The sequence below is a fragment of the Furipterus horrens genome, unplaced genomic scaffold (genome assembly GCF_987537825.1).
Source record: "Furipterus horrens unplaced genomic scaffold, mFurHor1.1.pri manual_scaffold_3, whole genome shotgun sequence".
Taxonomy (NCBI): Eukaryota; Metazoa; Chordata; class Mammalia; order Chiroptera; family Furipteridae; genus Furipterus; species Furipterus horrens.
Genome location: NW_028327173.1, coordinates 134,464,021 through 134,608,199, shown reverse-complemented (window position 1 = coordinate 134,608,199; position 144,179 = coordinate 134,464,021).

Sequence of the window (144,179 nt, the reverse complement as noted above, 5' to 3'; positions counted from 1 at the left end):
GTCATTCACATAAGTGAGAACCCCTATTTATAATTATCTGAGCCTAGAATGTAACTTGAGTTTATATATCAACACAGAGCTTGATTTTTTTCTTTTTAGAGCTTTTCTTTTCCTTTTTATTGAATTTATTGAGGTGACACTGGTTAACAAAATTACACAGTTATCAGGTACACAATTCCACAATATACCATCTATATACTATGTTGTGTGTTTGCCACCCCAAGTCAAGTCTACATCCATCACCATTTGTCCCTCCTATACTCTCCTCCACTTGCCCCATCCTCCCTCCCCCTGTCAATCAGTACACTGTTGTCTGTGTCTGTGAGTTCCTTCTATCTTTTTGCTCAATCCTTCCAGCCCCCTTTCCCCTTCCCCCAATAGCTGTCATCCTGTTCTCCAACTATGAGTCTGTCTCTACGTTGCTTGTTAGTTTATTTTGTTAATTAGATTCTACATATGAGTGAAATCATACGGTACTTATCTTTCTCTGACTGGCTTATTTCAATTAGGATAATGTTTTCCAGATTCATCCATGCTGTCACAAAAGATAAACTGAATTTTCCAGAAATGCTGTTGTAATATACAATAATGTATAGTTGACCCTAACAACATGTTGGTTAGGGATGCTGACCCCCAAACAGTTGAAAATATGGGTATAACTCCCCCAAATATAACTACAGTCAGCCCTCTGTATCCATGGGTGTGAAACCTGTTGATACAAAGGTTCAATAAATACTGTATTTTAAAAGGTCCACATATAAATGGACACATGCAGTTCAAACCTGTGTTACTTAAGGGCCAATTGTATATTGAATAAAAATTTGTATACTGTCTTAATTTTAATTTTACAATAATGTGATTTCCACTGACAAATCATACCATCAATGAAAACACCTATTGCATAGAGTAGATGAATTTGAGCAATATACTCCAAAATCATCGGTATGCATTTACTGCTGCTGTCCCATTTATTGCAATTCTATGTACAGGTGAGAGAATTTGACTTCATTATGTCTTCCCAGGTAGTGGCAATATCACAGTGTAGCTGTGCCTGAGAACTTATATCTCAAAATATCAATTAATTTATTATACATTGTTGTTTAACATATATATATATTTATATATTTGGTAATTATTGGTATAGTTATATTACTATAAAAGTGTTCATTACAAAATGTATGCTACAAAGGAGAGTGTTAGGTCCAACAGAGTTAATTAGGTTTGAACATCACTAAAGCATATATGTGAATTATATAAATTATAAAAGGCAAGAAAGAGACATTTGAATCCATTGTAATCAAGGGCTAGCATACGGACAGTAGAAAGAAATACCTGAGATTTGAATATGGATGTTTGGTTTGAAGCATATTCAAGTGCAGAAAAACTACTAATTGTTTTTTTTTTTGTATATTTTATTTATTATGCTGTTACAGTTGTCCCAATTTTTTTCCCTTTGCTTCCCTCCACCCAGCAGCCCCCCTCCCTCCAGCAGTCCCCTTCCCCTTGGTCCATGTCCATGGGTCATGCATATAAGCTCTTCTCAACATCCCCCTGTCCATTCTGCACCCTCCTACTATGCTTCTTAATTCCTGTACCATTTCCCTCCCTCTCCCCTTTTGCCCCTCCCACTTGACCCCCCACATGCTCCCCATACCTATGATTCTGTTCCCACTCTGGTTGTCTGCTTAGTTTGCCTTTGTTTCAATTCCCTAGCTTCTGTTGTTGATAATTGTGATACTGTTTTCATTTTACTGTTCATAGTTTTGATCTTCTTTTGCTTAAATAAGTCCCTTTAACTTTTCATATAATAATGGCTTGGTGATGATGAGCACCTTCAGCTTTACCTTGTCTGGGAAGCACTTTTTCTGCCCTTCCATTCTGAATGATAGCTTTGCTGGATAGAGTAATCTATGTTGTAGGTTCTTGCTTTTCATAGCTTTGAATATTTCCTTCCAGTCCCTTCTTGCCTGCAAAATTTCCTTTGAGAAATCAGCTGACAGTCCTACTTTTGGTACCCCTTTGTAAGTAAGTCCCCTCTTCTCTTTTGCTGCTTTGAAGATACTCTCTTTATCCTTAACCTTTGGCATTTTGATTATGAAGTGTCTTGGTGTGGTCCTCCCTGGGTGTAGTTTGTTTGGGACTCTGTGCTTCCTGGACCTGTATGTCCATTTCCTTCCCCAAATTAGGGATGTTTTTCTTCATTACTTTTTCACATAATTTCTCAATTTTTTGCTCTCCCTCTTCACCTTCTGGCAGGCAACCTTATGATTCGGATGTTGGCATGTTTAAAGCTATCCCAGAGGTTTCTAAGCCTCTCCTCATTTTTTTCAATTCTCATTTCCTCCTTCTGTCCTGGTTGACTTTTTATTTCTCCCTTATGTTCCAATTTGTTTATTTGAACCCTGATTTCCTTTTCTTCACCATTTGTTCATGTGGATTTTTCTTCATTTCACCCAGGATAGTCTTCATTCTTTCCCCATCCTGTTTAACATTTTCTTTCAAGTTTGTGAGCATCTTGATCACCAATGCCTTAAACTGTGCATCTGTTAAGTTTGCTATCTCCTCATTTGTTAAGTTCCCTATCTGCTCGTTGCTTAATTGTGTCACTGGGACCTTGATCTGCACCTCCTTCTGGGCTGTACTTCTCTGTCTCCTTACCTTGACAGCTTTCTGTGTTTGCCTCTGAGATTTGGGTAGGGCCATCGCACCTTTTATATTATAGAGGGTGAGTCTTAGGTACTTGTTAATGTTGGCCACTGTTTCACCACGTTTTGGCACAGTGTGTGGGGGAGGGGTCTGAGAGAGAACAGTGCTAGTTGCTGCTGCTTTTCCAGGCACTTCTCCCCCTTCCTGTACTAAGCAAGCTGCCTCCTTTTCAAGACCGGTAACTTCTTCCTTTACCCCAACCCCTATTGGCTTTAACAGTCAGAAGCAATGTGGCTCTATTTTCCCTGCTGTTGGAACTGCAAGCTACCTGGTCTCATCTGGGGCTGGGATCCATCTGGTTTGGGTCTGGGATTGGTTTTTGGATTTAAGTTGTATGACTGTGTTTTTTTGCGACAGCTACAGTCGCAGTACTGCTAGCTGTGCCTGTCAGCCACACACCCACCAAGCATTGCCCACACAGCTGCTGCTCTGCTCCTCTTTCTCTGCATTCTGGCTCTGTCCCGTCTACCTTTCTGGCTGATTATTTCTTCTTTATTTCTTTGCTGAACTTCCCTGTAGTTTCAATTTTCTGCATTTTCTTTTGTTGTTGTTGTTGTTTGTTTGTTTTTTAGTTTTGAAGTGGTTGTAAGTTCCTTCTTAATTGTGAGGAGACACACAATGTGTATTTATCCTACATCTTGGCTGGAAGTTCCAATTGTTTATATTATATCATACATATATACAGCAGAGTATCTTATTATTTTTTATTTTTATTGTTTAAATTAAATTTCATTGATTATGCTCTGAGAGTTGTCCCAATTTTTCTCCCTTTGCCCCACTCCCTAGGGAAATCCCCACACCATTGTTCATGTCCATGGGTCATGTGTATAAGTTCTTTGACTATTCCATTTCCTATACTGTACTTTACATCCCCATGGCTATTCTGTAACTGCCTATTTGTACTTCATATTCTCCTCACCTCTTCATCCATTCCCCCACACCACCCTCTCACCTGGCAACCTTCAAAATACTCTCTGTGTCCATGATTCTGTCTCTGTTCTTCTATGCTTAGTATGTATTTTAGATTCAGTTGTTGATAGATATGTATTTATTGTCATTTTATTGTTCATAGTTTTGATATTCTTCTTTTTCTTAAGTAAGTCTATTTAACATTTCATATAATAATGGTTTTGTGATTATGAACTCCTTTAGGTTTTTCTTGTCTGGGAAGTTCTTTATATGCCCTTAAATTCTAAATGATAGCTATGCTGGGTAGAGCAATATTGGCTATAGCTCCATGCTTTTCATGACTTTGAATATTTCTTGCCCATCCCTTCTTGCCTGCAAAGTTCCTTTTGAGAAATCAGCTGACGGTCTTATGGGACTTCCTGTGTAGGTAACTAAATTCAAATAGGCTTCCAATTTCTTGCTTTTTCTCTTCTCCTTCTGGCACCCCTATGATATGAATGTTAGAGTGCTTATAGTTGTCCAAGAGGCTGCTTACACTGTCCTTGGGTTTTTTGTTTTATTTTTTTCTTGTTCTGATTGGTTGTTTCTTGCTTCCTTGTATTCCAAACCATTGATTTGATTTTCGGCTTTATCCACTCTACTGTTGTTTCCATATAAGTTGTTTTTTTCAATTAGTTTATCTTTCGCTTCTGACTGGATCTTTTTTATGCTGTTGAGGTCCTCACTAAGTTCCTCGAGCATCCTTATAACAGGTGATTTGAACTCTGCATCTGGTAGATTGCTTATGTTCATTTTGTTTAGTTCTTTTTCTGGAGTTTTGATCTATTCTTTCATTTGGGCCATGATTGTTTGTCTCCTCATTTTGGCAGCCTCCCTGTGTTTGTTTCTATGTATTAGGTAGAGCTGCTATGACTCCCTTTGTTGGTAGCATGGCCTAATGTAGTAGGTGTCTTGTAGGTGTCTTGTAGTATCACCTAAGTTGGGTGCTCAGGGTGCACCCTTTGTGGAATGAGTACACCCTCATTTTGTATTTGAGCCTTGATTGCTGTCAGTAAGTCAATGGGAGGAATTTACCCAGATCCATCAGTTGCAAGGATTGGCTGTGACCACTCACCACCAACCTTCACCCTTTGTGGAGGATCAGCTGTGCAGGGGTAGGATGGTGATACTCTGACATGGTCTGTAGCTGTCCACTGGGTACAGAAGGCTTTGGGGTTTCCCAAATGGTGCAGGCCAAGGTCAGCCCTGAACTGTGTGCTGCCTGGGGGCACCCTGCATGAACTACAATGCAATATGCAAATGGCTGATACTTGTGCTGGGCTTGGACATTCCCAGGCAAAGCCAAGCTGTGAATCTAGGCTGGCTGGTGCTAGTGTTGGGCGTAGGGACACTTAGCAAGAGGTATGAGGGCTTGATGGTTACTGAGGCTGGCTATTGCTTGTTTGGTAGGACTTAGGAAGTTGTGAAGCATGAACCAAGTCCTGCCATTCATATGGAAAAGTCAAGGTTAACAGTTTGGGTGGGCCCATAAATTGTGTGGGATAGAGTCTCAGGGGATCTCCAGTGTGGGGAAAACAGTGTTAACCAGGTTGATGGAGTCTCACATATGGTACCTGCCTGCTGCTTCTGTGGCTCTATGTGAGGAGGGCTCAGAAAAGGGACACTAGCCTCTACCCACCTTTCTGTCTGGGAGAAAGCTGTCCCCTAGCTCTCTACATGATGCCATACACTGCACTTCCTTCCCATATGCTGCTGGTGCCTTTCAAGCTGCTACTCCAGTGCTGGAGCTCAGAGGGAGTGAGTCTGAGTAAGTCTGTGCATGAGTTCTTTAAGGTGAACTGCTTGGGGCTTCAGCAGTTTCTTCTACTGACTCAATCCCCACTGGGTTTTGTAGCCAGAAATTATGGGGTCTTATCTTCCTGACACTTGAATCATGGGATGGAGGGCCTGCTGTGGGGTTGGAACTCCTAATTCCTGAGATATCCCTTTCAATAATTTTATCCACCACTCATGGATGTGGGACTAGCCCATTCCATGTCTCTGTTTCTTCTATCAGTCTGGCTGGATATGATTTCTTTAATTCCATAGTTATCTGATCTACATTCAACTTGATTTCTGATGGCTCGATGATGATTGTTCTATATATTAGTTGTAATTTTGATGTGGTTGGGTGAGGAGGTGAGCCATGTTTACCTACACCATCATCTTGACCAGAAGTCCATACATTAGAGTATTTAAAATATGAGAAAATATTTAGTAAATCATGCATAAACCTATAAGCATTCTTAACTATAGACATTAAAGTTTCTACCAGTAAGTAGTTTAGACAGTTTTTCTGGTCTATTTTTTAAAAAATGTAACTGTAGTTAAAATAAATTTTTTAAAAAAAATTTGATGTTTAACATGATAAAAATATTTAAAATGTAAATATTTATTATATATATTATTGAACACTTAGAGTACATGTTTTAATTTATAGAAATATCACACACACACACTGAAGATAATGTAGACTCAGTCATTTTAGTCAAATTGTCCAACACATGACTTCATGACCTAGATATCCTCTATACGTTAAATATTCCTAATCTACAGCCTAACCTAAAATATATTATGACATATTTAAGACAAAAATCTCCATTTCTTGCACCAGATTTGTTTTTTTATTTTTTAAAAATTTATTTATTTATTTATTTTAAATTTTGTTTTTTGGTTTTTCAATTACAGTTGTCCCATTTTTTCCCCCCATTGCTCCCCTCCACCCAGCCCACCACTTCTCCCACAAACATATCCTCCCCCCATTGTCCATGTCCATGAGTCATTTATACACGTTCTTTGATTAAACCCTTCCCTTAGTTATCCCCTTTCTCTTCCTCCCCCCTCCCCCCTAATAACTGTTATTCTGCTCCTTGTTCTATTTAGTTCATTTGTTTGTGTTGTTCCTTAGTTTCCTGTATTCGGTGATATCATATGATATTTTTCTTTCTTTGCCTGGCTTATTTCACTAAGCATAATTCTCTTTAGTTCCATCCATGTTGTCGCAAATGGCAGGAGTTCCTTCTTTCTTTCTGCTGCATAGTGTAAAGGTACCACAGTTTTTTGATCCACTCATCTACAGATGGGCATTTAGGCTGTTTCCAGCACTTAGCTATTGTAAACAGTGCTGCTATGAACATAGGGGTGCATAAGTTCTTTTGAATTAGGGTTTTAGGATTTTTCAAGTATAGTCCTAGCAGTGGAATTGCTGGTTCAAAAGGCAGTTCCATCTTTAGTTTTCTGCCCCACACTGTTTTCCACAGTGGCTGCACCAGTCTGCATTCCCACCAATAGTGCAGTAGGGTTCCCGTTTCTCCATATCCTCGCCAGCACTTGTTGTTTGTTGATTTGTTGATGATGGCCATTCTGACAGGTGTAAAGTGGTATCTCATTGTTGTTTTTATTTGCATCTCTCTGATGGCTAGTGATGTTGAGCATTTTTTTCATGTGTCTATGGACCTTCTGTATGTCTTCTTTGGAGAAGTGTTTGTTCAGGTCCTTTGCCCACTTTTTAATTGGGTTGTCTGTTTTCTTGATGTTGAATAGTATAAGCTCTTTATATGTTTTGGAGATCAGTCCCTTGTCTGAGATATCGTTGGCAAATATGTTTTCCCATATGGTTGGTTTCCTTTTCATCTTGCTGATGTTTTCTTTTGCTTAGCAGAAACTCTTTAGTTTGATGTAGTCTCATTTGTTTATTTTTTTCTTTATTTCTCTTGCCTTAGGAGATGTATCTGTGAAAATATTGTTACGCGGGTTATCTGATATCTTCTTGCCTATGTTTTCCTCTAGGACTTTTATGATGTCACAGTTTACATTTAAGTCTTTGATCCATTTAAGTCTTGAGCTTATTCTTGTGTGTGGTATAAGTTGGTGGTCTAGTTTTATTTTTTTGCATGTCCCTGTCCAGTTCTCCCAGCACCATTTGTTGAAGAGGCTCTTCTCACTCCATTTTATTTTTCTTCCTCCTTTATCAAATATTAGTTGACCGTATAGTCCTGGGTTTATTTCTGGGCTCTCTATTCTGTTTCATTGATCTATATGTCTGTTCTTATGCCAGTACCAGACTGTTTTGATCACAGTGGCTTTGTAGTATTGTTTGATATCTGGTATTGTGATTCCTCCTGCTGTGTTCTTCTGTCTCAAGATTGCTTTTGCTATTTGGGGTCTTTTTTCATTCTATATGAATTTCTGAAGTATTTGTTCTAGGTCTGTGAAATATGTCATTGGTATTTTAGTTGGGATTGCATTGAATATGTAAATTGCTTTGGGTAGCATGGCCATTTTGATGATGTTGATTCTTCCTATCCAAGAACATGGTATTTGCTTCCATTTATTTGTATCTTCCTTAATTTCTTTCTTCAATGTTACATAATTTTCAGAGTACAGGTCTTTTATCTCTTTGCTTAAGTTTATTCCTAGGTACTTTATTTTTCATGTTGCTATGGTAAATGGTATTTTCTTTTTTGTCTCTGTCTCTGATATTTTATTGTTGGTGTACAGAAATGCCTCAGATTTCTGTATATTTATTTTGTACCCTGCTATTTTGCCAAATTCAGTTATTATATTGAGTAGTTTTTTAATGGAGTTTATAGGATTTTCTATGTATACTATCATGTCATCTGCATATAATGATAGTTTTACTTCTTCTTTGCCAATTTGGATGCCTTTTATTTCTTTTCTTGTTTGATTGCTGTAGCTAGGACTTCCAACACTATATTGAATAGGAGTGGAGAGAGTGGGCATCCTTGTCTTGTTCTTGACCTCAGGGGGAATTCTTTCAGTTTTTGCCCATTAAGTATGATGTTGGCTTCAGGTTTCTCATATATAGCCTTAATTATGTTAAGGTATGCTCCCTCTATTCCTAATTTGCTGAGTGTTTTCATCATAAATGGGTGTTATACTTTATCAAATGCTTTTTCTGCATTTATTGATATGATCATGTGATTTTTGCAGATTTTTCTTTAAATTTACCTTACTAGTACTCTCAACTTACACTTTGCTTGCCTGTAAAATTCAGGTGACTGGACAACCAACTTGGTAAGCCAAATAGATATGGAAATTTAAGAGCTGAATTATCATGTGAAATTCTACCAAAGCTAATAGTCAGACTTATAATAAATACTTCTTGGTAAAAAATAGGTTATAATCACAAGAAAATATGCAATTCTCATGCAGTAAACATTTGCATTATATCGATACAACCAACATAAAGACCACTAAACTTCCTTTTTTTACACTAAATTCACACCTTCAATATGTCAGCTGAGCAATAAATTTTTCAGATATTACAAGGAGGTGACCAGCAAGATGCCTTCTTTCAAGGTGGTTCCTCTGCTTACTTGTTGTGAAATCATATGCAATTTACTTCACTCTGCTAAGTTTGTTTCAAATGCAATATTATAGCATCTCATAGTATTTCAGTATTAAATGGATTAATGCATGCAAAGATGTTTTGTAAGTCCTAACATAAAACAGTGCTTATAAAAATATTCTGAATATTAATAGCAATAGTAAAGGTCACAATTATTTGGGATTTTAATTTTATTTGGCCCTTATTAAAAAAAACAATATGAAGAATAACAAAAATTGAGATGATCCTATATTGCTAAAATGCTTAGCCTAACAAAACTAAAATAATGCAGACAAATCTAAAAATTATCAACTGAATTCTTTTTTTAAGTATATATTATTGATTATGTTATTACAGTAGTTCCAACATTTTTCCCCCTTGCTCCCCTCTGCCCAGTACCCACCTTCCCTCCAGCAATCCCATCCCCCTTAGTTCATGTCCATGGGTGGTGCATGTAAGTTCTTTGGCTTCACCCTTTCCTATATTATTCTTAACATCCCCCTGTCTATTTTGTACCAACTGATTATGCTTATTAGTCCCTGCACCATTTCACCATTTCTCCCCCACCCCCTCCCAGCTGATAACCCTCAAAATTATCTCTATACCTATGATTCTGTTTCTATTCTGGTTTGCTTAGTTAGATTTTGTTTTCATTTTTTTAGATTCAGTTGTTGATAGTTGGGAGTTTGTTGTCATTTTAGTGTTCATAGTTTTGATCTTCTTTTTCTTAGGTAAGTCCCTTTGATATTTCATATAATAATGGCTTGGTGATGATGAACTCATTTAGCTTCACCTAGTCTGGGAAGCAGTTCATCTGCCCTTTCATTCTAAATGATAGCCTTGCTGGATAGAGTCATCTTGGTTGTCACTTGCTTTTCATCACATTGAATACTGCTTGTACTGCTTGCCAGTCCCTTCCTGCCTGCAACGTGTCCTTTGAGAAATTAGCTGATAGTCCTATAGGGACCCCCTTGTAGGCAACTCTCTGCCTCTCTCTTGCTGCCCCCAGGACTCTGTCTTTATCTTTCACCTTTGGCATCTCAGTCATGATGCGTCCTGATGTGGTCCCCTCTGGGTCCAGCTTGCCCAGGACCCTCTGTGCTTCCCAGACCTGTAAGTCCATCTCCTTTGCAAAATTTGGGAAGTTTGCCTCATTTTTTAAAATTCTTGCTTCCTCATTCTGCTCAGGTTGACTGTTTTTCTTTTGTTATTTTCCAAATCATTGACGTGAACCCTGGTTTCCTTCCCTTCACCATTGGTTTTGTGTGGATTGTCCTTCATTCCACTTAGCATAGCCTTCACTTCTCTTATGCATTTGCCGTACTCAAGCATATCTATCAAGCCTGTGAGCATCTTTATCACCAGTTCTTTGAATTCTGCATCTGTTAGGTTGTCTATCTCCTCATCTGTTAGGTTGGCTATCCCCTTGTTGCTTAGTTCTCCCACTGGAACCCTGATCCATTCCCCCTTTTGGGCCATACTTCTCTATCTTCTCATTCTGACAGACTCCTATGTGTGTTTTCCTCCGCATCCCAGGTAGAACTGTCACTTTTGTTATGTTGTAAGGGGCAGAGCCTTAGGGATTCGTCAGTATAGGGCAACCTGTTTCACCATATTGTGGTGCTGTATGTGGGGGAGGGGTCCGAGAGGGAACAATGCCACCTGCCTAGCACTCGCCCCTTTTCCAGGCACGTCTCCCATTTCCACACTGGACTGATGCGCCTCTAGCTGCTGCCCTGGCCATCGTTCCCAGAGTGGGTGGGTCTGCGGACATTCCAGGACCATGGGGGCCCTTTGAACAAGAAGACTCCGCTGAGAGACTGGCAGTTTCTGCCTCTACCCCAACCCCCACTGGTCTGCACTGTCAGAAGCAATGAGGCTTGATTTCCCCAGTGCTGGGACTGTGGGGTTTTGAGGTCCAGTGAGGAGCTGGGAACGCTCCCCAGGTATCCCTCCTAACTTTTTAAAATGTGTGACTGCACTTTCTGCCAGCCTGCCACTGCCGACGCCGCTGCTGCCATCACATCGCATCTTCTCCACCCCGGCTCCGCCCCTCCTACCTATTTGGATGAATATTTCTTCTTTATATCTTTGTTTCCTGGACTTCCATGCAGTTTGATTTTCTGGAACTTTTGGTTGTTTCTAGTTTTGAGGTAGTTGTATTCCTTCTTAGTTGTGGAGGGAGACACAGCATGTCTGTCTACGCATCTATCTTGGCCAGAAGTCTCTCTATCAGTTGAATTCTTGAAGTGCTGTGTTTTTAGCTACAATCTCATGTTCTGTGAACTCAATCTCAATTTCACATACACTGAGTTCCTATGTGAAGGTAAATAAAATAAAAATTATGTACAAAATATTAAGGACATATTTTTAAAGATGGTTTTGAAAAAATAACATAATTTGTGATTTCATCATATTTTTTAGCTCTCAGAATGAAGCTTTTCTCCTTATAAAAAGGCTTTCACAGTGATTTAAAAAATATTTGTAAGATATATATGATATATGAAAATAGGAAACATCTTATAAACTGTAATTACTTATTTTTATTTTAGTATTTAACTCACGATGGTGCTTCAGCAATCACATTCTTTTGCTATTATTAATGTAACTGTCTTCTTATTAACTAACTTCCTAATTCTGTAGCATATATAAATAATTAAATTCTATATTTTATGTAATTTAAGGTTTTCAGACTATTCTAAACTTTGTTTAGCTATTTCTCAATTTGCTTTTATCTTTCTGAGGGATAAAAATGAAATTTTATATATCTGTATCTATATCTATGTATGTATTTTTAATCTTCGCCCAAGGATGTTTATTGCTGAGAGGGAGAGGGATAGGAAGGGGGAAAGAGAAAAGAAACATTGGTCACCTGCCTCTTGTAAATGCTCTAACTAGGGATTGAATCCACAATCTAGGTATGTGCCCTGACTGAGAATCCAACTTGCAATCTTCTGGTGTAGAGGACAATCCCCCAACCAACTGAGCCACCCATCCAGAGCTAAGAGAATTTTTAAAAGAGCATCACCATTATAGTTCAAAGTAGTACATTATCCCCTAGGAATTTGGTTCTACATGGTTTTCAGTGCACCAGATTTTGCTGTATGTTTACATGCACAAAGGGGTTCTATTGAAAATCTATTGAATCCTACTTATATATTGACACTAGAAGTATTCTGATTCTTCAAGTCAAAATTCTTACATAGCAGTTACAAATTATTGAGAGGGATAGTAAACAATATTTTTTAAGTGAAGAAACAAAATCAATTTGACTTATGGTCCTTTTGGAATAATAAACAGGGTGGGGCAAAAGTAGGTTTATAGTTGAGAGTACATGAAACAGTTATCCTTATATTATTATACATTAATTATTATATTATTTTCCATACAAACAACAGTAAACCTATGTTTGCCCTACCTTGTATTTGGACATAGAAAGTAAATGGTCAAAGTTTAAAAGGTGAGCTGATTTCTAAGGGATACAAACAAATAGACTGACTTAAAATATAGAATGTCTAACAAAAACATTACAAAAATCAGAGACATTATCTATCCTTGTGAGATAAATAGTAAAAATTATATTAAAGCTCTCATTGACAATTGACAGATTTTTCAGTGTACAGGAATGAAAAAAATTTATTCCATTGGCTCTGGTGTCAGGAAGTAATTTCTAGGTTTCATTTTTAAAGCATGACTGACTTAGGGAATGCTATAAAATGTACTGTTTGTTAACTATCTATATTTTGGTGATAAAATTTTCTTGAATAGGATCCTTTCCAACTTTTACCTACTTTCTCTCCATCCATAAGTGTGTGGATGCTGGGAGCCAGCGTGAGGATTCTGCCAAGCGCTAAGAAAGTCAATTTCAATTACATTTTTAGGAACTGGGGATGCAACTACAAGATCATGCATAGACCCATTGGGCCCACTGCAAGAAAAACTTGAGGCAAAACTCCAGGCATCACTTACTGCTACTTGTCCCCACTGTGACCACTGTGGTGCTTTGAATATCTAGGAAACAGTGTTAGTTCAACCCATCTGTCTAGAAACCCTTGAAAGGTATTTCCCTTTCTCTAGTATGTGGTCACTTAAGAAAATAGCCTGTAGTTATTTTAGGGAGTGACTTGGAGAAATATTTTCAGAAGTACATATTTGTGCAATGTAACATGGTCCTTCCTCAATGAGGCCCAATATTTTCCTCAGTCAAGAAGCTAGAGGTCTATGAACTAACGTCACTGTGGAAATTAAATGAGAGGTTTTGACTCTCCACTGGACTTCCATGTCTGGTTTCTGGGTTTGATATTTTCTATTATACAGATTAGGTAATATTTTTGAAGCAAGCTGCTTATCCTTTTTATTCCTAGGAAAACCATAATCAATGAGCCACTGTCAGATCCACAAGGGTCAAAACAGTCAAATGCATTGTCTGTTTTCTCTTGTCCATTATGAAAATTATGCCTACCTCCATTCTGGGGCGTACTCACTGTCATTGACCAGGATCCCATTATCTTATTTAAATCGGGGAGCATGTCTCAATAGTGGCATCTCCCACCTTCATCTTGCCTGTGCAGACTAGTTCCACCAAGCTTTTCAAAATACTGGCACTCCCATTAATAATGTAGTGCTCAATGACTTAATGAAGGAAGTAGCTTTTGGTATTTCCAGGAAGATATAGTGGTTTGGGGAGGTGTTCAAGTCTCATGAGATAAATTTATTTCAAAATTCCTATACTCTCAACTTTTGGATTTCTTCCTTTACATTATGCTGAAGAAGTTCTAGTTTCTCAATCACACAAAGCAAACAGCCACAGGCACTTACAGCTATTCGAACTAACACATGAAATCCGGGATCTCTGACAATGCACTTATACTAGTAAATTTAACCTGATCCACTGTTAAATTCCATCTGCCATGGTTTAACACTCTTAGAATCCATTCACATGTATATTTCCCAGGTTTCTGCCAGTATAAATTGGCATAAACTTGCAATTTCTTTGGAGTATAAATTATTTCCTCCCTAACCATACTCGGTACTTGTCCTCTTAGCACATGATGAAATTTGGCTCTACTTATTGGTCTAGTGGCCATGAGGGATGGTTTGAGCTCATTTGGGTATTTTTGCGTCTCAGAAAGGGAGGCCTTGAGGTTCCACATGATCACCTAGATTAATAGTGACAATGAAGTTTTTGAACCAAAATCTAAAAAAGCTGACTCCACTGACATTGCCAAGGAAGATTTGTTCTTACTTGCAACTAATTGGCTTTTAAATAGCCGTATATGTTAAATTCACTCATAGCTCTATTAAGGATTCAGGAAATGCTGACTCAAGGACTTCTTTGAATAAGAAAAATGTAAAGGATGTCATTCTAGAAGGATAATATAATTATTATCAACTAATGTTCACATAGTGCCTAGTGAATTTAAAGCACTGAGGCAGGTTTGAAAGGATACATGAATAATGCCCGGCTCGGGCACTAACTGGCTATGTGTGGCTTTGGGCAAGTCATTTAATCGGGATCTTAAAGCGTTGTCTTTTTTACTGTCAGATGGGTAAAGAGTACCACCTGACAACCCACAAGGCTGTTATAATGATAAAATAAGCGGAAAGTTGGCTTCAGTGATACACAGCACAGGGCATGAGTTTAAGGCTGGAAAACTGTAAACATCTGCTGTTCTTGTTATTTTCTGGTGCAAAAAGAGAATAAAATTTATATGTGATTGCAGTAGTCAAGTACTGACTTCATTTTTAAAAATACAGCTCTCTGTTGAAGCATATGGAAGTTTATTAGGATATTCTGTATACTGTTTAGGTATGAATTTGACATGATAAAATGTTAAAAATTAAAAAGAGACAGGTTCTTGATTTAGAATAATTCTATATTTGGAGTAGTGTTAGGAAATATGGCTTTTATTACAGAGGGAAAATTTCTGGAAATAAGAAAAACAGTAAAAGAAGGAGAAGTGATCAACATAAGAGTGGATCTAAAAGGAAGAGTTGCACTTGATGCTGGAAAGGAATTGAAAGGGCAGGAGGAAAGCCAGCAAATGAAATGCATTTTTGGTAAAGAATACAAGGTAGAGAATAGTGATGAGAGGAAAAAGAAGAGAGGAAATAGACAATAGATATAATTATTTAGTGGAAGAACAGCAAAGAAACTCCCCAATCATGCCTAAGGCTTCTGGTACTATTTGCATATGAGTGTATTCCAAATCTATGTGACTATAATCTTGATTATGGTTTGATGTTCCAGACCCACATGCCAATGGCCTAGTTGAACATGTCCTCTTAGGGTCCTGCAGCCCTTTAAGCTCAGCATGTCCAAAGGAGTAATTCTTTCCAATTCTCCCTACCTAAAACTAACTTTCTCTCTCTCTCTCAAACTAACTCTCTCATGTACACACACACACACACACACACACACTCAAACAGCCACCTAACCCACACACTTCTTTCTTCTCCATCCTTTCCCACATTCAAGTGGTCACTAAGTCTTACTGTTTCTGTTTTCTAAACATTTCAAATTTGTCATATTATTTTAAAAATTATTACAACATTCTCTAGTATTAGAGAATACTTCCAGCATTGACCCAACCTAAACTGTCCATACCTGATGCCAGTGATTGTTTTGAAGCCCATAACTTACGATGCTTAAAACTCAGTTTTGTTTTACATATTAGGCCTGCCATCATCCAGCCCTTTCTACCTATATAACATTAGTATGTGGTGATCTTCACTTGTCACCTACCTACTCATATCATACTAATCACAGTTTCTCAAATACAGCATGCATATTTGTGCTTCTGTGCCTTTGCACTGCACCTGTTTGTCCTTCTACTTGGAAGGTTTTCCACCCATTTGATGAACTTTTTACTTATACTTTAAGAGCAAGTTTGAGAGTTTTCTCCTCTGTGAAGTCTTTGCTGACCCACACCCATGAGAATTTAAGCACAGCATATTTCATATCCCCTCGAAACCCACTACTGTCCTCTGTACTTATCAATGTTATGATACCTGATACCATTTATTTGTATTGAAACTGTCCAAGTCAGAGATCACGTTTTCTGCATTTCTGTGTCCTCAGCAGCCAGCTCAGTACTAGAAGGGCAGCGATACTGTTGGTAAGGGCTTTGCTGCTTTCTTTTTCCCTACTGTTTTAGAAATATACGTGGCCCCGCTTCTAGAAAGAAGAGGCATAAGAAGAAGGTTTCTTTTTTTTCTTGTATGAATGTTTCTTTTTTTGTGTGTATATATTTGTATTGCTACATATGGCTTAATATAGAGATATAGGACTTTGTGTACTTATAAGAGAGACCTTTTGTGTGTGTCTGTGCGTTTATAAACCAGACGCTATCTCATATGCTGTGTGTATGTTCTATTATTTTCTCCCTACCAGCCATATAATGTAGATGTTATTATATCCATTTTAAAGATAAAAAAATGAGGGATAGAATGATTAAATAGCTTGCTCAGGATTATATATTTTAGATCAGATAGGGCTGCAATGTCTGTGCTCTGAATTTTAGATGCTTTTCTGGCCTCTAATATTTGTTTTTCTAAACATGCATTAGGCCGCTTGCATGTAGATTAATAGCTGTACCTAAACTCCATGTTTGCCTTCATGCCAGTCACTTACCTGTTCACATGGTATTGGTTTAAACTTGGCTATAATTATGTCATTTTAAGCAAAGATTGGATTGAAATTATTCCTTTTCCATAAGGGGATCCAAAAAAAATTGGTGCATTTCAGATATGACCATTTATTTTATCTGTCCTAGGGCAATATATATGAAGTTGGAGTTCCCTTCTTTTGCAGAGGAATTTGCTTTTATAAGATCTGCTCATCACTGAGCTATGGTGACAAACCCAGCTACAGTGACAAACTCCAAACCCCACATGCATTTGGCAAATGTCAGTGGGTTTCGCTGTTGCTTTCAGGCTAGGGAAACATAAAGTCATATTTAAGTGGACAATTTTTATTCCAACGGGGTATTGTCAGAGAAAGCTTTTCTATTTTATTACTTTTTAAAAAATTTGTCTAAAATTTATCAGCATACTGCTACATCAGGTTCAGGCTAGAATCAGAGCTTATGATTAAAATCAATATGCCTAACATTTCTGAAACCAAAATTCCATTTAATAAGTCAACCTGATTTATCAATAGTCTATTTAGTAAGAAACCCCGCCATCAATGTCATGTAGGAATTTATAGGATCAGTTACCCTTCAGCAATTGTCACTTATTTATTTATTTTACTGTGAGACTTGCAGCAATATTTGGGTGGGAATAATTTGTAAGTCAACATAAATTTAGCAGTATGAGTAAGTAAATAGAGAGAGAAAGTTTTGGAATTGAGAGAACATGATCCAAGATAAAGGGCTACAACATGAAATTGAAAGGAGGATCAACCAAAAGATTAGAAGATAGAATACAATATAGAATTATCCAGAAAATTATGAGTATATGAAGGCAAGGATGAAACAGAAAATCTTCAGAAAAGTATTGAAAAACATGAAGCTATAGAAATAAAATGACGATCAAAGAATAAGAAAATAAATTAGTGCATTTCAGACCTGGCTGCACATTAGCATCACTTGAGGAGCTATAAAAAATACAAATTAATCTGAGGTGAAATCTTAGCACAGTCTTTGAAAGTTACCAGGTGATGCAAATGTTCATCCAGGTTCAAAATCTCTAAATTAAATGATGCTTTGAAGGTTATTTATAGGTCTCTTACTTTTAAAAGATCAAAAATGTGGGTTTTAATAGAGGCTTACATTGAATTTTATCTTAGTGACATTTCAAAATGTTTGTTTTCTGTGGAAGTCCTTCAGAATCAATTTGATTTATTAGAACAATAAAATCACCAATGGTTTATATTTGGCTAATTATTTCACATATTCTTTAAAATTCATGATGACCTTTGTTTACTCACAATAGCTATGAAGGAGATTAAAGAAAAACATCACCCTATTTCAGAAAGAAATCTTGAAAGGCAGTAGCTTTATTTCTTCATGTTGATTTAAACAGCAGCTGCCTTATTCTTTATTTTCCTTTTTAAATAAATCATCAAATATCTTTCAGTATTTATATAGTATAAAAACATCTGTTTTATGTAAACAAAAAGCAATAATTTCCTTCAATCTTCTTTTCTCAGGAATTTTTCAGTTTGGCACATATACCAAGGGGAAAAAATGACTTTAGGACAGTTTATTTTAAGATGTGTTGCAACCCTGGATGGTATGGCTGAGTGGAGCACCAGCCTGCGAAACAAAGGGTCACCAGTTCGAATCCCAGTCAGGGCACACGCTTGGGTTGCAGGCCAGGTCCCCAGTTGTGGGTGCTCAAGAAGCAACCACACACTGATGTTTCTCTCACTCTCATTTTCCCTCTCTTCCCCTCTCTCTAAAACTTAATAAATTATAAAAAATATTGTTGCAGGTCTGAATCAGTCTGATATCTAGCATCCATTCATCATCCCTGGAGCACTGATAGGCACATCAATAACTGGTCTCTCCTTATCCACTGCCTGAGCTTGTCTTACTCTTCACATGGAACTCTTGGTGTGTCTTCTCCTTACCCACAATGACAGTGACAGCTTCTGAGGGAACCATTATATGTCACAAATGCTTATTTTCTACTGCATTTTCTAGGCCCACTGTAGTTATGGAATAGGTATTTGTTACATTAATTAAATAACCTCCCCCACCCTCATCATGCATATTAAAAGGAAAAGGTAGATCTCAATGAGGCGTTTCTATATGTGTGATAACCAATGCAACGGGGAAGGGCCCAGGTTTGTAGGCAACAAAAGGAATAGTTCCTTTTAGAGGAGCAGCAGATATATTTTAATGCAAATTCTAAGAATGCAGCCAGTACAGCACTTGCTTCTTGGCCAGCCCATTGCTTCTAAAATGTAACCAGTATAATTAATCAAAGTGAGGATGACTCTCAACAGAAGTCATGCTAGAACTAAACAGAAGTGGAGGCCAATGAGCTCCAAGTTGCTAAAGCATGATCTGGAAATGGACAAACTCAAGGAAATTGGACAACTTTATAAAGTCCTAGGATTTATTTTTTCAGCATCAGTAAAAGTCTCTGACCCTTGGTTTTAGAAGATACTATTTCTAGTACATCAGAGACATGTGGGTGGACTGAGTCACTCTCATTGCCTTCAAATGCACTCCCCTTCTCCAGCCTCCCTCAACACCCATGAGCAATCTGTTATTTTCTGTCCTGCAGAATGCAATAATGTGCTGAAAATGCCCCTAAAGGAAAACTCAGGAACTCAACAAGGCAAATGAATCCATTGCAATTAGAATTTATTAACTTGCCTTACATTTACAACTGTAAACTCTGCTTCCTTCTACCACTCTTAGCTAGAATATCAAGAAAGTTTGGATACAGCAATACCAATAATGCCTGGTCATTTTTAGAGTTAAATTTTTCTGTGGGGTAAGGAGATGAAAAATGAAACAGATCAAATGGTATTGGGTCCTTTTTTTTTTTTTAGTTTTCATTTCATAATCATGAACTTAACTCTGCAATCCAGCTAGACTTAGAAGGGGTAAGGAAAATATGGAATCCAATGAACTGTGGCAAGAGCACAAAGATTATAGAACATTCTAAGAAGATAGGGGTGCAAGAGTGCTCTCCTGAGCTACAGAAGGAATGATCTGGTGGTTAAGAAAAAAACACCAGTTTTATTAGAGTTGTCCACAGTCAATAATGGTGATATTCTTGCTGGTCTTGCCATTCCTGGACCCATAGCGCTCCATGGCTGTCACAGCACCCATGCCATCTTTCACCTGGCCGAAGACCACATGCTTGTCATTCAGCCACTCGGTCTTGGCAGTGCAGATGAAACACTGGGAACCATTTGTTTTGGGTCCAGCATTTGCCATGGACAAGATGCCAGGATAAAATTCTCATCATCAAATTTCTCCTAATCGATGGACTTGCTGCCTGTGCCGTTGTGGCGTGTGAAGTCACCACCTTGGCACATAAATACCAGAATAATTCTGTGAAAGCAGGAACCTTTATAACCAAATCCTTTCTCCCTGGTGCTCAGATCATGAAAGTTTTCTGCCGTCTTTGGGACTTTGTCTGCAAACAGCTCGAAGGAGATGTGGCCCAAGCGTTCACCCTTGGCGGTGATGTCAAAGAGCACGGTGGGGTTGATTGTGGCTGGGTGAGGAGAGATCCTGGGCAGCGGCATCTGCAAGATTTGGCCCTTTTTTTATATTGACATCAATGGTTTTCTTCTTTTGCAGTTTTCAGGAATGGGATGTAATTGTAAGAGGGAATCTGAGAGTCTTTGCATCTGCTAATCAAAAGCTCTCAACAAACCAGCTCTGGACTCCTTTCAAAAATATTTGTAGTATACCCCAAGAGATTCCCTCGACTGATAAGGCCAGGGTCAGAGACCACATTTGCTGTCACGATTGTGCTGCCTTCTTTACATCTAGGAGTTATGCTCCTTGAGTAGTCTTGTGTCAATTAATGATATATTAATAGCAGAACATATGTACCACTCGCCCCTTCTGCCTCTTGGTTTTAAGCAGGCTGCTGAGGGTCGAGGGAGAGACAAGCTGCTGATATATGTGTGAAGACTGTAGGGGGATGTGAGAGGAGAAGCACATCATACCTCCAACCTGGAGTTTGACTGCTTGTCCCCAGCTCCTGCTGCTTTGTTGTGCCAGACACAACCCTCCTCCTGAGCCTGCCTTGCATCATTTTTGTCCTTGAAACTCTCCCAGAAATAACTCATTGAATCAGACGGAGTGTGGCTTTCCAGCGGCCTGCCTCTTCTGACCTCCCTGAGAATAAATTTTTAGGGATAACCAGAAAGAAGGCCATTTAACACCTTATTTTCAGGAGTTGGTTTAAGGAAGATAAATTGTGCTTCAATACCTGATAGGGAATGGAGGTCATACTTCATTCCTGTGTCTGTCTTATATTTGCATGTGAAGTATAGTCCCTTAAATTCAGCTTCCTCGTCAGAGTGGTAATGTGGAGGCCCTACAGTGCCACTTTTTATTTACAATCCCAATGTTGCTTATCTAGGAGTTTAGTTAGTAGTCAGACCACTCAATGTTTGCTAACTATGCTTTACCTTGCCTCTTCCAATAATCAAATCCTTGGGAGGACAGCCTATTGGAAAAAGAGTTGCTTTGTCAAAATATTCATTTATTAAGTCAGCTGCTTCTCCTTTTTATCACAAACATATATGATAAACTTGCAGTATCTCTGCTCCAAATGAAACCTGTGCCAGTATGGTCTGGGTGGTACAGGGATGATAGCACTGGGCCCAGATCAGGAAAAGTGTGGTCTGGATCCATTTTAGCACCAACTTCATGAGTTACTTGGGCAAATCAGCTTTGAGCTCAGTTTTCTGCTCTATTGTATGGTTAGGTTGAATCAGATGATGTCTCAAGTCCTTTCTAGCTTGACTACCTATGAACCTAAAGAGCTTTTTGAGTTACCTAGTATATTCTCAAAAACTGTTAATTAATTTTATGGCAGGTTCTGAGAAAGATTTATTTCCATTTTTCTCTCTTTATTAAAATTTTATTTGTAACCTATTTGGGTTTTTTAATATTCTTTTAAAATTATTTTATTGTTTATGCTATTACATTTGTCCCAATTTTTCCCCCATGTTCCCCTCCACCCAGACCCCTCACTCCTTCAGGCAATCCCCATACCATTGTCCATGTCCCTGGGTGATGCATATATGTTCTTTGGCTACTTGCTTCACCTTCTTTCAACCAGTCCCCTCCTTCTCCCCTCCCTCTTAAAGTTGTCAGCTTGTTCCATTTTTTTATACCTCTGATTCTATTTTGCTCATTAGTTCATTTTCATTAGATTCCAGATATAAATGAGATCATATTTGTCTTTTACTGACTGGCTTATTTCACTTAGCATAATAGTCTCCAGGTCCATCTATGCTGTCATAAAAGGTAAGAGTTCCTTTTTTTCCTTTTTAAACAACTACACAGTATTCCATTGCATAAATGTACCATGACTTTTTTTTTTTTTTATCCACTCACCTACTGTTGGGCACTTAGGTTGTTTCTAAAGCTTGGCTATTATAAATAGTGCTGCTATGAACATCGGGGTGCATATATCCTCTTTTTTTTATTTTTTGGTTTTTCAATTACAGTTGTCCCATTTTCCCCCCACTTTTCTCCCCCACCCAGCCCACCCCTTCTCCCACAATCATATCCCTCCCTGTTGTCCATATCCATGAGTCATTTATACACGTTCTTTGACTAAACCCTTCCCTTACTTATCTCCCTTCTCTCCCTTCCCCCATATTGACTGCTATTCTGCTCTTTGTTCTATTTAGTTCTTTTGTTTGTGTTGTTCTTTAGTTTCCTGTATTAGGTGATATCATATGGTATTTTGTTTTCTTTGCCTGGCTTATTTCACTAAGCATAATTCTCTCTAGTTCCATCCATATTCTTTTGAATTACTGTTTCTGAATTTTTAAGATATATTCCCAAAAGTGCCATCACTGGGTCAAAAGGCAGTTCCATTTTTAATTTTTTTAAGTAACTCCATACTGTTTTCCACAGTGGCTGCACCAATCTGCATTCCCACCAGCAGTGCACTAGGGTTCCCTTTTCTTGATATCCTAGGCAGCACTTGTTGCTTGTCTTTTTTTTTTTTTTTTTTTACCTGAATATACTGTTTATTTAGAGTTACTTTACTCATATAAAGGCTATATATTGTTACTGTAAGTCAAATTGTGTATAAGTAGTAAAGTTCTGCTACCAAACATATATATTAAGGTATTTTATCTTTTCAAACAGGCTAGGAAATTCCAAAATGAGATACTTGAAACAGTCCCCTTCAGTTGGCAAAGCTTTAACAAATTGCTTCATGAGATCCAGTTTTATGTGCAGAGGTGGGAATATAATGTTCTTTCTGTCAACAAGTGGCTCATGTAGAATGTTTGGACCACCAAGTTTGAGGTCAGATCTTGTTGATTTACTAATGATAGCCATTTTGGCAGTATGAGGTGATAGCTCATAATGGTTTTAATTTTCATCTCTCTGATGGCTAGTGATGTTGAGCATTTTCCCATATGTCTTTAGGCCATTTGTATGTCCTCCTTGGAGAACTGTCTATTCAGATCTTTTGACCATTTTTAAAAATTGGGTTGTTTGACTTCCTGGTGTTGAATTGTATAAATTATTTATATATTTTGTAAATTAAACCCTTATCCAATGTATCATTGGCAAATATGTTCTCCCATAGAATGGGTTCCCTTTTCATTTTGATGATGGTTTCTTTAGCTGTGCAGCAGCTTTTTAATTTGATGTAGTCCCATTTGCTTATTTTTTCCCCTTTGTTTTTTAGGAGATATATCAACAAATATTACTATGTGAAATATCTGAAATTTTACTGCCAATATTTTCCTCTAGGATTTTTATGGCATCACAACTTATACATAAGACTTTTTATCCATTTTGAGTTTATTCTTGTGTATAGAGGAAGTTAGTGGTCTTAGTTTCATTTTTTTACATGTACCAGTCCAGTTTTCCAAACATCATTTATTGAAGAGACTGTCTTTACTCCATTGTATGCTCTTGCCTCCTTTCTCAATTGACCATAAAAGCATTGGTTTATTTCTGGGCTCTCTGTTCTGTTCCATTGATCTGTGTGTCTGTTCTAATGCCAGTACCTGGCTGTTTTAGTTACAGTGGCCTGATGACATAACTTGATATCAGGTATCGTGGTCCCTCCAACTTTGTTCTTCTTTCTCAAGATTGCTGAGGCTACTCAGGGTCTTTTTTGGTTCCATATAAACTTTTAGAATATTTGTCCTAGATCTGTGAAATATGCCATTGGTATTTTAATAAAAATTGCATTGAGATTTCGGTGGGTAGTATGGTCATTTTAATGATGTTAATCCTTCCAATGCATAAACACAGTATATGCTTCCATTTATTTGTATCTTCCTCTGTCAGTTTCTTTCTTCAGTGTCCTATAGTTTTCCAAGTATAGGTCTTTTACTTTCTTGGTTAAATTTATTCCTAAGTGCCTTATTATTATTATTATTATTATTATTATTTTAGTTATAATAGTAAACGGGATTGTTTCTTTAGTTTCTCTTTCTTATAGTTTATTCATGATGCATAAAAGTGCTATTAATTTCTGAGTATTGATTTTGTATTCTGCTACTTTGCCAAATTAATTTATTAGGGCCAGTAGTTTTTCGGTGGAATTTATAGGGTTTTCTATGTACACTATCATATCTTCTGTGATAATGACTGCTTTACTTTTTCTTTTCTGATCTGGATGTTTTTTTATTTCTTCTTCTTGTCTGATTGCTGTAGGAAGACTTCCAGTACTATGGTGAATAAGAAAGGTGGAAGTGGACATCCCTGTCTTATTCCCAAGGAAAGATCTAGTCCCATTTTTGTTCTTAAAGACTTAAACTGTTTATAAATGGTCATTCACACTTAACCATTTCTACCTTTATACAGAGATAGTTTTGTAAAGTGTCTTCACGTTTATTACATCAAATAACCTTCTTAGGACACTTTATAGAAAAAAAATTGGGACTCAAAACATTATGATGCTTGTTCAAGGCCTTGAGATTAACACATTGTTGAATAGGGACTAGACTATACATTTTTCCTCACTTGGTGTCTAGTATTGTTTTCACCTCACTATAATGAAATAATAGTAAAACAGTACAGGCCAGAATACAGTAATATCACCCAAACAGTGTAGACTGAGCTCTGTGTATGTCTTTCATAAAGGAAGTAGTGAGTGGGTGGGGAAAGGTCACACTTTACTCTTAAAAGATATGAGAAAAGCCAACACTATTGCCATGTGATGACTTCTGTAAATTACATCTATTCTTAAAGTCCCATAGTCACCAATACATTTGTTTTTATGAGCTGGAAGTTATAGTATTGCTGATTGTTTCCCCATTTTTGAGGGTTTTTTATTTTCCACCACTGATCTCACTCTGTTCACCATTTTCTTTTTTTGGTGCTTGAAATAAGTGGTTAGTACTTCGATAGAGATTGTTAATATCTGAAAAGCCACAAATTGCCTCCTCTCCCAGTATTTTGGGGCTGTCCCTATAAGAATTCCTAACTATGGTACTCTGAACCCTAGGTAAGATAGAAAATCCTATTGGCTAGATTACTCTTAAAGTTTCATCAAAGACTCGTTGAAGGGGTCTCTCCTAAATTGACAAGACTAAGATTACAAGCTACCAGAGGGCAGGGATCAATGAGCAACTGAGAGTTTTATTGTTTTTGTTATTAAGATTGCCTCCTAGTATGATCTATTCTTCAGCTGTTCTGTAAATTTTAATTGAATTAAATTTCACCATATGAAGGAGAGTTGCCTTTGATGTCTATAGAAGTGTTTAATCCTTTGGGGATGGAAAAGAAGAGAAAAGGACAATAAAGAACATTTTTTTCCCCCTGTGAACTCCATGTGAACCTTCTACAGTTAGGAGAGTAAACTGTACTCAAAACTTCATTGTCCAGAAAAGAAGTCTTTGTTTAGAGAACTAATGTAAATTCCAAGGTTCCAGCTTATTGAATTTAGTTCAATGGCTTGTGGCCAAAATTTTAATGAGGACTGAAACTGCTGATATCTCTCACCATTCAACTCTACCACTGGGATTACAGTTGATGAGAGAGAGAGAGAGTTGTCTTAAAATTCAAAACAGTTAATATATTCTATTTGCAACTTCCATCAAAATGAAGTCACCTTCATAACAGCGACTTATAGCAGAATTGTGTCCTCATTTGCCATTTTTAGCTGGAATTTTGAGGGAAAATAAGGGAAAATAAATCACTCTGTCTTCTTTCTCCTTTTACCTTACAGAGTCATGAACATTTTCAAACTTTAAAGAATAAGGGTAAGAGCAAAGGAGGCAAGATCATTTGCAAAGTTAATTTTAGTAGTTTGCTTTGTGGATACTGGAAGGGTAAACTTAGAATCCTGTCTTGCTGAATATTTGATGAATAATTCTGAGTGAGCCAAATCAAGGGAAAGGGTGAAAAATGAGAAGGCAAGAGCCATATAGTTCTTTCTTAGATCTCTCTCTCTTTTTATGTCTCCTTGCAAACAATAGACTGATTTTCAGTTTTTCAGTGTCTAACATTTATTGAATATCAGAAGATTAATATATTACCATGGTATGCCTCAGGTCTCTGAAAGACAAATACGTAGCTCCAAGGCCTGTCCAGGTGGAATAGAGCTTTTTCTATATAAAAATAATTAGGTTATCATAGCCATTGTGTAAATGTGTGCATGCATGTGTGCCTCTACGTGCATGTTTGTGTATGTGTATGTATATGTGTACATATTTACCTTCTGGGATCTTGATAACTATCTTGAGGAATACAAATAACACTTGTCAGGATTAAAAATGAGTAGGACTATCAGCAAACAACATCAAACTCATAGATTAAAAAAAAAAAGAACAATGAGGAAGCTTTCTTCCTTGCTCAGAGTCTTAGAGAGACTGGATAGAAGAAAACACTGAACATGGAAATAGGAAATAAGCCTGGACTAGAATATTGTTTGGATTCTTCTAGTTTCTTTCCCCAAGATTTTCTTTATTTATTTTTAGAGAGAGATGAGGGGAAGGAGAAAGAAAGGGAGAGAAACATCAATGTGTGGTTGCCTCCCATGCACCTCCAAGTGGGGACCTGGCTGGCAACCTAGGCATGTGCCCCGACCAGGAATCAAACTAGTACTCAATCCACTGAGCCACACCAGCCAGGGCAGATTCTTCTAGATTTTTGCCTACGGATGTATTTTTTATGCCATACAACACTAACTCTAGGCAGATTAATAGCTTTTAACCTGAGTCTAAACTCTGGAGATGATGGCTCTATTATTCACATGTGAATACCTGAACTGGAGGCTCTGCTGCTTTAACAAACAGCATAGTGCTGCTCAAATAGACTTTTACTGTATATTGTCAAGCAGGTGAAGTTAATGTGAAACTCATTTCTATAATTAGGGCTATTGAGAGTGTCACTATAATTATGGTTACTTTTTAAAAAGTTTCTTTCTAATTATTGTCTGAGGGGTGTGCTCTCAGCAGATTAATGATAGCATTACCACTGCTGAGCCAGACTCAGGATTAAATAGACCAAGCATCTGCTGCTGTGACACCTGCCCAATACACTTTATGGTGATATATTAGGTCAGGCCTTTACTGATTTGTCTTTAAAAGCTATGCTTGCCTCAATTAGTTAGAAAGTTTTAGTAAAAATGGACTTAAAGCCTGGATAGTGGAAAAGTCTTTCAATTTCCCACTTTATTTTGCAAGTAGAAATAGAATTTCTATGCATGGCACAAGGTAAATGTTAAAGGTTAACTTCATATGAATTTTATTTTAACTTTAAGCATTTTTTTTTCTTTAATGTTTTGAAGTGAAATTGGCTAGAATGGAGAATTGATTTTTAAGCTTGGAATTTTCATTGTGAAATTTGTAAATTGACCCAAGGGATATAGGAATTCCTTGGGGCTGGAGGTAGCCTTCTTGTCTTTAAATTGTAGACTGAGGGAGTTAGAGGAACTGTCTCCACGTACATAAATGTTGTGGGTCATATTAATTAGAAAAGTACATTTTTTTTCAGAGGGTAGTCCTGAATGGGACAGGTTCCTTAGAATAATTCTGTTAATATGCAAATCAATTTTAGTTAGGTAATAAAAAGCCATAAAATATTCACTTATTATCTTTAAATTATTTATTTTATAAGTGATTATGCTCTTTCCAAGAGGAAAGCTTAGGCAAGAAAGAGCTGAACTTAATAAAGAAGCTAGCCAATTTTCATGAGAATTTCTACATAAAAAATATGTTTTTCCAATATGAGTTTAATTTAATATGACTGGCTCTAGGTTTTACATGGGATGTTCCAGCTAGTGGCAAGGTAATTAGCCAGTGGAACCCTTCTGAGATTTTATGCATCGAAAAAGTTTTTTAGGGGTTTCCAGTCCAACATGTAAGGAGCTTAGAAGATGCCACTCCATTCTAACAACAAATACAAAACTGAACAAACTGTAAAATCAATGAACTCCTATATTCATCAGAGATGTGAGGTCACAGAGCAAACTGCTGATCCCAAAATTGGAGAGAAAGGCACATGGATACAAAGAATTACAACTTACTGGGTCAAAAACCCATGAGCAGCAACCTCCATAGAAACTAGCAGCAGGGTAGAGAAACCTGACCTGTAATTGATGAATTTCTGGAGACATAGTGTGGACAAACCTGAGAGATAAAAATTCTAGGGAAATCCGGTCATGAGAGGACTCCACACTTCTGTGAGTGTGGGGTCCTCATAGTGCATATTGGAAAAATTCCCCTGTGCTTCTTCCAAAGCAGTCTGTTCTTAACGAGCCAGCCCTCAAGAGAAACTCTTTCCAGAGCCTAACCTGCTGGGTTTTTATCAGAGCCTAACCTACTTGGGGGAAGGAAAATACCCAGCTCCAGTTCCTTCGAGCCATCCTGTCTCCTTTAAGGGAGAAGAAAGAACGACTGAGGACTGCTGAAGTTTACAGTCCAGAGCACAGGCTCACCAAAAGACTGAGGCCTACTCATGGGACACTAGAACATGTCTCCTTCCCCTACACGTCACCGCACTACATACCTGTTTACGTGAGTTACTTTCATCCAGTACACAGGTCTAGATTTCAACAAAAGATTACTAGCATACTAAAAGGTAAAAATTATAGTTTGAGTAGACTGAACAAGCCTCAGAGCCTGAGTCAGGTATGGCAGATATGTTGGAATTATCAGACGAGGAATTTAAGACAACTATGATTAACATGCTAAGGGCTCAATGGAAAAAGTAAACCATTAGAAAAAAATGAATAAATACTGTAAGCAGAGAGGTGAAAATTCTAAGAAAAAATTAAAATAAATACTTAAGATCAGAAAACACTGGAACAGAAATGAAGAATGCCTATAATGGGCTCATTAGTAGACTGGACACAGCTGAAGGAAGAAATTCTGAGCTTGAGGATATGACAATAGGAAGTTCCAAAGCTGAAAAACAAAAAGAAAAAAATAACTAAACAGTTACAAAGGTATGAACATATGCCCAATTGGAATGCCAGAAGAAGTAAGTGAGAAAGAAACAGAAGTAATATTTGCAGCAATAATGACTGAGAATTTTCTCAAATTAATATCAGACACCAAGCCGCAGACCCAGAAAGCTCAGAAAATACCAACAAGATGAATATAGAAATAAATAAATAAATAAATAAATAAATAAATAAACCCACTCTACACATAGGCATATCATATTTAAACTTCAGAAAATCAAAGATAAAATGACCTTTAAAGAAACCAGAGGGAATAAAACACCTTACGTATAGAGGAACAAAGATGCAAATTATTACATGTGACTGCTTCTCATAAACCATTCAAACCAGAAGAGACTGGACTAAAATATTTAAAGCACCGAGAGGAGAAAACCACCAGCTTAGGAAGATGTGCTCCAACAAGCACAGGGAGAGAATGCAACTCCTCATCTCAGGACTATCTCTTCCCCCGCTGCTTAGACAGATTGCACAAACAAGAGGATAAGTGACACAGATCCAGTTTTAATGCCTGCTCTGCTAAGGACATTAAAACTTCAAAGCTGTGTGGTTGGTAATATATTAAGTTTAAGAGTCAAAAATTCATGGGGTGTTTGTGGGGGGCGGGCACAAGTAATGGATTTCCTATGGCAACAGGGATAGACTATATTGTTCACCAATATAGAGCCTGGAAAGCAGGACTCCTTAAGAGGCCAACACAGAAGAAAACTGAGTTTGTAGCGAAGAAGCACATGATAGATATATGGGTGCCTTCAAAGAAATATGAAAGTTAAGAATTAAGGGTATATGTAAACTCCATTTTGAGGTCTGCCTTTCTGGGTAGTAATATCTTCATAGACATGAAAAAGCTCTAGACATATCCAATAGATATTCTCCAGCCCTAGAGAATATGAATAAATATTTTGAGGCCTAGTTGAATGACTTGCTCAGGATGACACAGCTAGTTATTAGCAGACCTGGATCAGAGTCTGGGATAGCCAAGCACTTACCACATAAGCACCCTTTCCATGAAAACACGAACCATGTTGTTTCTTCTACCTTGCTCTCCAGTTCTTCTTCTGCTGATGAAATCGAAACAATGCTGCAGTATGCAAATTCCCAAGAAAGAAATAATATATGTATATAAATTTTTCTGTTAGAATATATATGTCAAAATACATGCTGTTTTCTATTAGAAAATAATTTATAATAGAATTTACATTTAAACCCTTTCAACCAAGTGAAGAAAAATGTTGGCTTCTCTGTTCTCTGTTTCTCAGAAGCAAACTATAATATAGGGATTTCTATGAATGTAATTTATTAAGGAATGCTCCCAGGAAAAGACTGGTTAAAGGCATGGAAATGGGCCAGGGAAAGAAAGGAAGGCAATCAGACAAGGCCCACAGGAATGGACTGGTTCTGTTCCCCAGGGGTTTTTGAAGAAGTGTGGGTCACGCCTCAGAGTTATCCCCATGAGTTGTGAGTAGGCCATATGAAATAGCAGAGCCAACATTGAACAATATTGCTGACTGTCTTCTGCTAAAAGTCTGTGAAATAATCCCCTCACCTCATTCATTCTTCTTCAAGGCATCTGTCAAAAGTGGGAGACTATGTTTGGTAATTTTTTGAAGTTGATTCTGCAAACTTTCTTTCATGCTCACTTCCTTCCCTGGGCCTGTGCACTGTGATCCTGGTACTACTCCCTGCTTGGAATCTTGTCTCCTTCCAAACCACTGGGTTAAATTCTTATCTCAGGCCCGGCATCATTTCTCATGGAAGACTTGCTTTGCTCACTGGGCCAATTCTTATTTTGTTTTCTCCTAGAACCACACCATACTCTTCATAGCTCTTAACACAATGACAGGTTTACTTAATCTTATTAATACTGGTCTCTCCTACTAGGTTGTACCTTCCATGATTGCATAGATCATACTCTTCATTATGGCTTCACATGGACAGTGTGGTGGAACACACTAGTTGTATTCCAAGTAATTTTGGATCAGTGACCAATTATGAGAATGAGTAAAGTTTTGGGGTGTCTTCTCTCCCTAGTCCAGTGGGGGATGAGTAAGACTATTCTGATTAAGGCAAATGTGCAGCCCTAGAAATGCATGGGAACCTACCTTTTCTGTTAGTCTACTTATCTCTAGAGCCTTGATGCATTAAATCTTTTTCACAGAAGCCACTTGGCACAAAGTTAGGCAATGCTGAGTGCCATCATTTTCTTTTTTCCCATGTTTCTCATTCACATTTTTTTCTACTCATCGCCTTTTCTCTTTACTTCCTTACTCATCTATGTCTACTTTCTTCTCTTTCTTTATCCTCCCTTTCCTCCAATTTTTGAAAATGTATTTATTCAACAAACTTTACTATATGCTAATCACTGTGCTAGATGTGGGATTTAGACATTACATTGATACAGTTTTTATCTGTCTTTAGGGGGAGACAGAAGTGTAAACAAAGAATTGAGATACGATGTTATTTTCCCTACATCAGGAGCATATAGAGGGGAGATTGATGGCACGCAGACCGGTCAGTTCTACCTCTTTGGGGAAAAACATTTTTAAATGTTTTTATAGAGGAGGTGATGAAATTGAGTTTTCTTTCTTTCTGAGTCTTATCCAAGCATAAGCATTTAAAGGGATTCCCCTACCCTTTTTGTCCCAGACTTTAGTTTCCCACTTAATAAAACATATAGGCACCATACTATTCTGGGCACCAGGCAGGACACTAGATAAAAAAATCAGTTTATGGACCTGTGCTCATGATGTGTTACAAAACATGTGGAGAGCAAGAGATATGTGGCTGAATAGAAAAGAAAGACTCAAAAATAAGATTTCCCCAAAAGTTATGTCCAAGTGTAAGGGAAGGACCATGCTTGTGCTTGCTTATAAATTACTCATGTACTGTCATGCATGCTCATTTTAAGTGATTTTTAAGCTACCATAATAACAATAGTAGTAACTAAGATTTATGAGTTTATAAAAGGCCTTGTCTAGTTTATAGCTTTCACAAATATTACTTCAGAAATCACAGGATATTTGGGGGAAAATATCCAAAAAATAAAGATCTTCATTTTTGTCATTTATATCTCTACAACTAAAACATAGGAGCTAAGTGTCTGCAGTTTTATTTGTTTTTAATTTTTTTTGAGCCTGCTGTTTAATTAGGGAGTGCCTGATTACTGAGCTGGGTAAAACTCACACCCGTGCTGAAGTACTACACAGGACAGGAGAGAGGCGCATAAAACTTTAAACAGAAAACAGAGTCATTCCTATAAGTTATAAATGTGAATGAGTAGGAGGCTATGAAAACTGATGTTCAGAAGAATATCATAAATCAAAATTTCTTTGGCTTTGAAAACTTGTCTGGAGAAAATACATCATACAATTCATCTTTATTCATTTTTCAAGGACTGTTGGAGCAGCAGTTTATAGAAGCCTTAGAATATCATTTTGCTCTTGTCTGCTGTATCGGGATCTATTCAGATTCTGATGGTGTCATAGTTCGGTAGTTCTTGGAGAACAGCCAGGAGTACCTGGGAGAATGACAACACTACATTTGTTTTGAAGATAAAAATGGAAATTATACTGTCAACATTGAGCTGGAGGAATATAATTTATCAAGAGAGAGTTATGCACAGGTGCTGGGCCTATTAATAGGGTGCTCTTTAGGGATAAAGATGATTTTAGTAAGCATTTAATGATTTAATTCAAAAAACATATTTCAAAATAAAGTGTCAGACAACAATGGTAGTGCGTATGTAGTGCATCCATGCCGTTTACAGATAGCTTTATACACTTAAGTTTCTCTTTTCTAATGAATTATTATCTGCTTACCCTGTTTTTACTTCCACATTGTCATATCCAAAGTCAGTGTATTTATATTGTTACTATCTATACAGATATTTGTGACCTTTTCATGATGAAGGACTAAGGGAAGAATGATAAGAACATTTCCCTGGAGCTTAGGAATCCTAAACTGTAGGTCCAGCTCCATCCCTAATGTGCTCTGTGACCTTGGATAAATCACATAATTTTATTAATCTCCAGTTTTCTCATCTGTAAAATGAAGTTGGACCATATGATTCTGAAAGTCCCTTCCATTTCTAAGATTATATTTTCCTGTTAGCTCTCACTTTTACTAATTTGGAGGAGTAATGAGCTGCTGCTATGACACAGTGGATTAATTCTCACTGTTTCTACCTAATTGGCATGGGAAATGACAGAAACTGGGTAAGAGATACAGCTGAAGGAGCTTCACATGGGCACAAGCTGGTAGTTCTCAGTATTCCGGTGCCTTCCTGTTGTCCATTACCCCCACTGCCCAGATGCTCTTAACCATTCTTAGAAATGGGATTTGAGATTGGACTCGAGTGACCTTCAGTGTATCAAATCATAGGCTGATGCCTTTGGGTTAGTGTTTATTACCTGAAGACCCTTCTTAAATGAATGCAAATGCCAGAACTTTATTGTGGCAATGTAACTGCTATGATGGACAAGAAGTGAGTTGTTTAAGGGTGCTTTATCTATTTCACACTGCGGTTATAGACTAAAAGTTTGTGCTATGGGCATCTGTGGCAGTTCAGGAAAGCCTCTGAGACCCCGTATCTCAGGGTATTGTTTTTAAATGCATAAAGTAAAATAACATAGGATTACATACAAAGAAACTAACTAAAATAGAAACAGTACCATCCATAAGCCCTAGGTTCAGCACTGTATGTATCATTTTCCATTGAGGTCAGGGATTATGTCTCTTGTTCATTGATGTGTCCTAGGTGTCTGGTGCAGTGAGTGGTTCAGACAGGGTGCTCTGTAATTGATGCCTCCTCATTCCATTACACTGTTTTGATATGCTCCCTTTAAAAAAAAGTTTATCTTCCCATCAGAGTCTATGTTCATTGGGAATAAGGACTGAGGCATATCCACGGTTGCCTCTCCAGGTCTTGCGGTGCATCACACATAGTTGTTGATCAACTAATACTATTTGAATGGAAACGAGCCTTGCAAACTTTTCATTCTTTCCAGCAACTTCGAGCTCTGGGTTATTGGCTTATTGCTGGTGACTCTGTTCTCTTGGGGGAGCTGAATGAAGTCTGGAAGATCTGAAAGGAAGGATCAGTGTCATAGTTAATTTTATATGTCAACTTAACATTTGAATTAGTAGACTCAGTACATTGTGCTCTCTACTGGGTGAGCATCATCCACTCCACTGAGGGCATGAAGAGAACAAAAGAACAAAAGGCTGAGGAAGGGGGACTTCTCCCCTTTGTCCTTGCCTCACTGATTGAGCTGGAACATCTAAGCTCATCTTCTTCAGGCCTCAGACTGGACTTTACAACATTGGCTGTCCTGGGTCTCAGGCCTTTAAACTCAGACTGAATTATACCAGCGGTTTTCCTGAGTCTCCAGCTTGCAGAGGGAAGATAATGGCACTTCTCAGCTTCCATAATCACATGATCCAATCCCTCCTTCACAGTAAATCATTCTCTCTCTCTCTCTCTCTCTCTGCATGTATGTGTACACATATATAAATATATATAGTATTAGCACCCTGCAGTGGAGAGTTGGCTCACCCAATCCCTTCCATCAGGATATGTTTTTCTTTCTTGAACACCATGAGAGATGCCCACAGGCCCAGGCCTGGTCCAGTGGGTGGAGTGTGGGGCTTCTCAGAAGGCAAACTGGGCACAATTGGAGCCTGCAGATTGTGCCTTGTGACTTTCCTATGTATGTGGAGGGGAGTAAGTGTGGGTCCAGACAGAAAGGCAGGGAGAGGATGTGTTGGGATGTGCTGAGTGTCAGGTGCAGCTCAGAGCTCAGCAGTACCTGGCCTGAGGCTCTGCTGCTGCAACCTTCTCTCCCTAATGAAGCCTGATCTCGCAGGATCCAGGAGTTCTGCGGGATCGGCAGGGGAAAGCTGAGAGGAGAAACACCTGGGTGCCCTGGATGATGGAGACACCTTTTACCAGATTTGGAATAAATAGTGCACCTCATGACACCTATCAAGCAAACCTCAGTCCTCCTGAAACCCTGATGCCCTAGTCAGTGTTAGTGCACTGATGCCTCCCCCCAGTGGCTGCCCATGTATGGGGCACCAGGCTCTGGACCAAAGGCTATACAGGGATGGATCCACCGAAACCACAGTGGGTGAGTGAGCCGTGCTTGCATAGGCCGGCCACCAAGTCTGTCACCTTCCAAGGCCACAGGCAGTGATGCAGGCTTAGGATGAGCCCCCCCTGGTGCCTCAGTCCAACCTCTGCCAAGGTCCAAGGCCTCAGCAATCTGAATACACCATTGCACATCCTTGGGGCCAATTCCTTTTGGCAGTAGACAGCTGTCTAGAAGACTTTCCAAGAGGGCATTGCTGCCTGTTCCTTGAGCCTTTCTCCTAAAGAATGGCAGGTATATTATATATGTTTATATATAGTTTTTTTCCTATGGGTTCTGTTTCTATAATACAGATCATTTACAATCAATATAATGCAGGGAAATGTGCCAGGGAGTCAAAGAACTGGAAACCCAAGTTCTCATCTTGCCTCTTCCATTAATTAGCCAGGGACCTAAAGGATGTCCACTGTTTTCTCATGTGCACCGGACCAGATAATCGAAAGATCCTTTCCCTCTATGCTTTAGTATCTTCAGTTTTAAGATGGGGCTGATGAAAATGACTAGTTCACAAGATTTGTTTTAATGGTTAAATGAGACAGTGTGTGTGAAACACTGAAAAGAATACCTGCCACATATAAACGGTTCAATAAATGTCAGCCTCTCTTATAAATGCCCCATTAGATTGTTATGAAAATTAAATAGGTGATGAATATAAAGATTTCAGCTAAGCTCCTGACATATAGGATCCTTCAGTAAAGGTGAGCTATTATTATTAAACATATATGTATACGGACAAAAAGATGGGTAAAGTCACTGAGTTTTTTGTTTTTGTTTTTGTTTTTTTTTAAGACTCCCTCTCTGTTTTCCATTGCACTGTATTTCTCACTGGGAAGAAATGTAGGCTAGGAGAACACAACTTAGATTCTCTCCAAGTACAGAGAGTGTCTAGAAAATACCAAACAGAAAAAGGACCAGAATTGTTCAGCAGAGCCCACTGCATTTCTGTCAAACCCATTGTTCAATAATGTGTCTCACAGAAAATGAAGGAATGAGAAATCATTTTAATTTAGAAGCTTTTGACTAAGGAAAATAAAATGATAGAAGAGGCAGAGGTAAAGAAATAGTCTTTAAAGTTGGACTTAAAAATTAATTTCTTTTTAAAAGATGAATACCTAATTGTGGGGGGGGGGTGACTGAAATCTTACATTAATGAGCAGCGTGACTAAGGAGATATCAGAAAAATTAACTGCCACTTAAAAGACCTAAAAACTAGGAAAGAGAAGTACTTGGTGAAATCTTATGGAGGTATATTTGAGAAAATTAAGAGGATGATTTTCATACATAAAAATTAATACATACTACAAAATTTATTATTTTAAACAGTAGTGCTGTTATAAAAGATTTTGGAGAAATGAGAAGGTCACAAACAGTTTTTAAGAATAGCTGAGATAAAGGGTGATATCATGGAGAAAATCCATGTTCTTACAGGATTTCCCATGAGCCTTTGGCAACAAAGCCTACATTGAATGGACTGAAAGTCTAATCCAGAATGGCCTTGCTCACGCAACTGTGAGTTTTTTCCTCCTCCTGTTTAAGTGGATCATTGACTACTATTATTCTGCTAAATCTTTGAGCTTTTATTACAATTTAGAAAATGTACATAAAAGAAAATTCTACAGCATTGTCTTCTTTAACAGTTCAATGTGTAACTTTCTCCCAGGGCACTCATGTTTAGGGTAAATCTAGTCTTCATAATGCAGCTGAAGCCATATTTTGCTTTTCTCTTGGAGGATGTTGAATTCAACTTCTCTCTCTAGCTAAATAATAGCCCTTAATAAACAAAGAAATCATAAACAATCAGGTTTCTTTAGCCATTTTGAAAAGATGTTATTCTCCATCTCTTTAATTATCTAGGTGACTGTCAAAGTTTTCAATAGTTCTAAAATTGTGGAACATTCCATAAAGGTCTGATCTGCAGGCTTATGTGAAGCATATATCACTCTACTTATCTCCTGAATCACTAAACTTTTATCTACAAGAATCTGTATCTTTCCAGATATGTACATTTTCTCAGAACTTTTTATATCTTCAACGAATGAATTATTTAAAACTTGTCTTTATTTACTGCTAGTGTCCCCACTAATTACCCATCTCACTACAGGTTTTAAACTGTGCACCTCATTTTACATTTTCCTAGATGTATGTTGGCACTCACTTCCAATTTGGACATTTCATTATACTCTCACTATCATGTTCTCTTTTATTGGATTACTTTCTGAGAGAGAAGAGATGCATTTTTTGTTCCTCCTCCCTCCAACCTTGTTTATAAGGTCACTATTTGGCAGGATCTCCAGGGACTATTCTAGATTTTTTTTTTTTCTGAGTGAATTTTCTGCTTTGGTTGTTTTTCATTCTTTGCTTGAACCGTTTACCATCTACAGAAACTGCTACTATTCATTCTAAAGTCACTAGCAGACTTTATTATAGTAACTTTCATTGGGGGTGGGGGGAGTTACCAGGTATTTTAAGTTTCCTTATAATCTAGCATTGTTGAAGTAAAAAAAACAAAACAAAACAAAACACCACAAGAACAAATATGCTGACCATGTAAACTTTACTTTGTGTGTTCAGTGTCAAAAGAAAAATATAGAGCAATATTTATTTTCCACAACATTTCAAACCAGTTTTATGTTCTGATTTGTCAGCCTTTCCTTGGCTCCTATATGGAACAGCTCAAGCAGGGCAAACACCTTCTCAGTGCTGTTTGTTGAGATTCTTCTCAGAGGCAGATGTCTGATGTTCATGTTTCCTGGTAATATTTTTATATAATGCATAAAATAAGCAAACATGAATTTGAGTAATATGCAGGACCAAAATACTGCTCACAGTTGTTTCCTGCGTGAGCCCACCATTACTTGAAATTATCAAAAGTACAGTTATTGGCAAAATATTTTATCATGGCATCGATTAAAGATTTAGGTAACAGCTGACATAAAATGATTAGAAGATTAAAGTTAGCTTAATTAAAAATATTGTTTGGCTATTAGCCATTTCCCAGCTTCCTTTGCAAATGCTTCTCTTCATTTTTAAAATTTCTTTATTTATTCAATAAATACTTACCAAGTGTCTGCTATGTGCCATGACTCTGTAATTTCTGCTCATATTGAAAAAAGATAAAAATTATGCCACTGCTCTAAACAGACACTAGAGTCAATCTATTGACAGAAAATGGAAGAATGTCTATTATTTGGACAGATAATAAAACTATGCAGAAAATCACTGAGTGGTGTGCACCTGCTACAACCTCTAAATTAAAGCAGCCCTGTCAACCTGCAAAAAAAAGGAAATTGTTTAGTCTTTGCTCTATGTCTGCCTTTGGGTAAAACCTAATTTATCCTAAAGTTGGGCAGCTGTCCATCATCAGTTATGTACTTTTCTGTGTCCATTTAGAGACAGAATGCAGCTCGGGGATGCCAGACTGTTGAATCCTGGGAGGTAAAGGTCCTCCTATTGGGGGGCCATAGCCTGTGTTGGGAACAAAAGAATCTCTGATGTTACTCATTGGAAATTATGACTTTGAATGTACTCCAGCTGGATCAGTGACTTTGAATGTACTCCAGCCCACCTGGTGGGCTGCAGAGATTCTCTCCAGTCGTGGTTCTGAATACTGGAGGGTGGCCAGGGAGCACTGATGCATCCTCTTTCAGGCTTTGTACTTTTAAGCATTTCATCTTGCCTTTTAATTATTTTAAAATAATAAATAATTAGTAAACACAGTGAACACAGTTGTTTTATACTCTATTTATGGTCATTCCAGTTACCTGACTCCTGTGTCTGTTTCTGTTTGTCTTTTCTGTGCTGGTTCTTACATGGCATCTTGCTTCCTTTGGTGTCTCATTTTCATTCACTGTATTTTGCTCAGTGTTCATGAAAAGTAACTTTTGGTGATACTCCATGACCTGAGATGATGGTGTCTTGCTCTGGACAGGATGGGGGTTGGCTCCTGCCAGGTTCTGGGGGCACTTCCAGTCAGCAACCACTGTTAACCAAGTTCATAGCTTGGAGTTCTCTGGACCATGAAGAATATATTAAATGAGCTGAAAACCTGCATAAAGTTTGGACCATGACCTTGTTTCTCAGGGTTTCTGTTTTTGTTTTTGTTTTCTTCTTCCACCAGTGACACAGCTGTCTTAGCTGAGTTTCTGTGGTGGCAACGGGGTTTTTGGTTCTAGTTTATTCTTGTCCCAATGGCTTCCTCTGCCCTCTTTTCAATTCATGTGCTCTGCTTTGAAATTTTTATTGAGTTGTGTGACAGTCGAATCTAAATCTGTCTCCCTCTCTCTCTCTCTGAGTACCAGACTATATTTCTAATTGCTTTCTGCACATTTTCATGTTGAGTTTAACGCTGTTCTCACTTATTTTCTCCCCATCCTACTTTTCTCACTTATAATGTGCTCTCTTCCTGTATTTCCAACTTTCTTATGACCTTCAGTATCCAGTTTTACTATAGTTTTCCACTGGAATATTGTTTATTTTTCCCTTGGACTCATTTTAGCTGCCAACGTCTTAATTTAGCCTCACATATATTGCTCATCATAGAACAACTTCACTGTACCTTCTCCATTTGTCCTCCCAGAACCACCCTTTTTCCTTTTCTGTCTTTATGGCCTGTGCTTGTAACCATGGGCACCCTTGTCCTCTCATTTCTACTAGGCTCAGCTGAAGGGAGGCCGTGGCAGAAGCGGGGGTATTGGGGGATAGTGAGCAGAGGTCATTATCCTAGTCCTTCCACTCAGGGTCACCACAGGTTCCCTGCAGCCCTCTGCTGAAGCCCACAACTCCTGTTGCAGAATGACTTTCTTCCACTTAGCCCTGTCTTACAGGCAGCTGCCCTCACAGGTGGCCGCTCTTCTGGCCTATTTGAATGACTATCTTCCCTTCCCTTTTAACCCTAGAGAGGTAAGAACTCCCAGTGATTCCTTTCCTCATATTACTCCACTATCCTTTTGGGTTTCCCTAAAAGCTTCTCACACATTTGTAAACAATTCCTTTAACTCTCCACCATAATGCCATTTAATTAGGACATCTCAGTGACCCTGGCGATGCAGGAACACACAAAACCCTCTATATCTGATCTCATATCTCATCTGTATACCTCACAACCTTTCGTTAACTTCTCTGTTCACATATCCAGCCACTAGGATATGCTGTTCTTAAGACTTGAAGTGTTCTTTCACAATTCATTCCTGTTTTATGTGATTTTCCCATTTCCTGGAGTCTTCTTCTTCCTCCTTCCTCCTCCACTCTTTTTTTTTTTTACCTTGTATGAAAAAGTCCCTTCGACCCCTTTAGACCAAAATCAGCCATTACCTCCCTATGTTACATTTTATCATTGTCTAAATAATTGCTGCCCCTCCATCTAAGACCATTTCTGTAGGCCTTATCCCTGATAGAGGATTGTACCTCCACTCCCATTAAAATCAGGCCTGTCTCTGTGACTTGCTTTAGTGAATAAAACTTGAGGGGAAGTGATGCCTTCAGTTTTCCTATCTGGAGCTTTAAGAATCATTGCATGGTTCTGCCATCTTTCCTTTTCTTCTGCTGTAAAATGGTAATGACTTTGTTAGAGGTCCTCCTTCCACCTTGATTCTGGAGATAGGACAGATCGACATTTGATTCACCATAAACTAATGTAATTTGAATAAGGAAACTAACAAAAAAACCCCCCCACAACCGCTTAATTTTGAGATTGTTACTACAGCATAACTTGGCTTGAGCTGATTGTTATACTTCTTTCATAATGAGACAGTTACATAAAGATTTTCCTTTAAGAATTTTTATACCTTGCATTATTTTATAATAGTGTGAATAAAGGATTTTAAAATAAATCATTCATCAACAGATGTATGATTGAAGAACATTTCATTATGGAGGCAATGTTCATGACATGTTATTAAAAGAAAAACACTTCACCAAATAATATATATCATATGACTCCATCTGTGTAAGAAGAAAATGAATTAAATGTACATTTTCTCTTTATAGTTTTCTATATATTAAAGTGTTGTATAATAGTTGTGCATCACTTCTACATTCAGAAATAAAATGTTATTTGTATATTACTTTTTCTAACACCATCCCCAATTTTCTTAGGCAAAACAATATTCTTTCCTCTCTAAATACATGCTGTCATGAGATATTATGTTTTTGCCTGTAAATCTCTTTAAACAATAAAATTCATACCTGTCTCATAATATTATTGGGGAAATGAAAAGAGATAATTCATGTAAAGCAATTCATATAATGCCTTACATATAATAACCACTCAGTAAATACTATTTGTTTTATAATCCTATTTTGTGTTTTGAAAATTGTTTAAGAATGAATATACTTTTTTTTTGGGGGGGGGACAAAAATGGAAGAATGACTTTTGAGGTAATTAGTTATTTATATTGCCCTTAGAAAGTTGTCATCTTCTTGCATTTGAGTCCCCATCTTTTCATATGGAAGGCTAAGGCTGTGCCTATGAGATTTTAAGAACATAAGGGGTTGAAAACTCTTTTTTTTTAAAGGATATATGTCTTCCTTGAGTGCCTTCAGTATGTTAGAGCCCAGATTCTTGAATACACACCTGTAGTCTGTGTTCCCAACATGCTCCATTGGAAGGTGCTACCAGTGCCGAAGATACGACAAATACACAATCCAAGGGAGATGAAGCAAAACTAACTTAATTTTGTCTTTAATTGTCTCTTAATAATTTATTCAGAGAGGGTATCTTTTCTTCCTGCCACTGGATTACTTTTTGTCTCACTCAAAAATAATGGATATTTTAAGTGTTAAAACACATTTTCAATTTATAAAATTTCAGTGTTCAGCCCAAGACATTAATGAACCCTTAATTCTTCATAGAAAGGAAAGGGTTCTCCATGCTCTCTCCCAGCGAGGCTAGAGGCCTGATTTGGCAGCTGGCCCAATTTGGGGGAAAGGGCTAGGTTTGTCTTCTCTTCTCAGCTCTGCCTGTGCTAACTGGCTACTTTTTAGATATCACCAGGTTTGGGCAGTAGGAGGAAAGAAGATGTCAAGGGATAGCACAGAGAAGTTTCTACTGTGTTGGTGCTTGGTATCCTCTCTGGTTTTGGACTCTGCCTGGTAGAGGTTTAAAATGAATGTTTTACTCGTGGCTGCTTTTTGGTGTTTCTCTGGGGCTTCATGCTGGGCTTCTTTAGACCTGTTCCCATAACTTGGATGAGACCTGTGATTAGGTCACTTCTCCCCAATCTCTGCTTCTCTGTGGTCGACCACATACACAGGATTTTGATGGGAAAGGCCCCTCACCTTCCCAGGTGTCCTCTTGGGCCAGGCCAACTCTCTATGTGGCCTCATATTTGGTTTATGGAAAAGACCCATACACAGCTGATTTCAACATGGGTGTTAGTGTAATCGTTTAGCAAGGAGAATCCTGTCTTCAGTGTCCCCCAGTGACCAGAAACCTACATTACGTTCTCAAAGAGGCTTAGTTAAAGCTTTGTCCTCACTAGTCTTCAAATGACAGGTCAGGCAGTCCTCAGCCTTCCTTGTTTCAGGGGTTCTGTTTCCTAGCTTAGACTTCTCCAGTGATCTCCTCTTAAAATTATTCTTCACATTCTAATCACTTATGAAAATTCTTGATCTGCTGAGGGGTCCCAAAGTGGTAGAAATATTTGTTAAATATTTTCTTGTAAATTCTGCCTTTTGGCCTAGCACCTCACTTTGGTATTCCAGGATTAGTATGTCTTGGGCGCTAGGTGGACATTAAAGTGTTGATATTTTTCTATTAATTTCAGGAAATGGTGGAGCATAGTAGTAAGGCAGATGAGTTGAGAGGAGCAGCACTCTGGTGAACTGGAGAACCCAACTTAGTGATAGTTTAGAACCCAGATAGGTATGGATTTGTATCTTAGCTCTTCCAGTGACCAGCTGTAACTTTGGGCAAGTAAGTCAGCTTCAGGTTTCTCATCTGTAAAACTAAGATAGTAATAGTACCTGTCTTAGAGGCTGTTGTGAGGATTAAATGAGATAATGCATGTAAAGAAGTCAGCACGGTGTCTGGCATGCGGCATGGTACTAGGCTGCAATTTGTAATAAACAAATAGGCTGTGAATATTATCAACATGTCATGACTCTACCTGTGTGGCTTTGTGACTTTAAAGCTAGTTATGGCAATATGCTAAAGGCTGTCTGCCTCTGATAGCCACCCTCCCCTCACACTCTTTTCTGCTCCTGGCTCCTGTATTTCCCACTATACTGAGTGAAGTGCTGCATTCAATTTTCAGCCTGAGATACCAGATGAGTATTGGTTCTGGTAGAGTCTGAGGACTGGTTCATTATCTCCATACCATAATCTTCACACGGACCCAGCTTCCTGAATGAGTCTGTACACCTGGCCCTTGTCCATCTGGGCTGCAATTCATGTAATTTCCAGCCTTGATGCTAAAATGACCTTGCATGACTTTTCCACTCTGCTTTTTTTTTTTTTTTTTGCATTCTGTGCCATTAATAGGATGCCACATTGATTTGATTAAGATGACAGCTTTGTCATTTGGAGAAATTTTTTTCATGCTTCCACAAGGCTCTTTCTAAAGTACCAAGCAATTCTGTCATTAAATCCTGAATACTCTCTTTTAGTTCCATTTCACGACGGCTTTCGCAGAACCAGATGAAAGTCTCCAAAATGACTTCTGACAACTATCAAATGACAGTGGCATTCCTGCCACCATGTTGTTTGTAAACTACAGGAGAGGATGAAAGGCATTAAAAAGAGAATCTAACCACTTTCACTTGAGAATTGCTAATTTTCTAAGGTTATCAAACCAACAAAATGAGCATTTGAATTCTTTCTTTAAAGATTTTCACTATCTGACTTCTTTAAACACACACTCTGGGGGCAGGGATCACAGTAGTTTCTCATCTCCAGATAATCAAGCCTAAACAGTTCTTGGCACTAAATTGGACCACACTGCGTGCAGCTCAGTGGTATGGCAACGCAGTTCAGTTTTATATTTAAACAAGTGTCTGATGGTTAATGCATGTGATGGTTTGTCTTTTTCTTAAACACCTGAGAAAATGCCGTTAACCTATAGTTTCCCTTCAACTTTAGCTGATAGAAATGTCCACTTAAAATTTTACTTGAGTATTTTAAAAATACATGTCCAATTAGTATGTGCATAACAGACCGGGTTATTTGGAGTTTTACTTTTCACTGTTTTCACTATTTCACTCATGCTGTAGAGAAAGAACCTGGGCCTCTGAGTGCCCTGCACTTGTGTCTGTTATCTGGCTCAGTGCAATCTCATTGTGAAAAATGAGTCAATGATGGCACATGACTACCTTTGCAGAATTTCAGAGGAAGATTAATAGGACTGATGGAATATTACCATCTTCTATAGACAAGTGACTCTTTTATAAATGAATGATATTTATTCATCTAATAAAATACTTACCTTCATTTTGTGTTAATAGTGTGAAAAATGATGCTCAAAAGTTCCTAATATTTGGGAAATCTGATTGTATCCCTGAAGAACTCCATGGTTCTAACCTTACACTTGTGTGTTTTAGGCATGTGGGCTTTTGCAAATGAGGAGATGCAAAACAGAGGGCTGGAAAACTGAGTGCGAGGTAATGTAATACCTAGCAACTTTTCTTTCGGTACACTGATGTGATACTTGGAGTGATTAAAAAATTCTTTTTCTATAATTTTGTTTCGCAGTACTTTTACCATGGTGTTTTTTGTTGAATTTACCATGCTTGAGTTTTATGATACATTTTGAATCTGGGGCTTATGGATTTTTATTCTTGTTTTTGAAAAATTCTTAGATAATGTCTCCTCCAACATTGCTTAGGTCCCTTTTCTGGTGTCTGTGCCTCCCGGGACTCCAGTTATGTTCACATCACATTTTCATTGTGCCCCTTAGGTCTCTTACTCTTTTTTCTATAATTTGCAACCCTTTTTCTCTGTGTGCACCAATCCATATATCTAGTACACCAATATTTTCTTCAGATGTGTCCAATTTGATGGAAAGGAGGCTTTTTCTGAACATTTGTTCATTGAGCACTACATGCCAGGCACAATTCAATGCATTGGGGGTGCACTAGTGAACCAAATAGACAAAAATCCTATCCTTTTGGAACTTATACTCTGGTACAGGCAGAGTAAAAACAAAAAATATAATAAATAAGTGTATATGTAGTATTATAGAAGGTGTTAAGTACAGTGGAAAGAATAGGACAGTGTAACTGCAACAAGTCAGGCCTCAACAAGAAGGTAACATTTGAGCAAGGAGGTGACAGGGAGTGACACAGAATTATTCTGGCTGCTATTGAGAATGGACTGTAGGAAACAAGACTGAGAAAAATAAAGTAATTGGGGGCTATTGAAATGATCTTGGGTCTGCCCAGGGTGGTAGACAAAGAGATGGTGAGAAGGGACTGGATTCTGGAAATATTTGGATTGTGGGATCGACAGAATGTACAAGTGGACTAGATGTGTAATGTAAGAGGAAAAGTTATGTCAAGGTTAACATCAGGCTTTTTTGCCAGTAGCTGAGATGGGAAAGGAGTATTAAACTAAGTCAGAAGTTCAAATTGGGGCATAGTTATAAAACATTCAAATGTCAATGTAATTAGGCAAACCACTATACTTTCAACCACTTTACCCAGTTTTATTTACTCATTGATCTTACATTATGTGTCATTTATTATCTGTTTGTCCTATTAGAATATGACTTCCAAGAAATTAGGCATCTTTTTCAACTTGTATACCAATGGGTCCTAGAATATTACTTGGCAGAAACCATATTGTTTGTAAATATCTGTATAATGAATCTGTGAATACATGTAGTTTTCCAAATTTGGAAAGTGAGTAGATTGATATTTGAAGTGTCTACTTCTTCAGGATAGTTGTGAATGTTAGCTATTATGTAAAAAACACATAGATTTTTCAAGTATAATACAGACAAAAATGCCTCTATATGCCTGTGACTTTAAAGATTAATATTGACATCTATATGACTTGAGAAGTAGGCTAACACAGCAATTAAAAGCCCAGGCTTTGGAACCAAGGAGACCTTGACTTGAATCTCAGTGGAGCTATTTTCTTGCTGAATGACTTTGGGAAATTACTTAATTTCTCTGTGCCTCCATTTCTCCTGCAATTTGGGAATAGTAACATTATCCTTACAGGTTTTTTTGTGACTATTCAATGTAATTATACTCATAAAGGGTATGAAAGGTATAGTAAGTGCTCAAAATCAGAGTTATTATTATTATCCTGTCTCCTGGTTGAAATATCTGACTGTGAATATTCATAGTTTTTTTAAAAGGCTCTGTCATCTCTTATTTTTTAAATATTTTCTGTGCAGACCTCATGTCTTCCCCATTGCATTTTGTTTGGTCCATTGAACAGGCCTTCTCTTCATCAGCCTTTATTCCCCCCAAATTAAACTCCATACTGCACATTTTTGGATGATGATATTTTTCAAGGACTAAGGATTAGTGGGAAGGGATAGTTAGGGGAAAAACTAGCCAGATGAGTTAGGCAATAAAATTGAGCAAAATTTAATGACCTGATGTTAAACTCAGGATTAGGGGCTTTTCATCCCCAAACCAATAAACATGCTGAAAATTTTGTTTTAAGGGAAAAGAAACCCGGCAGATGACGTTCTGTCCTTTTGCTTTACACAATTACATACAGAAAATAAATAAGTTGCTACAACAACACAGAAGGAAGTAACGCAACATGAATATTCTCACTGTAACTTTTGACCCTCCTCATGCTTATCCTCAGAAGGCTGTCTTGTTAACTTAAGTGTCTTACAAAGCAGTAATGAGTGAGTACACACAGATAAGAGAAGGAGGAGAAGACGGCAGGAAGTGAAGGCTGACGTACTGTCAAATAGTAACTTGACTCTAAGCAGGGCTCTTCCCCACTGGGGAGCCTGCCTGAAAAAGCACATTAGATCTCTTTCTGGAGGGGAAGCTATAAACCTCCAGTTATAGCTGTGTTAAATGACCAGCAATCACCTGTAATGCCACTTTTGTCCTTTCCAAGGGCAATTATTTTTGCTTTAAAATTTGTGGCCATAAAATCATATACATTGTAGTGTGTAAATAAAGTAGTGTAAGTAACTTCAGCATACAACAATTTTGTGGAAAGTGATATATATCACACATACTATTTTCCACATTTTAAGATGGTGTCTGTCAAAGAGCTTTAGAATTTAAGCAAAAAATGTTCTGTCCTTCTAAATGGTATTCCCGTCAACTCCCTAGTGGGGTTCTAAACATTTCTCAGATGCCAAGGCAGACAGAATATGGGGTTTGGATAGTACACACAGCTGGGAGCATGGTGTTCCTAGTGGAGGCTGGCTCTGGGGCTTGTGGTCTGCCTGTCAGTCATGTCCTGCATGGTAATGAAGTTGTCTAGACACAGTGAGGTCAGCTAAGGTGTGGTGGTTTTTTTTATACAGCACTGCAGAGTGATGCAACAGACGGCATTATGCCAAAGGACAGAGTTCCTACCCTGAGGCTGACGCCCTGGGCATGGAGCACAGGAGACAAGAATAAACAGCTTGCCCTATACTCATTAAAGTTAAAAAACTTGACAGGCACTATAGAGACACAGGGTGATACCAGGAGACAATTTACCCCTCAGCTCTGAAATTCTGGACTTCTCTTGTCTTTGGATAGGTTCTTAGAGTTATCTGCATAAAACAGATGAAAGAATAGCTGCTTTGTTGGCTAAAGAATTGCACACTGTAATTCGTGAGGCCACTAGTCCTGTTCTTTCCTTCCTCTGACCCCAATCGACCCCATTTTGCTAAGGTAAAGGCAAATCATGTAGGGGACCATTAACTTGGGCACAGAGGTAGTCGGAAGTCTGACATCTCTGCCATTTACATAAGACAGTGATGACTGACTTTTGGGGGTTTCCTGAGCTCATGTTTGGCTGGAAGAGATGGAGATGATCATTATGCTCACTCCTCCTGGGGAGCTGAATGTGGTCCAACTGGGATCAAGGATTCATGGGTGTGCTTAGGCTTCTGTAAATTACAAACAATTTTAATATATGGGCATGTTTGAATTTTTCTGGAGAGTTTATAGCTTTTAGCATATTTTCAAATGTGTCCATAAACCCATAAAGGTTAATGACTCTGGCTTGCTTATGTCTCTATACGTTTTTCTGCCTATCCAAATCCTATGCATTTCTAAAATCCAATCTTGTTGCTCATGAACATTCTCTAACCTGGCTCCCACCTCAGAACATCAATTTAAAAATATCACAAATGTGTTAAGTGCCCCAAAAGAGGATTACTTGATGTGTTAGGGGCACGAGAGGGGCTGCTATGTGGCCCTGGGGTCAGGAGAAGTTTACTGAGGATGTGGTGCTGGAGCTGAGGTCTGAATTCTCTAAAATCTTTATGATAAACATGCATTACTTTCATACAGAAAAGTTACAATTTTAACAAGAACATTAGCAAAGGAATGTAGGTGTTGTTAGGACAGATATGTTATCTCATGAGGCATACCTAAGGACAGTATGAAAGAGAAATCCCACTGGGCTGAGTACCAGACAATGCAGGCGCTTGAGAACCAAACAGAATCTTGTATCCCTTGTTTATCAAATTCTCTAGGCAGCTCTGCTATAGAAAATAACTACAGAGTTTTGGGAATTGCCAGGAGAGTTGAGTCTCACTGCACGTCAGTGGTCTTAGTTATTGTTCCTTTCCTTTCCGAAGTCTCTCATGTTTTCTGATCTAGTTTCAGAGAATCTGTTCGTGTAAGTTTATTTTAAGGAATCAAGGAAAAGTAAGTCTCACATTCTTGTCCCCCATGGATTGGGGTTGTGGTTTGGAGCTTAATCACGACTATCCCCCCAGACCTCATGGATAACGAAATGCCATCCAGGACTAGAGCAGTGGCATCTCCCCTAGAAACAGGTGTTTGAGCTCTCTGATGATCATGTTATCATCTTGTCTTTTCAATCAAGTGGCTTCTTCTTACTTATTTATTCTCTTGCACATAACTTCCTGTGCCCCATTTGCTTCTTCTGTCTTCTTTCTTTCCTCATATCATTCTCTTTTGCTCCTTCTACTGAATTTCACCCTAGTACTGAGTGGTAGGGTCATCCAGCTAGAACTTCTTATAAACCTCACACCTGCCTAGAAGCATCAGCCTTTGGGTGAGGTAATCATTTACCCTCTGTGTTCAGGGCAGTGGGGCATATATTACAGAGTGTGGGCTCTGTTGAAGAGACCACAAATTCACTCATTTATTCACAGAAGTGTTGTTGAACCACTACTGTGTGCCAGTCACTGTGTTGTTTGCTCAGAAGCAGTTGTGACTGTAACAGATCCTCAGAGCATTTTAGATCTTTCTCTGATGGTTCCTTGTATCCAGTTTCAGCAGTTAGACAGGAGCAAGCATGGCTTATTGACTCAAAAAGGGGGTGGTCACTAAGGAGGAGAGCCAGTGTTCTCAGAAATCTTTCTTCCCTCTTTACTGAGCCTTTGTTCTGATCATCTACAGATTCCTCCCAGGGAGAGGCTGCTAAGCAACTGCCTGCTGATTTCCATAGCTGCCTAACTTGATCCTGGAAACAAATACTCCAGAGTGTGGTTCCTTTCTTCCAGCACATCAGTGGTTTGATTATGGAAATATGTAAGGGATTTCCCTCCTCTTGCCTTGCCTATTTAATATATTTTAATATTATGATGCAAAAAAGTTTAAATTGCACTTTTCTGTTCAGCAGTCTAGCATGGCCCTAATCGGATAGAGGGTTGAACACTCAGGGAGGTTGAAACCAGATTTAGGTGGTCTAGTGACAGAGAACCTGATGAAGTGAGGTCAGCTACCTGGAAGAGGGAACTACCTATGGGAAAGAGATACCAGTACCATCTCCCTGCACTTACTTTCTTCTTTCATTTCATTTATGTAGACCTTATAAACCCAGTTCCTTTTGGGAGGCAGTGATTCTCTCTTCACAGCATGGAAATTGGAGGCTCAGAGAATCAGTGCTTGATTATCAAATCTCAGCCCAGAACTTGTGCTTTTTTTGACCTTGAAGCTTGGAATTTTATTAGAGCCAGACTTCTTGCTGCTCAAAGTGAAGAGCCTATGGAATTCGTTTTTCTTTTCTGGATCTGCACCACCTGTGGCTGCAGCCCATGCAGCCTCTTCTGGAAGACCTTCTTTTATAGAAGCCAGGGATAAATTCCTTTTGCGGGAAACTAGAACATGCATGATTTCTTCTCAGTTCCTTTCTGAGGTCTGAGCTGGAAAATTTCTTGTCCATGATCAGATGGTTCCTAAGGGATGTGCATCCATGCACAAAGCCAAAAGTAGTTACTGGGTTGTTCTTCAGAGAAGAGGCTACAAGAAACAGGCAGAGGAAAAATTGTTCTATCCATGCCTCGGAAAGGGCAAATGTTCAGCAGTCACAACGTTAGATTTGTGTCTGGCGGTTCCAGACACTGTTCATAGCTTGTCCATTCACTTGCTACCTAGTGACCTGAACATGTTGCTTAACCCACTTAAGCCTCAGTTTCTTTTCTTCAATGAATTTATTGGGATGGTACTAGTTAACAAAGTTACATAGGTTTCAGGTGTGCAATTCTATAATACATCATTTGTATATTGTTTTGTGTGGTTAACACCCCAAGTCAAGTCTCCTTTTATCACCATTTATTCCCCCTATATCCTCTTACACTTACCCATCCCTCCCTTTCCCTTTGGTAATCACCCTGTTGTTGTCTGTCTCTGTCAGTTTTTTTCTCTTAATTCCTTCACCTCAGCCTCAGTTTCTTCATCTGTTAAATGGGAACAATAATAATTCCTCTTGCAGTTGAAAAGACTATTTGCAGCACTGCCTACCAGATAGTGTATGTGTATATAATGAATGTTAGCTATTTTATTGCACATAAGAATACTAATCATTATGATTCTTAATATCAATTATATTTATTATTCCTACTTGCAGTAGGGTAATTAAAGAACTTTATTACTGCCTCATTTATTTTATCCAATGCCTCAAAATCCTCTCTTTGTTTATATGTTTCTATCTTAGAATGATTTATCACTTATTTAATACAGTAAATGCTAGCCACTGAATCTGAACTATCTCCAGCTACTATTAGTTTTTATTTTCCCCATAGAATTTATAAGCACTGGGCACATTGTATGTTTATTAGTTTATTTATTGAATCAATTATTCTCCCACATCAAAATATAAGATCTAAGAAAAATGGCTGTATAGCTCTTAGAATGTTATTGGTACACAGTAAATTGTTCAATAAATTTATGTCAAATGAATGAATGGCTAAAAAATAAAAAAGAAGAACCAATACACGAATGAATGAATAATATGAGGCTTAAATATAAGTAGCATGGGTAAATTAAGGTAAATTTGACGGTGCCTTCCCCTAAGGATCTTGTGGTCTAGAAGCAGACATATGAAAATACATAAATACTAATAGAAGGGAATAAGCAACATGCTGTAAAAAAGGGAGAGATAAAGTTTTGCAGAAGGTTGGGAGAAAAAAGGATAACTTTCACCTAGAGGATCAGAGACTGCTTCTTGGAGGAAGTGTCTTTGTGCTTAGATTTGAAGGGGGTGGGAGCTGTGGATTTGAATGCATGAAGGGCATTCCAGGTGCAGAGACAGTAGGAGTGAAGCCAGACAGGGAGGCTGGAAGGCCACTCATGGGTAGCAAGTGAAACATGACTTTTTACTAATGTCACCTCACCCCTATTTGAAGCATACATTATTCTTACTGTAGGCTTATCTGAATTTCCACTTTCCCCTTGAAGCTTTTTGAGACCTTAGACTATTTGAGGTTTACCTGATATGAATTTTTATTGTTTTACTATTCGTTTAGGGCTCACGTAATATTTGTATTATTTCCACTTATTCTCCTGTTGCATGTCCTATCAAAATAGACAGTTGAGAAGCTCTTTGAAGGGCATGGGACAGGGACCTCTTCCTGTGATTTCCAGCTGTGTGCATTTATATATAAACATTATTCAATAGATATTAGTTGGCTGACTGACTTAGGAAAGTAACTTCAAAAAATTTTTTTGCAAGAAGTCTTATTCAACTTCTGTGCAGGATTATATCCTTAACTTCTATTCCATAAAAGTTTGGGTGAACCTTGAAGAGCAAGTCCCTTTAGAAATAGAATATTTTAGAGCTATGAAGCTTCACTTGTGCAGGGGTTTATTTTATGGATCATGAAACTGAAGGCCAAAGAACTTGCTACTTTCCCATCATCCTAGAGCTAGTTAGAGACTCATGATGATATTTTGGGCTAGAAAGCTTGAAAAGGATTGTAAGACTTTATGTTTTACATTAGCCCAAGGAAATCTATTAGGAAGCCAAAATACAAAGCCTTTTAGGAGCTCCTTAGAATGTACTCACAGACCCTCTAAACAATGAATATTACTAAAATGAGCCTTCTGACTAACAGGGGGCTATTTTTAGAACTTGGAGCTGGAAGAAAAATTTGGATCAGGGATCTGAGTCATTCCTTGTTATTCCACTTAATTACCTACCATAAGTCTGCTTGAGGGAAACTATTGCTAAGTAATAAAAATAGATAAAGTCCAGGAAGGAAAGTAGGTAATTGTTATGGAACCTGAAGTCATTTTATTTTATTTATTTTTAAAGATTTTATTTTATTTTTAGAGAGAGGAGAAGAGAGAGAGAGTGAGGGAGAGAAACATTAATGTCTGGTTGTCTCAGGCATATGCCCTGACTGGGAATCAAACTGGTGACCCTTTGGTTTGCAGGCTGGTGCTCAGTCCACTGAACCACACCAGCCAGGGCTGAAGTCATTTTAGGAACATAAAATTATATGAAAAGGTAAATCTCACAGAAAAGAAAACCTAGCAAAAACTTAAAATACTATGATATTTTTAAAGCCTAAGCTTAGAAATATATCAAAACAAAACTTAATATCCTTGTTTGTGATTCAAACATTTATTGCAATAATAATAGATTATTGGCAAATTTCTATTTGAAAGTTTTAAAAAATTGCTAGATCATGACACTTTTAAGTGGAGTAAGCCAATATTAGTAGAATCAAGGGAACACTCAGACCTGTGAATTCTCTCCCACAAAGTAGTATTACTTATAATGGCAGCAGTTATGAATGAACCAATTGGATCTACGAAGTGAAAAATGAGCAGGTCATATGATTTTGAAAAGTAATAGAGTTGTGAATGATGGCTAATTTAGTTACAGTTAGTGTTAAGTGATAAGAGTAACTTAACTATAGACTCTTACACTAACTCTGTTGAATTTTCTTCCTTCTTTTGTAGTTTTATTTTCTTACTTTTTTCACCCTAGCTATTCTTTTGCTTTATTTCTGTCTTTCTACCTCTAACTTTACCTGCACTTCTGTATAAATTTATTCTTTATTTTCCCTCTCTACATTTTTTCTTACTGTTTTTGTTGTTTCTATATCTCTTCTCTTGATTTTTCTTCTCATTCCTTCTTTCTTCCTCTTGCTGTCTCTTCTTGAAAAATAAATGGCCATAATAAATTAGATATCAATTATTATTTATTTAATGTGGAATGATTTTCCATACTTTAAAATTTAAAATAAATCTCTTTATATGTGCTTCTTAATTTTGGCCTCTTGAATTAGTTGATTCATTACTTCATGCCTATCACAGAACTTTGTGAACATTTACCACATCCCAGGGACTAGAGGTGGTAGAGCTAAGAAGAAGCACACTTAATTTTCCCTGGCCTTGAACTGCTCTTTGGATATTGAATCAGGCTTGTAAGCAGATTGTTACAATGCAAGACTATCAAGCAGTGTAATACAAATAGGAACTCCGGGTTATGGAAGAGAAGAGAATGCAGAATTAACTCTGACTGAGGGTGGTGAGCAAAGTTCCCTATAAAAGAGTGTACTTGAGGGGAGTCTTAATACAAGGACAGGGATACAACTGGAAAGAAAGAGTAGAGGGTATTGAATTTTACTTCTATTTAACCCTTAACCAATTTTTCTCAGGACTTGTTAGTGGCTTTAACGAAAAGGTGTTCCAATTGATAGGTATCTAAACCCTTCAGGGACTTCTAAGATTATGCTTTCTGGGAGAAGACATTCAAATAATTTGTGTCAGGATTAAGGGTTTTTGGAGAGTTCTGTTTTGGGTTCCATGGCAACCCTGGGGCATGATGAGGAGACAGAAGTTATCACAACTTCCATTAAAGCAAAATTTCTCAGATTGTCTCATAGAGATGTTAATAGATGAAATACAGCATTCTATGGTCAAATAATTTGGGAAATAGTGAGGTTAAAAAAGTGTTATAGATACTTCCAGTCAAGATGGAAACATAGGTAAACACGCTTTGCCTCCTCACGCAACCACAGAAAGAGTTACAACTAGATCTCAAACAAATAACATGCAGAACTGTCAAAAAAAATCCAGCTGTATGGAAGTCTGATGACCAAGGATTTAAAGAAGCCATATTTATCCAGACATGTAGGAGGGGCAGAGAAACTGTGTGGCACAGAGAGGTGGCAGCAGTGGAAAGGGCAGCGGTGGGTAGAAGGCAGTCCCACATTCAAGTGTGGTGGATAAAAATCAAAAGGAATACCTTGGGAGTGAGTAACCCAAGCCTTAGGCCAGACCACAGAGCCCAGGGTTCCAGTGCCAAGAACCCCATAACTTCTGGCTATAAAAACCAGTAGGGTTTGGGGCAGTGGAAGGAACTGCTAGATTTTCAAGAGATACCACTTAGAGGGCCCGCATTGACTTAAAACATATGTAAACCCACCCCCTCTGGGATTCAGCATCAGGATAACAGCTGGAAGGGTGCCAGTCGCATAGAGCAAGTGCCAGACAAACCTCCAGAAACCAGGCAGCAGCAAGGTACTCCCTCTGAGCCCTGACCCCACACAGAGCTTCAAAGTAGTAAATCATGTATCCCACACTGGCGGTTGCCTAAGGCTCTACCCCATACAATTTACAGGTGCATTTTCTACAATAGGCCATTCTACTAAGATAGGGAGTCAAAGCAGCTCTACCTAATACACAGAAACAAACACAGGGAGGCTGCCAAATTCAGGAAGCAAAGAAATATGGCCCAAATGAAAGAATAGAGCAAAACCCCAGAAAAAGAACTAAATGAAATGGAGATAACCAACCTATCATATGAAGAGTTCAAAACACTGGTGATCAGGATGCTCAAAGAACTCATTGCATCCAGCAACAAAATAAAGAAGACCCAGGAAGAAATGAAGATAACACTGAAATGAAGAAAAATCTACAGGGAACCAACAGTGGAGGAAATGAAGCCAGATTCAAATAAATAATTTGGAATATAAAGAAGGAATAAGTGTTCAACTGGAACAGCAAGAAGAAAAAAGAATTCATAAAAATGGGGATAGTATAAAGTGCCTCTGAGATATCTCCAAATGTACCAACATCCGAATCATAGGGATTCCAGAGGAGAAGAGGAAGAGCAAGAAATTGAAAACTTATTTGAAAAAATGAGAGAAAAATCCCCCAATTTGGATAATGAAATAGACATACAAGTCCAGGAAGCACAGAGAGTCCCAAACAAGTTGGACTCAAAGAGGACCACACCAAGACACATCATAATTAAAATGCTGAAGGTTAAAGATCAAAACTATGAACATTAAAATGGCAACAAATCCACAATCATCAACAACTGAATCTAAAAAGCAAACTAAGCAAACAACCAGAACAGGAACAGAATCATAGGTATGGGGATCATTTGAAGGGTTATCAGTGGGGAGGGGGAAGAGGGAGGATGGGGGAAAAGATGCAGGGATTAAGAAGCATAATTAGTAGGTAAAAAGTAGACAGGGGGATGTTAAGAATAGTATAGGAAATGGAGAAGCCAAGGAACGTATATGCATGACCCATGGACATGAATTAAGGGGGAAGATTGCTAGAGGGAAGGTGGGTACTGGGGGAAGGGGGACAATGGGGGAAAATTGGGACAACTATAATTGCATAATCAATAAAATATATTTTAAAATGTTATAAGTGGTATCTGGTACTATTCTATTATGCTAATATTCACCAATAATTTTCTAAAAGGGCTACCCTCTCTCCGACACACACACACACACACACACACACACACATTGAATTGAGCATCCTTGACACAAAAGCACACGTGTTTTTCTCTAAACCAAGTCACTAGCACTTTTTTAATAGTAGAAGTTTTATGCTTTTCCTCTCTACTTCCTTCCCAGAGCCACTGCTCTAAGATAATACTAGCAGTTCTTTGAGCTGTGTGCCTGCTTGGCTGCCCGCAGCCCAGAGAAGGGAGAATGGAGACAGAGCTGTCATGGCTTCTTCTAAAGGTTGACCTCTAATTACTCCATGGATTGAGCCACTTACAGGTTGTATAACCCTAAGCCAGCCTCATAACTTTTCTGAACTGCTGCTTCCTTCCTTAACACTTCATCCAAGGCAGTTAAAGGGCTGCAGGTGTTGCTAATAAACCTCAGAGATTGTACCTTTGCCAATAATATTTGGATTTGGTTAGGGAGCAAAAAAATAGGTATTTCAGAGCCAAAAGAAGAAATCTTCTACGGGTAGATTTTTTAAGTGTTTTGTCAGAGAGGAAGAACCTGGTTTAGAAATAAATGGGTTAACAGTTAGGGGGACCCAAGTTCCTGTAAATCAATACCACAGAGTCTGTTTTATCTATTGAGCCTTTGTGTGAAATTTGGTTTCCCAGGCTCTGCCCTAGAAAGGGGTGCCCAGAGGGGACTCGAGAGTCAAAAAAGGGCATATATACCCAATTAGTACTCACCCTTCAGAAAAAGGCCATTGAAGGGTTTAATCTTGTGTCTGAAAAAGCTGGCAGCTTTCCTCCTAGAAAACTACATTTGGTGATGCTTGCAGAATTCACCCAATGAAACTTGAATTTTATGGAGCTCTCAACAACATTTAAGCAATGTTCAGAAAGATGACAGGATTAAAACGTATCTGTGTAAACCTACAACTATAAGCTGTTTTCTCCCACTCCTGACTCCTAAAGATATTCTTTTGAATAAAAATGGAAGGAGAGAGGAACTAAACCAAAGGAAGACCTTTGGCTTTGTGGAAAAACTACAGACCATTTAAATTATTTAATAGAACTTATATAACTAATTAAATTTTTATGTACAGCACCTATGACCTTTGTTGCATTATGTCACAGCAAGATAAGCTATTAGAAAAATAACTCAGTGAGGAGTGGATCTTCATAAGAATTCTTAATTGCAAAGAAACACAAGGGGTCTTTGCTTTGAGGAAAAGGGTTAATGAGAGATTGTTCTGTGTTTTCATAAGAGTCTTATAAATCAACTTGATATATTTGTCAGAGCCTCCCAGTTTGTAGGGTTCAATCTAAAAACCTTTAGTTAGGTCCAACTTTGAAAAATATAAAGTCCAGAGTCATGACCAGGGAGTTGGAGTTGAAATAAGATAAAATGAAAGAAAGTAAATGTGAATGGAATGCTGGTTTCTACTGTTGGTCACTCTCTGCAATATCTACAGTTACACGGAGCAAGGAATTCTTGAGAATCCCCAGACAGTAAAGAGTTTGTTCACTAGATATCATTTAAAGCACGAAAGAAAGGGATTCCATCAACTGTCTTCAGTTTTCTACTCTATAACCTACCCTCAAAACTTCTTCATTTTTTGGTCACCGTAATCGCATCCTCTTGTGCCCAGGCCAATAGAACTGAAATGTGTCCCATGAAAAGCATGAATAAGGTACTTTATCGGAGAACTCTGTGTGTATAATGGGGGTAGGTGAGGAAGGAGTAGTAGTATTTGGGAGACATTGCCTATTCAGCCAGGGAATATCGGAGAGGGATCTGTAATGACTTTAAGGCTAGTTGTGAGCTTCATGGAAACATCCCTAATGCCCTTAGTGACACAGAAAACAAAGGATATTTTCAAGGACACCAACCCAGAAGTTACAGAGACATTACTGGGTAGGTGGGATGCCCAGCTCCCTTTTGCCTGTCTCCAGCTTCTTCTGTTTCTAACCACAGACCCCCGACATCCACACAGCTCCCATTTAGTGGTAAGGAGTGTAAGGAGTCTTCTTAGGGAGTGGAGATGCTGAATTTCCTCTTCTTTTTTTTAAGTCAAGAGCAGAAATTACTGTTGGTAAACTTTGATGTGTTATGTAAGCATCCAGCTTTCTACTAAGATGGTATAGGGCAATTATATCAAAATGTAAGACAAGAGGGCCAATTTTAGTCATTTGATTATTGCAAAGATAAGAAAGAAAACTTTCCATTGATTACTGATAAGAAAGAGTGCCATCTAGGGGCCCTGCTTAGAATTCCACATCAGTCTCAAGAAGCATCCTTCAATGCAACCTTGAGCTGCATTACTCTGTAATTGTGGTGTTCATAAATGATAGTAAGAGAAAGGGAGCAGTAGGCACAGCCATGTGGTCACAGAGCCAGGTATTATGAGGACTAAGTTGTGTTGACACAGAGTGAGGGTCCAGAACTTATTAATTCCTAAATAATGCCCTTAATCTGCTTTTGCAGGGATGTGTTATCTGTTGAGAGCTTTTATACCCTGGTGGTTTGCTTCTAGGCTTTTGATTTTTGAGTTTACTGTTTCCTTAACAGAATTAAAATGCTTAGAAATTATATTTACTTTTTTATTTTGTGTTAGGAAAAGTAAATTGTTGAGGTGATAGATTATTTAAAAAAAAAAACTTAAAGGGAGAAATTGTAGAAAAAAAACAACATGGGAACTCCAAAACCATCTCTAATTTTGCATGACATACCTAATTGTATTAACTTATAGACCATGTTCCTGAGGATTTGTTTTTTTTCCCCATCTTGAGTCATACCATGCAATAGTATCAAACAAAGTACTCGTATTTCCCAACTTAGTGCTGATGTTCACTCTCCAATCTTCAGAACCACAATGAATCATAAGTCTTGATAAGTGACCAAAAAGAGGTTTGAAGTCAGCTCAATATATCACAATTATCATGCTACAGATGTGTGATAAAGTTTTTTTAGAAAGCAAAATAAGATGTCGGTTATGATTTCACCATCATCGTGGTGATGTGATGAGTAAGAGCACCGGAGAGAGTGGCCACGGCTGAAATCACCCCCTAAGAAACAAGTGAGGTTGCCAGCAGACCTTGGAGTCGAGAGTCACTGACTAAGAAACTACTTCTAAAATAAATTGCTCCTCCTACAACAGAAAAAAAATGAGAATACATGTTTGCCTTTAATGTCCGTAGTGTTAAGATTTTTTGCTGTGACTTTCACATATGAAGTTTGGACAGATTCCTTTGTTCTTTTAGAAAGAGTCTGGTCTTACAGTTTCTGGATTCTGCTAAGATAGGTGAGCTACAGAGAAGCAGTGCAAACTTCAAAATCTTTAGTGAAAATATTTTTAGAATTTGTTTAGGATAATCCACAGCCCTTGAGACGGAGATCAGTGGTATTCGCTTTACCAATGACACATAAAAAAATAATGGTATCATTTGTCTCCAAACTTCAGCAGCCAGTTTTCAAACCACAGTTTGTTTGCCTCATTCTTTCAGTTAATTAAAAAGAAGGTTTTTTATAGCCTCAAGTGTAGTGTAATTTATAATAGGCCTTTCTCCCTCCTGTTTTTAATTACCATCTTTGCATGGTGATGTTGGACCTTTTCCCTCCTAAGGACTACTTATGCGTAGCTTCCTAGACCAGCTCTGTGGCTGTTAATAAGAAAAAACAATGAGACGTTTTATGTATTTTAGTCATCTTCAGCTAAGTAGAGTGGGATCGTTTGATTGGAGCTTATTTCCCTTCTTTTGTTCCAAATTAAAAGGAAAATCTTCACTACCAAATAACGGTTTTCTTTTCAAAATATGTTATTATGAAAGGTTTAGGCACACTGAAATCAGAGCCCAGATATAAGTTAAAATTCTTCTGTCAGTCTGGCTATTATATGGAGAAGGCAGAAACTTTCGGGTGTTACAGCGCTCTGCACAGAGCCCTTGGCATTTCCAACCCATTAAATAAACAAATGAATGAATTTCTTTGTTTACTGATCAATATAGTGAGAAGAACTATCACAACATAATTCATGGGGGGAAAAGAAAGAAAAAGCAAGAAGCAGCACATTAGACATTTTAGAAATATATAATTTCAAGTAACTGACACTGGGGCAAATTCCTTGGTGTTAGTTTTCCTCAAAGAGCATTAAACAGGTGAGTGCTGTGAGTAGAGGGAGGTTCTGCCACAGCCTGTGCCATGGGCTTCCCTATTAATATCAAGTTTAGAGATGGAGCTGCGGCAGTTTTCAGAGCAGAGAATAACAGCAGTCAGCTCAGGATACAGCAATGCAGCTCTCTAATATTTACATGATTTCCTCTTTATTCCTTCCGTCCCTTAAAATGAAGGAGAAACCCAAAATGGCAGAGGAATTTGCTCTGACTCCTCATAGCGATATATCAAAACAGTCTTATAAATAAGAAGGTATATAGATCTTCAAGTGATAAATGCATCTGATTAATTTTTCATTAAAAAAAATATAAGGTGATGTTGCTCACCTTGCAAATTACTCTGAGGACTTATCAGAAAGATAACATTTTAATGTAACAGCACAATCTACAGATAGTATTTCCATTTTAGAGATAAAAGAAATTACTCAGTAAATAATTAAAAGCGAAACCAACTTTGTCTACCTGCAAAGACTTTTCTTTCTTTTGATTCATGGCTGAGATGACACGTGTGAGCAAATGTGGAACAGTTTAACTTTCTTCTTTAGGGAGGTAAGATCAAGGTAAGACTTCACCTTGTCTGAGCTTTGCCAATAAACTCACCTATGGATGGAAAGAGTCACTAGTCTCTCTTCCCTTTCCAGCAAAATTTCAGACCACACACATGTGCTCTAAGACATCCTTTGCTTCCAAAGGCACTTTCTTGCCCTCCAATGGGAAGAGAATTACGTTCATTCTCAACAGTTTTATGAATAAATTTTTACCTTCATGTCTCTAACGTGCTGTGTTCTGTCATCATGGTACCAACACTCCATGGTTATTCTAACTCTATGGTACTAAAGTTAAAAATATATCTCTGAAATCTGTCCTAGATTCTAGGAAGATGCACTATGGATTTCAATCTGTACACACTATTGTAATAAATTCAAGGGCTTGAAGAGAAGAAATTCTGGTAATAGTTTTTGTCTTGCCCTACACTGCAACATTTTTGAACATAAATTTTGGATCAGTTTGTCAATATCTGAAAAAAAAAGGCAGCTGAGATTTTGACAGGAATTGCAGTAAATCTATAGATCAACTTGAGGACTATTGTCATCTTAACAATATTAAGTTTTTCAATACATGAACATTGAATGTCTTTCCATTTATTTAGGTCTTCATTAATTTATTTTAGCAATGCTTTGCTGTTTCCAGTGTACAAGTCTTTTACTTCTTTTATTTTTTACCTATTTATTTTTTAGATGCTATTGAAAATGAAATTGCTTTCTTAATTTCATTTTTGGATCGTTTGTTGATACTGTATAAAAATACAATTGTTTTTTGTTTATTGATTTTTAACCCTGTAACTTTGTTGAACTCATGTATTTGTCTTAATATTTTTTTTTTTTTAGATTCCTTAGGATTTTCTCTCTACAAGACCGTATCATTTGTTAATAATGATAGTTTTACTCCTTTCTTTCCAATGTGGATGCCTTTTATTTATTTATTTATTTGTCTCATTTCCCTGTCTAAACCCTCCAGTATAATGTTGAATAGAAGTGGTAAGGCAGGACAAATAATCTTTGTCTTCTTTCTGATCTTAGACAAAAGCATCCAGTCTTTTACCATTAAACATGATATTAGCCAAGGGATTTTCATAGAGGCCCTCCATCAAGTGGAGGACATTCCTTTATATTACACTTTTGGGGGGTGTTTTTATAATGAAATGATAAAATTAAAAAATAGATTTTGTCAAGCTTTTTCTCTGAGTCTATTAAGATGTTCATGAAAAAGTTTTTGCCCTTTTCTCTATTAACTCTGGTGTATTATATTCATTGATTTTCATGTGTTAAACCAACCTCGAATAAATCCCATTTGATCATGTTGTATAGTCTTTTTTATATATTACTCGATTTGATTTTGCAAGTATTTTGTTGAGGATTTTTGTGTCTGTATTCATAAGAGATATTGTATTTTACTTTTCTCATGACGCGTTTATCTGGTTTTGGTATCAGAGTAATATTAGCCTCATAGGATCAGTTGAGGAATCTTCTCTCTTAATTTTTTGGATTGTAACTATCAAATAACTATTGTTATTTCTTTAAACTTTTGGTAGAGTTCACACACACACACACACAACCTTTTGGACCCAGTTTTTCCTTTGGGGAACATTTTTGATTTTTAATTAAATCCCATTACTTGAAATAGTCTATTCATATTTGTTATTTCTTCTGGAGTCAGGTTCAGTAGTTTGTCTTTCTAGGAATTTATATATTTCATTTAGGTTGTATAATTTGCCGGCGTGTAATTATTTGTAGTGTTCTTTGTGATCATTATTTCTCAAAGGTAAGTACTTATGTCTACTTTTTCGTTACTCATTTCCATAATTTGAGTCTTCCTTTCATATTTATTTTTTTAGGTCAGCCTATCCCAAACAAATTTCATAATCCATTAGTAGGTTTCAATATTCAGTTTTAAAAGTATGACCTTGGGCACATTGAGTAACTAGTCTGGCCCTCTATTTCCCCTCCATAACATGAGGGCCCCTTAAGGACCTTTCAAGTTCTAACATTTTAAGATTCTATTAAATTTCATTCCAGAGAATTGTGAGTTTCTTGTTACATTTTTACCAAGATGGAGTCCTATTTAGGTACCTGGTGCATTTGAAACAGCGAGTCCCATAAAGTAATTCCTGCCAGGAACATCAGCATCACCTGGGAAGTTGTTAGAAATGCTAATTTTCTGAACCACCATATCAGCTATGGGGCTTTTTACAAGCCCTCTAGGTGAGTCCTGAGAAACATTGGCCTGGGACAACTATTTTCTCTGAAACAAAAATGCTCCCCATATTTTGAGTCTTCTCATTTGAGTGTTTTTTTGTTTCCACAACTCATCCTCTCACCCTACCCTCATTTTTTCTTGGGGTAAAAGTTTCTACAATATCCTTACCAGGATAACGTAGCAGAGCACTTCAGATAAACTACAGTTAAGTCAAGTCATTCCTAGCCTAATGTGTACAGAGTCTCTGCAGACATATCCCAGGGGTCCTGGGGAGCAAGTTCAGTTTAGAGAAGAATTTTTGTTCCATCTAGTGGAAAAGACCATTGTTCCTCTTCTCTCCCAGCACTTGCTCATATCTTGTGACTTAATGGAAGCACTGGTATGCTGGGCTGCTTGGTTGCTGTTTTTTCATAGAGAAATGATGTAAAATTGTTCCTCTTTTGTTTTCATAACATTTTAAATTTTTGCCATCTTAAATCTTGCAAGCATAGATATCACCCCTTTTCCTTGTCCGATAAAGCCCCTTATGGTGCCTACGAGGTAAGTAGGAGTCCTCTGGACTAGTGCGCACTTGTGATGGACTTCTGTACAGTGAGATTTCCCTGAGATATGTTTATATTTCTCTGTATTTATCCCCATTTCACTTCTTTCCTTATAGAATATAAGTGAACTTTTTATACTAAACAGTACTACAGCGCTAAAGGAAGTGGATGATATTTAGCTCACAATTCTTTCTTATTTTCAAAGAAAGGAAGCCTCCTGTATTTTGTGAATTTAGTCATTTTGATTTGTTTAAAGCTATATTTCTGTTTCCACAGCCCTATGATATTATTGTGTAGTTGAAAAGTCAAGAGACCTAGATACTAATATAAAAACTAGAAAATGGTAAATTACCCACTAGCTTGCACTCTTAAATAAATCACAAATTATCTTTGAATTTTAATTTCTTTATCTATGAGAGCTAGATAATGCCTTCTGAAACCTACTCACAGCATTGCTATTGGAGCTTAATTAACTAGTTCAGCATATACAGTGCCTCCTCTTTACTAGGCAATAGGGATATAACAGAATTGGAAGATTCCTATCCTATTGGGGCATATGTTTCTATTGGCAATATAAGAAAAACAAAAATAAAAATGAAAAAAGATACAATTCCAGGTGGAAGGAAAATAAATGCAAATCTCTGAGTTAGGGATGTGCCTGGAATGTTCATGGACCAGAAAGGGAGCCACAGGGCCTGGCCTAGAGGTTCAGATTGGGGAGAGGACATGTTTGGCTTTGAGGCCATTGTCAGGACTTTGGGAGCCATTATGGAGTTTGGAACAGAGGAGTGACATGATCTGATTAATTTTTCAAACAATCACTCTGATTTCTATGTTAAAGAACAAACTAGTGAGATATACAGATGGGAGGGATGAAGGAACCAGTTAGAAGGATGATAGTAGTTTTCTTCAGAAAATTAGCCAAGGAGGTGGTGAAAAGTAGTCAGAATACTACAAGGATGCCAGCCTGTTAAATCAAGCACGCTGTTGTCCGGGGACAACCAACTGACCTGGAGTCTGCAAGATCCTTCCCCATGTGGGAAGGCCACTCTCCCCTCCACACCCCCACTCTTATTAGGGGTTTCTGGACCCAAGGGTAGGTAGGACGATGACCATGTCCAGCTTGAAGCAGCTAGAGGAGCTGGAGACCTTCGCCCATTGTCCTTTATAAGATTATAAAGGGTCTTAAGTCTGAGAGGGAGGGATTGTTATTAAATCCTATAGCACATACTGCCCATGTTATTCATATGCTTCATAACATATATTGTCATGTGTTAACATTAACACTTCAACTTGTGTGCTTTTTGTCTCAAAATGTATGCCCTTAAAAGCAAGGATTATCTCTTGGTCTTCTTTATATCTCCCATGGCACCTAATCTAGTAACTTGTTTACTCTGTTTATAGACATGTTTATAAATATATTCTGAATACAAGTGAGCTCAAATACTTTGTAAGAGTATAGTAACAGGATTTACTATTACCCAGTTTTATCACACTTTGTAAATACCCTCTTCCTGACCCATATGTGTCCATTCTGTGTACCAATGGGTTTGTGTGTATTACGGCAGGGGCATCTCCTTGCACAGCATGCTGGTAGCACCATGACTAGAGCAGGCTCAGGTGTGAGGAACATGGTGCCTCTGTACTTGAGGTGGCAGGACCAGGAAAGCTGGGACCAGAAAAAAACAGATTGCTGGGGAAACTGAAGCAATTGTAGGCCTGGTCTTCATGGGAAGGTCAGCTGGTAAGTGTGTGTACAGTGTCTATGAACCTTGGCAAATGGGTGCTTGCTTCTACCAGCAAATGTGCATGTGAAGGACATCGGTCTCTGGAGGGGCAGCAGCAGTGAGGGACTCTTCAGTTCAGTCAAGCTGCCCCGTCGTGGCCGGCGGGATCCATCTATCAGAGCAGTGCATATGTCAGACTAAGGGAGGTAGCAAATGGATTCAGCTTCCTAGGGGGGCTTGCAGGTGTTAGGCAAGGCATTCCAGATAAGCAGCCCAGTCAGCTGTGTTAATGAGGACCTGGATGCTGGACAGAACCCCTGGGTGCACAAATCGGGCCATCGCAGCAGTGAGAGTCAGAGACGGGCTAGATGTGCTCAGAGCTTATCACAGGGAGCAGCTCATTTCCTAGCCTTTGGAGGCACCCAGGGAAGTGTGCCACTTACTCTTTAGGACTGTTTACCTGCTCTATAAATTAGGGAACTTAATGCTTACCTTGGAGTGTTGTTAGGGCAATTAAATAAATAGGTGATGTACATGATATGCCTTGTTTAGCACTAGGCACACAGTAGGTCCTCGAGAAATGTTATATGTATCTGTAGTAGGGCACAGAAGCTCCTCGTTGTGGTCAGTATTAGCTCAGAAAATGGGTAGACTGAGCCTGCAGATAAATCTGTCAGTTATAACAAGGTCTGTATAGGCCTGGGGTGGGTTGGGAAGACAGGTAAGATAACTAGCTTGGTGATAAGCCCAAGGCTCATCATGCTCACCCTGTCCTCTGGGACTAAGCAAATAAAAATAAGTAAGCTAAAAGAGCAGCCAGAAGAAAGTAATAATAAATGATACAAGTAACAAGCATTTTAGAGCTTACCAAGTGGCAGCTACTGCTATAAGCACTTTCCTTTCCCCAACAAATCTGCGGGTAAATACTGTCATAACCCCATGTGTTCATGAGCAACTGAGGTGTTCCCAGGCTGGGTTATACAACTAATAAGCAGCAGAGCTTGCACTCAGCCCAGAAAGGAGAATTCCCTGATGGTTTTGGATTTTGACATTAGAATGAATGACTGGAGTACATGTTTAAGGCTTTTAGAGTAAGAAAAGTCTTATAGAACTGGGAGAGTTGAAACACAACCTGACCTAAAGCTAGAAGAATGGATTAACTCAGTGGGTTCCCACAGGCCCAGTCTTAGGACTAGGTGAGACTCTCTGTATCAGTGTCACCCAGAAATCTTTTTAGAAATACCATTTTTCCTATCCCTGGGGTGTTGTAACTCAGAAGGGTCCTAGGGGTCCCAGGAATCGGTGTTTTAAAAAGCTGCAAGGTGGTTCTGACAAGCAGCTGCACTTGAGAGTCCCTCAGACAGGTGAGTTTTCATGCTAGCTTCCGGGTCCCTGCCTCAACGGCACTACGTTTATTTTCATTTTCCAATTTAGAAAAGCAGGCCGTGCGGCCAAACTATGCTCAGATTGGAGTGACGATTTCTTTCGTCCCTGCAAAGGGCATTCTAGCTAACGCTTTCTGGAGGAGACAGTGCTGACGATCACACAGGGAGGCGGCAGGGCCACTGGCTGACCACTGGATGGCATCCCTGTCCTTCTTTTTCTTGCAGGATTCCTGCTCAGCATTCACAGCTCTCGTCAGAGTGCTCAGCAGCCTCTTGCTGGTGTCTATCCTTAAGACAATAACATATAGCCACTGGGTCCCCCAAGACCTTTGACCAGCAGGGAAGAGATTTCAGGCTCAAGAAGGCCCTGGTGAATGAATAGATCAGGCCATTTTTAAGGCAAAGGAAGGTTTTTCATTTTTATAAAAGCATCTTCCTCTAATTTATTCTGGGATATGTTTACAGATCATGCTGTTAGTGACAGAGAATGAGAATATTAAAGAGAAGTCCAGGAAGAGTGATCAAGTAAACTCGTTCCACACTGAAAATCTCTGAGTCTATAATGTAGTTAATGGGGAAATAAAATCTGTTAATATCCAATTTTAGAAGCAGTTATGTTCAGCAAACAGGTTATTTGTTTGCTTGTTTGTTTTTTGCCCTGGGGGAAACAGGGTTAATTTTCTTAAGCTATCCAAGATACAGGGGACCAAAGCATCCAGTAGTATTTCTAAGACACACCGAGTCCTGGAAAATTAAGCAGTTGTCTTATTTGGAAAGGTACATTGAAAGGGGATCGACTGCATATGATCAGAGGTCACACAAAAACTTGACCTTAGAAAAATTGGATGTTGAAACATGTTAGAACCATGTATTCCTGCTTTCCAGTGTTTTTTTTTTTTTTTTCTTTTCATTTTACTTAAATATGTGCTTAGTGAAAATATAGGGTTTTAAGTTTTATTTTGTATTCTGACCTTTGTTTATTTCCCACAGTCTCTTCATACTTTATTAAATATTTAGCTTTCTTACAAAGTCCAAAATATCCTTTCCTGGACAGCTTTGCTCTGCTGGAAGGCACTATGATCATGCTGGCCTTTCTTTGAGTCTGTCTTGCTGACAGGCTGTAGTTCTTACTAGAGTCTTGTAATGCACTAGGAAGAAGGCCAAAGCTGATTCCTGGAATTGAACTTCAGGCTTGCCATGGAGAAATATGACTAAATCCTGAACTTAGAGGGAATCTCAGCTCTGGGGACTGTGTGGTGTTTGGTGGGAACAGAGAGAGCTGGACAGCTCCCAAAACTGCTATCCATGTAGCATTTTATAGTCTGCAGTTTCTTTGGTTGGTGTTTTCAGTTCCAGAATAGCAACAGAGAGAGCACCTAGCAACCAAGGGGAAACATTTAATCTTTCATCTTTTCCCTCCCTTAAGAAAACAAGTATTAAATTACCTTGTCTTGACTATCCTTTCTCTTTCAATACCTGGTATGTTTACTTATCACACTAGACCACATGTACATGCATGCTATAAAAAGTGATTTATTTACTGTCCCTTTAAAAAGCTTAATCCACAACCTCTTTGCAATACCTAGCACAATCAAATCACAATCTGACTCATCCTATAGAAATCAGAAGGCAAAGAGTCATTGGTTGTCGGTGTGTCTGCTTCCCTGCTGAATACCGTGAGCTTCTTGAGACTGGGAACAGTCTCATTTCATCTTTGAGAGAACTAGCTCACCTTGTATAAAATTTAGAGATGGTTGCTTGGATTGTGTCTCGGTGGAGTCTTATAGATTTGTGGCTGTCAGATAACTTTAGGAAATCCAGAACATTTTTTTTTCTTGTCATAATGTGTCATCCAAATGCCATTTATTTGAAGTCTCAGAAACTAGGATATCAATTGCATAGAATACTTTTTGAGGTTCTCATGCCATGTAAGGTGTAACAGAGGAAACCTTGTGTAAGATAATATCTAAGAATTACTGAGTACTTGCTATGAGCCTGACACTGTTTCTATTTAATTCTCACAACAATTCTGGGAGGTTACTATGTTGACAGAGTTTTTACCTTTGCAGTCGTTCACAGAAGGCGTATAATATAAAAAAAACAAACCTGTCTTGCATCTAGAAGAACAATTAGCCTGCCGTTCGGCCCATGGAGTGCCATTTATGTTAGAGAATTGGCTGGGGTTCAGGCTCTGCTCTTCCAATCGGCAGGCGTCAACATTTTGAAGAAGAAATCCACTGAAAGCAGATATGAGGCTGATCACGTGACCTAGATTTGGGCACGCCCACATGCACACGCACAGGCACACCCACATGCACACACAGTGTCATGTGCAACGATCACTTGTTTCAACCTGGCTCACCTGTCATTGTCCTTAAAACAAGCAACGTGGGAAACTGTGGTGCAGTGAGTCTGGAATTGGATCCAGAGTGAGTTTGCTGTTGAAATTTTAAGGAGGTTCTGGGTGCTCTCATCTAGCATGAGATGGGTCCGGCCAAACTCTTTCTCTCAGTGGCTGGATGAGCACTCCCAGTGTTTGTTCCTGTTACTCTCCTTTTAATTTCTGTTCTACTTACAAACCTCCTGCTATTTACATGATCTTTCTTCAAACACGGTTTAATGGAATTGCTTAGATTTGTGCTTAACTAAATTACAATCTCATTTCAGCCTCACTTTGCCTCTTTGAGATTCTCCCCAGTTGCCTTCGTAGGAGTTTTGGACATTCTGGACTCACTACTGCACATTGAGGAAATTTCTGAGTCTGTTCCCATAGATGGCTGATCATTATCATGGTATGGGGATCTTGCTACCTTTAACTTTCTGTAGGCAACTCTATTTTAAAGTTTTTGGAGAGAACTCGTGGTGTTTCCCATGAACAAACAATGGTATTGACATGCTATATATTCTCTTACTTCGTCTTATATTCCTATTAAAAGGTAATGGCCCCTTTAAAAAAGAACAGTCTGTATTCAGAGCAGGTTAATCCTGCTATGTTCTGGAAACCTGGCAGAATCATTAATAAGGGAACCAGTTGTGTGTAGATTTAAATTAATCAGCAAGCATCCAGCGGCGAGAAACCTAAGGGGAGGGGAGAATCTTTCTCCTTGAAAAGAGAAAATATACTCCCCTCTCATTGGGAAAACATACACACACTTATGGAAAAACAGACATATGGTGTGGCCACAATCTTTTCCCTCTTGCGGTTTCTGTCAAGCTGTGTGAAAGAGAAAGTTTAAATCTCTGAAAGATGAGCTGCACCCTCAGGAGAATTATTTCAGATTCTGAAGGATGGAGAGACTGAGGTGGATTATAGTCACCCTTGTGAAGAGGTGCCTTTGATTTCAACTCCAAGAGCACAGGAAGCCACGTTCAAGGTCATGTGTTAAATTAGACGAGAGCCGAGCTGCAGAAGTAGAGAAGAGGGAGAATGGAGCAGGCTGCAGGGAAACGGGAGGTTTCCGTTCACCAATACTGTTGGCCAGGCCCTTTCTAGGACTGTGGACTGGTGACAGCTAAGATTAATTCTAACTCAGTAGTTTCATTTTCTGTCTTCAGTTAAGGCAATTGGAAACCGGAGCAATGAAAAAATGGGAGTTTGACACTTGAGAAAGTTATTTAGGGCCTTAGATGTTTGAATAAATTCCTTACAAGCCAAAAAACTCTTCAACATAAATTCAGAAGTTATTCTGAAATAAGCCATAATTGATTGAGATTTGCTGAGACACCTCAGTTACTTCTTTTAATTGTTATATATTGCTTAACTCTAGTACTCTTTAATCTTAATGCTTAATTGTTAGTATTTACTCCTGTTTTTATTTTAAAGGCATAAATTAGTTTGGCTTTAGTTACTTGACATTTATGGAAATTTTTTCTATATGTATCAAGAGGTATTGCACAGTGGATGAAGCATTGAGCAATATACCAGAAGATATAAATTCTGACCCCACCTCTGCCCCTTACAAGAAAGGTCACTTGGGACAAATCCTTTGCCTCTCCAAGTCTCAGTTTGTCATATATAAAACTGGGATAAAAAAAAAACAAAAAAAAACTGCCTTGCCTGAGCCACAAGGTTATTGTGATATTCAAGTGAAATAAAGTCAGATCAAATTAGAAGTGCTTGGAAAATTAGAAAGTTCTATAAAAACTCAGTTTTTGTACTTTGAAGATATGCACTTTTTAAATAGATTCACACCTCTGCTCCCATCTCTGAGGTTTTGGAAAAGTTCCTTCACTTCCAAGGACCTTAGTCCCTTCATCTATTAAATAAAAAGGAGCTGTCAGCCATTCAGTGAACTTGGGCTACAAGGCAGGAGCAATACTAGCTGTGAGGTTTATACTGGTTTAGGGTTAGCCTGGGGGAACACACTCCACCTTTATCTGACTAAATTCATCCTCTGAATAATCCTTTCTGCAGCTAAACAGAAAAATTATGTGAGGAAACCATTAGAAAAGATCAAAAATTTCCTTTTGAAAGTCTATACTTGCATTTCTGTTATTATTTTTTAAAAGATTTTATTTATTTTTAGAAAGGGGAAGGGAGGGAGAAAGAGAGGGAGAGACACATCAATATGTGGTTGCCTCTTGCACACCCCCAACTGGGGACCTGGCCCACAACTCAAGCATGGGCCCTGACTGGGAACTGAACTGGTGACTCTTTGGTTCGCAGGCTGGCGCTCAATCCACTGAGCCACACAAGCCAGGGTTCTGTTATCATTTTTGCTGCTGTTGTTATTGTTAATATTGCAGGAGAGGCACCATGCCCACTGATAGCAACACACTTAAAGGGCAGGCCTAGAACGGGAGAGGAAATGTCAGCTCTTGAAAAACGGGCTACTTTGCAAATCTAGATGAGTGCCATGGTGAAAAACATGCCAAGCCTTTATTTAGGTCAGCCTAATGGACTAGTAAAGGTGGGTCACTACTCTAGTGAGAAACTGTCTCTTAATGTCTATTAATCAGCATGTCCTGATCACCGAGAGTTTGTGGTGACATCATCACATTAAAAAGAGCAGTATTTACATCCAGATGCTTCCTTCCTGAGGTGCTATCGACTCTTTTTCTCGAAGGCTCACTCTTCTTGACCCTGTAGGATGCCAGTCTCTGGATGCTCCACACTTTAAACTACCAAGACATCTAATCTTTTTAAAAGATACTGACTTTACTATGTTTATACATTTGATAAAATTGGGAAAAGCTAAGTTTGAATAAAAGTCTCCACAATTCATTAAGTCGGTGGCTGGAGCTTAGTGGTAGCAGTAAGTGAAAATGTGACAACTATTTATATCAGGTCCTATGAAATGTATGTGATTAATCTCACACAAACATGATCTATCTATGGATCAATAGGTCAATCAATCCATACATAAAATAGATATATTTTGGGTTGCTATAGTGGCAAACAGAAGTTAAAATCCATCTATATATATAAGGAGAAGGTAAAACAATACAAGTAAAAGGAGTAAGAGGTTATTATTTTTAGCCAAACTAACAACACCATTTCAGGGAGCATTAACCCTTCTGGGTCCATTAGGGATTAGTGAATATACTAACATGAAATGTACTATTAAGGCACTTCATTGAATTAAATGACTTAGTACTGATTTAAAATATTCTTCTGAGTCTTCCAAAATCTTCCAAGAAATGTCCAACTTTTTCTCCTTTGAAATGAATTCACCCACCTGTGACACCTTGTTATTTTTCAGCAGATTATGCTTCTCCAGTATATTTACCTCTTCTGGTCCTCTAATTTCAGTTTCTTCAGGCTATCGTAGAGAAAAACAACAAGCTTGATGCTAATATTATTGGGAAATGGTTTAGATATTTTCTTAATTTGAACCACAATGAGCATAAAATCTATAAATATTTAAAATATATTTGATATTTTCTTTAATATTATTTAATATCATGTAACCTCATTGTACTATACTGAAGATCATTAATACAGTTTTTTAAAAAAATGGATATTAAACATTTGGATTAAAATAATGGCAAACAGTTAAGAGCTGAAATTTTCTTGTTTATTAATGTTATGTTCTTATCTGTTTCCTCCAGTTCAACACAACCTATAAGGCTGATATGGTTGTTATTTTAAATTGCTTCTTAGTGACTCTTGCTCTAAGACTTGCAATATCTATTAAAAATCTTAATGAGGAGGATTATAGACCTTCTTGGCAAAGATAAACAACATAAATGTTTTGATTAAAATGGATAAACTGAAATGGGATCTGAAGCCAGCAGGACGGAGAGACTTATTTCCTCTCAGAGACAAACTTCTACCATATCAAAATAGAGTCTGGAATTCTGCTCCTCTTAGAGTTAGTGGATCAATTTCATTACATGGAGGAGGTTTTTGGCATATATATCCCTTTAAGAAAAACACATCCTGTGTACTTTGAATTTGGGGACATTTCACATTAAAAATTTGCTTTTTAATATATTGCTGGGGTTTTAAGGTTTTAATGCACTATTTTATTTCTAATAGTTGAAGAGCATATAAAGGAAGCTAATTAATACTCAATCATGTTTTTATTTTCCTGTTGATTTTAAGAAATGATGTTGGGCTACATAATCTGAAAAAAAGTGTAGAGCCAAGGAAAGCTCTCTTAAATGAAACCAAAGTTTGGTTTAACATGTGTGCGTGTGTGTGTGAACACATACACCTATGTAATATACACACACAAATAATTAAATGAAAAATTTGAATCTTATTTTCTATACTGTTTATTATCTAATCTTTATCATTATTTTATGTAATCTTCATAGTAGTATCATAATACTACATTATCTTTGCCTGTTACATAGTAGGTATTATACTCAATATTCTTTAAACAAATTTTTAATGGCTATGAAAAGCAGGAGATTATATGTTTACAGGGTGGAACAAAAGTAGGTTTACAGTTGTAAGTACATGAAATACAGAGTTTATTCTTGTATTACTGATTAACAGTTGTGTTATTTCCCGTACAAACAACTGTAAACCTACTTTTGCCCAATCTTGGATATTCAGTGAACTGCATGGTTTACACATTATTATACCTTAAAATAAAAGCAAGGAGAGGGGATGAAATATGTGACCTCCAATATTCTAGAAAGCATGTTTCTAAAAACTGATAAATATGTCTTATAAGATCCTGCCAAATCTTTGAAGCATTCATCAGCATTTTTTCATATTGATGACTATTTGGAATATATTTTCTTCTACAGATCTTGGCTTAGGCAGTTGGAGGGACATCTGAAGATCCAAGATAGGTTTCTGATGGTACTTGTGGTAGTTAGTCAATCAAATCAAGTTGCACACAAATATGCATCTTATTTTTAGCACTTATTAAATATTGAAGGGAATACAGAAATGATGAGAGATATGATAGGGGCTCTCTTGGTTGATATACTTATGGTAATAAAACTTACCCATTTTTCAGGGCTTAGTTGAAATCATACGTATTAATAATCCCATTGATCACATTTCTTCTTCCAGGACTTCAGTTCAACAATTTTTGCTCGCATACTTCCTCCCTATAACTTCGTGATTTGGTTCTTGCCTCATCAACTTCACACAACTTGTGCTTCAATAGTACAAATATATATATGGTTTTCTAAAACACAATGTGTTCTGTAAGTACTTTATTTCTTTCTCTTTAATGACTTTCCTAATTCCCTTCTCTTTTTGGTGAACTCTCAGTTATGTTTCAAAGGTCAGCTCAAATATCATCTCCTCTGGAAAGCCTTCTTGGGACTTCCCTAAGTAAAATTAATCATTCCCTCCTCGGTGCTTCCATAACACTGGTATCTGATTCTATTTTTTTTAACATTTATCACAATACTGTGATTATTATTTGCTTGTCTCTCTAAGCATAATTCATCTTTCTCTAGCACTGAGGATACAGTTCATGGCAATAGGAAATATTTAATATAACAATATACGATGGTGCCTTTATGGAGAATCTCTGCTCTTGAACAAGCATCAGCATTGAAGACAAACTCTGCATTCACAAAATCTTCAGAAAACAAATCTAACTTCAGAGAGCATTAGCAGTAATATAATTTTTATTAAATATTGTGGGAGAGAAGGGGACTAGGGCTTTACATCAAACACAAAATCTCTAACAACTTTATTAAAAACCTTTACCTTCTTTTTTCTGATTTCTTTCTGTCAAACTTCTCTTCTCCGTCCTCCAAGCAAAGAGAACACATCAGAGTCTTCACCTAAGTGTATAACAGTGTTGGTGTTGGTGGCTGGTGGATATAAGTTGTATCTCAAATGGGCACATTTTTAAAAAGCTTGAACTGTTTTAAAATGGCCACTTGATAATTATTTATAAATACAAAAAAACCCTTCACGACCTGACCCCCCAGCTCTCTAGCCCCAACTTTTGTCGTCCCCCCGCTTGCCTGTTATGCTTGTAGTTACAGTGCATCACAGGATGTCTCACTATTGGTGTCTCAAATAGTGAGACTCTCTCCTCACGTGCTTTCCTTTTTCAGTAGTGCAGGGTCTCCCATCTTTGCCTGAATAATCTCAACTCATTCTTCAGGTTCTCTAAGAATCTTATCTAAAACCTGCAAGTGTCCCTTCTCTGTGCACTTAGTGGGAGAAACTGCTTTACAGAAGAAGTGTAAAGCAGGAGCAAAAAATCAGCATGACAATGAGCATGTTTTTGCTGTGAACTAGAAAGAAATAATGTAGGGAATAGAGGTGCAAATATTGACATGCTCTGCTTCACAGTCCCGCTGGTCTGTGAGCTTCTCAAAGGTGGACAGTAACTTCTGGGTTATTTCCTCGGATATAATAACTGCATAATAAATGCATGTTGAAAGGAGCTACAATCTATCCCAAGTAGAACGTAGACTTTTTCAGAGATTACAGCTTCCATGACGCTTAACTCCTAGCACTTGATAAACTGGCTACAGATTTATTATTCAACAAATGCTTTTTGATTGATTTTACAATTTATCTCTATTTTTTCTACCAAAAATTGCAAATCATATCAACAGAGATAAATCTATAAAGTAAGAAAAGGTATCTGAGTAGTTTACAAAGAATTAAATTATAGTAGGTCAATTCAAAATTTGTAGCTTGTTAATGGCAATCTTTGGCCTTGGACGAAATCAAACCTTCTATTAAGACTAAATCTACTTTGTCTTGATTTATTTTTAGATTGTTATGTGGGGATTTTTTGATCATCAGGATATTCAATTGGTGTATTTAGAAAAGTTTGCAGTTGTTTAAACAAATAGGAAAGCTGTTTATTCTGTATGGCTGTGGGAAAATCCCTTACTCACTTTGAAACTGTTGTATTATGTACAAAACTAGAGATTATACCTGAACCATATGAGTCACTTAGGTTCCATTTAGTTTAAAATATTTGCTTCAGCCACCTTGATTATCTACATTAGGGTTCAGCAAAGTGTAGCCAGTGGACTAAATTTGGACACTGATTTGTTTTTGCAGATTCAGTTATATTGAAATAGAGCTACTCTCTTTTACACATTGCCTGTGGCTATTTTCAGTAGCAGAGTTGAATACTTGCTACAGAGACCCCGAGACTGTGGTTCACGGAGACTAAAATATTTACTCTCTGACCCTTTGTAGAAAAAGTTGTCTATTCTCTAATTACATCTCATTTTTATTGATTTATGCTGATGAAATACATAGATTAAATAGTTGCTGCTATACAGACCGACTGTGTCGCCCCAACCCTCAAAATCTTGTTAAAACCTAACCCCCAATGTAATGATATTTAGAGGTGGAGATGTTAGAAAATGATTAGGTTATGAGGGCTCTGCCCTTATACAAGGATGTGTCCTTATAAAAGACCTCAGAACCTCCCTTTCCCCTTCTGCCCTATGCAGACACAACAAAAAGAAAGCTGTCAATGAACCAGGAAGCAGACCCTCAGTAGACAGTACCTCATTAGAATCTGCTAGAGTGCCTTGATCTTGGACTTCCCAGCCTCTAAAACCATTAGAAATACTTGTTTATAAGTCACCCAATCTATGGTATTTTATTATAACAGACCTAACAGACTAAGACAGTGGTCAAACATCCATTTGTGGGTTTATACATTTTCCCTATAGCCTACAACTGAAACTAACTGTAATAAAAAAAAGTAAATAAATAAAAATAAAAACCAAATGTTTGATCTATATAATACTGACTATCCCTACATTTTTGAGAATTGGACTTTTTATTTCTAGCTGAATACTGGTGTGCAAACGATTCCAGGATGCTATGACTTGATGCTCCCTTTCTATAAAATTTGCAGATCCAATAGTAATGCTTATTTTATCATTAAAAGGGAACTTTAAAAAATTATCTCTTTTCTCATGCATGAGCGTTATTACCTTATAGCATTCTTACATTTTTAAAAATTATTTATTGATTTTAGAAAGAGAGGTGAAAGGAGAGAGAGAAGGAGACACTGCTTTGTTGTTCTACTTGTTTATGCATTCATTGGTTGATTCCTTTATGTGCCTTGACTGGAGATCGAACTTGCAACCTTCGCATATAGGGATGATGCTCTAACCAACTGAGCCACCTGGCCAGGGCACCTTATACCATTTTTGTCTCCTGTTCAGGCCTTAAGTCTTACGCATAGACTATACCATAGTTAAACCAACAAAACTGGGAGAGTCTTCCTTTGTTTTATTAAAGATTAAGTACTGAGAATATCAGTTGTGACTCTTATCTAAATTAAAATAAGTATAAAGAAACAATAAGAAAATCTAATGCTGAAAAAATATCTGATACTTATATTCCCAATCAAAGATATCATTCAACTAAAACTATAAATCTGTAGTCAAACAACAAATGTCTGCTATGACTTATCTCTTTTGGCAGAAGCATTAGGAGCTATTTAAGAATTTTCACTCAGATGCATAATTTGAATATCTCTGACAACCTACCCATGTGATTATGTATTATGATTATTCTCCTTTTCAGAGCTCTTATCACATTTTACAAAATTAATGCAGTTTATCCTCTATCACCATTCAGTAAACATTGAACATTTTCAATCAGAAGACCTAACCAAACAAATAACCTTATATGCTTTGCATGTTTTTCTATCTGGGAAGAATTGAGTGATTTTTTTTTCTTTTTGATTTAAACAAATGAAAAAGGAAAAAGAAAACAAAAAAAATATCTACAAGAGTAAGTGGGATGTCAAAAATAAAAGCTTTCTGATACTCATAACCATTATTGCAACACTGAGGGATGGTTAATTTAGCAGTCAGGCATTTTGAAATGGAAAATCTCAGCATTTTTCAGAGGTCACATTTGCCTTGATACGTTCCATTGTGCTCTCTTCCTTCTTGTGTTTGAGTCATTCCATTCCACAGCCTCCCCCTACCCTGCCAATAATTGATTTGTTCTACTTCTGGGAAAAAGGGTCTGAGAAAAGAAATATTAGATCCCAGAAAATATTGTTAAAAACTGAGCTAATATTTGAAATGTATTGAAAGTCCAATTTGGAGTTGGTCTTAATCCCCTAGCTGTTGCCTCCTATTCAGCTGTGCCTCAGCAGGTTGGCCTTTGTTTGTTTAGAGGCTGGCGTGATGGATGAGCTGGTACCAGCCCAACGTGTTTAAGTAAAACCTGGGAGCTCCTGGGTTAGCAGAACACAATTCATGTAAAGCCTTGGGAACATCCAGCAGCTGTATTGCTATTTGCACCATCAAGGAACCTAATTGGCTTAAATCACATCCTATATTTATTTTCAGGAGAGAAAAAGAAATAATTTGAGAGCACTCTCTCAAACTTTGAACCCAATTCTTATTCAAGCAGAAAACTTTGAATTTTCCTCTAAAAATGTGTAACAGAAACACATGGAGGATTTATAGTGAAGAATACTCTAGGCTCCAAACTTATTACCGTCTTCCCCATCTGGCCTGAGATGGTAAAGAGAATTACCTTCATTTCACAGGCAAGAAAACAGAGGTAGAGAGAGAACAAATGATTTCAGCAAATTGGAAAGGTAAGAAATTGAGCGTTCGTCTCTGGCATTCATTTATATATCCTAGAATAGTACATTTCCAGTGTGGGAAGATTGCATTTTGTTGTTGCTATGTTGTTGTTTTTGTGTACATGGTCCAGGTGTTACCGAATGCATTGATTTTACAATATTCTTTGGTCAATGATGGAAACCTACAGTGGAGTAACCCATTCAATCTTTGCATACTTTTGATTATTAGAAATTCACCTTTAGATTAACTAAAATTTCTCTGTTTTATCTTCCTTTCAATAGTTCTAGTAGTTCTTCTCCCTGGAGCCATATGAGACACATTTAAATCTATGTCATATCCAAGCCATTGGAATATTTGAAGATGGTGATCATATTCTCTTTGGGTTAAAATGCCTTGTGCCCTTCAGTGTTTTCTTAGTCATTTTGGGCTCGAGGCTTATTTTACTGTTTTATCTTCCCAAGCTCCTTTTAACTAAAATCTGTTTAAAAAATGCAGAGTCCAAACCTAAAATATAACCCTCTAGGAACTGTCTGAACATGGAAGTGTAGGCTTATACATTTCTCTCTTTGACATTGCATGCTTCTGTGACTATCACCTTGAATTAAAAAGCCTCAGTCCTTGTCCTGTGTGTCTCCTTCACTCTCACACTACTACCACACTCCCAACACTCCAACACTTGTGACACCAGATGTGTGGGGTTTTCTACCCACACCAAGCAATTCTGCAACATCAGCTGGGTGTCCTTACAACTTACCTCTATTCTGACACTGTCTACCTGGAGGTCCTGTCAGATGTCCCAGGTTAAGGGCTCAATCCCATGAGACTGCTCCTCACTTTAGATGCCAGTCACAAGAGGTAGGTGCTCAGGTCACCCACGACTTCTGTCTGACTTGGTTATAAATCAGAGATTCCCATGACTGCCTCCCTCCCCTCCGTGGATTTGATTATTTGCTAGAACAGCTCACAGAACTCAGAGAAACACTCAATAACATTTATCAGATTATTAAAGGTTGTGATAAAGGAGACAGATGAACAGTCAGATGAAGAGATACACAGGGCAAGGTCTGGGAGGGTCCAGAGCACAGGAATGTCTGTCCCTGTGGAGTTGGGATATGTCTCCCTCCCAGTACATGGATGTATTCACCAACCCGGAAGTTCCTCAAATCCTAATCTCTGGGGATTTTAATTCTTTTTTCTATCTCCTGTCCCCTATTTGGAGAATAGGGGGTAGGGCTAAGATTCCAAGCTTCTAATTATGACTTTGTCTTTCTTGTGACCAACTCCCATCTAGGAGACACTGAGAAGTCCACCCAAAGTCACTGTATCAGAACAAAAGATGTTCCTAGTGCTCTTATTACTTAGGAATTTACAAAGATTTCAGGAGCTCTATACCAGGAATGAGGGATGAAGACCAAATATATACTTATTATAAATCACAGTACACAATATCACACACCTGTTTCTCTTTTTTCTCTCTTCCTTTTTTTTTTTTTCTTGAGAGGTCATTCCTCCCTTTACTCAAACTCAGTTTACTGTTAATTAAATTTCTTAAGACCTAATCATATGTCACGCTCTGTGGTCTTATCATTACCTCATCTTTTCAGGCTTGGTTGCTTTTCCACTCTAAAATGCATACACATTTATCTCTGTTGAAGTTTATCTTATAAGAATCATTTTTTTTTTGTCTCGTCTAACAACATTTTGAAATTTCACCCCAGTATTTAGTATGCTTAGTATCCATCCTGAGCTTTGTGTTATCTGAAAATGTGATGAGTTACCATCCCAGATTTAGAAAACAGAAGAAGTAATGCCAGAACTAAAGGGAAGAAGGCCTTCTTACTTATCTATATCCATTGCTTAGTACCACTTGGGTCTGGATATTTAAAAATTGTAATCTTCGACCTAAAATATTCTAGTTTTTATCCCAATACTGTCAAGATTATGGTTACTGACCTCATTAAATATTTTGCTAAAGTCCAGGCATACCATTTTTATGTTTGCTATGCTTTCTGCATGTTAAAGCTATCCAATAATCTTTTTAAAGTAAACAAATTAGTTCTGTTGGCCATAACTTGTTGATAACAAACCTAAGTTGAGTCCAGTAGCTCTAACTCTAGTGAAACTTTGTGGAGAGTGAAATGTAGTGAAGACTCAATAAAATTATTAATTTTGGCTCAAATATTATTTAATATTTTGGGGTTTTAAATATTTTTTGACCTGCTACTGAAATTTTTATTTTCCATGATTTAATTTATGAAAAATATTAAGCACATAGGAAACTAATAGTACAACTATTTTTAAGTAATTCCAATGAAATATTCACAAACTTTTGGTATTGAGAAGCAATACCTCAAACAGCCAGAAATATAAACATCCCAGTCAGAACTTTTACGTACTGAGGAGCTACCAATCTAATAAGAGAGCAGACAGATAAAATCTTTGAAATCTACCTGATCCTTGGGAAGTTGGTCAAAGAATTTCTAGGAAAGAATAAAAGGAAATGTTTTCAGTTAGCCAGAGAAAGATTCCTATTACCAGTCTACATTTTAAAGGGAGTAGAGGGAATTACTAGTTTTTTTTCTCTCTCTCTGCTAGTTTCCTCTTGGTTCAGCAGATGATTGCTCTTTTCACAAAAACCAGAGTCATATAATCTTTGGGGAAATTCTTAGATGTCACTAGATTCATCTTTGAAACAAGGTCATAATTCTGAGATCCCTGACCAATGGTCATCCAATCTTTAACTTAATATCTCATGTAACAGGGAACTCATTACTAATAAAAGGACTAGTCTATTTTTAGAAAGTTCTAAGTTTTACAAAGCTCTTTTTCATGGTGAGTGGAAATTTGCTTCTCTGTAGCTTTCACCCTGTACTCTTGGCCCCATCTTTTGTGTGAAGATACAGCAAGTTTAGTAGTTCCTTTACTTCAAAGCTCTTTGGATTATAAAGTTGATAATCTAATTTTTTAGAAAGTTGGGTATTTCAGTACAAACCACAAATTCCTTCCCTCTGCCTGGGTCCAGAAAAGAGGGAGGGCATGCAGATCCTATGGAGACAGCATAGTAAGACAGTTGGACTTGAAATCAATGGACTGCAATTACTTCTGGTTATGTAAATATGATTTGGAATCTTTCATATTTATGCCTCAGCTTTACCATCTATAAAGTGAGACTCAGGGTGTCACTCCTAAATTCATTCAGAAGAATGTTGTAATTGGATGTGATGAGAGTATGAATACTAAATATCTTTTAGAAATTATTTATCTTGTGCATATACATACTTCAGACTCAGGAGAAGAACCAAAAGAAGCTGTATCTGTGCCCCTGACCAATGATGTGTATTCTCTGTTTGGTCACTTTCCTAGTGCTAATACAATGGAATTCTTTCCTCTGGGCTCAGCCTGTCCTAACTACATCTCTTCTTTCATTCTTTTCATCTCCAGGTCACATTTACTTGATTTTTTCTTGAGTCTCAGCCAAGAGCTCTAAAGCCCTTCTTTTAATTGCTTAGGTCCTCCTGTTCATCCCCAAGTAGCAGCCACATTTCTATTAGGAAAAAAAAAACTTTAAGAATTTCAAATCATAGCTCCTATTCTGTTCTGCCCCATCCTGTCTCACTATAATTTCAGTGTTCACAAATATATTTAATCCCTAATTAATATGAAGTAAAATATAAGCTTCTTTTGGGTTTGCCATATATCACCTTATTTTTTTCTATTCTCCCTCAAACTGCTTACTCCTACTCTATAATCCTTGCTCCAAATCCTGCTTTTATATTACAAAAAAAATCAAATACCTATACCTTCTCCTGCTAAGTCCTTATTCTAGTTTTTTAGCCTCTGTAACTGCTCAATACCTAGTTCCATTTCCAATTTAAATCAGCCTTTCAAAAGGAATAATGCTTCACTAGTCTTTTAATCTGCATACTGTGAGTATAACCAAAGAGGCTTAAAAAAAAAAAAAAAAAGAAAAACCAAAAAGCTTTTAGAATTGGTTGAGAGAAGTGACTGTACATTGAGGATCCTGAGTCCTGTTAAGGAGCACCAAATATGGGCACCGGGTTGGAATGTTTGGGATGAGCCCAAGTTATTCAGCTCCTACTTACCATGATCACTTGCAAGGCAGAAAGAAGGCCAGGGCAAAAAAGCAACTGTGTGTCCTAACAGACAATATATTTTTCCTGCTATAATGTCATTACCGGTGATGGTAATCACATTGCTCTGAAAAGAAAACAGATTTCCATTTTATTTCATGGTTCTAATGAATAGATCTCCATTTATGCTACTGCAAAGTCGTTTCAGGGGATGGGCTCTTCTCTTTCAGAGTAGTTAGAGTAATGGATGATCTTTTCTGCAATTACTTGAGAATAATTAAATCTGTGAATTTTGCTGACGACTCTAACAGTTGGGCACTCAAGCTTGTTCCTGGAGGCTTATTATATCAATCCAATAGCAGCTCTCCTGCTTAGCCCTGCCTCTATAGATGGGTTTATGGATTTATGGTGCATAGTGTCCTTTTCAAAACATCCTCAGTACAGCTGAAAACAGGGAGGAAAAGGGAAGCATATTTCTGCTGAGATATATTCTAATTGTACTTTTATTATGTCTGAGGAAGTCAGAGACCTGGAGAGGTTTCATATGAGATAAAGCTGCTTAGCTAGTCAGCAAACACCTATGGGGAAATAGAGTATCTCTGCATAATCAGTAGTTGACCAAAAGTAACTTGGGGCACTGGTCTTTTCCTATTCCTTTTTGTATCACTGCCACCTGGCATGGTGATTGGGATATGGAAAGTTCTCAACTAACAATTACTAAAATTAGCAAGGCCTGGGAAAATCACACTAAAACTAGGCACCTTGATTCAATGTTTGATTTAGATTTTCATAGTACCATAGGGTTTGAAGACTACCTGACCATCTCTGTTTGATTCCTACATGAACACAGATGAAGTTGCCTATAATAATCTAGAAAACTTGTCTGCATGACTGTCCTCAGAAGCCATAAATATTTCTAATAGCTCGATCATTATTTCAAATACCTGATCCAAATATGCCAATACACATTTTTGTTTTATTTTCTTCTGCTACCAGTGAAAAATCTTTTCATTTAAATATAATACCGTAAAATCCCTTTATGAGAAAATAAACTACTGTCTAAAAGTCTTCTCACTTCTCTCTCTACTTTCTTGGTGCACAGTAACAACAATAAAAAAGCAGAAGAGGCTTTAATTAGAAACAGAGTATAGGAAAAAAAGGGAGAGAGGAGAAATCCGAGAAAGACTTTCTCTTAGAACAAAAAGAAGAGGAACTCTGTATAGACTTCTGACATACTCAGCCTGTGGTCTTTGTCTCTGTGCTCTTATCCTGGCCCCATGATACTTGTCAAGAAGGGTGGTTGTCACAAGGGTTTAGTTTCTGTTTCAGAGGCAACAGAATATCAATTTCTTTCTCAAATCCCATCATTGCCATTGGTTTCATCTTGACCAATGCTGAATTCTGCACATCTTATGTAAATAATCTAAAACAGGACACAGTACCCTAGGAGTGTACTTCTATATTACTGTAACATATATGTCTTGACCTACTGACTTATCTCTATGTGTTGCCTTGCCAATTTCCAATCACATTATTACTCATTAGAGAGTGAGTCTCAGTTGGCAAAGGTGACTCTTCTTCAATTTGATTCAGAACATTAATTTTTTACTCCCTTTTATTCTCTTGTCATGATGATATTAAGCAACTGAGAAACAGTATTTGCTCACCCCAAAGGTGAGTTTCCATGAAAAGCCAACTTTTGTTTTCCTTTTTGTCTGAACTCGGTATCTATATTTAAATCACATTTGAAGAAGGAATGAAAGTAAGGAATCTTGGTGACATCCTTCATTGGTTATCTTAAGGTTTTATTTTTGGGTAAGTTGGTAGGAATCATGTAAGGTGAATGACAGAAAACATATAAGCTTTGGAGGAAAACAAATCTCTGCTTAATATCAACTAACTGGGTCTTCTTGTTTTCTCACTTCTAGAAGATATGAGTTTGAGTAATTATTTGGTAAGTTCATTCTTTTAGTTGTAAACTTATAGAACTAATCATAAATATTGATTTTTCCTATAACATAATGGGAATATAAGAAAGGTCCAGAAATGGAGGGCTACAAAAATAATAGCAAAGTGAGAATATCCTAGACTATTTAAGAAGACTGTTTGTGGGTATAAATATTCTTGGTGACCAAGCCTGGTCTCTAGATCAAGGTTCTCAAAGTGTAGCTCTTGGGCCAGCAACATTAGGAACTCTAGGGAGATTGTTCGAAATGCACATTCTTGGTCCCACCTCAGACCTGCTGAATCAGAAACTATCTGGTTAGTGTGTTTCTGATGTGAGCTCAAGTTTGTGAATCGCTGATCCAGTGCAAGACACTTTGTAACATATAGACCTGGACTTAAATAGCACTGCTATCACTTGCAATCTCCATACTTTGCATAGACTACATGATCTCCTGGAGCCTGAGTTTTCTTGTCAATAAGAGGTGATAATTACTTCTTCCTACAACTATTTTGTAGGTTATATGACTACATAAACTTATCATTTATTTAATACTTACTGTGTATCAAGCTCTGTTCAAAAGGCTTTACATGTAAGGACTCATTTACTTCTCACAACAACCCAATGAGATGACATTTTACAAATGAGGCAATGGAGGCAGAAAGAGGTTAAATAACTTGGCCAAGTTCAAATATCTTATAAGTGATGGAGACAGATTTGAGCCAGTCAGAATCCAAAGTCTTTTTTCTTAACCTCCTGCTATTTATAAGGTACCTGAGACATAGTTGGTACCTAATAAATGTTTATGTTCTTTTCTCTTTGATCCTCCTTGGATGCCATTATAATTAACTATGGAGAATTCATTAATTGCTTGTTCAGTCTGGTTATATTAACAGGAAAAATTTAACATGAATGTAAATTGAAAGCCAAATCAATGAAGATTCAAATTAATGCCTATAAGAGTGATTTGGGGGCATTTGAGGGAGCCTGTATGTACAAGGAACCCCAAGGTCTTGGCCTTTTCTCTCTACCTCTCTGCTTTATGAGTTTAACATGAAAGAAATAATTGGAAGTTGGGTCAGTGGTTTGCAAACTTTTGGGCTCTAGGTCTCTTTCGCACTCTTAAAAATTATTGAAAACTACAAAGAACTTTTATTAATATTGGTTTACCAATCAGTACTTACTAAAATATTAGAAATTAAACTAGGTATTGTTAAAATGCATATGTAGACTTCCGGCCAAGATGGAGGCTTAGATGGACACACTCGGTCTCCCCCTACAACTAGAAAGGAATACGACTACCTCAAAACAAAAGATAACCAGATATTCCAGAAAATAAAACTACATGGAAGCCCAACGTATGAAGTTATAAACCAGCGGTGCTTGTCCGGAAGGGAAGGAGGTGCGAAATCGGAACTGGAAGGGAAAGGCTGGGCGGCACTGTTTGCGGTAGCAGCGGGGATAGCGGCAGGTTGAGCAATTCTGGCTGCAGTCGAGCCCTGGCAGCTTGCAACCCCAATGTGGGGAAAGGCAGCCACCCCATTACATCGGACTGTGAGGCCCAGAGGGCAGGGGGATGGATCCCAGTCTCCCAGCAGAGAATAATGGCAGGAATCCATCTTGGACCCCCGCCCCTACACAAAGTGCCGCAGCGCTGTAAAAAAGGTCGGGATCGCTGCCAGTTGCTGGGTTGTGATGAGTACATGGGGCTCTGCCCCCCACAGCCTGCCCAGGAAACAAAGCAAAACACAAATCTGTCAAAATGAAGGAGACAACAATTGAAATCCTGGTGATGCAGCTCACCAGGCAGCAGATGAAGAACATGACAGACAAACAAATAAGAAACCTTTCTGAGGTTCAGTTCAGAGCTATAGTTATAAGGTGGTTTACAGAATTAACAAAAGATTTGGAACAGGACAGGGAAGGAAAGAAAGAAAGCCACTCATACTGATACGAATGAAAACACATACAAGACAAGTGGTAAGGAAATAAAATCCAGAGATCAAATCAACAAACCAGAACATAGAGAAGGAACAAACAGTCAACCAGTGCACAAAGAGGAAACAAAAAGTAAGGAAAATGAGGAGAGGATCAGAAACCTCTGGGACAGCTATAAGGATCGAACATTCGGATAATAGGATTGCCAGAGGGCGAAGAAGAAATAAAAATTGAAAAATTATGTGAAAAAATAATGAAGCAGAACTTCCCAAACTTGTGGAAGGAAATAGACTTACAGGTCTAGGAAGCACAGAGAGTTCCAGAAAAACTGGACCCAGGGAGAACCACTCCAAGACACATTATAATCAAAATGTCAGAAGTTAAAGATAAAGATAGAATCTTAAAAGCAGCAAGAGAGAAGAAAAGAATCATGTACAAAGGGGTCCCAACTAGACTATGAGCTGATTTCTCAAGGGAGACCCTGCAGGCAAGAAGGGACTGGCAAGAAATATTCGAAGTAATGAAAATCCAGAACCTACAGCCATGAATACTCTATCCAGCGAAACTGTCATTCAGAATAGAAGGGCAGAGAAAGTGCTTCCAGGACAAAGTAAAATGGAAGGAGTTCATTAGATCCAAACCACTATTATATGAGATGTTAAAGGGAATGGTTTAGAAGAAGGAGGATCAAAACTATGAACATTAAAATGAAAACTGCATCACAAGAACCAACAACAGAAGCTAGGGAATCAAAACAAAGGCAAACTAAATAGGCAACAAGAGTGGAAAAAGAATTATAGGTATGGGGAACATACTGGGGGGAGGTCAGCAGGGAAGGGGGAAGGGGAGAGGGAGGGAGATGGTACAGGAATTAAGAAGCATAGTAGTAGGGAATGGAATAGACAGGAAGAGGTTGAGAAGAACTATATGCACAACCATGGACATAGATTAAAAAGGGGGGACAGCTGGAAGGAGGGGGCCCACCTGGTGGAGGGGAGCAGATGGAAGGGAAATTGGGACAACTGTAACAGCATAATCAATAAAACATATTTAAAAATAAATAATAAATAAATAAATCCTGGCTCTGTTACCTTGGGGGGAAAAAAGCATATGTAATTTATTTTAAAATAATAGTTACATGTCAACATAACATTTTTAAATAAACATAACCATATTCTAAAATAAATTTATTATGAGAATAGGGGTATTTTTTCTAAATTATTATAAACCTCTTTTATGTCTGGCTTAATAGAAGACAATCAGATTCTGAACTGCTTCTGCATCCAATCTGTTGCAATATCTCATGCCAGGTAGCCTCTGGAAAACTCCCCTGTAAACTTGTGAGATAAGTAATTTCTTAATATTATAAAATTAATTTATTAGTAACTAATTTCTTAGTACTATCATAAACAATTTCTTAGTGTTATAAAAATAAAATTATTGTTATTATTATTTCTTAGTATTATTATAACAATAGCAAGTTTCACATCATTGGTACCCTGAACGTGTCTTAGGATACCAGGGGTCATTGCGTCATACTTTGAGAACCCTCTGGGATAGTTTTGGTAGTTGGATGGAAGTGCACAATTACTCCAGAATACTCGTACTCTAAATCTTTCTCTTTCATCTTAGTAACAACTTTGGGGCCCTGGTTTATCAGCTAATAATTAACCAAAGTGAATTCACTTACATGAAACTATGCCAGGAACCCCAAAGGGTAAGGCACAATAATGTGGCACAGCTGTAAAATACAGTGTATAAACAAACTTTATTTTGATTAGCTTAGTATTGTTAACTCTGACAGTTGAATAAAATCATTTGCAGCATCAATGAAGGTAGAGCAGACGTAAGATAGTGAAAAAGAAGATAGGTGAGTTTCCATGACAAAAAAACAGGATTGTGTGTATGTATGTGTACGCACTCATTGCTCATAAATGTTTCAGAATGCCTGAAAAATACACCTGTGTCTACCATATCTACTTGTGTTAGGGGACATGTAGAAGTTTAGTATCTCTGTTCTTTTAAACAGAATGTACTTGAAATTGAATTTAAGGAATATCTGAAGTTTATTAATGGTAAAATGGGTCTGTTCCAACAAGTATTTTTTAAGCACCAGTTTTTGTGTAAGGAAATGAATTGACAGCTCACCTTAGCCTGCTGGAAGCTTATTTTTAGTCCACAGGGATGGTGTGAAGTGAGGATGACATAATAGAATGAAGGGAATGTTTACCAACATTTGCTTTGTATCTGGGCAGTCTATAGACAGCAACTATTTATTTTCTCACCTCCTGTTTCAAATAACCGAGAATTTCACTATGTCAAGAAAAATATTTAAATAAATTTGCCACAGCATCTTTATTATTTCATATGCTTTATGCTATACTTTATGTGTGGATATAACATACTTATCAACCACTGTTTTGATGTTAAGAAAGGTAGAATACAGTTTGCTATATAAGTATAGAAAAAGTTTATATACTTTGTACTAAATAAATAAATGCTAGCCCAATTTAGTTTCGGTGTCGCTGTTGAGTCTGGTAGAATTGCAATAGGTTAAACAGGATGACTCATGTTATAATAATGCACAATTGTGCCAGAAGTGGTACATAAAATATATACAATGAACATAATGTTTAGTATAATATAGATTATATATGGCATGTTTGGAAGGTATTTTATAAGCACATCTGAAGTTTTATACCATTTCCAACAGATGGGAAATAAACCGTTACAGGAGCTGTTAATTTTTTTTTTTTTTATTATACATTGGGAGAAAAGGAGAAATAATGTTAGGAAAAACATATTGAGGCTAACAAACTATATCAAATGTTTTTAAAACTCATTTTAAAATCTTGAGAAAAAGAAATTAAAAGTAAGTTGAAATATTTCAACATCTGTTATAAGTAATGACAGCCCTAAAAAAATCAGTCACTGGTAGGTAAGAAAACTATTTTCTGATTAAAATATAGTCAGCTGGTTATTGAGATGCTGGGAGCCAGATTTTGCTGAACATATAAAGTGAAGGAAAACTTGAAAAACTCTAGTATGAGGCAAATTAAGACAAAGTTCAAGTCATAAATACTGATTTAGGTTTGAAAGCAATTGGTCACAAACACACACACACAAACACACACACACACACGCACAATGGACCATGTGGTGATACCTTTTCATCTTGTCACCTTTGTCCAAAAGTGTAGTTCAAGCTCTCATCATTTTCCCCTGATTTTTGCTACTTGCTGCCTTCAAACTGGTGTACTTGAAATAAATCTTTTCCCACTATGCTTACCCCTCTGTATTTCCTTCACAGTGGTCCTCTTACAAATAGACATGGTCACACCATTCCCAAGCTGACTAGCTCTTTTAGCTCTGGCTGCCCCAGTATAGCCTGTAAGACTCTGTTTCTGACCAGCATCCTCATCTTTGGCCATCCTCGCTGCATCTGCCTTGCAGCCACCCCATTTTTCATACACTGAACACTTAGCAATACTTCTGTTTTGCTCATGCCCTTCCTCCAGTTTGGAGAAAGGTGCTTCTCCATGAACTGCTCTGTGTATGAAGGTCTTGCTTATCTCATAAGATATTGGCCAAGTATTTCTTTCCTGGGAAAGTATCCATACCTCCATGTATCTCAGGCAGGCAGGGTCCTAATGCCTTAATCAATACTCTTCACAAGGAAACTCTATTCACAACTCTGTGTAAGTGTTTATTACCTTGTGTATTCATTCTAATGTTTACAGTTTTGTTAAGAGATAAACTGAGGCATATTTAAAAAAATGACTGAGTTTGAGCAAAAGTTGATTCCAGTTGGGCGGCACCAAACTCTACCTACAGGAGCTTGTGGAGATACTTTTATAGAGAAAAGGCAGAAACAAAGTGTGAAAATTACATATCGACTAGAGCTGAAAGCCTAGTTGGCTGTTTGTGATTGGTGGTCCTTATGTTTTAATTTTGCAACTTCGAGGAATTTCAAGGTTTAAGTTTTGGTTTGCTATGTAGGCTGTGAAGGGAAACAGAATTTGCCACTCCAAAATATTTCTCTTTAAGATCTTGATTACTTTAAGCTGCTCATTAAAACAAAGAATTTTAAAAGTATTTTATTAATTTATTTCCAGAGAGAAGAAGGGAGGGAGAAAGAGAGGGAGAGAAACATAGGCTTGACTGGTTGCCGCTCACACAACCCCCTCCAGGAGGCGTGGCCAGCAACCCATGTGTCCCCGGAATAGAACTGGTGACCCCTTGATTCACAGGCCAGGCGCTCAGTCCACCAAGCCACCCAGCCAGGGCTAAGCTGGCCATTTTTAGGAAATAAAAAACTCAGCAAGAATCTTGGAGTTTCTCCCTAACTGCCTGAAAGGAATTGAGATAAAGGGAGGAATTATTATAGGTCAGTATAGTTTAAAATGAACTAGTGCGTGATAAGGAGAAACCTAGCAAGGTCCCTTTGATCTAATGTCTCTCTGTGCTGCATTGTTAAGGTGGCCCAGCAGACATTTCTCCGTTTCGCAAACATGTGTCTTTCCATCTCAAAGTGAAGTTCCTTCTTGCTCCTTGAAGTTCCAAACCACAATCCTTTCTCTTTAGATCAGGATGGCATACAAGCCATTACTGCCTGTTATGGCCTCAGGACCCATATTCCTATACAACCCCCATTTGTACATATGTGATTTAATTGTGGTTGTTTTCTCTTCGGTTACTCTGTCTTGTGCCATTTTAATTATTGCAGCAGTCAGAAGAATGAAGAGGAAGAGGGGGCATTTTCTCTTCCTCCAGCCTCCCTCTGCATTAGAGCCATCTCAGGCGAATGGCCCCCTGGTTTCACACTTGCGCCTGGACTGTGGGCTCCTTCTGGACAGAATCTTGCATTTTCATCTCTGTAGCCCTAAAAAGGGCACTTTCTCGGTAACTAAGAAGTATTTGTTGATTGAATGGTGAAAATCTCTGAAATACTCTTAGCAGTCAAAGAAGCCTATTGTTCCAAAATTAGAAATGAGGCTAGGAATGTAAATCCCCACGAGGAAATCATTGAGGTGGTGGTCCTGGTCAGATTAAATTGAAAGCAAAGGTCCAATGCCCTCCTCCTAAGAAGTCTAAGCAGAAAGGCAGAGAAAAAGAGGAAGATCTGCCAGGAAGGGCAACAGCAGAGTGGGGGAAATTCCACAGAAAAGGGTGGCTGAGGACAAGCAAAGGGAAAGGAAGTTCTCTTTGTATTACATTTCCTTTTCTGAAGGACAATCTGATAGAGGCCTTTAGAATTAGAGGGGGAACATTTCATTTGTAAATTATGCTTAAAACTGCTAAGTGCTTTGTTTTTATAAAAGGTTGTAGACCTGGCAAAGAGTTAATGCTCCTTTAGAGGAAGGTGATAAGAACAGATAACTGTAATGTAATTTTTCATTGGGATAACAAAACCCCAGGAGAGTTATGGAACACGGATGTGAGGACATTTGAGTCCCCTCTGTGATGCTCCTTGGGCTTAGCCAGTTGCTCATGCTGACCCATTCTGTCTTCCTAGGTTAAAGACAATAACTAGTTTCCGTTTGGGGCTGACCACAAAGAGCAAAGAGCCTGCACTGTAGATTTAGGGATTTGAAGAAGCCTGGCATTCTCTCACTTTCGAGGCTGGTTAGTCAATTTTTTGAGTCACAGGTTACTATGTCTTCCACCAGCTCCAGGCTGCCTAGCCTACGCTCATAGCACTCGCCCTCCAGCTTTCCTTGCTCTCTCTCTCTCTGCCTCCAAGGTTGGAATGGCTGTCTCAGTCAGTACCCGACCAAGCCAATAAATTAAGCTATCAGAGTGAGTGGGCTTAATCTCTTTGTCTTCAAATCAGGAGCCTTTCTCAAAGAAGATACATTGGGAAGAAAACCGTTAGCAGAGAAGAATGAAGTACTAATAATGAGCTTTCAAGCCTTAACTGTCAGAAGGATTTGTCCTCTAGATATACAGTGTGGCTAGTGGCTTAGTTTGCCTATGCATATGACTGAACTTGCCCACTATCTTTGTTGTAGTTCATATGGGTACTGAAAAGAATTAAAAAAAAAAAAAATTCACATATGGGAAAATACTGAACAGATCGAGCTAAGATAAAATGAGTTCCTGCGTTATTTACCTGGCTAATGATATTCTACTTACCTAGGGTGAAAAGGAAAGCCTGTGACTGGCTCAGTCAACACTGGGAGATGGAGGCAGGCTGAACTTCCATCTACTTGTGAGAGGCTTCTGGGAGAGCAGTGAGGGAGATAGACAGGCTTCTGCCCGTACCCCTCTTCTTACCCTGGCTGTAATGAAGCTCAGAGGGGCGCAACTCTGCACAACCAATGGAGCTGTGCCTTTCCCACCACTAATTCCTACGAATCTAGAAAAGGTAGCTGGGGAAGCAATTAGAGGAGAAAGATTTTTTTCAGAGTCTAATTGTCTTTTGTACAAAATCAGGATTTTGTTGTTTCTGTTGTTTTCTCCAGTACAAAACAAAAGGAAATAAAGCAGTCCAAAATTGATTTTTAACATCAAATTTCTGCTTTCAAGTTGGCAGAGGAAGAAATAACAGTGTACAGTATACAGGAAATGCAGTATACAGATGAGAAAGGCTGCACATACACACACACACACACACACAAAACACATGCTTCAAATGATAAATTTTCATACACATGCATTTTATTTTATGTCACATTCATTATAATTTAACATATTGACTATGTTTTCTTTGCAAAATACTGAGTTTTAGAAGAAATTAGCCTTGCATTTTTGGGAGCAGACCTAATGAAGCAAGAACCACAGATAAGAATCTCCAACACAAGGATTTAACAGGAAGGCATAATAATAATTATGACAACTCAGTAATTGTCACACACCTCTGAGCACAGCTCACACCCTATTGGCATCGCCTCTTCCCGGCTCCTTTAGAGGGACCAGTTCTGTACTGCCATCAGTCTGCTGTGCACAAGGGCAATCTAACGGTGCCTAGACTTGGCCTGTCCCTTTTGCTTCTTGCTCTGAGTCTTATCTGAAGCCGTGGTCTAGAATAGCAGTGGGAAACCCCTTACTGGTGCTTTTACCATGTGGAAATATGGAGAGTTTAAGTGAGGAGGGTGTGGAGTGGGGGACATCTTTGATTAATCAGGAACAGGAGTTGATAGATAAATGCATTCCCCTATTGTCAATTCTGAGCATATTTCGTGGGGTCCTCCAGGAGGGTCTGTGCAATCCATCTTGTCACTTGTTAATTAACCAATCCTGCTATCAGGTTTCCATTCTTCTTATATTCCTACTTCCTGGGCTTACTTCCCCAATAATTTAGATGCTTGAGTGCTTTTGCTTTTTTTTTTTTTTTTTTTCAGGCTACACTTTCAAGGGAGTCCAGGCTAAGAAAAATAATAGTGTTTAATAGTTTTGAGCATTTACTACATAGGAAGCATTACATCGCTGAGGTGATTCAGATATTTCTCATGGTAAGAGCAAGGATTATTCTCATTTTGCAAATAAAAAAACAGGTTTAAAAAGTTTAGCAACTTGTCTAAGGTCATACTGTTGGTGACAGTGTGCAAATTAAGCTCAGGTTTGTTTGATATTAAATTCTAACCTCTCATAGCAACAACAAAAATATTTGAAGGTACAGGTAACCCCCATATAACATGGTTGTGAGGCTCCTAACAAATGCCATGTTATGTGAATCCATGTTATACGAAACAAAGAACTAGCACAAAAAGGGGGGTTAGGTTCCAAAAATTAAAAAAAAAATACTATTGTATTTTTATAATTAAGAGAAATATCTTTATTAAAGCAATTTTCATCAAAAGTATTACTTATTAATATGAATTAAGTAATGTTTTCTTCATCATCACTACTAAGCTCCATTAACCAAATGTGTTTTCTTTTTGACAAGATATCCTCATCCTCTGAATTTTCTTCAGCATTCTCTTTATTCCTATGCTCTATTTTTTGCAAAAAAATTGTTATTTTAGATTGCTTGCTTTTAGCTGAGAGATCTTTATAAATTTTGTTATATGGTGCTAAGCACTTTTGAAGTTCTATCTTAAACTTTGTGCTCCTTTCAGTGAAAGGATCTTCATTTAAGAAATATGACTAATAGTTTGACTAAGTCTAGGCCTTTCTTTACACTTTTTAGAGTAAACTGTTTAACTTTGTTTTCATTAGTGCTATCGTCCCATAAGTTATCTTGGCACATTCCAGATGTCATTTCCACCAAAATTGTTTCATCAGTTTCTTCTTCTACCAGCAATTCTTGGATATCTTCTACAGTCATATCGTGTTAGAATGAAACCATGTTATAGAAGTACCATGTTGTACGGGGGTTACCTGTATACAGTTAGTATGGTGGGCAGTGTGGTGGTCAGTGTGATGCTCTCCCCCACATCTGTCCCAATTCTCTGTGTTCAGTGGTATGGTTTGGATAGATTTTGGCGTTGGCTCCTATCCCCAGCTTCAGGGGAGGCTCCTGATTGGTTTAAACCTGATCAATTCCACCATTCTTGCTACAGTGATTGCTTCAGATATGTCACACCCCAAGCCATTAAAACACAGTGTTTCCCAGGCCACAATTCACAGATAAGTTTATAACACAAGATGCTTCCATTGGGGGTTGCTAACTGCTTAACATGAAATTGCTCAGAGCTTAATCTTTCAGCCTCTTCATAACAGTAGAAAATTGTAATGCTGGGGAATTTTAACCCACCCCACCATTCTTTTGACATTATTTCTCTAAGTTCTAACTCTGACTAATACACACCTTGTAGATGAACAGTATATTTGTATAAGAATCCTAGGAACTAACTTCAAAAGATATAGGTTCTGACCTTCAGGCAGTCCAGCTCCCAGAGACTTGCTGACCTTCAACTGTGGAGCCAGGATGACATGGAGCCAGGATGGCGTGAGTCCAGGATGGCGTGAGTCCAGGATGGCGTGAGTCCAGGGTGACTAAACCAGGACCATGCACACCAGACCATCACTTAAGCTATTGAAATGAACTGTGCTCATCTGCTCGCAGAGAACTTTTTAACCCCCTCCCTTGATCTCTTTGTTCTGTTCCTCTCTCCCTCCTTATAAAAACCTCTACCTCCACTGAGAGGTGGAGATGAGCTTTGAGATATGAGTCCCCTGTCTTCCCAGGAGATGGGCTTTGAACATGAGTCCCCCCATCTTCCAGGTGGCTGATACCTGAAAATAAACCACTTTCCTTTACATCAGCACCTGCCTCTTGCGCACTGGCTTTCGTAGTGACAGGCAGCTGGACCTGTGTTTGGTTACATCTTCTCTAACTGTACTCGCTCACCTGGTGACCTCATCTAGTCTCACAGCTTTAAATACCACTTATATACCTCCTGCCAATGTTTACGTCCAGTCCAGATTTCTTCTTAAAACTCTATACTTATTTGTACATCAGCTACCTCTTAGACATTTCCACTTGGATGTCCAAAAGTGAAGTCCACATCCCCTTTATTCTCATTTCAGTTAATGCCAACTCCAACATTACAATTGCTCAAGTCAAAACTTTGGAGACACCCTTGACCTTTCCCTTGTGCTCACACCTACAATCACTCATTAACAAATGACTGGCTCTACATTTAAAGTGTAATAACATGTATACTTACTGTATTCATACATGAGAAAGACTCAGGAAAACTGAGTAACTCAGAAATGGCCCAAGACATCATCTTGGTCCAGCTAAAGACAAAAGAAGTTGTTGGGGTATGTTGGGGGATGGTGGGGGGTTGGGGGAAGGCCAGTTAGGGGAGGTTACCAGGAAAAGCACAGTAAAGAAGGGTAAGGTTTTAATGCAGATTTAGGTTATAAGAGTTTCTAGAGATTCAGAGTCATCCTCTTCCTCCTGGAGACACCCTTACAAGTGGAAATTTTTCTTATAAATGTAAATGTCTCTTACAAAAGGGTAACTTTTACTCAGTTTTTAGAGCTTTTCCATGTCTGCTGCTTCTTAAAAAATAAGTAGCCTAAAATAATTCTTATGCCAAAGAGACATAATTTAGAGCGGCAAATTCTGCTCCTTTTCTCCTGAATTCTTGCCCAACTTCCTTCTCTGTCCTTTCACAGCCTACCTCCTACCTCCTTCTATTATAGCACTTACCTTATCTGCTTTGACACTTTTATTTAACCTTTGGAAAAATGCTTCCATCATTCACATAGAATTAAGTGGTTATGAATTCAAGGCTGCATTGTATATCCATCATCAGCATCTCAATTAGGCCTTTGGGGCAAGGTCACTTTTTTGGTGATTTTTGAAATGCTCTGGAAGCTTACAGGGCAATATTTAAATAATGTTTGTGACAGGGAAGAGGAAGCTGTTTCTGTCTTGAACCGACTCATGTCCTGTGAGGTCAAATAATTACTTGGGACAATTTTTATATATTCACCTAAACCTTGGGTACCTTGATATAGTGAAAAAGTTTTAGGTCAGGATTTAGGGGAGCTGATGTTACTTCTGTCTAATTAACTTTTCCCCTTAAATAAGTCACTTATGTTTCTGAGTTATGTAATCTCCTCATGTGTAAAATGGAATAAATGATAACTGCTTACATATCTCACAAAGTTGTTGTCCACTTGAAATGATATAATTTATAAATGACAGGTTTTAAACTGGTTCCCATGCATGAAATTCTGCTGAAAGATATATGTGGACTCCCATGTTCTCTGAACTGTACGTAAAATTGTGTCTGTGCGTGAATAATTTTCTCTCTTTTTTTGTGGAATAGAGTTTATACTCTAGTTTTAATCACCTTCTTAAGATGACCCATGTGGGGATGCAAAAAATAATTTTCCTTTCACCTTTGTAAATTCTTCTGGCTGGGCTAATGATCAAATTAACATGAGACAGATTAACAGAAGAAAACAGTATAACTGAATTTAATATATATATATATATATATACCTGTGAGGGTGGTGCCATAAGAATATGAGACCCGAGGATACATTAGGCAGTTGAGTCTTATATGCTATTCTGAGCTAAGGAGAAGGACAGTTGTGGTTTTGAAGTAGGTCCTCATCTAAATTACTTTTAGGCAGTTTAGGGGAGGAGGGTAAGAATCAAAGTTTTTCTTTTCTTAAAAATAACCAGCTTAAAGTAGCATCCCAAAGGGCATATTTTGGGGTGACACACTCTGCTTCCTCTCACTCAAAAGAGATCAAGATCTTTTGAGAGAGGTGTGGTAGGCAGTTAGAGATGAGCAGAACAAAAATGGCAGGCCAGGGTGGAAAGCCTTAGGTGCATAGCAACAGACAAAACTGGGAAAACAAGCACCTTACCCCCAGGGTAACCTTTCCTCCCCTAGCACAGCGCTGGTCATTTGGTTTAGACCCCCTGACTTCTCATAGTGCTGGTCACATGGTTTGGACCCTCTCTTAACCTTTCCTCCCCCGGCATGTTGCTAGTCATTCAGGTTAGACCCCCCCCAACCCCCCTACCTTAGAGGGGGAATGAACAAGGGGGCCAGAGGATAGCCCTTAAGCATTAAGCCCCTAAGGCAATGAGGTTCTGACCCTCATCAAATACATCTAGGCCTTAGCTGGGTTTCAGCTCCACAAAAGCAGCAAAACCAGACAAGCAACTCCATGGCTGACTTTAGGACCAGCTGCATTGACTAATGACCCCCTGCTCTGGCACTGACTAATTATTGGAGACCATGACCCTGAAAGAACACACCTGGAAAGACCAAGCACCTCTTCCTCTGTGCCTGTGCCTTTTCCTGTCCCCATCCTCTCCCCCACAGGCACGTGACCTTTACATTTCTCTCTCCTAAGCTCCAATGGTCTCCTCTCTTGCTTCAGTAATTTGTTTCCTGAGCCCATTTCTTCTATCACTTCTTCTACCTCTGTGACTTTCTAAATAAACTTTCTCTAACAGTTTGAGTCTTGGCTTTAAATTCTGTCTTAGCTAGAACTGAAGTACCCAGGTTCTGAACCACAGTCTGGTCTGATTCCACTGGAGTAATGCTTGGTGCCATTCTCACAGCCGACAGACTCCATTTACATGAAAGTACCACCTACAGGACTCCTTAGATAGTCCTCAGTGCTCTTGCTGTATATGAGGACAGAGACTCTTTGGCAGGAAATTGTGACTTCGGTCTTTAAATGCAGCAATAAATCAATAAGCTTTGTGTGTCCATAACTGGTTAGTAACGTTGGTAAACACGACTTCACAGAAAATTGTCAAGCACATAGAGTTCAACAGTCCTGATACTCCTCTACGCTAGACATGACTATGAAGTTCTGAAGGCCATTGTGGTAACTACCACCAACATTATCTGAATATTTCTCTTATTGTGATTCTTCAGATACAAAAATTTACTATATTGGAAATTTTCTTTAAGTCTAGTTTATTCCTCTCCCCCCCCCCCTGCCTTTCCTTCTTCCTTTTTTCCTTCCCTAGACATTTATTAAATGCCCAGTGGGCCTTGAATAGGACAGTGTTGTCATCAGTTTCTGGAGGAACCCTTTCCTTTGAGTGTGGCAAAGGCACACCCTAGTCCCAGAAAGTAAGTGCAGGACTGGAAGGCGGAAGCCTGTCTAGCAGCCCAGCTCTGCTATTCAAATCACTCTGTGACCCTCTGTCTGTCACTTAACCTGCTGTGCAGCTATTTGCTCATCTGTAAAATTGCCTTCCCTCTTGGGCTCTTTGTGAGGATAAAAGAAAATAATAGGTGGCAAAGTGCACCGAATGGTAAAAGTCTAATACTAAATCAAAGTATTATCATTTTAGAAGTTTATCCCTGAGTAGTGCTGACACCGACATATGGAAGTTAAAGCTGCAATTAGGGGACTGCTTCATTTTTAATCCACCAATAATAGAGCATTCTTCAGGCAGTGACCCAATTTCAGGTGCCCTATGGTTGTTTGCAACTTTTCTTCTTATTCTTGGTTTAAGTACAGTGACTCAGAATTTTTGAGGACAATTCCAATTTCAACTGGTCTGCAGTCTTGCTTCCTTAAGTATGGATTCAGAGAATGTTTCATTAAAGCTATTAGGAGCTTTATTTATGGATGTAAGCCTGTGTAATGGTTTTGTTTAGTTTAGTAAATCTTGACTGAGGCCCTGCTATGGGACAGATCTTGGATATACAGAGATAAGAAATATACATCCTAGACCAGAAGAGACGTATTAAAAATGTCTTCAAAGTGATGGAAATATAATTATAACAGATCTCCTTTAGTGAACATACACTACAAGTTAGGTACAGTGCCAGCACTTTTCATAAATTGTTGTTTTTAAGCCTCCCAACAACAAAATGACTTAGGTAATTTTATAACCATTTTCTGAAAGGGCACTTGAGCTTCAAAAATGTTAAGTAACTTGGCCAGGATCATACAGTTAATAGGATTCAGCCAGGATCGACATAAATTCATCCATTGACTTGTTGGTGCTGTAAGAAAACCAAAGAAAACCACTTAGCCCCCCGTGGGTCAGAAAAGCAACTAGGGATCATATTCAAGACTCAACTGAGCAGTGTGTCTGTTTAGTGATGGAAGATGGGGTATGTTCCCTTTAACATCTTGGTTTTGGAAAACCAGATAAATGTTTATCACAGAAGCCCTATTATCATCTTGATATTTTTAAGATAAAAACAGGTATAGGTAACTCTCAAAGTTTTCATAATCCAAATCTCAAATTTCTAAAAAAATAAAATTCCTTTTCTCATGAAAGCTATACATTTGGTAAACCAAGCTAATCAAGTATTAGCTGTATTAATAGGTACCTCTTGTGTACTCAACTCTGACAATAAAATTAACAAAGACCAGATTAGGCCAGGGCTTTATTTGTGTATTTAATAATGACATCTCCTTATCCTCCTGATAATTACTTATTTCCAAAGTTCCACTGTGAGAGCTTAATTTCTTTTCCTGGGAACTTTGGACTCTATTATGTCATACGTGTACCCTGAGACCAGTAACCTTTTCTTTATTTTTTTTTAAATTTTATTTATTTGTTTTTAGAGAGAGGGGAAAAAAGAGAGAGAGGGAGAGAAACATCTCTGTGTGGTTGCCTCTCACGTGCCCCCAACTGGGGACCTGGTGTGCAACCTAGTCATGTGCCCTGACTGGGAATCGAACCAATGACACTTGGTTCGCAGGCTGGTGCTCAATCCACTGAGCCACAGCAGCCAGGGGAGACCAGTAACCTTTTAAATTTCAGAAGTTAACAAACAATAATCCATGGAAAAAATCTGCACTGTGACCTGTTTTTGTATAGCTTATAAGAGCTAAGAATGGTTTATATATTTTTAAAAGATTTATTTTTTTAAAGAATGTGTAACAAAGACCATGTACAGGGTGGGGGCAAAAGTAGGTTACAGTCGTGAGTACACAAAAAGTTATTTCTTGTATTATTATTTATCAATTATTGCATTATTTTCTATACAAACAATTGTAAACCTACTTTTGTTCCACCCTGTATGACAGACAAAGCCTAAAATATTTATTTTCTGGCCCTTTACAAAGAAGTTTGCTGACGTTGCTTTAAATTATGACTGATTTATTTCCTCAGGGATGGGCAGGTTTTTAAGGAGAAGAGAGAAAGGCCTTGGGCCCTGGTTATACGTTTTTTTACCAGCTGAGGGGCTGTGAGAGGCAGGGAGGTGCACCACTCAGCTCTCCCTTCAAAAAAAAACTCGCTTTCTCAAGGAGTGCAGCTCCCACCTGTGACTCCTCTATGATAGGCCATGTTGTGTAGGCTGAGGCCATGCTCTTCCTGGGTGGTGATGGATCCCAGAATATGCTGCCCAAAATATGCATCTTTGGCATATAGATTATTTTGAGCCAAAAGCTATTAAGAACAAGTAGCTGCAGAAAAAGCTCTAAGGGGTATGACTTTTCCTTTTTTAAAGGAAATTTACATGTATCAAGGAAATTTCCACTTGCAAAAGGTGTATCTCCTGTCCTATATCAGCAAAGGGATGACTCTGAACAACCCTTACAATGGAGAAGAGTTTAAATCTCCATAAAAACCTTACTAAACAACCCTTGTTTACTCAGCTTTCCTGGGCACCTTTCTGTAACTTGCCTCCCCTGACCAGAAGCCCAAATGCCCCTTGCCTTAGTTTAGCCTGAGATGGTTTTCAGGCCCAAGTTCTAACTCCCTCTTTGGGTTACTTACCACTGGGTGCTCCCCTGTGTACATGCGTGACACATCCATTAATAAACTTCTGTTTATTTTTCTCTTGTTCATCTGTCTTTAGCCAGTATGATTTACAGGCCCCCGTCGGAGAACCTAAAATGGGTGGGAGAAAATATTATTTTCTTCTCCTATAGCAGCCTCAGCCATTGTCTGAACATGGCGGATGTCAACTGGGTTATCCTAAACTGTAAATAACAGCTTTACTTACAATTTAGCATTGGACCAGACATAGGAGGTGAGCAAGAAAGGAGAACAGATGTCAGTGTAAGACAATTTGGGGATGGCAAAATATAATTTGATATGAATATTGTATGACAGATTGCATAAATTAAGGATGTTGTCTCTAGGGTTGCCAGATTGAGTAAATGAAAATGTAGGATACCCATTTAAGCTTGAATTTCAGTAAACAACAAATCTTTCAGTATATGTATGTTTCATAGCATATGCATTTCTCAAATGGAAGTGCCAAAGAAGATTGCCTGCTGGAGGAATCATGTATTGGTTGAAGAAAAAGAAAATATTTTGTATGAGTATGTCCCAGGTATTGTATGGAATATATTATGCTTATCCAAAAAAATCATTCACTGTTATCCTAAAATTCAAATCTAACTATGTGACCTTTATTTTGACTGGCAACTCTACTTATGCTAATATCCACTTAAAGAAAATCTGTTGAAACACAAATTATATCTTAATTCATTAGAAAGACTAGTCTTTTAAGGTTGTATGAGAATCTGAGATTCTTTAGTCTAACGTGTTTATTTTTAGATGAGAGTAGGAAGTGTCTTGTTCTGGGTCATGGAGCAAGTTAGTCTCAGAACTAAGTCTAAGCCCTGAGCTCCCTGACTCACAGTTTATAGAGTTCTTTCTAGTCCGTTACTCAGTCCCCTTCCAAAACAGACACATTTCTGATACATGTGTTTTAGCACTGTTCTTTTAGGTTTCATTTGCCTCTTCTTCTTTTTGTCCCTTTTCTTATCAAATAGATCTTCTTTATTAAATGGCTTTACTATTTTTGTTGGCAGACAATTTCAGTAGTTAGGAGGTAGACTTTACAAAATGATAAACCTGTCTGCTTGGGTTCTTAGATTTCTATTTCTCTTTCAAGATTAGTATAATTAGTGCATAAAATTCAGAAAGTGTTAAGAAGTACAAAAGAGAAAATTTAAATTACCCATAATTTTCCATAGTATTCCGCAGAAAGGTCGGGCCAGTAAATAGCTGATGAACAATATATGGAAGAATACCTTTCCTGCACCTTTATCAACTACGGTTATTGGTGGTTTAAAAAGAAATGCTCCTAAGAGAAGAAAACAATGACATAAGGTTATTTAACTTTTATTTCATTGATAACAAAAGAGAGGTCAGAATTTTTTCATATGTTTATAGGCCATTTGTACTTTTTTATAGTGAATTCTTCATTTTTCTTTTTACTTGTATTTATTTTTCCCATTGGAATGTTCATTTTCTAACTTTCTAAAATTTAAAAAACATATTACAATTCTTAATCTTTTGTTGTATTGCATGCCAGAAATATTTTTCTAGTTTGTCATTAGCTTTTTAATTTTATTTGTGACTGTAAAAATCGTGAGTTTGTATGTGATTAATTCTATCAATTTGTCTTCAATCTTTTAATTTATACTGAGAGAGACCTCCCTTCATTTGCAAACTATAAATACTCACCTATTTTTCTTCACTTTTTTTAATGAACAAATTGAGTTGTTTGCATTTACTTAACTCTTTAACCCTGCCTGAATTTTTTGGTGTGCAGTTTTCTTCTTGGTTTTTGGAATCTGGGCATTTTAAACATTTAAAGGAAAATAATCTGTAATAAAAACAAATTTTTTTTTTACATACCATTATTTCATCCATTTTTGCATATAAGAAGTAAATATGCAAAGAATGTATAAACATTATGACCCCTGGGGCCATCTCAGGAGAAAACACTTTTTTTAATGTCTTAATGCTTCAAAGGACATGGGAACAAAGAAGGTTTTCTTTTTCTATTGACCTATTATATTTGCATAATCTTTTCTGATGTCACATAGAAGAAGACAGAAGACTTGTTATGGCTTCAGAAGGCAGAACTAGGACAGATGGGTGACAGAGCTCAGCTCACAGTAGGGAAGACGATGCTGCCTAGAAGTCCTTGTTCTGACCTTGCAGCCGGAATCTTTGCACAGAGGCTGTGTGGCTTTCCTCAGAGAGGTGCTCTTCTTAGGATGCTTTGTGATTAGAGTTAATGGGCAAATTCTCCATTACCCTGAGAACAATATCTTTTAGTTAAACAATTTAAACCATATTATTCTAGTAACTATTTATCTTAAAACTAGGTACTAAGAGAACAATTTTATTTTGCTCATGATTTTGTGGATCAGGAATTAGTGTTAATTTTGGCCTTGGATCTCTCAGAACACTGCAGTTAGTGGCTGGCTGGGCTGATTGATCAGCTCTATGGGGCTGCATGGTTCTCCAGATGGGTCAATCGCATGGCTAGCGGTGGATGCTGGCTGTTGACTGGGAGCTTAGTGAGGGCTGTTGACTCCTATATGTGGTCTCTTGAGCATGGTGGTCTTATGGTAGTTAGACTTCTTAAACGGTACCTGGCTTTCCCCAGAGCAGGTATTTCAAGTAGAACCTGAATAGTCTTTTCTGAATTAGCCTTGGAAGTCATGAAGCATGACTTCTGTTTCACTGTGTTGGTTGAAGCCATCATAAACCCATCCAGATTCAAGAAAAAGAGCTATATACTCCAATATTTGAGACTTTTTTTTAACTGCCCCATTTATTGACACGTTTTCCACGTTTTCTGGCATCTCATTGTTGTGACTCTACTATGCTTTGTTTCAGTGCAGAGATATAATAGAGTTTGAAGGAGAATGCCAAAGGAAGACATATGACTTCTGTTGGTTTACAATATTTTTCAAGCAAACCATTTGGAGAATTCTTTATTTTAATTTTATAATGAGTTACTATGTTTAGATCTGTTGAACATCAAACACACGCTCGCACTCTAATTTCACAGTGTGTTCATTTATTTCCAGACAAACTCTAACTTAGTTAGGGAGAAACAGTGCAAATATGTTACATTGTTACTGGGCTTCATTTAACTTTTCTATGCCAGAGTTCTAAGGTTGACCTTGATTGCTGGACCATCACTCTCCCAGATGACAGGTGAATCTGCTGTTCCTCCATGGATTTCTGGGATTGATCCACTGTGACCCCAGACTTGGTTCAGCGTTTGGTCAGAACCCTTATATACAGGCTACATGATACAAGGACTGCTATGAAGAATTCCTTCCCAGAATAGAATGTCCTTTAAGTTTTTATATGCCTTTTACACAAAACTTTTAGAGCCTAGATAGGCTAAATAAGCAAAAGCCCAAACATTTAAAGTGGAGAATCCTGAGTTATAAAATAAGTTAATGTAATTCAAGCACCATTGCCATAGCCTGGAAACCAGGGAGTCAGGCAGTGAGCTTCTGCATTTGCTGTCTGCCTGCATCTACAGAGCTGTTGTGCCTGTTTTGATTAGGGCACATTTATGGTTCCAGAAGGATATGAATGCAGCATCTATTTTGTTGGTTTATGAACCAATAACATCATATTGACCTAGGGTTTATTTGAATCAACTGCTCTGGAGTGCAGATGGCTTTTTGTTACCTTGCTCTGCAGCCTGTCAGGGATCCACAGCAGTGGAGTGAGGAAGGAGTAAAGTTGTGTAACAGCCTCTGCAGTGCTGAGCTGGGCTGCATGTTTTAAGGGGGTGGCAACCATGACCACAGGATTTGGCCTAATGAGACAGTGAAAACTGGATATGGTGAGTTAAATTTCCTTTTTTTTTTTTTTTTTTTTTTTTGTGACCTACTTTAGAAGCCTTTCTGCTGTTCAAGTTAAAAAAAAGTAAATGGGCTGAACTGACCTGGAGTCTGCACAATCCTTCCCCATGTGGGAAGGCCACCCTCCCCTCCACACCCCCACTCTTATTAGGGATTTCTGGACCCAAGGATAGGTAGGATGACGACCATGTCCATCTTGAAGCAGCTAGAGGAGCTCGAGACCTTCACCCATTGTCCTTTATAAGATTATAAAGGGTCTTAAGTCTGAGAGGGAGGGATTGTTATTTTTCTATTGTTAAAATAATTAGTTAATTATTAAAAAAGAAAAAAAAGAAGAAAAATATTTGAAAGGATGAAGCCAGAGAACTTGTATGTACAACCCATGGGCATGAAATTGGAGAGGGGGGAGGATTGCTGGGGGAGTGGTGGTGCTGGGCAGAGGGGAGCAAAGGGGAAAAAATTGGAACTATTGTAACAATATAATCAATAAAATATACTTTAAAAAAGTAAATGGGTTGGGCAGAAAACTCTAGCTATAAAACACATTGTAAGTTCAATTAACCATTTTGAAGGACCATTTCTTTCAATAAAAGATACGTTTGCCAAATTTTTGCTCTATGATAAGTGGTCATCATTTTTGCTTTGTAAGCAAGAACTCTCCTATTTACCCTTTTGCTTCCTAATCTATCCATTTTGTTCTCACATACCTAGCCCCTAGGCTACCTCAACCTGGAGTTTGTTTCCTGTCCTAAAGAGAAAAGATATCAAAGTTCTCTGGCATTAGCAAATGCTGGCCTAACACAAGGCCCTTCTCCTGAGACCTCTTGTATATTTGTGAGTCACAGCTGCCCAAGCTGGTCCAATGCTCCTGCCTCCACCCATCTTTCCTTGAGTTCATTACCTATTTGCTCTTATGTCTCACTGTAACAGGGATGCAGGCTTTGAACGCGCTGTTTAGCTGTCAGATAGTATTTGCTTAACGTAAGATATTCAGGAACACTTTACTATCAAAATAAAAGAAAAGAGTCTGTGTATTTCTCCCTAGAGGCCAGAAATTGGGCAGAATTTTTTTTTTTTAATTCTTTTGAGATCTACAGTTTATTAATTCATCTACCACATATTTACTGTGTGTTTAATACATGCAAGGTGCTGGAACACAGCAACAAAGTTTGACATCAAAAGTGCTATGAAGAGAAATTAAGCAAGACCATGCAACAGAAAGTGACCAAGGACTAGGAATTGAGAAACAATGACAAATTTGGTAGTTAGATAAAAACATCTTTAATGGAATAGAGACCTACAGAACAAAAGACTAATAGGTAAAGATTTGAGGGAAAGAATATTCCAGGTAGATGAAATGTGTAAAGGTTCTAAGGAGAAAAGGATCCTAATAAGTGCACATGAGCAGAGGTGACCTGACACTTATATTCCTTATGATGTGATCACCACATAAGTCTAGTGAGCACCTCTCACCATGCAAGGTTGTCATAACAGTGAACATTTTCCAAAGTGGTTGCAGCAATTTCCACTTGCGTTAGCAGTATGTGAGAGTTAAGGTTGGACCAAAGCCTTGACAACACTTGGTATTGTTGGTCCTTCCCATTTTAATCATTTTGATTGCACAAGTGGCGTCTCATGATAGTTTTAATTAGTATTTCTCTGATGAGTAATCAATTTGAACACATTTTCATATTTTATTACCTACTTGGGTATTCTCTTTTATGGAGGTCATGTCAAGCCTTTGGATAATTTTTCTATTGTATTTTCTACTTTTTTCCTACTGGATCTTAAGAGTACTTTTTATATTCCATCAGCACTTTATCAGATGTGTGTATTGTGAATATACTTTTTCACTCTATTTGTTTCCTTTTTGCTCTCAATGGTGTCATGTAATAAAAAGAAATAATTAATATTGACATAGTCAAGTTTTTCTTTTTTACCTTTATGAATAATTTTTTAATGTCTTATTAAATCTCTCTGTCTACCTCAAGGTTACATTTTTATCGTATATTTTTCTTTAAGTAGTTTAATTTTTTTTTTCACATTTAGTTGTACATTGCAGTCAAAATTTGTGTGTGTGTATATTTTTTTCCCTCTGTGGATATTCACTTGACCTAGTACCAGTTTTTCAAAAATCCAATTTTATCCCAGTGCAGCACAGTGTTACTTTTGTCATAAACCAGGTGACTACAAATGTGTAGGTTCATAACTGTTTTCAATGTTGAATTGAAGCATACTCCTTCCTTCATCAAATGGTTACCATAAAAAACAGTTACTTATAGTTGAAATATAACTTAAAAGTCTTCTAGTTCAGTGGTTCTCAAAGTGTGGTCCTGGAGCAGCAAACAGCCTTTCCTGGGAACTTATTAGAAACACAGATTCTAGAGCTCTAACCAGACCTACTGAATCAGAAACTCTAGCAGTAGAGCTCAGAAATCTGCATTAACAAACCCTCCAGGTGGTTGTGATTCAAACTCAAATAGAGAAAATCCTAGCTCACCTTCTATTTACAGATGAAGGTACTGAGGGCAATTCAAACAATGGGTATTTTTGTTTTAGTTAACAATTAAAATTAATGAAGAAAATATATGAATTTTACTGTTACAAAGCAAATTTAAGAATTTAAAAATATTTGACATTTCTAACCCAAACAAAATGGTTAGTTACATTTGGTATAACAGAAATTTATTGTGAGTGGAAAATTTTGGGCCAACAGGGGAAATGCCCCAAAGCAGAAAAGTGATGGGCTAACAGATTCCTCCAGGATTTTAAAGCTATTGTTTATGAATGGTATCCATCTCATAAAAGCTTTACAGACCTTTTTTTGGTCTGAAGTATAATTTCATTGGTTGCAGGATAATTTCATTATTTTTCTCTGTATATCTTAATATTTAAGTGAGTACAGCACAGCCCCTACTCCCAGAACCACGAAGATGGAAGCGCCTCCTGCGTGCCAGGCTCTGTAAATTGCTGGCATCTCCTAAGCAGCCTGTTGGTGGATTATGTAATGAAAGCTCCTGCTCAGGCTCTCCATCTGCCTGGTCACCTCCTTCAGCTCCTGGAATGAACCCTCATCCCAGAGGCATCTATAGGTTCCTCATTAGAAGAAGAGATTTAGCAGATATCTAGAAGAAGTCATATGAATCCTTGTGCTTTACTTCTTCTCTTCTTTAAATCACGTGGTAAGACATGCTTGTGCTGAAGAGAGACTGCTTTTTTGGAATGCAGATAAGATGATCTGGGAATTGCCTCTAAAATACTTCTAGATCTCCACTGAGTAGAATGAGCAGAGAAAAGAACAGAGAGACACTCAAGGTTTTTCAAGCTAAGCTCAACTTCTGCTCATATGCTTGCTAGCTGGTTGATATTTTGCCACTCATTTACCTTACTCGAAGGCAGCATCTTCAGGAAGGACAATCTAAGAAATATGCAAAACCATTAAAAAAGGGTTTTCTCTTTTTCCCTCTGTTTTGAGAGTTTAGGGCAAGCATTCAAATTCTCTTGCTTTCTTGCACCAGACTGTAACTATTTCTTAGAAACCTAGCTTTGTGAGATTTTTCTAATGAAAAATGAGTCAATATTTCCAAGACCGCACATGAAAAGGAAATCCTAAACCATAAGGTATTATTAGTATTATTGTTATTAAATTTTAACTTCTTTTGGAAATTGCCTTTTCCCTGTTTTGCTTTTATTTTAATATGCTAGCTTTTCATAACCTTCACATTATTTGTTTGCAGAGCAAGTAGAGTTAATGCTTCACATTTAACGGAACTTTTCATCTTCAAAGAATTCTTCAAATAAACTAATTGAAAGGAAGCTAACATAAGAGTACAAAGTTAAAATGTTAAAAAAAAAAAAAGGCTTCTAAACATGAACCTGAAAAGATAATGGCAAAAAGCACATCAATCAAAAACATGCTTATGAGAATGAATTGAAGGTTTGCAGCAAAGTCTGGATGGAGGGTCAGGTGCCAGGAAGGGTTATGTGCATGTCAGGTGTGTATGCTCTCACACTCTCTTGCATTTTAGCAGTTAGGGTGTTTAAACTGAATAACTTCCACCTGTGCTACTGAATAACAGTTGTAAGACCAAGCCCTTGTCGTTTTATCACCCTCTTGCTACCTGTAGTCACAATCTGGTAAATAGAAGTTTATTTTAAGGTTAGAGCTGGATGCTTGAAGAGTCTCCAAACTCTACTCGTATGGAGAGTTGGGGTCCATCTGGGTGAACAATTGACCTGGCTTTTGTAATGGTACTTGGCCTTTTGGGTTTGTTGGTTTGATTCTGTTGGCATTATGCATAGGTATTTTCCCAGTTCATGATGGAAGGACATAGCGTATTTGACTTGGAGAGCTCCAAGGATCGGTAGGTAATATGAGGCCAGATACCTTCACTTCTCTCTACCACAGTGCCTAGAAAAATCTCCAGCTCAGGGAATATATCTATCTCATATTTGTAGAGTGAATAAATGAGTTAATGAATCACCTTGGGTCCCTTATTAAACTCATAGATGGTTAGTATGAAAGGCAACCAGTCATGATCCTGTGTCTGCTTGATCTTCTCTTTAAATGGATGACTTTTAGAAAATACAACTCATTCAGCAGCCAGATTTTTTCTTGCATATTGTGATTATAAAGTCCAGGTATGCTGCTAACCCCATATGAAACATCAGTTTTCTAATGGAAATCTCTTTGGTACCCCAAGCCATAAAACTTGGCCAGAGTGCCCCATTGAGGAAAATAACATCTTGTTATTAATAAAACCTAGAATCTCAGTTGTTGGTAATAGAGGGAAATGAGAAAGATTTTTGAGCCTCTAATTCTTATGTCCTGAATTTAACCTGACTCTTAGGCATCTCAAGTGACTTAAGTCTGGCACCTCCATGTAAACCTTCCATATACTTTCACCTCTGTAACATTCCAGCCACAGGGGGTACCCAATTCCATATTTTATATAACAAAGCTGAGACAAGGCAAAAAGGGATGGGTGTTTGTTTGTTTGTTTGTCTATTTATTTATTTAATTTTCTTGTGCAATAAGACAAGTGGTTAAGGGTTTTGTAGCAGTGAACAGACTTATGTTCAAATCCCTGTGTGTTGATTTTTTATGGTCTGACTCTGGGTGGGTCACTTTACTCCTCTGAATCTCACTTTCTTTGTCTATGGAATAGGTGTTGTAGTACTTTGTGGTTGAGGGCACACAAGTAATTCCAGCAGACAGAATGGGATGGACAGAGGACTGCTGCACGCTCAGGCTGGTCAGCACTGAGCCATGCAAGCACCTTCATTTTATTGGATTTTGCAGATATGCTAATCAACAGGGAGGGTCAAGAATGAGTTCACAGGCGCATTCCAGGAATGATTACAATGTACTTGAAACTTACAACAGAGGAAGCTTAAAGGATTAACTGAAGAGAATGCTTCCTGATAAACAAGTCTATATAGCATCTATAGATTCAAAAACAGAAAAACAAAAATCCAGTCATCTATTCTTTTAAGGTTATGGAACAGGTGCACTGTTCCTTAAACACTAATAGAAAGCAATCAAGGTTAAACACCATTTGTGCTTAGTTTTGTGTGATTTCCTTATCAACATCAGGGAAGATGGTGTACTCAGCAAGATTCTTTTTAAGTCACAGGATGTCTCTAAGATCCTGAGACCTGAGCAGTCAGAGACTGTTGGCACCAGTGAGTCCAGCCCGCTGCTCGGGTTATTAAACACCTGGACCGAGAGGCATGTAAACATACCTCAAATCAGAAGTCTTGATTTCCAGCATCAAATAGGGAAACATATAATACCCATTTTCTAGACTGTTGTGAGCAGTGAGTTAGAAGAAAGAGTGGCCTCAGCAGGAAAATAACAGAATATAACAAAACAAGCCTAACACCCATATGAGGGGTACACGTAAATAGCAGAATGGGAATACTTCGCTATACCTGAAACTTATTCTCATTATTCTGAGATTTTCCCTATTACCTTCAAATGTGCTCTCCCACATACAATTAAGAGAGAGTTATTTTGTGTCTTATTCTTTTTCTTAAACCATCTGGGCAGCATCTTGTCTGGCAGGATAGCTTTTCCCTCACACAGTAATATAAACCAGGAGACAGGCAACAGTAAGTAATAGCAAGGGGACCTCCATGGCAGGCATGACTTGGACAACACTGAGCAGTCCTTCTAGGGCCAGTTCCAACAGCCTGGAGCTGTAAAGAAGAGGAAAGGCTCTTCCCCTTGGCAGAGCAGATACTGTGAGGGTCTCAGCAATCCTTGTGCCACTGCCCCATTCCAGGAAAGATTAGGAGCATCACAGAATGGATTTCACTTTGAAATTTTTTGTGCATATCTCGGTGGGTACAATGGAAATAAGAAATTGAAAAAAAAAAAAAAATCATTGACCATTGAAAGTTGCTCCACACAGTCAAGGCCTAGAGAAAAAAAGAACCTATGGGGAGGCTGATTCCATAAAGATTAAGGCAGAAACTTCAACTTGTAATGGCCTGGGTTCAAATCCAGATTGTGCCTCTTAATAGCTGTGTCATCTTGGGCCTATATCTTAACCTGTTTAAATTGTAGTCTTTAAAAGGGTGATAGTTCCCTGGCCAGGTGGCTCAATTGGCTGGAGCATTGTCCCATACACTGAAAGGTTGTGGGTTTGATTCCTGGTCAGGACACATACCTAGGTTGCAGATTCAATCCCTCGTTTGGGTGCATGCAGGAGGCAACCAATGGATGTTTCTCTCCCACATCTCTCTCTCTCTCTCTCTCTCTCTCTCTCTCTCTCTCTCTGCCCCTTCTTCTGTTTCTGAAAGCAATGAAAAAATGTCCTCAGTTGAGAATAAAAATAAAAATAATAAAAAATAAAAGGGTAATAGTATCTACCTTATGGCATAATACTATCTACCTCATAGTAGATACTATGAGACAGTACCAAATAGTATCTGCCTTATAGGTTGTTATAGATTAAATAAAACAATGTAAGTAAGAACTTGGAATTTTATAGTGCTCATTAATAATAATAATATATATATTTTTACTTCCTGGAACCCAAAGAAGTTCCTAGCAGGGAGTAGGGGCCTTTAAAAGCTCAGACAGATGCTAAGGGGGGGTCAGTTACAGTTTTGACTTGGAAGTAATAGCTCCAGCTAGTGACAGATCTTGTTCTCTAAATCCATCTCAATGCCGGTGAGAAAAGCTTGTGACTCGTTTCCTTTCCAACTCATCCCCTTTCGGTGGCATAATAGCCTTTAAGTAACTTTGTTTCAAAAATATAGTTCAGGGACATATGTTCTCAGGTGGCATGATGGTTAATTTTATGTGTCAGCTTGACTGGTCTAAGGATGCCCAGATAGCTGGGTGTGTTTGTGAGAGTGTTTCAGAAAGAGATTAGCATTTGAATTGGTGAAATGAATAAAGATCACCCTCACCAATGTGGGTAGACATCATCCAATCAGTTGAGGATCTAAATAGAACAGGAAGGTGGAAGAAAAGCAAATCTGTTCTCTTTGCCTGCCCTGGGACATCCGTCTTCTCCTGCCCTTGGAAGTTGGTGCTCCTAGTTCTTGGGCCTTTAGACTTGGACCTGAATTTACACCATGCAACTTCCCTGCTCACTTTAGGACTCAGACTGGGTCTTACTGCATTGGCTCCCCTGGTCCTCACGCCTTCAGGTTTCAACTGGAATTACACCACTGGATTTCCTGAGCCTCCAACTTACAGATGGAAGATCTTGGAACTTTTCATCCTCAGTGATCATGTGAACCAATTCCTCACTCTTTCTTTCTATTATCTATCTATCATCTCCTATTGGTTCTGTCTCTTTGGAGAACTCTGGCTAATACAGGTAGAATAAATAAATCCAGGAAGTTCCACCTGGCTTAATCCACTCAGAGAGGCCTTAGAATTGATTTTTCATTTAGCCTATTAACAATACTTATGGGATCAGTGTGGCTTAAACCCATTTATAATACAGGGCAAACAGAAAAGATCTTCTTCAGAGGAGGATCTTCTTAGGATCAGAGCTCATCCCCTGTGTCTGTGATTCTGAGACCTCAGACTCTGGGCCTTGCCTGCTCCAGTGGAGCTCTATGTTTTTCCTGATTTTTCTATCTTATGCAGCGTCAATTTCTCATATACAAAGTTCTTGGGCTTTGTCATCTGTTGGTCTCCCTGGTCTCCCACAAAGTCAGACCTCCTGGTTCAGTTATCAGTCAGAATTCTCTTTAGAAAACAAAAACCTCTCTAGGTATTTTATGCCACAAGTGATTAAACACAAGGAATTAGATGTTTCCCAAGTCACTGGGAGACAGAGGGGAAGAGGTTCTAACCTTAGACTCCAGGGGTGACTCCTAGAATACTGTATTGCCTCTGAGGCATCCACTAGAACAATTGATTCCAGAAGACTTTGGCAAGATTGCAATCTATGGATCAAACAGCTTCCACTGCTCCCAGCACTGCCATTGGTGAACAGCTCCCACCACTCACTGCCATTGGTGAACATCTCTTCAACAAGCCTGTGATGGAATCTGGCTGCTGTCTCCCCTGTGTGTGCCTCCTCCGACCCAGGAAGCTGGAGAATGAACACTGGAACAATGTGGTAGAAAAACTTGATAGTTTCATGGCCTTGTTGCCTCAGATGACTTGCTTCTGTCTTTCAGATCTCATTCAAGTGCATCTGATATGTGGAATCTAATTCATATCCAATATCTTGGCTGCAAGGGAGACTGGAAAATCTGGTTTTTAGCTTTTTTGCTTATACCCTATAGAAAGGACACTAAAGGAATTCCAAATGGTAATTAGCTAGTACTCGGAAAAGAAGAAAGAAGATTCAGGCAGCCCAGGGATTAAGTTCAGGATATTCATCAGCAAAAGATATAGAGTAGAATGGTTACCAGGGATCCAGAGATAGGGGAATCAAGCAAGAGAAATGAAAAACCAGCTTTGGGAAACTGGGTGGCAGATGGTTGTGAGCCTAGGTAAAAAGTACAGCCAAAAGCTGTCATGATTCAAGCAAGGAAAGGTAAAACATGTGGAGGCCTAGTGACAGAAATGGAAATTGACACAAACCAGCCACTTTTGGAATTGTGGGCCCTGGTGGCCTCCTTGTCCAGAACCTCAACTTACCTAACGTATGGGCAGGCCTGAGACTGCAGGTAGAGGGACAGAGGCCTGTTTTGCTGCAAAAGGGAAGGAGAAAGGCAGAGAGCAAAGCAATCTGGACACCAAGTTGCCAATTCCACCTGACCCTCAGAACCTTTCTGGCTCCCCCTACTGGCTAGAATAAGTTGGTACTGTAACCCTACCCATCCTCCCTACTTTCTGCAGTGCTTCTTCAGGATGTGAAGTCAATTATATTATACTGAGGTCTGTCTTATTAAATAAAAGCAATGTAGCTGTGTTTTGAGTGTACTGGTAGAAGACACTACAGATAGGATTGTATGCGGAGCTGACTCAATGATAACATATTAAGTACTCCCTTATTAATAAAAACAAAATACTAAGCACCTTTAAGAAGCATGTTATATAAAAATTTCCAAATTAAAGAAAATAATAACAACTGCAAAACAATTGTTAGCATTAAAATTAAAATACAGGTGATAATAAATGAATCCATATAATCAGGCATACATGCACATAAATACACATGTATACCTATATCATCATATGTATGCACACACACACACACACACACACACACAGAAGTAACTTTAAATCGAGACAAACTATAACAACAAAATCCCATAACCTGAATTCTTAGGACTTAAAAGGTAAAAAGTAGCAAACAGTACTCACATTCCAAAAATTACTTTCTTGGCAAAATAAGGTCTTTTTATGAAAGGAGTTCTTCAGCAAACACATTTTGACAATCGGCACCCCCTGAGCACCATTTGTGAAAAAAAAAATTTTTTTTTTGCTGTAATTTGATGAAGCAGGAAGTGGAGATCTATAGGATGTTGCCAAATGCATTCTTTAGCGATGCCCCTGTCTTTCCCTTTTCTCTCCTTTGCTCCTGTTATATAGTAGATAAGAGATAGGAGGAGCCCAGAACACAATATATAGATTTTTTCCCTAGCACAAAAAAGGAAGCTACAGAACTCTTTTAATTCCAGAAATATTTTCAGCACCATGTTGTAGATTTGCTATGTAGTAGAACAAGCTGATTTCAAGCCCAAAGGTAGGCTGGAAATTTATATGATCCCCAAGAACTTCAGGGACAACCTTCCTTCCTCATCAGAGTGATCATCATTACCTCTCAGTACTGCTGGTTTCCATGACAACCAGGTCAGTTTTGCAAATACTTCCCAAAGCCCATTAGGCCTCTCTACAGCCTCTCAAACTTGCCTTATTTCATCCAACTTTCCTTTTACATCTTCTCCCTTTAATCTTCCTCAGCACGTGAGATGAAGAACACCAGATTTTATAGCAGCAAATATAACAAATAGTCATACAAAGACAGATGTTAGGAAAAAACACAAGGAGAAGAGACTAAAGTAGTACCCAAGTCAGATGCCTGATTGTCACTCTGTTTCATCTTGTTTTAGACCCTCAGGTGCTGGTTCCATGCGTAGTTGCTTGGCTTTTCTGAGTAGATATGTTCCAAGAGGGTAAAATAAACAGTGATGATGCAACGCAGTAGCAGCGACATTGTTTCAGGAGTGGAGACCAGAACTGTATCCCTGACCTTCTGCTTCTGCAACCTTGGATTACACTGGAAAAGGGGAATGAGACGCAGGGTGTCTCGAGGAACTTTTCAGCTTTGTTATTCTATGACCTCGTATGAGTAGGACTAGTCTACTCATGTTTAAATGAGTGGGTGTTTCCCTAATCAAATATTCTTCTTTCAGATTGGAGACTAAGCACACTAGTCCTAATCTTGACTCAAGAATAAAACAGAAAAAACAATCTATTACCTCTTAGAGAGAGTACTTCTAAGTATTCCTTCAAAAGGACCCATTTCACAGTTCAGAGTAGGAATGGGACCTTTAGGGGAATCTCTAAATATATAATATTTGTCTTTCATTAGGTCTGTGCTCAGGCATACCTGACAGATTTGTTGCTGATTTAAATATTTCAAAGCCATTCTATATCTATTAACTAACTTGTTTGCAAAAAACCTTATCAGGAAACATGGTATAAAAGGAAGCCGTTTTCAGGAATAGTTGGTCCAAAGTATAAATACGTTTACAGTAGTCCCTCTCTATATTGCGGTTCATTTATTGCAGCCTTACTGTATTGTGGGATTTTTAATAATATTATATTCAATTATTTATCTCAGATTTACCCTGGCTGGTTTGGCTTAGTGGATTGAGCATCGGCCTGCGAGCTAAGTGTCGCTGGTTCGATCTTCCAGTCAGGGCACATCAGAGAAGGAAAACTCTGACTCCAAAAAACCTCCGCTGCCTTGCGGCATACCTCTTCAGGGGAAAGGCTAAGGGAGTAAACCCTGACAGAAAATCCGGAGCCGGAGTCCCTAAGGCGGTTTGACGTTGTAGTCAACACCAGCAACTCCTGCGGCGCACCTGAAGCCAAGCTGTATTGACTCCGTCTTTCCCTTGGACCCTTCAGCTGCGAAGAGAGGGGGGGGTCTGCTGCATGGGCAACAGCAGACCCTCCATATCACCCTGCCCAGGCTCTGTAGCTTCAGTTCCACTGGAGAGGACACTCCAGCGTCATCGCAAGATGTCGATTCAACACGGGAGGAGACAGATACCGTGTCACTCCCGAGTCAGACTGAACAACCATTCTCAGCGGTGCAGATAGACTCTTAAGAAGCTACACCATCGTCTCTCGAGACGGACGGCTGCCGACTATCTCAGATTTTTCACTATATCTCGGGATTTTGCGGTACTGTATACGTATGTTGTTAAAGTTATGTAGTTTTAAGAGTGTAGAATAAACGTAAGGTCCCTACTTTGTGGGGGGGTCTAGAACGTAATACCTGTGATAAGTGAGGGAATACTGTATTTCTCCTGCAGTTCTGCTCATCCCTGGACATATCCAACATCCTCACTATCTTCAACCAACCACCAAATTCAATACAAAGTATTACAGTGAATGACCCCCCTGAAGGTCATTTATTTATATGTGACCCTCATTTTTAACTGATATCACTCATTTATACATGGAGCAGTACACGTTTGTCAGAGCACTGTTATAAGATCATTTTCTTAATATCACATCAGATATTTCATTTTCTTACAGATACTCCATATGAGAGTGAGTTTCATAGTAGACTTGATAGAGATGAAACCTGGGGGTCTGCAGGAAGAAGTGCTCTGGTGAAGGAACTTGCAGCCTTGAAGTCAGAGGACTACTTGAGGATGCTAGATCCCTGATGGGGGCTAGCAGGTCTTCTTTTTGAGTGCCTCTTTGCCCCAACTGATTGTAGTGAAGTCCTGCTTTTTATTTTTCTTGGAGTTGAGTCTTGATTTTTTTGTACTTTGTGATTTCTGACTTCCTAATTACAGTGTATTGAAAATATCAGAGTAGAGATTGTGAAATAGGTAAATCACACATAAGTGTTTCACAAATTCTGCTAGCTATGGGCACTTGCACAATGCTGTCTTTGGAAGGCCTGAGTCTCTTTTCCCAAATCAAGGTATCCCACTCCTGTTGATACACCTAATTCAATTGGATCACACTTTTGGTCCCTTGACATCTTAATGGGCCATGCTCAAATGCTTGTGTAAAGTGTTATATTTTATCATGGAAATGCTAGATCATTGGGAGTGAATAAAGGCCAGTAGATACAGAAAAAGTATGGCTTTGGTATCTTGGTGATAAATGGACATTTTTTTCATTTTCTTAAGGTTACCTATATTGCCTAAGAAGGAGGAGGTATTTTTGTATGGAAGATTAAGTATTTGGCTGAAGGTTTTGACTTTTCACTGTACTACATCCTAAGAACAGCTATTTGATTGGATTTAATTCAGTGTCTGTCAGCTTGGTTAACACACACACACACACACACACACACCCTAAAAATATAAAGCCTGTAGAGTATTGTTTCTAAGTAACATGAGATCTTTAAAAAAATGAGCTAAAGTCTCAATAACTAATCAGTTTTCAAACAACTGCATTAATCCAAAAAAGAAGGTTTTTCATCACTAATGGCCCTAAAGGACAGGGGATATTCAATATTCTGTTGCCATTTTGCAGACCTTTGCCTCAGAAGTTACTTTTACAGTATCGCTCAATGTTTTTGGAGAAAATTCTGAAAGAGGCTTATACATCAAAGAGAAAGAAAGGCAACTTAAGCTTTAGAAGAAATACCCAAATCTCTTATCTCCTCATATTAGTTATTTTCTTTAATCCTTGCAAAGCAATCTCTAATAGTGAGGGGAGGGGCTGGGAAATGAGAAGGAAGGAGAAGTATTGGATTTGAATATCTGATTTAAATAAGAGAAGTTTAGCATTCTTAAAATGTGAATTGGAGAGTGAGAGTGGGTAGAGGGAGAAGGGAAGAATGTTCCAAAATCTGTAGTCTTCTTATAATGAAATCATATCTCCCAGTGAGAACAACTTTTCACAAAGATTTACTGTAATCTAACTGATAGATTCTGTTTTCCAGAGAAATAAAGACAGAGCTCTTGTCATTATACCCTCATGTTTGTGAGATAAAGATACAAATAATATGTAGCATCTACCACATAACATTTTTGTTTTTGTTTTTGTTTTGGTATGGGTTAAATTTGGTTAATATATGTAAAATGGTTAGAATAGTATCAAGTACATTATAAATATCGTGTAAGAGTTTGCTATTATGATTGTTATTTCCAATAATAATTTTAACTAGCATTCAATGACTCATTAATAGAGGCGTTCTCAGCTTTGGCACTACTGACGTGTTGGGACAGATAACTTCCTGTTGTGGAGGGCTATCATGTGCATGGTAGCATATTTAGCAGCGTCCCTGGCTTCTACCCATTAGATGCTAGTAGCTCTCTACTCCATCCAGTTGTGACAACTGAAGATGTTTTCAACATTGCCAAATGTCACCTGGAGGGACAAAGTCTCACTCAGTTGAAAAACGTTCTGCCTTAATGTGTCCCAGGCACTGTTCACAGTGCCTTACTTATCTTAATCATTTAATAGGTACTACCGTAATCCCTATTTTATAGATGCAGTAACTGGGTCAGAGAAAGAATAGGTAATTTGTCTAAGTCTCACAGCCAAAGATGGATGGTGGCACCAGGATTCAGATTATAGTCTGATGTTATTCATTATGTTATAATGTGTATCAAGCTCTTAGCAGAGGAAGCAACAATAATTTTAATTATTATCTCCAAGGTAGTGTCTTATTTTGATTTCAAGATATTGATATGGATATTAGATAAGTTCTAGAAACAATAATTTTCATGCCTGGCCTCTTGTCACTAACAGGCTCAACTAAAATACTTTATTGGTAAAATAATGATATGGGTATGTTAGAGCTCCTCATGTTTTCTATTTACTTCAGCTGTCAAAAGAATGTCTTTTTATTACAATTAAACAAATACTTATTGAGCATCTACAGATATGAGACAGCATGCTACAAAAATTTAAAACACTGAAAAGGACTGGTTACCATAGTGGAACCAGGTAGAGTTTGCCAGCACCTGGCTTTGAAAATTCCTCCTTTACCCCATGGATACATTTACCCAAAAAGCCCTGAATATTGGTATAGCTTGCTCCTCCCTCCTGGGAGCACCTGTTCCAGGCCAGGGCAATGAGTTTTCTGTCTGATACTTTAAATCTTAGGATTTCAGAGGGCCTGTGTGCTCCTCTTCTAGAGATGAAGGTGTGGGATAGAATCATGGGAATTAGTGGTGGTTAGGTGTACACATTGCTCAGCAAGGCCTCCTGCTGTGACAGACAAACTCCCACACTCAGAGAGAGATGGAGATGAGAGACAGAGTGTTAGAAGTTTTTTTTCTTTTTTCAAGATTTTATTTATTTGTTTTTAGAGAAAGGGGAAGGGAGGGAGAAAGAGGCAGAGAGAGACATCAAGTGTGGTTACCTCTTGTGCGCCCCCAACTGGGGACCTGGTCCGCAACCTAGGCATGTACCATGACTGGGAATGGAACTGGTGACCCTTTGTTTCACAGGCCGGTGCTCAATCCATTGAGCCACATCAGCGAGAGAAGTCTTGGAACTTTTTAAATCTCTGGCTTTAGGTGTTTAAGATCTTGGATGCCTTTGTATATCTGCTATAGACAGGACCTGTGGAATTCTTTCATGGAGATTTGGTAACTCCTGAAGCATTATGAGGGCTGTATTGGTGAGGTAAAAGACTGGTACTGGGAGACCTCTTGGGAGCTACTGCAGAAGTGCAGGGAGAAAAAAAATGGAGTTTCAAAGTGCAGGTAAGATCAAGGAGAACTGAGGTAAATTAGAGAAGAGCAGGAGGTGTTGCATAAGATTCTCTTGTACATAGTATGATGTGGGAATTGGAGAGGCAAGGTTAATAGCTGTGTTCCTTTGGGAACTTGGGGTAACTTAGAAGCCTGCAAACCCTAGCCTGGCTCTAAGTAACTAGGGAGATATTCTTGGGCAGACAGAGAACAGCACTGGAGATGAGCAATGCATTTATTCTTTCAACTATTATTTATTAAGAGCTTACCACATGCAGACACTTTTCTAAGTGCTTAGATAAGTAAGAGGACCACACAAACAAAAATCTCTTTGCTGGGCCTTCACATTGTAACAGGAGGAGAGATGGACATGTGCAGACTTGAGAGTGGCAGAGGAAGAGGGCAGGGAAAATTCACGTTGAAAATCAGGTCCCTTTGAAAAGAATGTGGCTCTCTCAAAGATGCATTTTAAACTAAGGCTTAGGAGACACAGGAATTCTCTCTCCTCAACATAGCATTTACGGTTTCCATGCAATTTCCTTCCTCTCTAAACATGGCATAAACACTTATTTTTATGGCTACGTGGGAAGGAGGTGCCTGGTAGGTAGAGATGGGATGTATTATCTCACTCCTGCAATCTTTGTCCCTTGTCCTGGAACTTATCTCCACCTGCTTTGTGACTTCCTGTCATCTGTCATAAACACCTATCACCTATTCTGGAACATGGGACTGCTCCCAGAGTTAGGGTCCGTAGGTACGAATAACCAGAATTACATAGATTCCACATAACCAATAGGAAAAAAGGGGGGGGGCATTAAAAGACAATGCTAGAATTCAGGCTGCCAGCCAGTACCTGGTATGAAATGCTGGCAGGATTGTGGGTATTACCTAGCATAGGCAGCACTGTCCGGCAGAACCGTTTGCTGCCGCAATGGAAATGTTCTCTGTCCAATGCAGTAGCCACAGGTGCCTGCTGAGCTCTGGAAATACCTCTAGTGCAGCTAAGGAGCTATGCTTTCATTCAATTTTCATTAATTAAAATTTAAATAGCCACATGTGACTAGTGGTTACTGGATTCTCCAGTGTCATAGCCTAGGCCCTTGATTTTTACATGAAGAGTCCAAAATATTCTCTTAATCCTGAGTGAAGCCACTGTGGGAACATTTGTCATTCATTATAAGGTGAAAAATTATAGAAGCCAAATTATATTTTTGGACTAGAAGCATCTATTGACAGAAATGAGCTCTAGTAGTTCACCCTCTGGATTGAGTGCCAAGAGAGAATGGGCTCATCTGTGCCCCTCAGTTTATGCAGATGCTATAAAAGGAGCCATGGTTAGTAGTTTTACCAAGAGCAGGACTGCACACTATTCAAAACCCACTCCAGGAGCAAGTACGATCTTGATTCCACTTCTGATGAGGCCAAGCTGTACCCTTCTGGTGGTTTCTACCTGGAGAATCACCAAGGGCAAGGGCTATATGTGGATGGCTGAAAAGCAGGGTCTGTTCTTTCTTCTCTTGTTAAGTTGCCAAAGGCATTTCCCTGTGCTTACAATAGATTCTCCTACTTTTTCGTTCCTCACTTTTCTTCCCCTAGGAGAGATAATTGGACTGTGTGATTTCCATTAAATGTAATGTACCACATGCAGATGAAGCACAATAGAAAAATGCATTAAGATAGAGTCCCTTGGAAAAAATGGTCTGGGTGTTTTTTCCATTTGTTAAAATTAGCTACCAAATTATTTTTGTTCTTGCACAATTAGATGCAAAAGTTTCATTTACTCTTCTTAAAGGTGTTTGCATTTCATACTCTTGGGAGCAAATGATCCTGGTTTTCTAAGAGAAACCAATCATTTTTGTTCTTTTTGTCATATGTGTGTGTGTGTGTGTGTGTGTGTGTGTGCACATACTCACCAACATACCACATAGTGGTGCTCTAAACCTGCCAAAATCACATAGCAGAGCTTTGCAGTTGTTAGACGAAAATGCAGTGAGTGTGATTGCAGTTAGAATTCTCTCGGAAATGAACTACTGATAGGTTTCCTTTAAAAATATGTCTTCCAGCATTCATCATTTTGCAAGACAGATCCTTTGTACACACTCTAAAATGATGAGTTGAACAAACAGCACTCAAGGAGAAAAGCCATTTGAGAAAGCCCTGTCTTTTCCACAAACCTGAAATAGCCATTTCCCCCCCCCCTTTCATAACTATCATATTATTAGGTTTTAATTAAGCTCACGACACAACTCAGTGGTTAGGTTTAAGAATCACGTGCTCTGGACAAAAGGCAAAACGAGTTCAACAGTATGTACTTAATCAGCCTCCTTATCCCATGCCCGCACCGTTTTGGCTGACAGTTGTAAAACAGTTTCGAAAGCCAGGGTCAGAGTGTTCTAGTAGCAACATGTGCTATCAGGAACTAAGCAGTCTACTTTATTCTTTGAGGGTGCTTGGGTTTTACCAATTAGGTAGAAGAAACATGAACAGTGAAGTCTGTGACATAACACACATGCAAAAGCAATTGCAGTGTGATAAAAAGCAACACTGCTTTTTTGACCAGCCTGAATGTGCTGGGGACTATTGAATATTCAAAGCCAGCGGTTCTTTATTCTTTTCTTTTTTTTTTTTTTTTAATGACCAGCCTTCGCTATTATGGTCACATCCCCGTGGTACACTGTTATTCACGTGTAATTTGATTTTATTTATAATTTTGGGAGTATATAATTGGGAGTGATCAGAATAAACACTCCTTGCTTCCTTCTGGTGATTCGGGAAATGTATGGAAATTGTACTTCGGTAGGCATTAGAAAAGGCTGCATCTTATGTTTTGGATGTTTACAAATCAGATGGTCTATGTACCAGTTGTCTATTGTCATGTGAATGCTGTGTAATGAATAACAACAAAACCCAGTGGTTTAAACATTAAGCATTTAGTTATTTCATGATTTGCAGGTATGGCAGGTGGGTCTTCTGGGCTCAGCGAGGTTTAACTAATCTCAGCTAGGCAGTTAGATGCAGTTCTGCAGGTTGCAGGCTGTTCTAGATGAGACGGCTGGGTTTTCCTCCAAGTGGCCTCACCTCTTCCAGCAGGCCAGTGCAGGTTTGTTCTCATGGTAGGAGCTGGACTCCTAGAAAGAAAGAGAGCAGAAGCATGCTAGGTGTCTTGGGGCGTAAGTTCAGAGCTTGCACAGTGTTTCTTTTGCCACATTTTATTCACCACAGCAGATTCAGAAGTGAACAAGCAGACTCTATCTCTAGATAAAAGAATATGAATTTACCAAAACATCTGTGCTCTTACAAAGGTAATAGAGAGAACTGAACTCTTAAAATATATTTGTACCAAGCTTGTGAGAGGTCTGACTTAAGTTTGAGATTTAAACCTTGCCCATTAGTACCAGAGCATGTGGGATACTTAAGAAATAAAGATGAGCAATCTAAAGGAAACAATAGTAAAACTTGACTTGTTTATGACAATCACTTCAATTACTGAACTAGAGCAATGTTTATCTATATCTACATTGTATTTCATAACATCCATAAGCCAGCTCAGCACTCCAATGAAACCAAAGCATTGTCCATCAAAGAATCTATGTGATCAATAAAGCTGTATAGTCATAATAATAGCTGTGTGTGTGTGTGTGTGTGTGTGTGTGTGTATGTGATGTGGACACATCAAAAACAGAAAACCATTAAGCTAGAATTTTTACAAAGAGGAAAACAAAGGGGGTCTGTAATAAAACTCACAAGTCCAGTGAAGGAAAGTAACCTCACAGGGTGATCTGATCATAAATTTCAAAATGAGGGGGTCATGATGAGTAAAAAGCTTATCTTTGCCTTAAGCAGCACCTGTCCATTGAAAGGCCAGAGTAATTGTCTTTCTCAGACCCCTTGGAAGATAACCACCCTCAAGGCAGCACATAATCTTGTTAACTATTTGTAATCCAGTTTCCATCTTGCTTCCCTCCATCTTCACTTAATCTTTCGTACTGTTCCCTCTTTATATCCAAATGCATAAAAGAAACTGCAAACTGTCACTTTCCGGAGCATTTGAGATCTTGCTTCCTGACAGCTGTCATCGGTTTGGCTCAAATAAATTTATAAAATTCTCTACAGGTTTGGATGCTCTTATGTAGACAACAATGAGACCCTTCCTGAAGAAATTTTCAGAATCCTGTTGCATCAAGCTTTATATAACAGAGATTTACATCATAACTCTGGTATACTAACTAGGATAAATAGGAGTTATCTTAATAAAAAACAGGGTTAGCCTGTGTGGCAGGTGTTAGTTCTGTTTGCGAATGAATGGAGTTCATTATTACATTCATTTCCCCTCTGTTCTCTACATAAAACTATCCAAAGCTCAACACAGGAGCAAAAATCAAAACAGATAGTAATGGCTTCTCCAGCAAGCCTTTCTTTTTGTTATTAGGGCACAGATTTGCATATGGAGATGGAGGCTGGTAGGTACATTTGTGAGCTTCCACTTTTTTGCTATAACTTCAGAATGTCCAAAACGAAGGATGAACTATATGATGACCCTTTGGGTCATTTGTTTTCAAAAGTAGTAGCATGTTCGTATCACCTGGGAATATTTTAAAATACTCATATCTGCGGCTTACCCAAGACAAATTAAATATGAATTTTTGATGAGGTGGGCCCAGGCATTTGTAAATTAAAAAAAAAAATTTTTTTTCTGGTGATTCTAATGTTTAGCCGAGGTTGAGAACCACATTTTAAGTGAATGATCAAATGATACCATATAAACTTGATTCAAGATTCAAGCTTACTCATGTATCCCTTGCCTTATTCTTTTATTTTAGTCTGTAAAAGGACAATGATGCTTCAACAGCTAGACTAAAAGTTAAGAATCAAGTCAATTTTCTTTGTGTATAGACAATTGGCTATTTTATTTTTTATTCTTCTGCTTAGGTTCTTAGAGACAGATACCTAAAGTATATCCATGGTCTCTGGCAACTGATGAATTCTTAGGAAGAATTTAGGAAGATTTTCTCTCTGACAACTCTGCTTTCAAGATGTAAGTAAAATCATAAGTTATGATTTGTAGACTGTGTAGACATAGCCTGGGAGGCCTGCAGGTAGTACATGCTCTTCCTTATTACTACTCAGCATTCCTAAAGAAACATGAAAGGAAAAACTCAACAGCAGCAAACTCTCCTTTCTCAGCAGGCTCGGACAAAAGATAAAAAAGGACCAGAAAGCTAAAAGAAAAGTTTTCCTTTACTTGTTTTGTTTTATTTTAAAAAGCATACTTTTAAAGATCCTAATTTCTGTCTCAATATACATGAAAAAGAAAGAAAGAAAAATGGGTGGGTGGGCGCTTTATTGGTCACTGTACAGAGTTATGAGAGAGAAAGCTGTGCCTAGCCAAGGGCAGCTCTCAGAGGCTGGAACTGATGGCCTGGCTGGCAAGAAGCTTGGCCTTTCACTTTCCAAGCAAACCGAGATAGACAAACATCCATTGTGAGCAAACATCCATTGAGTTTTCTTGAAGCTGCAGGATCTAACAGACTTGTTCAATATATTGATGTGTATCCATAGAAAGAGAAGTTAACAGAGTGATTATTGTGGACCATGTCCTGGGGCTATGCTAGGTACTTTTTCCATGTATATCATTTAATTCTTAGTCCTACAAAATAGGTACTGTTCTTACCCACCTTTTGGAGATATAGAAATAAGTAATTAAGGAGATCAAATAACTTTTCCAAGGTTATTTAACAACTTATCTGGCTGATGAGTATATTGGTTACCTAGACCTGTATTATTTTAAATTATTATACAATGCATCAGGTATGCAAATAGAAATCTGTGTTTAAAATCGAAGAAAACTCAGATATTGTAACTTCTTTAATGTGTTTTTCAGCAGTGAGTGTGATATATAGATTTATAACACACATGCACACAATTATGCTACTTCTGTCTCAGTGCATTATTTCCCTCCTCGTGGCCAGAAAACTTAAGTGAAATTGCATTTTTACATTTTCAGCCTCTCCATGATCTTTGTTTTCTCTAAAAACAATATAGTTTTTTCTTCAGGTGAATTCTGTTCTTTTTACAGCCTTTGCCTCTCAGAACTTGGAACTTTGAGAAAAGTGCTTAACATACATGCTCATTCTATTTCTAGACTTATGAATGCTGAAGAAGTTAAGGCAATTAATTTGGTTTGGTTTTCCCATTCTGTCTTTAAGCAAAATTGGTCTCCAGTGAAATGACCTTGCTGTTTTCCCCATAGTTCCAATACACTCGGGAATTCCTTTTAGCGAATCATATGTCTTCTCAATTCTAAGAGAGGCTCTTGTTTTTTGATCTCCCTTGTCGTATTACTTAGACCATGCTGAATTGAACCTCCCGGCACAGAATTTTCTCAATGAGCTGCCATCTTTTTGAAAATTTGGATGTGTTTTCAAAATAGCAAATGTGTATATTTTGGAAGCCAATTTCTAAAAGGTCAAAACGTTGTATTTCAAAACCTGGATTAGAGCTTTGTTTCTACACACTTGTTCTGGCACATTTACTTTTCTGTAAGGGTAGGCAAAATATTTAGTCATGTCTCTTATTAAATTTTTTTTTTTGTGTGTGTGTGTGTGTGTACTCGTATTTTGTAAAGTACAGTACACAAACTTATCATAAGAAAACTATCAAACCTAATTGTGCCATATCCAATGTTTATTTACACTTGGAACACAACTAGTCTCTGCTAGTGAGAAGTCAATGGCATGCATAACTAGGTGGAGCAGAAACTAGGCATATTACATATGAATGACTATTGGATTGGCTGCATTTTATGCCAAGTTTGGGTCTCCTCAAAAATCAGAATGTAGTTGCTCTATTATACTGTAAGCTACTTTAACTTGACTATTCTAAAATCTATTAAAGAAAATGATTACATCAGCACGCATCATTTGGTACAACAGAAATGAAGCTACTGTATTAGAACATTTTCTTACAATCAATGTTTCTCAATTTGCCTCGACATTTACTTTCAGTAAATGTCTAGCTTTACCTTGGCATTTATCTAGCAACAGGGAACTATTATCTTGTGACAGTGTTCCAGTCCAATGACATTATCTCTCATATGTATATTTTGAAAAATATGTGCAGTAATGAGGAGCATATTAGGAAGAGGAAAAAATAATGAAATAGCTAGGCAAATGACAGCGTTATTAAGATTAAAATTCAGTAAGATAAAAACAAAGTAAAAACATAAAATATATTTTGAAATTTATACCAATAAATTTGCCAAAAGAGCCCCCAATGCCTCTTATTTAGGTCAAATATTTTCTTGCATTTTTTCTTCCTTCTGTCTTTTTCTTGGTCACAAACAATGAGAGCTGTGCCATTTTTGGTGAAAATCTTCAAACATTTAATGATGAGATCCTGAGAACTTATGTTTCATCTCATACGAGAAACAATGTAGAAGAGTGTATACACATATAACTATTTATTTATTCTTAGGGAGAAAGATCAAAAGTTTGCTCATTTCAAGTTTTGGGGGTCTATGAGCTGTAAAGGGGACTCCAGTTTATGCTCATGAATGGAGAAGCTTAGAGACTATTGATTAGTAGGACTGCTGTTGCTTGTTTCATCCCTCAGGCCAATTTTGTCTTTTTTGTTTTTCTTCTTATTTTATTTGCTTATTATATTTCTTTGCTTGGAGAGGTGATAGTTTTTCTTTAACATAAACATAGTGCATGCATAGTAAATATGTGATATTTGTGTTTCAAAATAAGCAATCCAATTTAGAAGAGTAGTTGATAGATTCTAAGGAGATGTGGGTTCTAATCCACATTGTATAAAATAGAGATCCCTAGTCTACTTGATATCTTGAGTCTTTCCGATGTTATCACTTTATGAGTACAGGGTATGCTTCTTTCTATAAGTCATTAAAACATCAAAATTATAGTGACTCAACAACACTGACATTTTGATAGACTAAATTGTTGCTTGAGTGGCTTTCCTTGCATCCTGTTATCTTTCAGAATATAAATCTGTGCATTCAGTCATTCAAAACTGCTACTGGAGTCAGACCAAAGTGTTGTAGCTATCCCAAGTTGTCATTTTCCTTTTATTATTAAACAAACTATCTATAAACAGCATTGTTTTTCTTGAGGGTCATATCCCGTGTTTTGCTGGTCAAGTTGCAATATTTTCTAAATATCACATAAATTTGATAGCTAGGTGTGTCTCCTCCTCAGTAGTAGTAACAAATATTCATAGATAGGTGTCACTCCATATTTAAGGAATAGAAAAAAGCCCAGAATTTTTGAAACCTAATTTTTCATGTAGATTACTGCTGTTGGATAAGATAATATGCCAAGTTGAAACAACAGTACAAGTAATATTGATGGAACTATGATATGATTTATATCACAAGGTATCAGGACATCATAAAATAATGAAAGAAGTATGTTGAGTTAATGCAAACTTTTCTTATGTATTCCTGTTAGAGGATTATACTTTGAACCTTAGGCTTCTTTTAATAGAGGATTATCTTTTAGCAGATGACTTGACCATGACTGGTTAACACACAACTTCGGAGGAAATGTTACTGGGGCCAGTGAAACTAATATAAGTAGAAATCTTGTTTTCTTATATGAAGGCTTTTTGTTAAATGAAAAGCATTTCTAGAAGGGTCTACAATTATAGAATTCGAAAAAAGATTTTTAAGTAATGAAAGTAACTTAAGCAGGGTAAATAGAATCAATTAATTCTCACTTTATTAAGACAAAATAATATATCACTTTTGTACTCCTGTCTGTCTGTAGTACCTGTAATTTCATTGTATTTATGTTACCAAACACATTTCTTGAATTGTATACCTTTATAGTTCCAAAATTTATTATCTCAGAGATGAAAACAACTAGAGTACATTAATGTAGACAGAGACAAAGGTAGTGTTTAATTGTAAAATAAAACTGAATTTACCCTAATTTTAAATCTCCTATTCATTTTATAATCACCAACAGGACAATTCTGCAAAATAATTCTGACTAATGACTTGGAGTGAAATCAAGGTGCCCCGTGAATCCCAAAATATTTGTGAGCTAACCCTTTTATAGACAATGTTTGCTGACTCCTGATAGAGGTGATTGCCAAACCAGTATTACAATCTGCTCCCCACATGTGATCCATGCCACTTTCGCTATTGCCATTGTTATTCCTCCATTTTTGCCTGTCATATCCTATTAGCCCTCAAAATTTTTCTGACCTGTCCAGCTAAAAGGCATCATTCCCTTCTTTGAACTCCAGTTTCATTTTGTATCACTCTTACGCATTTATATTTTTAGTTTATATTATCATTATATATATGCATGTGCACACACACACACATTCATCATACCCTCTCAAGCTAATCATGTATTTTTCAAGAATAAATTCTAGAATTTATACATCTTTCTCTCTCTTATAGCCCTGTTCACAGTAACAGGGAGTAAACAGGAAACAGACAAAAAGGAGTGATTTCTTTCCTCCTTTTCTAGTTTCACATCCTCCATCTACTGTGTCCTTTATTGGCAGAACTTAAAAGGCCAATTCTGGGATGCAATATTCTTTCAATTGTCATGAGGATGTAAAGTAAAGCTCAGAGAATATAGTCAACAATATTGTAACATCTATGCATTGTGCCAAGAGGGTACTTGAAATATCGGGGGTATCAGTTTAAAGTATATGATTGTCTAACTGCTATACTGTACATCTGAAACTGATAAAGATAATGTTGAATGCAAACTGTAATTGAAAAAATAAAATTCTTTTAGAAAGGGAGATGCTGGCAATACAGAAATGCTATTTGCAAAGTCCCCACCTCAGCATCACAAAGCTGAGTATATAGAAGGGTGAGTTTGGAGCTGAGAGACAAAAGTGTAGTAACTAGCACCTTCAGTATATCTAGCTTATAAGGTATGTATTTGAAAACGAGGTAGGATGTGTTATGTTCTACCAGATGAGGGATTTGGACTTTGTTCTGTAGGCAGTGGAAGCTATCCAACAGTGAATGGAAGAATTAACATAAAATGGTTCCTGGTTTTATAGCACAGTGTATTCTCAGTCAAGGCAGAAGTTTGCCCAGTGTTTTGTCTTCAGAATGACTTGGTAATGGTAAAAAGTGTTTATACATTCTTAATGAGTTACCAATAATAAGTGATGCTAAAGCTTGGTATAACAATGGCTCACGCATATGTTTTAGAGCTATTAGTGACTATAATATTTGTCCTTCTAATTTGTAAATTGAAGCTATTTTTAGTTTAACTGTTTTAGAAAACTGAGCTGAGCATTCTCTGTCCAGGGTGCTAAATGTCAAGAATGGGCTGTATATTTTCTATACAAGACAGACAGATTATAAGAATAAAGGAAAGGAAAGGAGAGGTGAGCAAGTCATGGCAGGAGAGCTAGGAAAACCAGAGATGTATGGTCAGTGAGTGTCCATAAGCATTAACACCTTCATTTGTCTTCTCCAGAAATATTATGCTGGACCAAGAAAGACAAGGAAACATTTAGAAGAGTTAGGGATTGAGCAGATATATTGGACCAAGAAGTACTAAAAAAATACTTAAAAGAGTTAAGAATGGAAGGGGGTATTTGAAGAAATTTCATTCTGCATAGTTCAGTGAATAGGGATAAATCCCATTCTTACTCATTAACTTGATTTTTTAATACCTTAAGGTCTTCATATAATTTTAATATGGGCATTTAGAATGTGATGGCCTAGCAGAAGATTGGAACTAATAAGTAATTTCAAAATTGTTAACATAGACATACTGGTGGTCTTTGCTAGTCTCAAAACTTTTCCCTATTCCTTCCTGTGACAAATCTTTTAAAATAGTTATTAATGCTTCCAAATAATCTTAAAAGAACAAAAAAATTCTGAAGCAAAATTATCTCTTCAGTATTGAATGTTTTTCTATGCCTAGTGTGTCATCATTTAATAGACTGGATATTAATAAATTATTGCAATAGAATTTAATAACAGTGGATTCCTATGTGACAAGAACAAATTTGCATTGAAAGTGAGAATGTATATTATGTTCAGAGACAGGGGGCTTGAATTGAAGATCATCACCCTATTAAAATAAAATATAATGAATATGATTCTTGAAAAAAAAAACATGTCAAGTGAAAGCATGCTATTAAGTATAAATTAATTAAAATATTTTTCTGTTAACTCTTAATGCTACTGGGGATTAATATATCAGTATTTACCTTTAAAATGTGTCAGAGCTTATTAGGTGACCTGTTCTGGAATTACAGGTAATTTGGCTTGCTTTGACTTGAAGTCTTTGATAGAAGCCTATTGATTTGTTATAAACAAACACCCCAAACTACAAACCCTAATTAAAATACACAGGCAATATCCACAATATTATGTTATAGTATGGAAGATTGGTGGAGAACAGACACCTCTGGCCTCTGGAATGGAGTAAACAAATAAGAAACAGTGTCCATGGAAGAGAGGAGGCATTTGTCTGTAATGTTGGTATCCACTTTAGGAGGCAGAGCCAGAGCCAGGTGGGATGATGAAGCAGAAACTTCCAAGAAACTCTAGGAGGCATTGTGTGGCAGGACTGGAATATCTGTGACTTTGTGGGTCTGCATCTCCATGGGGTCTTCACAGCTGTTTTTGTGTAAACATCCCCATTCCTGGTGCTATCTCCTTAGTGTTACGGTCTAAATATCTGTGCCCCCCCTCTTAATTTATATGCTGAAATCTCAATGCCCAATGTTATAGTATTAGGAGAGGGACCCTGGGAGATGCTTAGGCCACGAGGGTGGAACCCTCATCAATGAGATTAGTGACCTTATAAAGGAGACCCCACAGAGACCCCTCACCCCTTCCACCATGTGAGGATGCAATGGTAAGTCTGCGATCTGGGGAGAGGGTCCTCATCAGACCACGCTGGCATCCTTCTCTCACACTTGCAGGCCCCAGGGAGAAATAAGTTTCTGTGTTTATAAGCTACCCAGTCTGGTGTTTTGTTATAGGAGCCCAAACAGACAGAGTCAGACAGTGAGTTATAGACACACCTGCAGAAAGGCACAGAAAAAGAACAGAAAGAGACACACGCAGACTCACATACACACTGAGCACAAAGAGAGACAGAGACAGAAACACAGAGAAAAAGGGGAGCAAGCTGAGGAGTAGGAGTGGCCTTTGCACTGCCACAGACCCTATGTGACTCTCTCATCAACTATCTGTATGATGACTAAGATAGGATTCCAGTATGACACCAGGGAGTTACTTATTCATATACCCTCTTAAACCCAAAACCCATTGCTGCTACTTTACAATTTTTAAAAATTCATTTTAGATTAAGGATGTAGCAGTATATTCCTTTTCTCCTCTGCATTTTTTTTCTTGTTCCTAGATAAACCTGCACAGCTGCTATTTATTTGGGTTTCCTTTTATAGCTTGAAAAATATTTAGGCATGTTTACCACAGGTGGGAATCTGAAGGCAGTTTATGAATACATACTCATTGGCACATTTCTTTTTGAACCTGGTAATAATAAACACATTAATTTAGTTTTTAAATATCAGCTTATTAATATATTATACAGTTTGTAATAAGTCATTTCTTTCCATCAGGCTCTTCCTGCTTCTGGTTCCAAGTCTTTGAAAACCAATGCTATATTTTGAAAGTAACATTTAGTAAGATGTGATTAAGAAGTTAAATGCTGAATAACTCTGCAAACTCTTTAGTTTCTATGGAAATAACTAAGTAACATTTAATTTCCTTATCAGGTACTAAAAGCTTAAAATGATTCATATTAAATTGACAAATGCAGTAGTAGGTGCCTCTTATCAGAGAAGAGCATCATCTTGCTTGTCGGTTCATTGACAGAATTGCTCCGCTATGCTTTATAAATGCATTCCCTGCAATATGAGGTAGTGTTCTTTAGCAGTTGGGACACAACCTCCATGGCCTGAAGTGTGGGAAAGTCTTTGCATGGCTCCTTATCTAGTTGAATGTTGCCAGTACAGTTTCCTTTAAGACTGAAAAATGGATCAGTGCAGATCTCAAGGCAGTGGTGTGTGAGTACAGACTGTACTCCTCCATCACCACATGTCATTTGTGGGGATTTCATGCTTACTCCGTGCTAGGTAAATATCTTGCTTATCCTGTATTTGTTGGAAATGATCTGCTCTGGTCTATGGTCTGCTTTCTACTAAACATATTATCAAAACTTTTCAGAGGGATCCAGCTAAAAGATTAAGTGTTTATGGAACAGCAGGCAGGTCACCAGCTCTACAGGGAACCAAACAATGTTGTTGTGGTGGAGAGGAAACCTTAGAAGTCAAGGCGTCACATCTTGAAACAGACCAAAATTATTGACTGTTGGTATTAACTCCAAAGTGAGGTGAACTATATCTAAGTAGGTAATCAAAGGATAAATCCAAATAGCTCCAAGGAGATGTGGAGAACAGAGATGTTGTATATGACTTTGATCTGAAGGTTCAGAAGTCTCAGAAGAGTTCTTCACATCTAACCCAAATAGAACCTTCCAGATTTATTTTTGTCTGTTATCTATAGTCTGTGGATTGAAGAGTTGATAATGCTTTTTGGATACCCTTGAACACACATTCATTTGGGATCTGTTGCACTTCTATCTAGTGTTATGTTCTTAGAATTTTAGAATTTGTCTTTCCCTCTTTTTAATAATTAGAAGCAGTATATTTTAGAATAAAGACCAGTCTGTTAAGTCATATCTCCCTTCTAAATTGACATAAATTTTTTTTTTAAAAAATAGTCAAAATCTACCTGTTTCTTGTGATTTTCTTCTTTTTATATCATAGTCTCTCCTCTCTGACCAGGTGACATGACCACACTTAGAAAAAACAAGTGTAAATAAAACCAGTGTTTATAAAGTCAGGTGTGATGAAGAAAGGGAGAGGTGCACTGATCAGAGAGAGCCTCTTATACCACTTTTGCAGGTGTGTGTTAGATGTTACAATGAATACTTTAAAAAAATTGAAGGTTATGTGTGGCACCACCATCATCACTTATTGTCCCCATACCTTTTTACAAGCCCTTCCCTCTGTACAAAATTCTCATCCCCATTTGATTGCCCTGTTAACTTCTATTCATTCTACAAACCCCATATCAGTTGTTAATTTCTTAGGGAAGCTTTACCTGAACTCTCTAGAAAGTGGTAGTCACTCTCCTCAGGACTAGCAACCAACTACTTACAGTGCGATGCAAATTATTAAGGCATCACAGTGATCTCTTCACTCTAGAAGTCAGTGAATATGTCTTCATTATCTTTGCCACATTAGTACCTATAACTTTGTCACATGATGGATGTTCAATACATACTTGTTGAATAAATGCACAATGAATTTATTACATAAATTATGGTTTGGCCACTTAATAGAAAATTTTGCAGGTGTTAGGAATCATGTGGGAAATATTTCTAATATAGTATTAAGTGATAATTATAAAATAGTATTTGCAGTGTGATCCCAAATATGTTCACATATATATATGACTCTAGAAAGATATAATTATACTAAAATATTGCAGTATTTATTTATTCGCAGTAGTGTTTCAGATGATTTCTTCATTTTCCAAACTATCACATTGAGCATGCATTCTGTAGTTGAGGAAAAAATTAATTATAAATAGAAATGCAAGTCATTTAATAGTCCCAACTCTCTGGATAGAAAGTTCCCTCCATGCTCCTACTTGGTCATATTTAACGACATGTGGCATTTTACTTTTCTTGACCAGATAGTGTTTTGATATGGTGGCTGATGCTACTGGCCTAGAAGCCAGTTGTACACATGAATATCCACTGTTAATTCTTTCCAGTTTACAAATGGTTCTGATAAACAGAAATTAGACTAGAACATACTGATATTTTGCCTAAGAACACAATTTAAACTAGGAGATAAAACAAGTGAAGGCAGAGAAGAGAGGGAGATTAGGGTTTGTGGCATCACTCTTCTATGCTGTTTTAATTTTCAATTTCCAAATGGAAAAAATTCTAAAATAAATAGCAGCCATCTCCACCTTTCTATTGTGTGCTATTGTTTTGACTGTCGTTTTTATAAAAATTACATTGTTGCCATTTCAGAAAAGGATTAATACACCCACATATCATTATTGTGTAATTGTCCCCTGATGGTTTCTTTGTTTGCACATTGTAATTACAGATAGCATTAATTGTTCATGAAACTACTATTTCTCCTCTTTATTTTTGCATATATATCAAATACCCATTATAAGTTTTTTGTCTTCTGTATAGTGAAGATTCTGTTTGTTTTGTACGACAATGCATTTGTCTTTTGCACTGCCCTGGACAGGGTTAGAACAATTTGTAAATAATTCACATTATTATTTTGGAGCAGAGCTGAGTATGGATTTCAGTGTAAATCTCCTCAAAGCACTTCTTGCCATAGTAGGAACATTTTTTCCCCCGGAGATGCCATCATTCTGGGTGGCATTTGTTGCTTCCTTTGGCAACCAAATGTCTCATCATTGCAAATTGATGGCAGTAAAATTGACCTTTATTATGGCCTTTTTATTGGCTAAACTCAGAAGGATTTACAGCATTTTATTTTGTTACCACATTGATTGTTAATGGGAACTATAAAAGAATGACTGAATTCTACATGTCCTTTTTATTTTCTAATGGCTTTGGCATTGTTGACCAACTAAACATTTAGATTTTAAGATTTCTCTTGGACAGAAAGTGTTTTGCAAAAGCCGTACTTCTTCTTTTAGTGAAATACACATTTCTCTGTGTATTGTCAAAATAATTAAATGCTTGTTATAAATCTGGGCACCTAAAATGACAAAAATCATTGCCTGTAGAAAAATGGAAGAAACAAAAAATTCTGAAAAAACATACCCAAAAAACCTTACCAGGTAATTCAAACTGCTTCAGCTGTAAATAATGAGAATTTAATGAGGCTCATATTCCAATACCTCTTCTTTCTAAGTGCATAATGCATTTATTTTCATCTTAATTGTCTTTCTCATTGCATTCTCAGGATGGTGTTCGCAGAGGGGAGGTTACGTTCTTCAGGCTGGAGGTGACAGTCTGTGGAGTCGGTCAGAGCTCGTTTCAGAATGGAAGGAGGATATGTAGGCAGTACATGTGGGGGTCTTATTTTTTTTTACCTGTTTAGTCACCCTGTTTTTTCAATGGACCACTTAGTCAATTTCCATTTAAAGTAACTATTGATAGGTATGTACTTATTGCCATTTTAAATGTTTTCATACTAGATTTAGAAGTGATTTGTCTACTATCTTCACTATATGTTTGCCTTTAGCAGTGAGATTTTTTCTTCCCTATATTTTCTTATTTTTAGTTTTGGCCTTTTCTTTTCCACTTAAAGAATTCTCTTTAACATTTCCTGTAATGTTGATTTAGTGGTGATGAACTCCTTTAGCTTTTGCTTGTCTGAGAAAATCTTGATCTCTTTCCTATATATATTGCTTACATGAGACTTCATATCCAAAAGACACAGGGAAACTGGAAGTAAAGGGATGAAAAAGATATTCCATGAACATGGAAATGGAAAAAATAAAAGAAGCTGGGGTAGCAATACTTAGATCAGACAAAATAGACTTTAAAACAAAGGTTATAAGACAAAGAAGGGCTCAACGATTCCATTTCTGGGGGTTTATCTGAACAAAATGAAACATTAACTCAAAAAGACATATACACCTCTATGTTCACTGTAGCATTATTTACAATAACCAGGTTATTGAAGCAATCTAAGTATTCATCAAAAGATGAATGAATAACCACACACACACACACACACACACACACACACACACACACACACACTGGAATATTACTCAGCCATGAAAAAGAACAAAATCTTGCCATTTGTGACAACATGGATAGACCTAGAAAGTATTTCCTTAAGTTAAATAAGTCAGAGAAACACAAATGTTCTATTATTTCACTAATGTGTGAGATCTAAATAAAGCTAAAGAAACAAAACAAACAGACTCATAGAGAAAAATTGATAACTGCCAAAAAGTGGGGCAGTGGGTATATGGGTAAAAAGGTGAAGGAGATTAAGAGGTACAAACTTATAATCATAATATAAATAAGTCACGGGGATGTAAACTACAGCATAGGGAATATCAATAATATCACGATAACTTTGTACATTGACAGATAGATAGTGGACTTTTCGTGGTGATAATTTTGTATGGTATATAAATGTGAATCTCACTATGTTATATACCGAAAATTATATAATATTGTATGTTAACTATACTTTAATTCAAAAGAGCTGTACATTCCAGAATAAAAATTAAACATGAAGCCAAAAAAAGAAAAAAAGAAAAAAAGGAAAGAGGACACACTGGATTTGCAGTCCTGGGCTGAGTCTTCGTGTGTGGCTGTCAGAGAAAAGAAGAATAACTGTACCTGGAGGCATGAAGTGACCAAACTTGAGGGGAATTGTTGTGATGGCCTGAATAGGTTTTTGTAGCTCAGTTCCCTACAGCTGGTTAGAGACTAGAGACAGCTAGAGAGGCCCCAGAATTGCCCTCTGTGGGGCATTCCCAACAGCAGTGCATGCAAGTGCCCTTTTCCCTATAGTTTTACCAATGAAGCATCTTGTTAAAATGTTGGTTTTGTAAAATCGATAGGCAAAAAGAGTATGCCAGACTATTTAAATTTGTATCCTCTTATTATGAATGGGTTTGGTCATCTTTTCATATATGTAAGGTTCATCTATATTGTCAATTTTTTTGTTAATGGCCTTTGCCCATGTTTCTATTGGGTTGTTGGTCCTTTTCTTAGTGATTTCTGGGATCTCTTTAAATATTGGAACTATTACCCCTTTTGCTGTGATATGAATTGTTAACATATTTTCACATTTATCATTTGATATTTATCTTTGTTTACAACAGTGCTGTTTTTTGGTTTGTTTTGCCAAGCGGACATTTTAAATTTCCATATGTTCAAATTTATCAACTTAAAAAAAAAATGATTTCTGGATTTGGAGGCACATTTAACAATTTTTTTTTTGTGTGTGTGTGTTCCTTGTAATTAATTCTTAATTATTTAGCTGGTCTTTTTTTCTTTGTCCTTTCTATTTCTAACATGAGGTCTGTTTATTTATTTTACTTTCTCCTATTAGCAGGAGCCTTATTTCCTGATCTCTTCATAGTTTCAATGACTTCCTTAAGATTTTTCTTCATTGATATTCACAATTTCATCTTCTCTTTGGCAACATTTTTATAGTGGGATATCACCTGTAAGAATATTGAATTGCTCTTCTATGCATTTTTATTTATATGGAGTATATTCCTTTCTTAATATGCATTGCTTTCCTGATTACCAAGAGAAGGATTCGGTGGTGTGGGGGTGTCCAGGTACTTTGAAGGTTTGCACCTCAAGGACTTCTCTGTTGCTCCAGAGGAAAGGGAAGGGCTCTCCTTAACAGACTTGTCATATGCACAGGCACTTCCCCAGCTTCCCTCCCCCACTTTTTGAGGCTGTACAGGATAGGACATCAAAGCACAAACTCTAGGGTCAGACTCCTTGGGTTGAATACTGGCCCTGTTCCTTATTCCCTAATCAGTTGATGATATTGGGCAAAAGTGTGTCTCAGTTTCCTCACCAGTAAAATCAGGTTAAAAAGAGAACCTATATCTTTCGGTTGTTGATATTAAATGAGCTAATGTGTGTAAGTGCTCAGAACAGTACCTGGCACACGGTAAGCGTTTGCTCTTGCTCCGCAATGGTGAGCAAGTGGAAGTGAGCCCAGGGCTTTCCCCCTTCCCTGAGTTGGCTCTCAGTAACCACAGCACCCCTGCCTGGTTCAGGAGAACCCTGGGCTTCCTTCTTCACATGGTCACAGGATACAGCACTTGCTCCCAAAGGAAGCAAACACTTTCGGAAAATATTTTTGAAGGTTCTGTCAGAGATTTTTCCCTAGTGGGTCCCCTGGATATTTTCGGGACCTTCTCACTCTGTTTCTCTCACTGATAGTGCCCTGTGCAACCTCAGTTTGCTCCCAGCAGCCCCTTCGCAGGGCAACCTTCTCTTTCTGGGAGATGTCGTTTGCTGGAACATTCTGAACTCTAGCCTCACTAGACTCCCCCTGCTGGCACACACTCATGACTTCCAGAATAGGCTTGCTGGTCAGATAAAATTTGAGCCATGCCAACTTACAAGCTGGAGTTTGTGGGTATTATCTGAACTCCAGCTTCACTAAAAATTTGTGTTTTTTCTTCATTATCATTGTTTCTCTGAATGATTTCTAGGGAGAAGTGGGAGAGTCCCACCTAAGATTCCACTGTTCTCCTACTGGAGCTGGTGTTAGTTTTGTTCTGGTTTTTGCTTCTCCCCCAGGTACTTCTAATAAGGACCTGGACTGGAGTTTTTATTTTCCCTCACAGCATCCAACATAGTGTAAAGTAAAAGGGCAACTGAGTGAAAGCATTTCTATGGAAATTCCCGACGAGGCGCACTCCTCCTCTAGTTCAGCTCTTCTGCAGCACAGGTTCCCAAGGGCCCACCGGGGCTCTGGGGACCTGGACACTTTGCACGGTGCTCTCTCTGTATAGTTCATGTTGTCAAAGTCCCTCACTGTTGGCTTCACAGCATCTCATGACTCCCAGGGAGCAGGACTTCATGACCTGGAAGTGACAAGACATTTCCTATCTTAGTGGTTTATTCCACTTTGGGGAAAGAATGACTTCCAGGGCACTGGTTAGTCTGGGAATTCACCAGGTTTTACAGTAGTATTTATATGTTTCATTTGCATTTTTCCCCATCTGAGATTTTTGACCATTTACATTGTGCTAGACACTGGGCTTCAAAGATAGATGCTTTACATAACTAACCCACATTCTCTTCATAGCCACTCTCAGGGCTACAGAAAATTCATACACCTTTCCCAAAGATATATGGCTAACAAATAGCAAAACTGGGGTTTGAACTTAGGGAGTCTGTCTCTAGAGCTCTGTGGCCAACAAATGCTTTATTCTTCTTTGTCATTTTTTGACACTTGTGGGAACTAAGGCCTGCATGAATGCTCCAAGATTGCACTTGGAAATCAGACAAATGGACAGGAAGGAAGTAGGACTCTAGAAATATCAAGGAAGCTCCGTTTGGGTTAGGAGTAGCAGAGGCAAATGTTGCTTGGTGTGTGGTCAGGAAAGCTGGGCTGTTAGTGAATACAGTGTTGGCAATAATTATTAATAGGTTGTAAGGACTTACTACATACTTGGTACTTTTTAAGCACTTTGTGCATTTACTAACTTGACCCTGAAAATACCTGTATGAGATGGACAGTGTTATTTTGACCTTGCCCAGTGAAAAATTTGAGGTCAGAGGGAGCAAGCATCCTGCGCAAGAGTACATGATAGTAAGTGGCAGAGCTCAGAGTATTTCCCAGGCAATAGGGCTGCGGAGCACACTTTCTTACTCACTGTGCTTTAGCCCTGCCCTGTGATGGCCAGCAAACTAAATGAACCCAGGAACCCAGTGGTTTGCATCTACCCACAGTGGGTTGTCACTAGTCAAGAGATTTAATTCGTAGCCTTGACTAGAACAAAAGCCCTCACCTTGTCTTGAAAGAGAATAACGAACACTTAGAAAAGCACAACCTAGAAATGTGTGTATTTTTATAGAATATGAAGTAATTCTCAGGGGAATAGTAAGATCATAATTTCAACTAGAGGTGTTTAGGAATTGCTTTCATTAAAGAGCATCTTCACCATTCGAAAAGAATTACATGCACAAATGGTAGGGATGCAGTCATGTATGGCACAATACATTACACAGATACTTTTATGATTTCCCACATGTCCGTAACCTTTACCTCTGAAGCATATTCACAGGCTTTCAACCCATAATGACTTTCTGTTTCTACAACAATCATTTCAAAAAACTATATGCTTCCAGTAGGTGAGGTCAAGGAATATTAGTTTATTTTCACTGCAGTCTTTTAATCTTTATGGGTTTAGTTCCTAGTGATTTGTCCACAATAACAACACATGTGACTTAGACAATATCTGAGGGGAAAAAAAAAACCAGAAGATGGTTAATTACTTAAATGACTATTTCTTTTTTATACTGAAGAAAGAATTGTTACCCAGCACAGGATGGCAAAGATTTTTAAAAAATATGAAGACTGAAGACATCTGTTTCTTTGTTTGCTTTAAGAATAGAAATATCCTTTATTTTTCCTGTTAATTTCACAAGGTAAGGCACTGAAGGAAAATGCACAGAGAGGCTTCATAAAGTGATTCAGAATAATGACATGTTTCCTCCCCATCTATTATTGTCCTGCTCTGTATTCAGGCTTCAACAATTAGAAAGAGCCTTTTGTGTGCTGCGTGCTCAGCTTGGCCTTTACAGATCTACACAAGAAATATGGACTCTGTCCTGGAAGGTTTACAGCCTTAAGCAGTTTATATTATGCTTAAATAATTGAAATGTAAAAAAAAATTTAGAACGTGTCCTGTAATTTTTGTTGGCAAAACCAATAACCATCTTGACATGAAATTAAGTTGATTGATTCAAGTACTACAGGTATGCATGTATAGGTATGTCTGTGTGTACACATGTTATTTATTACTGAGTTGCTTAGGGCATTATATAGCCATTATATCTACTGTTGATGGAGGACAAATCAATTTTGGGAAAAATAGCATAACAATTGTATCACCATGATTAATTTTTTAAACTATAGTAATTTAATAGTTGGAAAATTATTGTTGTCTTTGAACTTTGGCTGATACGTGGAGTGTAAATAAGGGGTGCTTAATTTATAAGAGTTCAGATAAACTGAGGATGAAATTAATTATTGACTTTTTAATGTATTTTTTCATCTCAGAATTTTTTTCTATAAATTACTTGTTTCTATCGGCAACCCTGCTGTGATGTTTTAAGTAGATATTAATTAGCTTTTCCGATTTGTTGTAAGGAGGTAGTACAGTTAGGAAATTGTTGGAAGATCCCATTTGGCTGCTGACTATTGGAGCTGTGTTTGTGTTTATTCACACCTCAGGCTTTTAAAATGCCTTATTTACATATGGACACATGCGGCTCCCTCCCTTCTCTTTAGTACCTTGGCCATTGTCTCTGTGCCAATGGGAAATGCTCATCAAAAGATAACAACTTACAAAAAGGATTTGGGGGAGCATCTAATCAAAGAATCAACCCTAGGCTTAATCCAATAGTAGGATGTTAGGTACTAGAAGGACTACAAAGAAACATATGTGTAGTTCTTTACTGCTAAAATATACCCAAACAAATAAAAGTTGGAGAAACAGTACTCTTAGCAGATGAGCAGAAGCCAGCAATTCAAGATAAAGCTACAAAGTGTCATCTGTGTGGTCTAGATAAGGTATTTGTGTAGGGGAGCTGCTCAGAGGAGGACCACTGCACTGTGACTAGGGGACGGTAAGGCCAGGGAGAACCTCTCAGAGGAAGAGGGACTTATGCTGGGCCCTGCTGGAAGAGTGGAATTTAAATGAGAATTATTTTCACTTCATTTAGGCAAAATATTAAGTTATGATTTATACTTGCAGACTGTTCCATCTAAATACAATTTCCAGTTCTTTAAAAGTTCATATTCATTTTCTGTCCAGCCACACCAGCCTCCAAACAACATTGAATCAGAAGAAAGTTTCAATCTTTCTGCTCTTGAATTATTGAACAGTCTGAATACTCCCCAGGCCTACTCTTTCTGAAAACACTTTCCTACCATATGCAACTGTCTGAGAAAATCTACTTGTATGCAGTAGATTGCTGTTATTCATTATTCATTACAACATTATTTTGTTGAACAACCTACCAAAGAAAACTTAGTTCTGTAGGGGGAAATGTACAAACTCAGGGAACTAAATTATTTTACCCTAAATGCTTTAAAAAGAGCAAGCTTTATGGTCCTCATTATTTGGTCTGTGCTGAGGAAAACAAGTTTTTCTATGATGGAAAATAAGCCATAAAGGACAGAAGCTATGTGATCCACTGTACTCAATAAAAGTCGGAGTTGTAGATTCTGCCAGCAACACACTAAATGAGTAAAGAAAGATCATTCAAGTATTTAGGGTCTTAAATCAAATAATATG